At 52.1% G+C, this 144,179-nt stretch overlaps 3 protein-coding genes across 7 annotated transcripts; all 3 read right to left on the reverse strand.

The window, feature by feature from the left end:
* Nucleotides 1-3,152: 3,152 nt before the first annotated feature.
* LOC144718608 (myomesin-1-like) lies at nucleotides 3,153-55,261 on the reverse strand. Its single transcript, XM_078593996.1, has 40 exons — nucleotides 55,083-55,261; nucleotides 51,134-51,777; nucleotides 50,017-50,199; nucleotides 48,967-49,276; nucleotides 46,790-46,947; nucleotides 45,515-45,607; nucleotides 42,494-42,582; nucleotides 41,982-42,023; nucleotides 41,457-41,612; nucleotides 40,847-41,008; nucleotides 39,449-39,590; nucleotides 38,782-38,981; nucleotides 38,177-38,233; nucleotides 37,349-37,473; nucleotides 36,826-37,009; nucleotides 36,104-36,278; nucleotides 35,852-35,973; nucleotides 34,458-34,475; nucleotides 32,555-32,751; nucleotides 31,865-31,991; nucleotides 31,153-31,343; nucleotides 29,688-29,802; nucleotides 28,231-28,387; nucleotides 27,703-27,809; nucleotides 26,028-26,072; nucleotides 24,920-25,056; nucleotides 24,086-24,230; nucleotides 22,989-23,048; nucleotides 21,983-22,050; nucleotides 21,174-21,287; nucleotides 19,799-19,886; nucleotides 19,428-19,466; nucleotides 18,560-18,665; nucleotides 17,060-17,223; nucleotides 16,787-16,823; nucleotides 15,772-15,794; nucleotides 15,585-15,640; nucleotides 14,939-15,154; nucleotides 7,298-7,412; nucleotides 3,153-5,865 (listed from the first exon to the last, which is right to left on the reverse strand). The coding sequence occupies exons 2-40, from the start codon at nucleotides 51,700-51,702 to the stop codon at nucleotides 5,675-5,677; spliced, it is 5,283 nt and encodes a 1,760-aa protein (XP_078450122.1). The 5' UTR covers nucleotides 51,703-51,777; nucleotides 55,083-55,261; the 3' UTR covers nucleotides 3,153-5,674.
* A 6,822-nt stretch (nucleotides 55,262-62,083) lies between these two features.
* On the reverse strand, nucleotides 62,084-65,894 carry SMIM12 (small integral membrane protein 12). 5 transcript variants are annotated; one of them, XM_078593997.1, is made up of 3 exons: nucleotides 65,459-65,894; nucleotides 64,766-64,822; nucleotides 62,084-64,481 (listed from the first exon to the last, which is right to left on the reverse strand). In XM_078593997.1, exons 1-3 carry the CDS (start codon nucleotides 65,480-65,482, stop codon nucleotides 64,176-64,178), a joined length of 387 nt encoding a protein of 128 aa, XP_078450123.1. In that variant the 5' UTR covers nucleotides 65,483-65,894; the 3' UTR covers nucleotides 62,084-64,175. The 5 variants fall into 5 exon arrangements, with proteins under 5 accessions (XP_078450123.1, XP_078450127.1, XP_078450124.1 ...); XM_078594001.1 differs by having other exon boundaries at nucleotides 62,084-64,486; nucleotides 65,525-65,892; XM_078593998.1 differs by having other exon boundaries at nucleotides 62,084-64,559; nucleotides 65,525-65,892.
* Nucleotides 65,895-75,707: 9,813 nt separating this feature from the next.
* On the reverse strand, nucleotides 75,708-84,158 carry LOC144719188 (regulating synaptic membrane exocytosis protein 3-like). The gene is made up of 5 exons (XM_078595087.1): nucleotides 84,005-84,158; nucleotides 82,730-82,842; nucleotides 77,736-77,837; nucleotides 76,959-77,098; nucleotides 75,708-76,625 (listed from the first exon to the last, which is right to left on the reverse strand). The coding sequence occupies exons 1-5, from the start codon at nucleotides 84,094-84,096 to the stop codon at nucleotides 76,404-76,406; spliced, it is 669 nt and encodes a 222-aa protein (XP_078451213.1). The 5' UTR covers nucleotides 84,097-84,158; the 3' UTR covers nucleotides 75,708-76,403.
* Nucleotides 84,159-144,179: the final 60,021 nt, after the last annotated feature.

Consider the following 144,179-nt stretch of genomic DNA (forward strand, 5'->3'; position numbering starts at 1 on the left):
TTCCGAGTAACCACCCCGCCGCCGCCGCCGAGTAAACTGGGGCAAGAAACCCAAACAGCCCGGGTCTGCTCTGGACACTTAGAGCGACTCCCCTCCGTTGTGTTTTTTCACGAGCGATCGTCACGTGGCGTCTACGTGGTGAGAGTGTCTGCGGCCGAGGTGTCACCGCGGCTTCGCGGCGACATTGTCGATGCCCTCTTTCGCCACCGGGTCGCGAAAATTCAGTGGGTTGTTTTTTTTGACAGCTGAGCGACCGACGGGACTTCTATGGCTGGAAAGAGTTTCAGAGATGGCATGCGCGTGACGTTGGTGTGAGATGGCAGGGCAAAGGGGGCACTCTGTATACAAACACTTGTCAGGCAGCCAAGGCAGTTCTGCCCGTGTTTTGAGAAAATGTCGTGGCGCAGAGGTGATGGGGCGGGGGGAGGTCGTGCCCGTGAGAATGTCGTGCTGGTGATTTGGGTCGCCGCGTGGGTCACGTGGTTTGGTTTGGGGCGTCGTTCGCTTTCTTGTTGAGCAGGGAGATCATTCTGGCCAAACAGAATCGTGAGAGAACAAAAATTATACAAAAGATCGCAAAGCCGCTCATGGGATGTATGGAATGTTCAATGGTTAAAATTACGTTTTTGCTTAAGTACCAACGCTGTAAAAGTGTCGCTGAATAACTTCCACTGAACAAAGCAATCCCATGTAAAGTGCAGCCTGCGTGCGGTCCACTCGTGCGGGCTCTCTCTTGTGTTGTGTTTGCTCACACGCCAGCGATTACATTTCCCTGGACGTCATCATCGGTGGAAGCAATGTTGTCTCTGCTCGGCGAGAATTGCCCAAACAAAATGCAGTTCTGGCAAGTAAAACTCACTCGCTTGGGGTCAGTGCCGGCCCGAGCCTCTTGGGGGCCCTAAGCAGAATTTGATTTGGGGGCCCCCCTCCCACCACGCAGACTCATCTGTGCTAGAAGATTATTGACACAAATGTCACACTATAATGTTATAGCGAATATTATAAACGAATACAGTGAGGTTATGTATTAATAAAAAATAAAAACAACACTTAAAATACTTCACTCTTTTATTAAAACTTCTGAATACAAACGGTCACAAAAAACATATTAAATAAATTATTTGCAAATGTGCATTAAATGTGCAATCTTTTAAATAAAACCAAAATAGACAAACATTAATCTAATCAAAAATAGAAATAGAAGACAGAATTTTCTTGTCTTGAATCATTTATTCATTCATTCATTAATTCATTTATATCACTTGTTTAAGTTATTTAATTGTAAAAAAAACGATTCGGGGGCCCCCTGGTGGCCAGGGGGCCCCAAGCAGCCGCTTAGTTCGCTTATGCCTCGGGCCGGCCCTGCTTGGGGTATCACCAGCATGTTTTTTTTTTAATCAGTGGTTCCTCAATATTAAAATGTCTTACATATCGTGTTGCCAATCCACTGCTGGATGAAAGCCTCCACACCATAACAGTCGTGGGGGTGGTTCGAGCATACTTCCCCACTCTGGTCGGGAGTGCGGGTTGATGGGATGAGGGGTGTCCAGGTCTGGCTCAGATGTCACTCGCCACTGACGGTAGCCGTGACGGGGAGTCACACTCAGGTGGTCGGGTCCATAGCGCACTGTGCTCACCACAGCGCCACCGGTCCACCCCACGCGTTATTGAAAGCAACCAAATAACACGACTTGACGTCGAGATAAAACACAACACGTGATGCACAATAGGTAAACAGTGGATGTTCGCTTGATGTACTAGTAGTGCCACCGCGTAGGAAGTTGTGTTGTGTGAATCGTCATTGGTTCAGACAGAGTTTTCTGCTCGCGGTGGAGATCGCTGTGTGTGCAGCTGTGGGTGCAGCTGTATGTGCAGCTGTGGTGCAGCTGTGGTGCAGCTGTGGGTGCAGCTGTATGTGCAGCTGTGGGTGCAGCTGTGGTGCAGCTGTGGTGCAGCTGTGGGTGCAGCTGTGGGTGCAGCTGTAGTGCAGCTGTAGTGCAGCTGTAGGTGCAGCTGTGTGTGCAGCTGTAGTGCAGCTGTGTGTGCAGCTGTGTGTGCAGTTTTGTGTGCGGCTATTGTGCAGCTGTGGTGCAGCTGTGGGTGCAGCTGTGGCTGCAGTTGTGCGTGCAGCTGTTGTGCAGCTGTGGTGCAGCTGTGGTGCAGTTGTGTGTGCAGCTATTGTGCAGCTGTGGTGCAGCTGTGGGTGCAGCTGTGGGTGCAGCTGTGGGTGCAGTTGTGTGTGCAGCTGTTGTGCAGCTGTGGTGCAGCTGTGGTGCAGCTGTGTGTGCAGCTGTGGGTGCAGTTGTGCGTGCAGCTGTTGTGCAGCTGTGGTGCAGCTGTGTGTGCAGCTGTGGGTGCAGCTGTGGGTGCAGTTGTGTTTGCAGCTGTTGTGCAGCTGTGGGTGCAGTTGTGAGTGCAGCTGTTGTGCAGCTGTGGTGCAGCTGTGGGTGGAGCTGTTGTGCAGCTGTGGGTGCAGCTGTGGGTGGAGCTGTTGTGCAGCTGTGGGTGCAGCTGTGGGTGGAGCTGTTGTGCAGCTGTGGGCTTGTCGGAGCAACCCGAACTTGGGGGTCCCCCCCCCCCCGCTTCCTCCTGGGTGGCTGTACCGGACGAGAGCTGCTGATTTGTTTGCAATGAAGCCCATTTCAAAAGCGTCTCTTCTGCTCACCCAAGCATTGCCGCCACTCTTCTCAATCGGCAACTGTGAGCTCGTCGTGAAGATTCCTCATTACTATGACGGGAACCGGCCTCTGGACAAGACAACTACAATTACAAATCACGTCCTACAACGACAACGCAACTGAAGATGTGGATAGCGACTGAACGCAGTTGCAGCTCAGGATGCGGCACAGAAGAGTGTGATGTGTGCGTGACCGTGTCTCGCATTGTATCAATATACACACCTACTCTGGATATATGTTTTTTTAAGAGAAAAGGGCCTTTGTGGTACTCATTTTCTATCACCTCTGACGGATTATGACCAAAAGTCGACCTTCGACTTTTGGAATGTTCAACCTCTTGACCCCAAGTCACACAATGCGCGGTTAATCCCGCGCAGCTTACACAGCAATACATCACTTTCACAGTTGTATTTGATCAACCGCTGCGCACCTTATTCGTACGTAAATGCAATTGTAAATCATACGAGGCAGGTAGAACTCGTGACAGCCTTTATTATAAATCCCCGTGGAACGTCAATCTCAGTGCAGTGCTAATACAAGGCACACTCAAGCATGACTTTGGTTGTTCGAGTGTAGAGATGACAATCAGAAGTGATTCATCATTTAAGAACGGTGTAAATTCCAGTGCAGAACGCTCATGCCCGTGAAAATGTGTAATTATAGTCGCCAACTCGTTATGTTGTCTATTCGGCCATGACTCCTCCCAATACGGAGTCTGTGGTTGAGTTGCTGGACCTGTCGTGCCGTCTCTGCCTCTCTGCGCTCGCTCGGGTTCTCTCCCAGCTCACAGGGGCAACGTGGCAGCGCTCTCATCTCTGCTGGTAGCTCTGAGCGAGCCCTGGGAACCCGCGCTACTTCCGCGATGCGGTGTTCGCGGTGCCCGCTGCGGGGAGATGAGATCGGCGCTGACCCCCAACAAACGCACCCAGCGGAGAGTGGGGAGCACGAGCGGCATCGGGGCGCCTCTCATCCCCACTCCCCCAATGCATGTTCAGACGCCCGTGCACATTGGCTACATTCGTGTGTTCGCGTCCTCTGTTCACGTCGTCTCCGAGCGGTGGTGGTGGCAGTGCATCGCGGGGGCCGTTCCTCGAGTCCACAGGGAGTGAGCACGACACTCGCGACTCCACCGGAGACTAACGCGGATCGTATCGTTGCTCATTCTGCTCAGCGCCAAACATTTGTCTCACGCTTGCGTGACGCTGCCTGCTGTGCCGTGCTCCCCTGAGTGCGCCTGGGACAAGGTCACCGCTCCGGGGACGGCTCTAACCGCAGCGCCGTGCGACTTGGCGATGCCCGTGCTCTCAGCCAGCCAGCCAGGGGTCGGCGATCTGCGTCTCGGGAGCCGCACGCGGCTCGTCACGGGCTGCTGCCGAACGTTCTTATTTCGTTCGGGTCCGTCTCGTATCCGCATTGCGGCTCTTCAAATATTTGTTTTACCGAATTTGAAAAAATAGTGCTTCGTGTTATTTTGGTGACCCACCCCTGTTCTCATCAAACAGCCTCGTGCACGACAGAGCCTGCCGACTGCTGCAGAGCCATTGGCCAGCAATGGACACTGTTTTGACTGTAAGCCGTGGTGTTTCCGTGAGATGGAAGTAGCCCCACGACTGATACACACACACAAAGTCTGCAGAGATGCTATCGGGCCCCCTTCAAACGTGCTGCTGGTTCCCGCCGGTCTGAACCGGCCGTGGCTATCGCTGAGAAGTCGCGAGCCGCCGGTTCGCTGCGTGGATGCAGAGGCTGAACCCGCGCGCTCTGCTCCGCTCAGCGGGTGCCAGGACCCCGCAGCGACTTCTAGCGTGGCCCGAAGTATTAAGGGCAAGCACCCGTTTCAAAATAGATGTTATCAGCGCCCGTATGGATAATTTGGAATAAACTTGTGGTAGATATTCGGCGTGCAATGTTTTGGTGAAGGTAGTGACGGGCTGCTGTCTGTCGTGGGTAGCTTTGTGACAAAGTTGTGTTACTTCAGCAGCGTTTTTGTGGTTTGTCAAAGCATGTTGTGACGAGGTCTCAGGGCCGGTGTCTCCACGGAGACGTGGTTTTACACACGCGCTAATATTTATCACAGCAATAAAGATCAAATAGATTTTGTAAAAAGTGGAACACATTGACGAATTACAGAGCCTTGATTTCCCCAACGTTATTTCCATCAGCAGTCACCAAAAGGTGCGGTCGGTAATGAGCGGAATTGCAGTGTGGGAGTGGAGGGCATCATTTTCCAGGGTGCTCATCGGCCAAACTTGCAACATCTCACTGCGCGACGGATGTTTGACACTTTGTCAGTGGTTATGCATTCCCACAATCTGCAGCTCAGAGCAGTGGTCGCTAGTGGCGGCCCCTGACGTGTGACCCTCGACAATACGCAACAGCTGTGAAAACATCGCCCCGTCGTGCTGTCAACCCCAGTAGTTTCAAATGTATGGCGGCCCTAAAACTGATGATGTCTTACCAGCGAAAGTGCCCCCCCTCTGGAAATTAGTGAACACCACTGGCTTTGAGACAATTTAGTTTGGAACACCAATGGCTCCATGAATGCAAATGTTGGTCGAGCAAATTAACCAAAATACTCATCGCAGTTCCTTTGTGCAACTGAGCAATGGAACGGCACCCATCTCCATTGGCAGCACCGTGGTGGGAATTCCACATTCCGATTATTGTGGCCAATCCATTCATAGCAAACATATTCTTAAGATCCCACAAAGTGGTACTCAACTTACCAATCCCAGAAGAATAACGGGCTAAGCCCAACCCCTAAAATGGCCTTGAACGTATGACCTTCCAATTGTGGGTCAAACACTCTGAACACAGTGCCGCCTGATCTGTTGCAAAGATATCGAGCGTTTCCATCATTTGTAAAGCCATTACATAAAACAGAACAAGCCGCGGCCGCAGGTAGTAGGGGAGAGGCGTGTGTTCCCACACAGGTGTGGGGCGATCCAGGTTGCCCACTCACGCGCTGCTGAGTGAGTGCATTCACCCGGCAGCGTTCAGGCGCTCGGCTGAGCGCCCTCCACGTCAGATTCCTCAGCCGTGCGCCTCTCCGTGCCGCCGTCGCCGCCGTCGCCGCCGTCGCCGCCGTCGCCGCCGTCGCCGCCGTTATTGACATCGATGGGCGGCTTCTTCTTCTTCTTCTCGTCGGTTGTTTTTTTTGGCCCCTTTTCGCTCTTTGGCTTCGTGGCTGTGGGAGCATGAAAATAACGCGGAGGAATGTGGAGCCATCCCACAGGCACGGACAGGGCCTCGCTGCCAGCGCGGACTGAGCAACGTTTGCTCAATCCGTGCACCGAAGGTGGAATGCGAATGTAAATAACGAGTGCCCTTTATTTAATCAAGAACACCTCACCGATGCGCAAGACTTATTTCAGGACGGTTCTGCATTGTGATGTTTGACAATTTTTGGTCACGAATGTTTGGCTTGATGTGGGGAGGAAAGCAAAGGTACCGGAGAAAACCCATCATGCAAATAAAGCCACGCACAGATAGATTTAAGAATCGATTGCGTTACTGCCATCTCTTAGCCACCTCGTGGCAAGGTTGCCACGCCGAGTCATAACCTGGCTCATACAGAGAACGAAGGACACTTCACAATGCGCAAGAGGTGGCAGGGTTTCCCCACGCCCCGGTGCTTTGGGCACGGCCCCACGTGGCACGTGTGACTCAGCAGCAGCTCGTCTTTGATGAGGGCGCATCAGCCCACGAATGCGTCTCCTTCACTCGAGGAAAAGGGTAGCGGCGCAGCGCTGCAATTGCTTGCTCACGCGACTGCTGGAAAAAGGGCTTCTACGAGAGAGAGAGAGAGCGCTTTGCAGAGGCACTCTGGAGGGCATTTGGCCAACTCCTCAACGCTGGCCAGATATTCAGGCAGTACCCACACTTTACCCCACCACACATAACCTGCCTGCCGATTGACTGTGGCCTTGGATCGAACCCATCATTTTTCAGGTCGCTAAAATACATACCCATTTCGTGGGGATACAAAATCGATGGACAGACTGATCCCTGCCATAGCGATGTAAAGTCGTCACAATTGTTGTTCAAGGGCTTCCATGCATATCCACCCAAGGCATTTGTATTCAGCGAGCCGCTTTGACTTCAATAACTGCAGTATCATGCTGTATGGGACGGCCTTAAAGGGTCCATTGTGACGGCCGTTTTGTCAATTCATTCTGGATGGCCTCCCCATGAGGGGTCAATCATGGGGGTGTTCAACCATACTTCACCATGCTGGTTCGTGCAGGATGGTGAAGGGGTCAGGGGGTGGGGCAAATGCAGGGGCCAGTTCCCACATCAATCTCCACTGATGGTAGCCGTGGTCGTGGAATCGAACTCAGGTCGCCGGGTTCGCGGCGCAGCGCATCAACGCCTGCGCCACCGTTCTCCTCCGATTGGTTGCTTGCAAGACTGCAAGCTTGTGGAAACATCGCAAGGCCGCCCGCATCCCGCATACGGCGCCTGTGCACGCTCGCACGCTCGCACGGCCGCACGACCGTGTGCATGACCGTGGTCTGATTGCACTGCAAAGGCAGATGTCCATCGCAATGCAGCAGAGCAGCACATTACAGTGTCGCACATCGACGTTGTCAAGGGGCCTCCGTGAGTGTCGTCGTCACCTTGGTACTTGGGTCGAGTCTCCGGCTCCTCCGGCTGTGGCTCCGGGGCCGGATGCGACACCTCGGAGACGCACATGGCCATGCGGATCTCACCCACGGCCCGCGCCACCACCACCTCGAGCACGCGGGACACCACACGGCAGGCGACAGGGTCGGATTACTTTGATACGCGGGATCCGGTCTCAGATTAGCTGATTAGTCGAGGTGTCAGAGTTAACGTAATGCTCAGAAAGCTAATGTTTTAGCCGTGGCTGGCAATCTACCTCGGGTGGCCCAGGTTCATGGCGCAGTCCTCTAACGACTACGCCACCATCACCCCCTTCCCCCTCACAATTGAATAGACCATGCATGATGAACCTTGTCTCTCCGTATTGTGTGTGCAATCATTGGTGACCGCGCTGAACAAATCAGCTCGCTGCACCTGAAAACCTGACATAATCACAGGCATTTGATACCCGCATTCGAACCCAGGTTCTCCGTGTCAATTGCCACAGAAATATCTTGCCTGAGCATGTCGAGCACCTGTTGTTTTACTATTTGGGAAGGTTTACATTATTTTGAATGAAAGTGATCATAACACGTAATCAGCCGATACGTGGCTCGGTAACGGAGGGCTGCTCACACACGGCAAATTGAGTAATAGCAGCCCGCTGTGATTTGAAATGATTCTCGTATACTTGAACATCATTGGCATCATAGCCTATCAAACCAATCACATAACCATTCAAACACTCCGGTGGAAATCGCCGGCAGCTGCGTTGGCTGCAGAGATGATGGCCCTGAACGAGCCGTGGTGTGGTGCTGCCCCCCGTCGTACAGATTGAGCACTGCAAGCCACTGCAGTTGCGTCGACAACCGCGCTATGGGCCACGGATTACCGGGGTTCAAAGGTGTCTACTTTAGTAAATATAATACTGATTGTTCGTTCAATAGGGCCCAATAGTTTAGATAGAGTACCCACGCAAATAACAGCTGGAAACCCAGCAGGATGTGTATAACAAATCGGGCTGCTGATGAGACCACATAACTTTGCAAACACGTGGTCTCGCTTCATAACAAATGCTGCTTCATAGTATTGGCCAACAAAGCCAATGGGCTGATTGATTATAAATACGTTTCATGTAAACGTGGACACGCAGGCCAGAGTTATGCTTATATTTGATTTTACGCGCAATGCTCCACAACAATGCAGGAGTTTGCGTGGCATCGAAGGAACGTAGAATTTCCACCACTGGCTCAGGGCATCAGGGCTGCCATCAGAGATAATTTCACTCTCCTATGCACTCGGCGGTTTTTCTTGCAGGTAGCACAATGGAATGATGTTCAAGTCTCAACATACAATTGTTACATTGCTGATGCAAATCGTGCTGCGTGCAGGGTGCGTACAATTAGTAGCTGTGGAATACGCGACGCATCTCGGAGTGACGGTGATCAACCTCGTGGGGTGTGTGAAGGACCACTCACGCGAGCCTGCTGACAGTGACGCTTAGGTGCCTAGATACATCTTCCTCCCTCTCCTCCCCCGCGCCCGCAGTGCTCCGTGCAGGCGGGGACGCCTCGCGGCTCGGCGAGGCGGTGCTGTTAGCAGCGGTGCGCGCGCTTTGTGGGTGGCACGCGCGCTTCGAGGTGCGGGGGTGAAATCAAGACGCGTGCCGATCGTTCGAGTCTCGCACACCCACACACACACACACCGTGGTAGCCCGCCGTAGAGAGTGCGCGCGCGTGTGTCTGAACGAATCTGAGACCCCTCGAACGTTCGCCCGTCTGTGAATGCAGCAGTGACCCTTGGGTCGCCACCGGTTTCAAGGAGGTGGGACGCGGGAGTTGTCCATCTACCACACGCCTGGCCGTGGCTGGGAAAGTCGCAGTGGGGGCATTGAGGCTGTGTCCCTGTAAAGCATTCGCCACATTCAGCATTCTGTTGCGGTTAGAGAAACTTTCTGGCCTCATTCTCGACCCGCGAAACTGTCCACAAAAGGTGGGGCCGTCTGAGTAGGTGGTGGGGCCAACGTGATGAAGAGCCGGAGGCCACTCACTGAGTGTGTGGCCACTCACGGGGGACACTCACTGAGTGTGTGGCCACTCACGGGGGACACTCACTGAGTGTGTGGCCACTCACGGAGGCCACTCACTGAGTGTATGGCCACTCACGGAGGCCACTCACTGAGTGTGTGGCCACTCACGGGGGACACTCACTAAGTGTGTGACCACTCACGGAGGCCACTCACTGAGTGAGTGACCACTCACGGAGGCCACTCACTGAGTGTGTGGCCACTCACGGAGGCCACTCACTGAGTGTGTGGCCACTCACGGGGGACACTCACTGAGTGTGTGGCCACTCACGGGGGACACTCACTGAGTGTGTGGCCACTCACGGAGGCCACTCACTGAGTGTGTGGGCACTCACGGAGGCCACTCACTGAGTGTGTGGCCACTCACGGAGGCCACTCACTGAGTGTGTGGCCACTCACGGAGGCCACTCACTGAGTGTGTGGCAACTCACGGAGGCCACTCACTGAGTGTGTGACAACTCACGGAGGCCACTCACTGTGTGGCCACTCACGGAGGCCACTCACTGTGTGTGTGGCCACTCACGGAGGCCACTCACTGAGTGTGTGGCCACTCACGGAGGCCACTCACTGAGTGTGTGGCCAATCACGGAGGCCACTCACTGTGTGTGCGGAAACTCACGGAGGCCACTCACTGAGTGTGTGGCCACTCACGGAGGCCACTCACTGAGTGTGTGGCCACTCACGGAGGCCACTCACTGAGTGTGTGGCCACTCACGGAGGCCACTCACTGAGTGTGCGGAAACTCACTGTGTGGCCACTCACTGAGTGTGTGGCCACTCACGGAGGCCACTCACTGAGTGTGTGGCCACTCACGGAGGCCACTCACTGAGTGTGCGGAAACTCACTGTGTGGCCACTCACTGAGTGTGTGACCACTCGCGGAGGCCACTCACTGAGTGTGTGGCCACTCACGGAGGCCACTCACTGAGTGTGTGGCCACTCACGGAGGCCACTCACTGAGTGTGTGGCCACTCACGGAGGCCACTCACTGAGTGTGCGGAAACTCACTGTGTGGCCACTCACTGAGTGTGTGGCAACTCACGGAGGCCACTCACTGAGTGTGGCCACCCACGGAGGACACTCACTGAGTGTGTGGCCACTCACGGAGGCCACTCACTGAGTGTGTGGCCACTCACGGAGGCCACTCACTGAGTGTGCGGAAACTCACGGAGGCCACTCACTGAGTGTGTGGCCACTCACGGAGGCCACTCACTGAGTGTGTGGCCACTCACGGAGGCCACTCACTGAGTGTGCATCAACTCACGGAGGCCACTCACTGAGTGTGCGTCAACTCACGGAGGCCACTCACTGAGTGTGTGGCAACTCACGGAGGCCACTCACTGAGTGTGTGTCAACTCACGGAGGCCACTCACTGAGTGTGTGGCCACTCACGGAGGCCACTCACTGAGTGTGTGGCAACTCACGGAGGCCACTCACTGTGTGGCCACTCACGGAGGCCACTCACTGAGTGTGTGTGTGCAGGCTAGTGGTCGAGTGGGAGTGGCCATGCACAACTGGGCGGCGCTGATGGAGCCAGGGAGCCGCTGGCAGCTGAGCGCTTCGAGCCCTCCCGACGTTTGGAGCTTGCAGACGGCGCTGTGAGCTGTGGGGGCCGCGGGGAGTGGCGTGCACAGACGAGGCGCGAGTGAGGATAGCGTGGGGGTTAGTTTGTGATGTGTTTATTACCGGCGTCAGGGCAGAGGGCACACGCTACATCGGTGGCAAGGGTTATCGGAACACTGTAGACTTTTTTCATACACGGCTCGTCGAGACTGAGGAATTGACAAACACACTCCGGTCGATCGTACTGGGTCTGTGGGACCTCAATGTCGAGTTCTGTCGTGATTAGGTGCACGGGTTGCGTGCTCTTTTCTGAAAAATGTGATAGCTCAAAACCCCGAATTTCAACACACGGTGCTCTTTGTGTGGATCTGTATTCTCCAGAATCGTGTTTTGGGCAAGATCACGCTAGTTATCGAATGGCACGGACAGTTCTCATCGTGACATTGCATGCAGCACTACCCATGGGAAAAGGCCAGATTGTTACCGCAGCCTTAGCTTCCTTAGGCCAACCATCATCTCTCCAGGGTCGATACAATGGGTACTACTTCGCGGGAAGTGGGCAGTGATTATCCTATGGATTTGCATGTTGAATATCGACCGATGACTGTCGCCCACTGTTAAAGGTGAATGTTGTCCAATGCGCAGACTTGCCGTTTGACTGTTACCCTGCATGTGCTCCGGTCTCACATGCGCTCATTGCAATGCTCGCAGCGCGTGTGTACGCATTTGCTTGGCTTTAAAATATCCTGCGGGTAGTCGTGGATCTCCACTAAAATGTACCCAACCATTTCATCACAAAAGGAAACTCCCATCTTTTAAAATGTATAAGAATCACTCCCATCACAATGTCACTTGCAGGGGGCCGTCACAAAACTCGCGCCCCGCCTCACACGGGGCCTCCTCTCAGGCCTTCTCTCTCCGTGACCCTCACCCCTCCCTCATCCCTTCCTCTTCCCTTCCTCATCCCTCCCTCATCCCTCTTCCCTTCCCGGACACATTCTCAACGTCAACACCTCCACTAATCGTGCCGTCCACTTTTCAGTCTTCAGCAATACGAAACACTCCAAAGGTGAAAACTGCCAACGGTGCAGACAGTGAAAGGGCCAGAATTGTGTCTGGGGGTGGGAGTGGTGCACGCTGTGAGTGTGGTGCACGCTATGAGTGTGGTGCACGCTATGAGTGTTGTGCATGCTATGAGTGTGGTGCATGCTATGAGTGTGGTGCACGCTATGAGTGTGGTGCACGCTGTGGGAGTGGTGCACGCTATGAGTGTGGTGCACGCTATGAGTGTGGTGCACGCTATGAGTGTGGTGCATGCTATGAGTGTGGTGCACGCTATGAGTGTGGTGCACGCTGTGGGAGTGGTGCATGCTATGAGTGTGGTGCACGCTGTGGGCGTGGTGCACGCTGTGGGAGTGGTGCATGCTATGAGTGTGGTGCACGCTGTGGGCGTGGTGCACGCTGTGAGTGTGGTGCACGCTGTGGGCGTGGTGCACGCTGTGGGAGTGGTGCATGCTATGAGTGTGGTGCACGCTGTGGGCGTGGTGCACGCTGTGGGAGTGGTGCATGCTATGAGTGTGGTGCACGCTGTGGGAGTGGTGCATGCTATGAGTGTGGTGCACGCTGTGGGCGTGGTGCACGCTGTGGGAGTGGTGCATGCTATGAGTGTGGTGCACGCTGTGGGCGTGGTGCACGCTGTGAGTGTGGTGCACGCTGTGGGCGTGGTGCACGCTGTGGGAGTGGTGCATGCTATGAGTGTGGTGCACGCTGTGAGTGTGGTGCACGCTATGAGTGTGGTGCACGCTGTGGGCGTGGTGCACGCTGTGGGCGTGGTGCACGCTGTGGGCGTGGTGCACGCTGTGAGTGTGGTGCACGCTATGAGTGTGGTGCACGCTGTGGGAGTGGTGCACGCTATGAGTGTGGTGCACGCTATGAGTGTGGTGCACGCTATGAGTGTGGTGCACGCTGTGGGAGTGGTGCACGCTATGAGTGTGGTGCACGCTGTGAGTGTGGTGCACGCTATGAGTGTGGTGCACGCTGTGGGAGTGGTGCACGCTATGAGTGTGGTGCACGCTGTGGGCGTGGTGCACGCTATGAGTGTGGTGCACGCTGTGGGAGTGGTGCACGCTATGAGTGTGGTGCACGCTATGAGTGTGGTGCACGCTGTGGGCGTGGTGCACGCTATGAGTGTGGTGCACGCTGTGGGCGTGGTGCACGCTATGAGTGTGGTGCACGCTGTGGGAGTGGTGCACGCTGTGAGTGTGGTGCACGCTATGAGTGTGGTGCACGCTGTGGGCGTGGTGCACGCTATGAGTGTGGTGCACGCTGTGAGTGTGGTGCACGCTGTGGGCGTGGTGCACGCTATGAGTGTGGTGCACGCTGTGGGAGTGGTGCACGCTGTGGGAGTGGTGCACGCTGTGGGAGTGGTGCACGCTGTGGGAGTGGTGCACGCTGTGAGTGTGGTGCATGCTGTGGGCGTGGTGCACGCTGTGAGTGTGGTGCACGCTGTGAGTGTGGTGCACGCTATGAGTGTGGTGCATGCTGTGGGCGTGGTGCACGCTGTGGGAGTGGTGCACGCTGTGGGAGTGGTGCACGCTGTGAGTGTGGTGCACGCTATGAGTGTGGTGCATGCTGTGGGCGTGGTGCACGCTGTGAGTGTGGTGCACGCTGTGAGTGTGGTGCACGCTATGAGTGTGGTGCATGCTGTGGGCGTGGTGCACGCTGTGAGTGTGGTGCACGCTATGAGTGTGGTGCATGCTATGAGTGTGGTGCACGCTGTGAGTGTGGTGCACGCTGTGAGTGTGGTGCACGCTATGAGTGTGGTGCATGCTATGAGTGTGTGTGCACGCTATGAGTGTGGTGCACGCTGTGGGCGTGGTGCATGCTATGAGTGTGGTGCACACTATGAGTGTGGTGCATGCTATGAGTGTGGTGCACGCTGTGAGTGTGGTGCACGCTGTGGGCGTGGTGCATGCTATGAGTGTGGTGCACGCTGTGGGCGTGGTGCATGCTATGAGTGTGGTGCACGCTGTGGGCGTGGTGCATGCTATGAGTGTGGTGCACGCTATGAGTGTGGTGCATGCTATGAGTGTGGTGCATGCTATGAGTGTGGTGCATGCTATGAGTGTGTGTGCACGCTGTGGGCGTGGTGCATGCTATGAGTGTGGTGCACGCTATGAGTGTGGTGCACGCTGTGGGCGTGGTGCATGCTATGAGTGTGGTGCACGCTGTGGGCGTGGTGCATGCTATGAGTGTGGTGCACGCTGTGGGAGTGGTGCATGCTATGAGTGTGGTGCACGCTGTGGGCGTGGTGCATGCTATGAGTGTGGTGCACGCTGTGGGCGTGGTGCATGCTATGAGTGTGGTGCACGCTGTGGGCGTGGTGCATGCTATGAGTGTGGTGCACGCTGTGGGCGTGGTGCACGCTGTGAGTGTGGTGCATGCTATGAGTGTGGTGCACGCTGTGGGCGTGGTGCATGCTATGAGTGTGTGTGCACGCTGTGGGCGTGGTGCATGCTATGAGTGTGGTGCACGCTATGAGTGTGGTGCATGCTATGGGTGTGGCTGGCCCCGTGGTGGGGCGACGGTGCTGCCAGTGAACTCGCTCACTGGCAGCACCGTCGCGGGTTGCGCCCCGCCACAGCACGAGGCCTCACCAGCAATGACCCCGCGTTGTTGTACCCTGCAGCCCTCTAACCCGAGCGACAGGTCGACCAACATCACGACTGGAGCGGCGTCCCAGACCGAGGTGAAGCGTGCGTACCGCACAAGTGCACTGCCAGCGAGCGAGTGAAGGGTGGCACACGGTGGGGGGCGTGGGGGGGTGGGGGCCGTGGGGGGGGGGTGGGGGCCGTGGGGGGGGGGGGCTGCCGCCCGTGACGGCCGAGTGCGTTCGGCCGCCGTCACTGCTTCCTGGCGGCCTTCTTGGCCTCCTTGGTGGCGGCGGCGGCCAGCGCGGCGGGGCCGCCCTCGTCGTCCTCGGCGTCCTCGGGCCGGTAGACACTCACGGTGAAGTCGCCGTTCTCGGCGCCGTACTTGTTCTTCACGTAGACGCTGTACTTGCCCGAGTCGGCCGTGCTCACGCCGTTGATGGTGAAGCTGGCGTAGCGGCCCGACTCGAACTTGGTGACGAAGTGCTCGTCGCTGTGCAGCTCGCGGTCGTTGCGCAGCCACGCGACCTCGGGCGTGGGCTCGCCCCACAGGTCGCACGTCAGGTTGAGGGTCTGCGGGGGCGGGAGAGCACACGCGACGGGTGCGCGTTTAAAGGCCGAGTCGACCTAGAGGAGGCCCAGCCTCACCGGTCCGAAGTGCGCGGCGTGCGCACGGCGACGCCTCCATGTGCGAGACTCACAGCGCGACGCGGAGGCAACGCTGGGAATGAATGAATGAGCAGCTATATACTCTTTGGTTCTTTCGGTAAAGTCACGTAGGTATAAAATAAAATAAATCACGACGTTTCGGGCGCAACACAAGCGTCCGTCATCAGGTGGGAAAGCGTGGTATGCTGCTGAGGCAGACACAACAGTCTGATTCTCTACCTACCACGTGACTTTACCGAAAGAACCAAAGAGTATGGATTCCTGCAGTCACGAAAGCTTCACATCAAGATGAATGAGCAAGCTCGTGATGTGTAGGAGAAAGTAGAGGTCCCACCTTTCCCTCCTGGATCGTCACCACGTCTGGCAGCCCACCAACCACCCTGGCGCGGTCTGTATGGACGGAATGCGCCGTGAATGTTTAAGCCGCGCGACTCTCAGCGAATGAAAGCGCTTGGCGCTGCGATGGTAAGAGAAGGCAAAGTGTTGTTTTGGTGTGTGAGCGGCTTCTGTTGGATACGTACTCTTCTCTGCGATAGCAGCCGCTCTGTGAGAAACAGCGAGAGAGAGAATAATGTCACACAACCGAAATGTTGACAAATGCATTGCACACACACACACGACACACACACGACACACACACGACACACCCACACGACACACACACACATTGCATCCTAGTTGTGTAATTGCATCAGCCGGTGTTGGTTTCTATTGTGAGTGGATTTCTCTCCAACAACAGATTGTAATTATTATTGTATTATTATTATTCTATTATTGTAATTATTATTGTATTATTATTATTATTCTATTATTGTAATTATTATTGTATTATTGTATTATTGTAATGAACATTGTAATAATTATTGTTGCTCCCTCCGCGTTGTCCCGTGGGCCCCCCCCCCCCCCCCCCCCCACAGGATGACGCTGCGAGCCCTCGGCGCACGCGGGGGTCCCCAACTTCGCCTCACTGCTGCTGCTGCTTCCTGCTGCTTCCTGCTGCTGCTCTCAACCCGCGGAGTTGGTGGCCGAGATGGCGAAATGGCCACGCGTTCAGTTCTTGTCGAGCGGGTGGTCTGGATAAGGCCGAGAGCTCCTGTACATGCAATGCCGCCCACCTCCGTGTCGCTGTTCGATTTCGCTGTGGCTTGAGCCGCGTGTCGCCTGGGACCGGTGCGGTAGGCGGTGTGGGCACGACAGCGCAGCGACATGCTACTGTTGTTCTGCACCCTCCCAGCGCACTGGCCAGGGCTGGTGAAGTATGGTCAAATCACCCCCACTACCTGGACGCCATGGGGAGGCCGTCACCCAGCAGTGACTCGTCAAACGCGCTGTCCGCGTAGACGAACGTCGACCACGTCGACCAAATCGAGAGCAAACACGCTCCGCTTTGCTGCTACGGGGCAGGCCGCGTGCGTGCAGTGCACAGCACCGGTGCTCTACGGAGGGCTGGGGAACAGGCGACGGTGGCCCCGCGTGGCCACCACGGGGGGGGGGTATCGCGCGCAGCCCGTCGCGAGCCGTAGCGCCGCGACTTACTTCAGCCGCAGGAACTCGGCGTAGGCGTCGTCGAACGCTGCGGACAGACACGAGGCACGCGTTACATACACCGTGCGGGATACGCGGCGAGGGTCACCGTGCAGGTGGCCACAGAAGTCGTGGGGGTCACCACGGCGCGGGTCGCAGTGCAAAACAGTTGCCGAGGGCAAGCGCGGGGTTCGTAGTGAGAGGCGCGAAGCCGAGAGAGGCTCTTCTCACTGGGGCTGTGGAGCGACGAGCCACGAGGTGTCGGTGGGACACGAGGCGACTCACCTTGGCCGGCCACGTCCACGGTGCGCTTGTGCGTGCCCTTGCCGTCGAACAGCTCCATCGTGTACTTGCCCTTGTCCTTGTCGGTCGGCTCGTAGATCTGCACGTAGAGCTGGTCGCTCACCACGCCGCTGCGCGTCTTGTCCGTCGACGCCAGCTTCGTGTCTCTGCGTGCGGCACAGCCGTCCCGCGGCGGTCGGCGCGCGGCTCGAGGAAGCGTTCTCGGGTCGTGCCGCGTGTCGCTCGGGACGATGCCCAACGTTTAAGACCACGTGCCGGGAGCTTCTTCACGAGGGATATTTGTTAATTGCTCCCTCTCCACTCATCCAACCCGTTCCGTCGCGATCGCGTCGTCGCGAGGCTAAGGGGCCGTCCATAAATGACGTCACGCGATTTTGGACGATTTTTTACCCCCCCCCCCCCCATCGTCACACGGCGTCACAAAAAGTCAGACCCCCCCCCCCCCCACTCAAATATGTCACAAAGCTCTGCCCCCACCCCAAAAAAATAAAACATGCTTCAAATCGCTTTAAACTATTGTCATTGTAGTGCGTATTTAATGTGGCGCTGCACTCTGTCTGATGTTGTAGGAGAAAACATTTATTAAAAAGTCTATTTAATTCAGTAGAACGTGTTGTCTATATTTATTTAAAGTTGCGCATTTTGATGTGACGTCACATTTCTCACCCCCCCCCCCCTAGGTGCGTGACGTCATTTATGGACGGCCCCTAAAGCGTCCCCCCGGGCCTCTTGCAGAAAGCGGTGCACCACTCTGTGTCGTGGAGCAGCGCTAAAGGATGACGTCACCTCTCAGTGAGCATTGGCGTGTTGTTGGGTTTTGGAACAGCAACTAACGTTACACGCCGCCGTTCTGGGTGCTTTAGCGGTGGCGACAGCGCTGGACGGTTGCTTCGGGTCGACATTTAGAAAACATGCGTTGAGAGTATTTGGCTGCGATAACTTCCCACGTGATGCTATCAATGTATGTTGAACTTATTGTGCAACTTACGTAGCCAACCGTGCTAATCGGGGGGAGGGCAGCAAGCTGTGACAAAGCCGCTTCGTTGAGACGTCACTTGCGATGGCAAGTCGCTTCTAAAAACGAGCTACTGAGCTCACTGGGTCCTTGCCTGGCCAAACAAAAATAGTTTCGTTTATAGTGCGGTGAGGGGGGGGCTGCAAGGGGGGAGGGGGGGGGTCGCGTTCGAGTGGCGGTGGCCCAGCAGGGGGCGCCGCTGGGCAGTGCGGCCACCCCGCGCCCCCTGCCCCGAGCTGCCGCGTCGCCTCCACGCGCACGGAATTCAGTCCCCAAACAAGGCTCCAGGCACGTGGAGCGAAACGTCTGACATCGCGCCGGATGACGCGCGGAGGCGCAACCCGAGAACGCAGCGGAGATACCACGCGGGACGGCGAAACCGGTTGCGTGTAAAAGTGTTGTGGATTCGCGCTCCCCCCGGAGTCAGCGCTGTAGCTGGGGGTGGCCGCACGTGGGGGCACGCTCACCTCTGGTACCAGCAGAACTTGAGCTCCTCGGGACAGTACTTGAGCACCGAGTAGAGTTTGATGCCCTCGGCCGTGGCCTGCAGCTTCAGCTCGGACGCCGACTCAGCTGGGGGCACCACGACACGACACGCTCAGGGCGACCACCGCCACTGGACATCGTCGGCTAGGGTCATCGGCTAGCGTCATGGGTCATCGGTAAGGGTCATCGGCAAGGGTCATCAGTAAGGGTCACCAGCTAGGGTCACCAGCTAGGGTAATCGGTTACTGCTCATATATACAAGGAATCGACGGCTGTCTGGCCAGCGACGAATGACCCATCACGAACACAAAAACACGGCCTGGTTTGTGGCTTTTTCAAAAAAGGTCACAGCAACGAAGTTTCACGACATCAGGGGAATGTTTGGGCCACTTGTAATAGGGCCAGGAAGCGTGAGCGGCTCGCAATCGGAAGGTCGCGAGGTCAAACCCTGCTCAGGGGCTGACTCGGCCCGTCGTCCCTCCGGGGTTACTTCTGGGGAAGTCAACAATGGTTGTCCTATGGATAGACTCGCCCCCACCATAGGAATGTGGAATTTCCACCACTGGCTCAGGGCAGTAAATGGAAGATGAGCACAGCCTCAGTGCTGGTTTGAACAGACAATCACTGAGGCTTTTGAATCCAAGTGGGTTAGGTCGACTCATCGGCAAAAGATGAAATACTTCGTTATTGCCAATACAAATATGCAGATCTCATTCAATCATTATCACCGGCATCATGGGCTGTGCATAGAGGATGATGGTTGATACCGGTTCTCTGTTTGCCATATCATGCGTTCATAAAACAGTTTTCAAGTCGGAATTGTGTTCAGGCCGGCAGCGTATTACTCACCACTAATCCTGCACAGCTCTTGCATCATGGCATCGTACGCTGTCCACGCACAGAGAGACAGAAGGAGGGGAAGAGGACACGAATCCTGATCGTCACTCTCTCCGCGTTCCTCTCAACGCGCCGCGTTTCACCAGCACGTGTGCGATGTCCTTCCCCCGCACCTCCGATGAGCACGTACGGTGCGAAAGACGTTCAACATACAACACGTACATTGTGGGAGCACCTGATTTAAAAACGGGATTTGCTCAAACAACACAGCCGCGACCCAGCGTCTTCTATTTATAGCGCGCGGTGCGCAGCGCATGGCAGGTCAGCTTGCTTTCCAAATAGGGTCGGATGAGGGGAGTGAGTGAGTGAGAGAGAAAACAAACCATCGTCTATGAGTCTCAGAATGCTGATGTCCTTCCCTCGGTCATCCTTCAGGCGCACTTCGTAGACCCCTGCATCCCTCTTGGTCACCTGCACGGGCGACACGTCACGGCCAATGCCGAGTCACATCCGTCTCGTGCCCGGCAGAGGAGCCGGCCGGCCGCCTCTCTGTGCCGTCACGAAGTCTCCGCACCAGGGGCGGGAACCCCCCCCCCGCTCCTTGTCGAGAGCCTCGGCACTTTGCGCACCGCAAAAGTCCCCGCCGAAACATGCGGTAGATCACCAGCGTTGATTTAACAAAGTCTGACTCTGTTGATGAGCCACCGAATTTCGGAACCGCTCCAGAGTTTGCTTCTAATAAAACAATGGTGCTGAAAAAAAACACTCACAGAAGGTCGTGCTGCTGATGGGATGTGTATTTTTTTAAAATATATATATAACTTAAGATGATAAAAAACACTATTCCCAAAGTCAAAACTATCCCCCTCCAGCTGAGGTGCTCGAGTGAAGGATGACTGTCGTTTGCAGGCCGTGTATGTTGCCCTCCCGTGGCCGTGAGCTTGTAGCTAACACAACCACAGGATGTGACTTCCCTACCTTGGCTCTGTACAATCACAAGGGACTGACTGACCAAGCAAGTCAATTTAACACGAAGGCTTGTGTGTGTCTGTGTGTGGTGGTGTAGCGGCTAGCGCTACGCTGCGCTACCAACCCAGCGACTCGAGTTTGACTCCAGCTCACGGCCAACACCAGTGACTTATTTCAATCGGTCCTGGGTTTCTCCTAGGTCGACTCAGCCTCAAATGAGGGGGATACAAAGGCGGCCTTGTGTGGTGTTGGCCTCCCCCTCGTCTGCCATGCCGTGCGTACTGCACTACGATCCCTGCCAAATGGGTTTGATTCGCGGCCGTGCCTCAGTGGCAAGGGCCATCAGGATTTACCACCGAGCTGCCCTCAATCAAGTGACAACCTTTTGAGTTAATGCTACACTGGTGCTCTTGAGTAACAGCACTGAACCCACAACACGTGCAGAAATAATGAGGGTTAGCCCACAAGTAAAACATGACCCGCTGTACTGCCCGGGCATGACGGAGGAATAGAGAATAGAGAGAGATCTGGGCAAGGGATTGGGGAGGAGGGTGCAGAGGGAGAAGGACAATTAGTGGGTGTCTGGCAAGATCAGCTGACAACCTGTGATGATTTCGTGATGTCTGAACATCGGCACTGGTGAGACAAAGGCGGCCACGTGCGATGCTGGCGACACTGCGCGCTACTAGTGTCGTGTCGGCCTTAGCAGGTGCTCGCTAATAACACCTGCGCCTAAAGTCTATAAGGCTGCGCGGGGGATCTTTGTCTTTGTGCTGCCCTGCGGTTCACCTGCGTGATGAGCAGCGTGCAGATCCCATGGTCAAAGTCATGGTCCTCGTCCACCATGATCTCATGCGCGTCCTTGTACCAGATGATGCTCGTCATCTTGTTGATGTTCGCCACCTGATAGTCGCACGTCGACGACAGGGACCCAGGTGTGGAGCAGACGCACACACACACACGTGTGCATTGACACTCACACACACACACGTGTGCATTGACACTCACACACACACGTGTGCATTGACACTCACACACACACGAGCGCACTGACACTCACACACAAGCGTACGCACATACGAACGCTCTAACACACGAACACTCACACACACACACACGTGCACTGACACACACGAACGCTCACCCACACGAGCACGTGTTTGTGCTCGGTGATCGCCCATCCAAACGCTATCCAGGCTCAAACCTGCTTGGCTTCGCACACCTGAGGAGATGTGGGCCATTCTGGGTGAACTCGCCATAGACGCGCTAACTAGTATATGTCGTGCGTGAAATACTTTTGAAGAAAAAAATGTGCTCGAGTTTATTCTAAATCACGCAGAGACTGCTTAGAACCAGAACTCAGCTGAACAGTCGCCTTGCCCAGGGAGTTCCTCGTCGTGCGATTTTGCGCTCGCACGCAGAGAAACCAGCGGCGTGCGTCGCGTTTCAAAACGATGGATGCCGATTGAGAGGGACGAGACGAGGCTGTAGATCGCGGTGACGAGATGGGCGCAATCTCGATTTGAGAAAGGTCACAGTTCCCATGTCTGTGGTAAACATTGTCAATGATAAACATCGTCTATGTCGACGCTCTTTACCTTGCAGATAAGCAGGACGTTGCATTCGTCGGTGACTTCCCATCTCAGGTATTCGGCAAAGTGTGGCCCTGCGAGCGTCAAACACAACGCACACACGCGACCGCGACTCTTCACTCGGGACGAACAAAGGCTCTGAATAGAAGCTGTTGTCAAATCACAAGGACACGTGGCGATCGAGTCGCTGCTGCGGCGCAAGGCTGCGTCACGGAGGAGGGGGCGATGTTTCCCTGCGTGTTCCCAAATGAATACGTCGTAGGTACATTTTTTATTTGGAACATTTGGACCATGATGCCGGCACACAATGGCCTACTCTTCTTCGTATGGTGTCACAGGATCGTTAACGTCCAATGTGAAGCATACGGGACTGAGTATTTTATGATGAATGCACCCACAGTATTAACCAGGGTGGCCACGGGGTGCGAACCTCGAAGCTCTGCCACAAAAGGTATACATGTTTCACATATTTAACGACTAACAAGTACAATTTCCCTTTAATATCACCGCACAAACATTCCAATGCAGGACCCTCCTGGAAAAAGTCTTAATTTCGAATGCAACCATTCACGTGTGAGCGTGGCCTTATGAGGTTGCTGATGCTGGAAAGAATCTCTAAAATAGGAGCTGACCATGTCACAGTGTCGTCCGTCATCTGTCATCGCGGGTTCGATTAATCGATCCCTCTGGATTAAAGTTCGGAGCTCGTGCGAACCGCAAAGGTCACCGACTTTTCCCGAAAGCGGTGTCGGACCGCCGCTCGAGCCGCGCTGCACCGCGCGGCGCTACCGAGGCGGCGCGCTCGCTGGCGGCAGCCGCGTTTCAATTCGAGTGGTGAGCACGAGCGGCTGATGCCACCGGCGGTCGTCCGCCCCGCGGGCTTCGGAAATCCGGTGCGCGGCGCGAGGGGAGGGAGGGAGCAGCCCCCGGACCCCCGCGGAATGGGGGGCGACGGGGCGAGCCGATTGGGGCACAGCACGGATGGCTGGCTGGCTGCCGTGCGTGCACAAACCTTGCTTCCTGAAATATTCCGCTCTCTGGAACGCCGCCTCCTTCAGCAGCTTGGCGAACGCTGGGCGAGAGGAGATAGGCGAGGAGAGAGACGAGGAGTTATTTCATAAGCACCGTGTGTCCGCACGCAATGCTGCGTTTTATTTGATATACTGCAGTGATATGCGACTGGCTTTGAGACTTGTGTGTGTCTCTTTGTATTTCTATATTATGAGTGTGGTATGTGTCTCGCGTGTGTATGTGGTGTGTGCGTGTGTGTCATGTGGTGACTTATTTTGAATTATTTTGTGTGTGTGTGGGGAGCGTTCATGCAGTTGTTAGCGTGTTGTTCTACGAGACCAGAAACCCGAGGTCGATTTCCGCTCACGCTCAACACCAGTGATGATTATTTGAACCGGTCCTGTATCTGCCCTAGGTCAACTCAGCCTTAAATAAAACATCAACATTGGGGAGACAAAGGTGGTCGGGCATGGTGTTGGCCACCCACGCCTTCATAGGTGTTTGCTAACAGCACTTGCTCCTTCAGCCTGTTAAAGGCTATGCGGGGGATCTTTCATCTTCGTCTTTTGTACAAGTGTGGTATATATGTGCTGTGCGATTACTGGCGTCGTGTGTATTTGGATGTGTATGGCGCGTGGCGCGCGTGACCCTTGCGCACGCGTGCCTTGTGTGTGCGTGCGTCCCTCGCAAGCGCGCGTGTCGTGTGCGCGCGTCTCGTCTGTCACGTCGCGATGTCCATCGCGTGCGTGTGGCTGGCCAGTGGCGTTAGCGAGCGGGCCGTGCGGGCGGTGCGGCTGCACCAGGGCCCACGTGTCGGAGGGGCCCCGGCACCGAGTTGCCCAGAGGGGGACGTTGGAGAGGGGCGCGCGAGGTCATTCCCCGCAGCGACCGGGGCCCGTGCCGGGCACGCGACACTGCTGCCGCGTCGCCAACGCGCGTCAAGTTGAATTTGTGTAGCCGCGTGAGAACGCGAGGGACCAGGATTCATGCCTCTTTTGCAAGAGTGAGCCGGGTGTGAGTGACACGGAGCGCCGGTGTGACCCGTCACGCATGTGCCGGTGCGATGCGTGTCCCGCAAGTGTCACGCATGTGCCTCACCGTCTCCGATGAGCACGAGGCTGGACTGCCCCGACGCTCGGCCGTCCTCTATCTGCACCGTGTAGGTCCCCTCGTCCTCCTGCGTCAGCTCCTCCATGAACATCTCCACCAGGCCCTCCGAGCGCGTCACCTTCACCTCGTACTTCTACCTCGACCGCGCGGCGTGGTGGTGTGGGGCCGCGAGCCAGAGGGGGGGGGGGGGGGCGAGAAAGGGAGAGGACGGGAGGCGCGGAAGCTCCACGTTGCGTCAGCAGCTTTGCCATGCGGCCCCAGGGCGCTGGTCTCAGATTAAAAGGTAAAGGTGCAGCCCTGCAATTGCTCGCTCACGTCACTGCGGGCAGAATCGGCCTCCATTTGAGGCAGATCTCGACATCCCCACTCGAGGGTACTTGGCCGAGCTGGCCAGACATCTTTGGAAATGGTCTGAGTGCCCACACTCTACCCCACCGTACTCGACTAACTGTGGCGTAGCCACGCGCCCCGCTGTGAGGACAGAAGCACGGGAACCGGCCAGGGCCACCAGCGTGCCGGCCAGGGCCACCAGCGGGCCGGCCAGGGCCACCAGCGTGCCGGCCATGACAGCGACGGCAGCGCCCCCCATGATTGGACGAGGGAGATCATTGCCCCCGAGTCGCCCTTGTTAAAGCGCGACGCCCACATTTCCAAAACAAAGCCGCACAATAAGAGGGTGTCACCATATTGTGTGCGCGTAAGAACGGACAGGGATTGAGTTCAACCGAATAAGAATTCATTCCCCATCCCAGTTGTTCACATTAACTGAATCGGTGGTGGTTGTGGTGGGGACGGGGGGTGGGGGTCTCGGCGAATCAGCACCTCCCCGCTGGACAGCTCCTTGTCGTTGAAGACGACGGTCACGGTGCTGTCGGGCCCCAGGCGCTCGGCCTGCAGCCAGAAGCGCACGCGGCCCTTCTCCATGAGCTCCACGGAGAGCTCGCTGAGCAGCGGGATGGCTGCAGGCACATGGCACCAACACTCAACCACCATCCACCACCGTCATCAACCATCATCCACCATCACACACCATCATCCACCACCATCCACCATCATCGACCATCCACCATCATCGACCACGGCCAGGGCGCTCAGCAGTGTCATGCTCAGCCACAGCGGGCTACAATCTACCGCGGTCAATCACAGTCACCCCAGCGTAACCACCATCACCCACACCTCGCCACGCAGAGCAACACTCGTACATGCTCAACCAAACTGAAACACAATCAACCCTGACTCAAATACCATCAACCAAGCTCCACCAGACTTAACCACACACTCCACACTCAACCACACTCAGTCACGGCCCCGACAGATCATGCACATTGTTTTCTTTGGCTTGTGTTATATTGCGATGTGACTTTGCAGTAAAAATAGAAGCCCCTGATCTTTATAAATAGCCCTGTGTCAGAGTGTTTGGTGAGTGCAATGTGACCACACCGAGAGGATGAGAGGATGATTAACATCTTTAAGTGGAGCCCATGACCCACGGAAGTATAATTTCCAGACAGTTTGATAAACCGAGTGACGAGAGACAGACACGATAGGAGGGGGAGAGACGAAGTTGTCAGTTGGCCAGCCCCAGATGCAGCAGTCGGCCATAACGACAGCAGGGAATCTACAGTGGTGTCCTGTGAACAGGCTGATCCCTGTCACGGAAATGTAGAATTTCCACCGCTGGCTTGGGGCCATACGGAGCAAGCGAGCACGAAGTTACTCTGAGTGTGGCCGAGACGTGGTGGGAACGAGCTCCGTTCCCCCTCGCTACCCCTCCCGCCCCGCGACGTTCCCGGGGGTCACGGCCGCTCTCCCCGGGCTGCCGACAGCGACGGTGTCGGTGACGGCGCTGGTGGGGTGGGGGGGGGGGCCCTGGGCCGTGTGGTGCGAGGCGGGGGTCGTGGCGGCGGCCGCTGCGCTCCCCCGGACTCACTCGGCTGCTTGCGCTCGTGGCTGATCTCTTTCAGGCGCTGCAGCTCTGTGGGGGCAACGCGCGCGACGCGTTAGGGCGAGAAGCACGCGGCGTGAGAGTTTAGGGTTGGATACCAAGTACCACGTCTATACATAATGTCTATACACAATGTCTATACCACACAAAGCCTTTGTCTGTCTACATACTACTGCAATAACCATCCTATGTATGTTTAATGTGTCTGTGTCTTAATTGTACTATAAACAGTTTAACGGTAATTGGCTGAGCCAAATTTCATTCGAAGAAGTGTTTTATTTATTGTTATATTGATATGTGTGCAGTCACTTAGTATTATTTCTCCTGCAAAGCGAATGTGGTTGTTGTTGCTCTGATTTAGATTTGCTTCATGGCTGTACTCAATGTCAGTGCTGGGTTATTCTGGTGAGCCAGGTCACGCTTGCAAATGAATGTCTCCTGGTCTCGTGAGTTCTCAGCTGGTTCAATAAACATACTTTTATCAATGCACGTTAGATCAGAATTTAAGCAAATATTTCACTTTCATTTGGACATTTTTCATACGGACAGAACTGACAAGTGACGCCTTACCCAAAATATCCCCCCTCTTATTGGTAAAATAAATGATTAAATATCTTTGAAATGTTGATAACGTTGCCTGTTTAATGGAGATACTGCGTTTTCCTCTGCGGCAGTGCCGCAGACTCAGCACGGTGAAACGGGGCACGTGCTAGAGAATGCCGAGCTTGCAAACGGACATTCTTACTTGCAGTCGCAATCAAATAATTATCGCAGAATTATCGGCACTGCTAAAACATACAAGCAATATGTTCTATAGCTGAACACAAATGCAGAATAGTTATCAGGATCCAAGATGATGATGCATTAACGGATTAAAAGACTATGCTGATGGTTGCCACGATGATGACGACATTGAGTGTTGAGTGTAATTGATCTCTTACACGGAGAGGGCCTTTTAGACAATTTCCTGGCTATTTAACAAGGGAGATCCATGGTGCATGATATCAATGATGATGATGATGTTGCTAAAGATATTGTCAATGATGAAGAAGATGTTGCTAAAGATATTGTCAATGATGAAGATGATGATCACCATGACTATGATGCTTTCAATGACGATGATAATGTAGATGCTGATTGTCTGTGACCTCAATGATGATGATCTGCAGCATGAACAACGCATCCCTCAAACCGCCCTTGGCTCACGTCACCCCGCTCACTCGCTGTCTCCCACGTTCACGTCACCCCACGCATGCTCACTCACTCACTCACACGCTCACTCACTCACACACTCACTCATACGCTCACACACTCACACGCTCACACACTCACTCACTCACACGCTCACACACTCACTCACTCACACGCTCGCTCACTCACACGCTCACACACTCACTCGCTTGCTCACTCACTCGCTCATACACTCACTCACACGTTCACTCACTCACTCGCACGCTCACTCACTCACTCGCTCACTCACTCGCACGCTCACTTACTCACACGCTCACTCACTTACTCGCTCACTCACACGCTCACTCACTCACACGCTCACTCACTCGCTCACTCACTCGCTCACTCACTCACTCATTCACTCGCTCACTCACTCACACGCTCACTCACTCGCTCGCGTCATCCCGCGCACGCCCGCGTGCTTGCCCACCGTCCTTGTCGAGCACGAAGCTGGAGGAGATGCCGTCGGTGTCGGTGACGATGCACGAGTAGACGCCCAGGTCCTCCTCCGTCGCGTCGGCGAAGTACAGCCGGCCTCTGTGTGCCACAAAAGACGAAGATCCCCCGCCACGTGGCCTCAACAGACTCTTGGGGCAAGCACTGTGAGTGAGCAGCGCCTATGAAAGCCGGCAGATGGAACACTCCCAAAAGGGCACGTCGCAGAAGGCAAGAGGAAACCACCTCAACCACGGGAACGATCCCTCCCGAGGAATGACTCAAGAACCCTCGTACGGAGCGTGGGGCCTAAGGAGGAGGGGATGGGACCGAATGAGATGGAGGCCGCTGGAGCCACGGACGGGCCCTCAGTCTGAGAGTTCGGCGGCTCTCCGTCGCTCCTGCCAAGACGGAGCCGCTTCTGGGCGTGGGCCCGGCTGCATCGGCCCCTCGCGTGCACAGGCTCGTCGTGGGGGGGGGGGGGGGGGGAGTGGGGGCATGACGCGGCTGGCGAGGCACGTACTTGTCTCCCACGGTCCGAGCGGACACGCGCCCAGAGTCGACGAGCTCCTCGTACTCCTTGGACCACTTGAACTTGGAGTTCTCGTCCAGCTGTGCGCACGACAGCTCCAGGAAGATGTTGCCGTCGTCGTCCACGTCCGCGACGATCTCGCTCGTTCCTGTAGACACGGCCAACGTGACATTGTTTATAAATCAGCCCCAAGTACTTTACTGAAGAAGCTTGACTCAATGTATCACTCGGCCTTAAGATTTGCATTGAACTGCCCATATAGGACTCACCACTGTGACCTCTACATTGGGTCAAACTTAACATCTCTGAATGTTCGACGGCTTGTGCACCAGATCTTATTTATTCATGATGTACTTGCAAAAGAATCTGCAGATTACCTGCTGGATCTCATCTCTGTTTCAAAGAACAAATTTGACCTAAGGTCTACACTCATTTACCAGCTTAATATTCCCTATTGCCGTACATATACTGGAGGAAGGGCCTTTGCTATTGATGCCCCCAGGGTCTGGAATGCTGTTGCCAATAAATTGAAACTTGAGTCACTACCTATGAGATCTTCACTCAAAACTGCTCTAGAGGAGTTGTACACCCCTAGCTGCCAGTGCTATTCAGTGACCTAAAATAAAATGTTTCGCTCCGGATGATCGCTGCAAAGTATGACCTGTGTTTTGATTTAGTGTGCTGATCTTAAAGGTGGAGTGACTCATGCAGCCAGCTATGGCTGCAGGGTTTTGGTAGTACATGTTGTTTATGCCATTTATTGTGAAAATTCTGTCACAGTTCCTATGATTGCTTTTTCATTGCTTTCATGGCTTTATTTTGGTGATTTCGAAAAGTGTATTGGTTTAGCCATGTTTGTTTGTTGTAGTACAGAGTTAGACTGATGGCCTTAATCTAAGCTGTCTTGTGGTTGTTGTTGTTGTTGTTTGACTTGCATCCCACTGGGATTTTTGCACACAGCGTTGGTGTACGGTGTTTTTTCTGCAATATTTTGCTGTCTTTTCTTGGATTTTCTGTTTGCACTTAGTCACATATTCACTTTAAGATGTTTTTTGTTCATGTTTTTGTTTTTTGTTTGTTGCGGTTGCACCCGATTCAAGAGCTGAATGGCTCACAGGGCTATACCTAATAAATGAACTTGAACTTGAACTTGAACGTCGCCGCCATCGTGACCGCCACCGTCATCAACGACATCAACATCATCATCAACACCACCATCATCATCAACACCATCATCATCATCAAAACCACCATCATCATCATCAACATCATCATCAACACCACCATCATCATCATCAACATCATCATCATCAACACCACTGTCAACACACTGCACCAAGTACTCAGTGAAGGCAGAGTCCACCGAAGGGGAGCCATGACCAGTTATGATAATCGCCACTGGTGTTGACCGTGAGCAGGAATCGAACTCTGCTCTCCCGCTCACTCACCGGCTGGCGTCCGAGCGAGGATGGGCTCCGTGACATTCGAGGACTTCCCGACGCCCGCCGCGTTCTCCGCTCGCACGCGCAGCACGTAGCTCTTCCCCTCCTCCAGCCCCGTCACCTGCGGGGAGAGCGGCGACAGCGGCGACACCGCGCTCCACTCAGCTAGGGGCCCTCCCAGGAGGTCCCCTCGGGGCCACTCCGGGAATCCTCGTGAGCGAGCCAAGAGCGGCCGGAGAGGCTCACGGCGCGACGGTTCCCTCCCCAGCATCGCCACGGCGCCCAACTCCCCATCCAGGCCTCGCGCCACAACAACAACAACAGCAACTTGTATTTCTCGCACCGAGGGTTCGCGAGTCGCCGCTGCGGTCGCGGAGCGGCGCCCCCCCCCCCCCCCCAAACCAAGCGCTGCGCGACCCCCGTGACGCCGCTCGGCACCGCTGGACCCAACCGCCCTGAGTGCGCCCAATCCCGTCAGATCTCAGAGGCTCAGCAGGCCTGAACCTGGTTAGCGCTCAGATGGGAGACTGCCTGGGAATACCAGGGTTTGGTAGCGAGGTGGCCAGGAGATGGCAATGCAGCAACGGATTGAATCCATCTGTGCGAAGCTGCGAGCGGTTATCCCGTTGCAAGCGTCATGCGTTGTCTCCGGGTTCTCCCGTGACCTCCCCGCACGGAGCTGGGGGGTGCTTCGTGGAACTGGTCAAATGTCCTAAAGCAGGACCCTGCTGACAAATAGTCTTGAGACTCAGTGGAGGTTATCCTGGGCAAATAACAATTATCCACCACCTCCGAGGGCTGGGGCATGCATCGCTCAGCTCGTATGCATCAGCAGCTCAGCACATTTTGTGCGCAAAGTACTGAGAGTGTGAGCCATTCATTGACACTCAATTAAGAATGCTGAGTCTAAACAACGTTCAAACAAACCTGAGTTATGCTGAGAAAAGTGCTGAGACATATTGTTAAATCTGTGCATGTTTATAGGTGGCTAGGGGCTCACAGTGGCTGCGTCAAACCACTGAGCCAGCTCCGTAGAGGTGCTGGGCGAAGTGATTTCTACTCAAATGAGCACCGAGGTGGTGCTTATCTCCCAGCTCTGGATCAATGGGTGAAATTCCACATTCCTACAGCGGGTGCGAGTACAGTCATAGGACCACCAATGTTGACTTCCCCACAAAGTATCGACTCACTTTATCGACCCCAGAAGGCCGATGGGCTTAGTCAACCCCCAGCTAGGATTTCAACCTTCCGATGGCGAGCCGCTCACTCTACCTGCTGGGCCACCCGGCCGGATCACCACAAAATAAGACCACGGCGTTATTTATTTTACTTATTTACCCGTGAACCATCGACCTCACGTGCCGAGCCCCTCTCTCTCCCCGCGCCCCCTCGCCGCCGCACAGTGTGCAGGTCACTCCGGGGGGGGTGGGGGGGGGGTCCGCACGTGCCGAGCTGCCGGCGCCCCGCTCACCCGCATGTGGTTGTGCTGCACGAGCTGCTGGTTGACGGTGGCCCAGGCGCCCTCGCTGTGCACGCAGCTCGCCTCGCACACGTCCACCCAGTAGCCCGTGACGGCGCCCGCGCCCACGTACAGCGGCGCCCGCCACTGCAGCAGCAGCGAGTCCTCGCGAACCTCCGAGGCGATGAGATCGTACGACGGTCCTGACAAAAGTCAGAATCAGGAGTTTATTTCCCGGGAAAATCCCATCGAGCTAAGAATCTATTTTTGAAGGGCGACTCGGCCGGCAGACAACATCAAAGCATCCCACAATTATAGTTGTAAAAACAAACTTTAAAGTGAAAGCGCAAACGAGCGGTGGTGCACAGCGGGCGACTGGACTTCCCACGTGCGTCGCCTGGTCATCGCTGCGACACGGCCATCACTGCTGGAGGTGTTGTTGTTGTTATCGTTGTTATTGTTGTTATTGTTGTTATCGTTGTTGTTGTTGTTATCGTTGCTATTGTTGTTGTTATCGTTGCTATTGTTGTTATCCACTTAACGCCGTGTCGCCCTCTCGAGACAGCCACAAGACTCATGCCCGAACATCGACGTTCTGGGGTCACGGTGCAAGCTGCTGGGACAGGTTTTCCTGGATTTTGCTCGAGTCAGTCATAGAGGTCTCATAGTTTCTAGTGGCAGTCACTGGGGTCGGATGGGGTCCCCCATGCGTGTGGTGCCGCACCGGGCGTAGGCATGGTCCACTCCTCGCAGAGGAAGCCCGCGCTGGCCACCGACGGGAGGCTCACTCCGGCGAGGTTGACGGCGCGCACGCGGAACTGGTACTCGACGCCCTCCTGCAGGTGCGAGATCTGCGAAGGGGAGCAGGGACGGCGAGTGAGCGTTGCGACGACGCAGCAGGCTGGCAAGGCCGTCCCTCTGTTGTGGGCCACGAGCCTAGACACCCGCGCATTCCGACCGTGCTGCCATACGGCGCAACGTTTATTTAATTACAAACACTTTTTTTTAAAATAATTACAATTGTTAATCTTGACAATAAAACTATCGAGATATGGGCATTAGTGAAATGCACGAGATGCCTTTCATCGGATCGTGACGGAGCCAAGAAATAAATGGAGATGTGTCCTCACTAATTCCGGATCGCAGAAGACATTTGGGAGAGAGATCGCGATGTAACGCCCATTGCCTAAACCACAGACCGTCCCACGGGGACCATGCTGTTCGTCTCCGCACTGCGCTCGGGTTCCACCGCCCGTGTTGTCTCGGCACGATGTCCGACGTTTCACTCCACGTGCTGAGATCTTCTTCAGGAACCGCACTCGGGTTCGCTGCGCGTCCCGGGGACACGTCCCGAGAGCGCGAGGGAGCGACGGCGGAACGTGGCGCAGCAGCGGCGACGGCCCACGGCGCTCACCCAGAGGAGCTGCTCGGGGACGGGCCGCGCGTTGGCCTCATGCCACGGCCCCACGGCGTCGCCGTCCACCTCGCGGAAGTCCACGTAGTAGCCCGTCACGTCGGCGCCCCCGCTGAAGTGCGGGGCCTTCCAGCCCAGCAGCATCGCGTCGCTGCGGCTCGCCAGCAGCGTGAGGCTGCTGGGCGGCGACGAGCGAGCTGAGCGGCGGAGAGGGGTCGAGAGGTGGAAAGCGGTGGTGGGTGGGAGATGTCGTTAGCGAGGAGGTGGAGGAGTGTTGGGGAGCGCGTCGAAGAGTGGGAGGCCCACCAGGTATGAGTCGGCCAATTGATTCGGAGATTTCAATCGATCCTTAATCTCACGGTGGACACCTCACATTGTACGCGTAACAATTGACGATTCACAATTCATACAAACGACGACACAATTTTACAGTTCGAATAATGGTGCAACGGACACGACTCAAACCAGGCAGAACACATGGTGAACAATACCAATGTGATGGTGAACATTACGTAAATCGTAACGCTGAATGATAACAACTCATCAATTCGCTGTGGGGGGTGGGGGGGGTGTCACGTGTTTTGCAGGATGGGAGGGGAGGTGCTCAGGTTGCGTGGACAAACACGAGGGCGGCTCTTGCGGCCAAGTGAACCTGACGCTGTGACAGGGGCACACTGAGAGCGCGTGCGTGGCGGCTGCTGCCGTGGCCACGCGGCACGCAGCGGTGACCGCAGGGAGGCCACCGCCGCCGCCGCGTTGTGCGGGACGGAGCCGTCTAGAACCGTCGTGGTGGTTCTAGACGGGTGCCCCCTGCGGCTGCGGGAGGAGAGAATCGCCCGGAGGAGTGCGAGGCACGCAGCAGCAGAGTGACTGAAGCAAACGAAGGCCGTGGTGAGGTGAACGCGCTTTGTGCTTTAAAAAGTAGTCTTACATTGCGGTGATTAAAACGTGCAAACTGGGTTCTCAGGAATTGCTTTCTGCTTGCGAAGTTGTTAAAATGACAGGAAGGGCGGAGTCTGGGCAAAGTGCAAACTACAATTGTCACTCCTTTAGTCAGTTGGAAGGTTGCACATGGAAGTGATCAATTGTGCTCATTCATCTTTCTGTGCACGTAATCATCAATTACTCGCGGCTTGTGTTCATTATGCTCACGTAATGGTAAGGTTATTGGCACTAACAAGTGTCATTTGCGGGTAGTTTTTAATATTTATGTTCCTGAGAATTCAGCATTGCAATAATTGTCCAGCAGTGATAAAAGTGACTGCAGATACCGTGGGCGGATCTTCAGAGTGTGTGGCCGTGTGTTACAGCTGTGGACTTGACACAAGTGATAAGGCCACACGTACAACGACAGTGCAGATGACACCGTTGGCACTCTGTCACGTTCTCCCAGTGGTGGCGCTCGGCGCTCACAACGTAAAAGTGTGGGGCTTCAAGCGGCTCAAGGAGGCCTCGATACATGAACAATGGGGGTGCATCCAATAGCAGCTCATCGTCAAATCCTAACACAACCAGATAATTATACCATAACGAGCCCATTAATGTATCTCATCACTATCTTGTCTTCATCTCTCATCCCACTAAGTTTTGCTATATTTTTCTCATCTAAGTACACCCCTATCTCTTTTCTTAAAGCGTGTCTGCAATTAAATATGATGGGGGAGGGCCCAACAACAATGATGTCTGCACGGGCCTCCCAATGGCGCTCTCGTGACCGAACTTTGCCTCCCGTGATTTGAGCAAAGCAACACGGCCACGGCACATCGGCTGTGGCAGGCGGCGAGTTTGTGTCCGCACTGCGGCGTTGGGGGAAGGCGTCGCGAGTGGCGGGCGTGCGGTTAGACGGTGGTGGTGGTGGTGGTGGGCACCGGCGGTGCTTATGGTGGTAGACGGGAGGACTTACCGTCCAGAATGCCACCTCCTGGCAAAGAGACGGATGTTACAATGACACCGCAACATAGCGGAGGGGATGGCGATGAACGTGTGTGTGTGTACGATCAATGTGTGTGTATGTAAGATGATTGTGTATGTATGTAAGATGAATGTGTATATATGTAAGATGAACGTGTATATAAGATGAATGTGTGTGTATGTAAGATGAATGTGTGTGTATGTAAGATGATTATGTGTGTGTGTGTAAGATGCATGTGTGTGTATGTAAGATGAATGTGTGTGTATGTAAGATGAATGCGTGTGTATGTAAGATGAATGTGTGTGTATGTAAGATGAATGTGTGGGTATGTAAGATGAATGTGTATGTATGTAAGTGTTCTTCATCGGAAGGTCCGGCGGTCACTCGCGGCCCCTGGTGGCCTTTAGTGGGGCCCCCGACAATACACAGCGAGTGAAAACACCGCCCATCATCATCCTCATCGTGCTGTCAAACCCCCAGGGGTTTCAAATGTGTGGCGGCCCTCACGCTCATGATGTCTTATCGGCGAAAGTGGCCCCGGCTCTGAGAACGAGTGAAGAACACTGATGTATGTTGAACTTCTGTTGTGACCGTACGTAGCCTACCGTGCTAGTGGGAGGTGTGGGGGGGAGGACAACAAGCGAGGAGCAGTACGTGCGTTCACAGCTGGGCCGCATTCGCGGTGCGTTGACGGCCTACACGTGACTTAGTCAAAGGGCTGCCAATGACGGACGGCTGCTCGTGTTCTGGCCGTGATGACGAGGCACACGCTGGCAGGATAACGGCGCTAGAACACGCGACACGTTCCACCCTCTGCCTCATGATGATGTCTCATTGTGTAGTTTCGCGTGGGAGGAGTACGCGGAGACAACCCACCACGCATACGAGGGGGTATTATTGAAAGCTCTGCACAGATAGATTCATGAATCCATTGCTGTCATGCTATACACTGTATTGGCTACCTCGCAGTCCATGCCTACAACAACTTGTATGGTATTTCCAATCTCATATCCAAGTCTGCTTGGCTTCTGAGATCTGATGAGATCATAAATATTCAGGTTCAGTTGTCTTAGATAGAGGACTCCTACCACTGTCAGCAGTACCACTGTTAGTCTATCGGCAGTCTGTCGGCAGGTCGATATACTAACTCTTCCAACGTGCCTGGTCTACGTTAATGCGAAGGTCAAATCGCAGGCCAAGTACCAAACTCCCCTCTCAGCAGCGGTGTGAGCAGCGCGGTAGAGTCGTGACAATGACACGTCTCTACCTCTAAACGAATATAATCAATTATCAACTAAATAAAAGCAATATAACCCACAGTGCTTGCAGCAGCTGATGGTGGAGGTGGTCGTGGTGTTGGTGGTGGTGGAGTGGGTGGCGCTCACTGATGGCCGAGTAGACGGTGATCGGCTCCGAGCTGGGCGAGTGGGGGCCCGGCCCGGCCGCGTTGATGGCCTTCACGCGGAACTCGTAGCGCTTCCCCGTCGTCAGCCCCTGCGCGATGAACCTGCGGGGAACCGAGGCCGAGTTGAGAGCCGCCACGCAAGCGACCAATGTATGTCGGCCGATGTATTTTTGTTCCCCCGTGCGCAGGAGGACACGTGACCGTACGAGTGCTGCCCCTGCGTGTGTGGCACCTGGTGCCCTGGATGGGCTTGTTGTTGCAGGGCACCCAGACGCCGGTGCCCTCTTCACGTGCGTCCACGTAGTAGCCAAGCAGCTCGCCCTCCGTCTCGACGGCATCCCACGCCAGCTGCACCGACGTCTTGGTGTTGCGCGTGGCCAGCGGCCGCGACGGTGCCCCAGGCACATCTGCGGCTCGCAGTCGAAGTGGAGCGAGTTTCAGTGGCGGGGAGAGGGAGGCCGCCGGCCTGGGCCTCGCCGCACGGTGCGGGCTGGCGGCCTCGGCTTCTCGTCGGCAGAGGAAGCGAGCAGAGCTACAGCGGCCGCTGACCTCGTCTATGAAGCGAGAGCGGCGCTCCATCTCGGAAGTAAAATCCAATTGCGAAGAGACTATAACCGTCGGTGGAGGAAATGAGTTCGAAAACGCCGCAGAGAACGAACAACACGACGACAACGATGGTGGCAAAAGACAGAGATCGGCAGCATAGGCTATGGAGAGAGCCACGGTGGGAATAGGGCGCAGCGTGGGAGACCGCGCGGACCGTGCGCGCTCATGGAGTGTGCACACGCGCGGAGTCGAGGGGCAAGGCCACGACTCTCCGTCCGAGCGGAGCACGACGCTGGCAACTGAGACTCTCCCGGTCCCTTGAGCTCTTATCTGGGTTGAATTAAATAAACAAATAACCACAAACAAACACCGGGAGAGCCGCATCGCGTGCGGTGGACCCGCACTCACCCAGCCGGTCCCCAACGCTGACGGGGCCCGTGGCCTCCGAGGGCTCGCTGATCCCGCACGAGTTGCTGGCACGCACGCGGAAGTGGTAGGCCTCGCCCGCGTCCAGGCTGAAGGTGGCATAGCGCGGAGACTTGAGCGGCATCTCCAGGTTCTCGCGCTGCCACAGGCCCGACGAGCCCACCATCTGGAGGGGAGGGGCACGCGCAGTCAGTCGGCCTCCACGCTGTCCATGCACCACCCTTGCTTCTCCGTCTCGCCATTACACTATGTAACACAGTTTTTGTTCCTGGGTAGTAAGTGTTATTTCGCAATTGCTTATGCCTAAAAGGTATAGAAAAAGGCTATTATTCCCCACAAACTTTTGTGACCAGGACAATGATATTTTGAAATTTACCTATTTTAAATGGGAAAACGGGCGAATTTGTGTCTTTTCGTTCATAAAATCAGAAAAAAACATATTTCGATTTGGGGCAAAGCGCCACTGTGGTACACGTGCGGATCTCAATCGGGGACGAGGCGCTACCTTCTCCACGTAGTAGACGAGGCCCTCGCTGCCCCGCAGAGATGGCGGCTTCCAAGAGAGCACCACGTAGTCCTTGGTGGCCTCGGTGACAGAGAGCGCCGTGGGCGGGCCCGGGATAGTCCCCTCTGCACACGCGGTCAGCACGGCCAGAAGCGCCGCTGATGATCCCACGGCACCATCGCAATCCCTCCCTCTACCCCTGCTGCTGCTGCTGCTGATAAACTGCTGAACCCGTGCAAAGTTGACACCCAAGCGGCGAGGTCTGCTCTGACTGTGTCCGACCACCTGGCATCAGGTCTTGGCTTCCTCTCGGCCACCGGCGTCTGGGTGCCACTCAAAACGCCTGCCCCTCATGGCCTCCCCTTCTCCTGCACCTGCACACTTCTGATTTACCTCGGCACTGCTTTGCACTTATATATATATATTGAACTACATTTGCACTGCACGTAGCCAATCGGAGGTGCTTTAGTGCTGCATGATATTTCTTACGTCCAAGTCGCTCACCCTACCCTGCGATGCGCCTTAGAAACTTCCTTTGTCATTGCGATTTTAAAGTCTGTCTTAAGGAGGCCCTTCCTCCACGAGGGGACGTGAGCAAAACAATGCAGGGCTGCACCTTTACCCTCACCAATCATATGGCAGCCCATCCCACTCACCCGATACCCCTTCCTCATACACCTGTCCCTTAGCAACACTGAGGGCTCCTCTACTGATACACAGCGGCTTACGCACTGCGCCAGTCTCAGACCGGCGCTCCCTCTGGACGCGACAACGCGAACGGGTGAGCATGCACACGCGGCGCCCTGGGCGAGATGACCGCACTCGTACCTTCCGGCTCCTCCTCCGTGACCATAATCTGCCCGGTCCACGGTGCAGCCGGCATCTCTGTGAAAGCGAGAGCAAAGCGTGAGACTGATTCTCAACAAAGTGTACGAACCCCCCCCCCCCCCCCATATAGATGACGTTTAATATTACAATTATAAAGCAGTTGTGCTTTGTATTTTAATAGAAGATTGAATTACCAAAAAAACTCTGAACAGCGGACCCCAATGCAATAATTGAAGAATGAACTCAACGAAACGAATCGCTCTCTCCTGGCAGATGCCTGGGCTGGGTGTGCGTAGACTGTGCAACACAAATCGGGAGGTTCATTAATGAGAAAAAACAATTCTTCCTCCAAAGCATTGCAGTGAAGACACTGCAATGCTTTGGAGGAAAGCCTAAGTGGCTTGCGAGGGAGTCTCGAGGGGATTGTGTTGAGATCCCTGGTGCCCGCAGGACTGGGCTGAGACCACCAACTCGCTCCACTCGACAAGCCAGTTGCAACGTGGGCGGCAGATGTCAAAACCAACCCCAGGAGGTTCTCTGTGGTGCCGGCTCAGTGCCCGTGACCCCGAGCCCTTGCTTCCCCACCGGGGGGGGGGGGGGGTGACCTTTGCGGTGAGCGCGGGCGGAGGGGTCGGCGACGAGCACGGGCTCCGAGGAGCGGGAGGCAGGGCCCACGCCGCGGGAGTTGACGCTTCGCACGCGGAACTCGTAGGAGTGTCCCTCGGCCAGCCCCGTGACGGGCAGGCGCGCGAACCGCACGGGCGCGTCATTGCACTGCACCCACTGGTCGGTGCCCACCTCCCGCCTGGCGCCGGCGCGAGGGGAGGCAGCGCGGCACGGGTCACAGGTCACGGTGGCTCGGGTCGGGCGGTCCCAGCCGTGGGACACACACGCTCGGACGCACGCACGGCTTAACGGGGTTTTGGTTGTTTTATGGGGGGGGGGGGGGGTTTTCATGTTCCTGGAAAAAATTCGCTGAACACATTTTCCAGGACGGCTACCTCAACAAGAAGGTGATCCTGGGAAAAGCAGGACAGGTGGCAACCCCCCTCTGCCACTCACCCACCTACTCACTAGCTCGCCCACCCACTCACCCATCCACCCACCCACCCACTTATTCACCCATTACAGTTAAACACATTTTCTTGAGTGGTGTTTGATTGACCTAGCAAAGCAAGAAAAGACCTACAGATTTCCCACGACAGCTGCCTCCTGAGCAAAGCAGATCAGGTGACGACCCCAGCCCCGAGTTGGCAGACGTCGGCGTCTCACCGGTCCACGAAGTAGCCGATGACGGGACTGCCGTGGTCGTCGCTCGGGTGCTTCCAGGTGACGATGACGTAATCCTTGTTGACGTCCTCACACGCCACCTCGAGCGCGGCGCCTGGCGCCCCCTCCACCTCCGTCTTCCCGTCTGGCACGGGGGGGGGGGGGCACACAGACGCGTCGCGTGGTCAGGTGCTTACCGGGCAGGGGACGCGTCTGCTGCGAATGAACAGTTGCGTAGTGATTTTTTGTCTCCGGTGGGGCAAGTCTGGAGGGTGACCCATTAGATGTTAATTCAACAACAGGATGCATTCTTACATCAATGTGTTCAATTAATTAAAAAAAAGTTGGACATTTTGAACGTGCAAAGATGTGACCCCAATTACATAACATGATCTTGAACATGGGTCCACATCTCTGCTTGTTCACTTCATCTGGGCCTAAATATGTGGCACCATTCACACTTCCATCACCGAGGCCTCAACTCTTTTCGATAGCTCTGAATTGTTCTCCTTTAGGTTGACTGCTCCCACTGCGGGCATGTGGCAGTGTCACCACTGGCGAAGAGATGAGCACCGCCCCCCTCACAATCGTCTAAATGCGTTGTGCGTGCACACCAACAAAAAGACAAAGATCCCCCGTGTAACCTTAACAGACTCTTGGGGGAAGTGCTGTTCGCGAGCACCTACAAAGGCCGCGACGGCACACGAGACAGTGTCCCCACTGGCTAGCACCGCACATCGGCAGCCTTTATCTCCTGAGTGGCTGTTTTCACATATCGCACCAGGTACTCATTTGAGGCTGAGCCGACCTCGGTGAGGCCCAGGACCAGTTCAGATATTCTCCACCGTTATCGGTGATGAGTGGGAATTGAACTCGGGTCGCTGGGTTTGTAGCGCGGCACACTAACCACTGCACAAAGACAAAGATCCCCCGTGTAGCCTTAACAGACTGTAGGGGCAAGTGCTGTTAGCGAGCACCTATGAAGGCCGGAACGGTACACGAGGGGGTGGGTGGCCAGCACCACGCCAGACCGCCTTTGTCTCCCCAGTGGCGATGTTCACACCAGGTACTCATTTCAGGCTGAGTCGACCTAGGGGAGGCCCGTACCGGTTCAGATAATCGTCACTGGTGTTGGCCGTGAGCAGAAATCGAACTCGGGTCGCCAGGTTCATAGCGCAGCGTAGCGCTAACCGCTACACTACCGCTCCCCATAACCACTGCACACACACACACGCACGCACACACACACACACGTGCACACACACGCACACGCACGCACACACACACACACACACGCACACACGCACACACACACGTGCACACACACGCACACGTGCACACACACACACACGCACGCACACACACACACACGCACACGCACACGCGCGAATGGACCCTCACCGCGGACGAAGACGTAGGCGCTGTACTGGTCGTAGGAGAGTCCGGCAACGACGCGCAGCGTGTAGAGGCCCTCGTCCTCCTTGTTGAGGTGGCGCAGCGTGATGGTGCCCCGCTCGCCAACGCGGCTCGTCTCCACCCACTTGGAATCCTCCAGGAGCACATCTACACACACCACCGCCACCGCCACCATCACCAAAATTGCCGCCACCACCAACACCATCACCACTGTCACTGTCACCACCATCACCACCGCCACCACTGTCACTGCCATCTCCACTACTGCCACCACCACCGCGAAATATACATGCCAATACATACACACCAATATACCGCAGTAACGCATGGCCTTAACGACACCCCTAGGATGTGATTGTCTGAAACTCACAGACATTATTCGTGGATGACTGGAACTTAGACTTGAAGCCACCATCTCGGCAGCCCTTACTCGGTGCTCCGGCCCCTGAGCTAGACGGCCTCATCGAGACAAAACGCTTTTGTCACCATGTGGCCTACTCAATAACAATGATGCCCATTATCCAGAGAAGCCTCGCTGAGCAACCGACTTGCTGCATTGGGCGAGAGACCGTGTGCGGTGGGAGTCGGTGCTGACCGTCGCGGTACCACTCCAGCGTCGGGTGGAATCCGGGGATGCTGGGCTGGAGCAGCACGGTGCAGCCCAGGCTCAGCGTGTCGCCCTCCTTGCCGAACGACACCTGGAACATGTCCATGAGGTGGATGTCGAAGTAGGATGGGATCATCGTGGACACTGCTCATGGGGATGAGAAGAAACAATTTCGGTTTTTGTCATGAAAAAAAACGAAGTTTTGCGAAGTAAAAAAAGCAAGCGAAGACTACGTGGCACGGCATGGACGGGATGACGATGACGAGAGGGAGTTAAATTCGGTTTGATTTGGTGACGTGGGTGAGTAACCTTCAGACCCAGCGGAGTACCTTACGAGAGATGTTACATCGTGAGAGATCTGGTGAGTTCGGGCACATCCACGTGACTGGTCATAGGCCACGACAGTGTCAACACCGACACGAAATATTCCGGCCCGTAACTTCACTTTCTAAATATACATTTGGTGTGCAATGGTTTCGATGTAATGGATGGGTGGTGGTTGGCAGCACAGACCTTCGTGGTATCCAGAACCTTCCTCCAGAGCTCCCCTGAAGCCTGCAAAAGCAAAGAGAAGGAGGTGCACAGTCCTGGTCAGTGATGGACCCGGCCCAGACCATCATTCCTCCATGGTCTATAAAATCAGTACCACTTTGTGTGAAGTCAACAGTGTTTGTCCTACTGAGGAACTGGGCCCTGCTGTAGGTATTGAGTATTTCCCACCACTGTCTCGTGGTCGCCTCATCAATGAAACAAATAAAAAATATATATCTACTCTTACTCGTTATCGTCACATCAATTCACGGGGTGTACATATTGGTCCTAATGTAGACGATGGGCGGTGAGGGGGAGAATGTTTGCACATAGAGTATACTGTATATGTGTGTGTGTGTGCGTTAACGTGTCGTGGTATGATACGGACTCCGTGCTCGCAGGCGCAGTCGTGGGGTGACCAGGGCTGTGGGGGGGCGGGGGACTGTGGGGGGGGGCTGTGGGGGGCTGTTTGGGGGGGGGCTGTGGGGGCTCACGTTTGACGACGAGCGAGGCGAAGCACGAAGCCTCGCCCTTGACGTTTATGGCCGAGATGGAGTACTGTGCCGTGTCATCAAAGTCGCACCTGGGGGGTGGGGAGGGGGGGCGCCGTGAGCGGGGAAAGCGCTGCGCTCGGAATCCGCGGCCACCACGGTGCATAGGCACGCAGGCGCTGCCGTGGGTACGCGCCGTGCGTGTGCGTGTCTGTACACGCCGTGCGTGTGCGTGTCTGTACGCACCGTGCGTGTGCGTGTCTGTACGCGCCGTGCGTGTGCGTGTCTGTACACACCGTGCGTGTGCGTGTCTGTACGCACCGTGCGTGTGCGTGTCTGTACGCGCCGTGCGTGTGCGTGTCTGTACACACCGTGCGTGTGCGTGTCTGTACACACCGTGCGTGTGCGTGTCTGTATGCGCCGTGCGTGTGCGTGTCTGTACACACCGTGCGTGTGCGTGTCTGTACGCACCGTGCGTGTGCGTGTCTGTACACACCGTGCGTGTGCGTGTCTGTACACACCGTGCGTGTGCGTGTCTGTACGCGCCGTGCGTGTGCGTGTCTGTACGCGCCGTGCGTGTGCGTGTCTGTACACACCGTGCGTGTGCGTGTCTGTCGCGCCGTGCGTGTGTGTGTCTGTCGCGCCGTGCGTGTGTGTGTCTGTCGCGCCGTGCGTGTGTGTGTCTGTCGCGCCGTGCGTGTGTGTGTCTGTCGCGCCGTGCGTGTGCGTGTCTGTACGCACCGTGCGTGTGCGTGTCTGTCGCGCCGTGCGTGTGCGTGTCTGTCGCGCCGTGCGTGTGTGTGTCTGTCGCGCCGTGCGTGTGTGTGTCTGTCGCGCCGTGCGTGTGTGTGTCTGTCGCGCCGTGCGTGTGTGTGTCTGTCGCGCCGTGCGTGTGTGTGTCTGTCGCGCCGTGCGTGTGTGTGTCTGTCGCGCCGTGCGTGTGCGTGTCTGTCGCGCCGTGCGTGTGCGTGTCTGTCGCGCCGTGCGTGTGTGTGTCTGTCGCGCCGTGCGTGTGTGTGTCTGTCGCGCCGTGCGTGTGTGTGTCTGTCGCGCCGTGCGTGTCCGTGTCTGTCGCGCCGTGCGTGTGTGTGTCTGTCGCGCCGTGCGTGTGTGTGTCTGTCGCGCCGTGCGTGTGTGTGTCTGTCGCGCCGTGCGTGTGTGTGTCTGTCGCGCCGTGCGTGTGTGTGTCTGTCGCGCCGTGCGTGTGTGTGTCTGTCGCGCCGTGCGTGTGTGTGTCTGTCGCGCCGTGCGTGTGTGTGTCTGTCGCGCCGTGCGTGTGTGTGTCTGTCGCGCCGTGCGTGTGTGTGTCTGTCGCGCCGTGCGTGTGTGTGTCTGTCGCGCCGTGCGTGTGTGTGTCTGTCGCGCCGTGCGTGTGTGTGTCTGTCGCGCCGTGCGTGTGTGTGTCTGTCGCGCCGTGCGTGTGTGTGTCTGTCGCGCCGTGCGTGTGTGTGTCTGTCGCGCCGTGCGTGTGTGTGTCTGTCGCGCCGTGCGTGTGTGTGTCTGTCGCGCCGTGCGTGTGTGTGTCTGTCGCGCCGTGCGTGTGTGTGTCTGTCGCGCCGTGCGTGTGTGTGTCTGTCGCGCCGTGCGTGTGTGTGTCTGTCGCGCCGTGCGTGTGTGTGTCTGTCGCGCCGTGCGTGTGCGTGTCTGTCGCGCCGTGCGTGTGTGTGTCTGTCGCGCCGTGCGTGTGTGCGTCTGTCGCGCCGTGCGTGTGTGTGTCTGTCGCGCCGTGCGTGTGTGTGTCTGTCGCGCCGTGCGTGTGTGTGTCTGTCGCGCCGTGCGTGTGTGTGTCTGTCGCGCCGTGCGTGTGTGCGTCTGTCGCGCCGTGCGTGTGTGCGTCTGTCGCGCCGTGCGTGTGTGTGTCTGTCGCGCCGTGCGTGTGTGCGTCTGTCGCGCCGTGCGTGTGTGTGTCTGTCGCGCCGTGCGTGTGTGTGTCTGTCGCGCCGTGCGTGTGTGTGTCTGTCGCGCCGTGCGTGTGTGCGTCTGTCGCGCCGTGCGTGTGTGCGTCTGTCGCGCCGTGCGTGTGTGCGTCTGTCGCGCCGTGCGTGTGTGTGTCTGTCGCGCCGTGCGTGTGTGTGTCTGTCGCGCCGTGCGTGTGCGTGTCTGTCGCGCCGTGCGTGTGCGTGTCTGTCGCGCCGTGCGTGTGCGTGTCTGTCGCGCCGTGCGTGTGTGTGTCTGTCGCGCCGTGCGTGTGCGTGTCTGTCGCGCCGTGCGTGTGCGTGTCTGTCGCGCCGTGCGTGTGTGTGTCTGTCGCGCCGTGCGTGTGTGTGTCTGTCGCGCCGTGCGTGTGCGTGTCTGTCGCGCCGTGCGTGTGCGTGTCTGTCGCGCCGTGCGTGTGTGTGTCTGTCGCGCCGTGCGTGTGCGTGTCTGTCGCGCCGTGCGTGTGCGTGTCTGTCGCGCCGTGCGTGTGTGTGTCTGTCGCGCCGTGCGTGTGTGTGTCTGTCGCGCCGTGCGTGTGCGTGTCTGTCGCGCCGTGCGTGTGCGTGTCTGTCGCGCCGTGCGTGTGCGTGTCTGTCGCGCCGTGCGTGTGTGTGTCTGTCGCGCCGTGCGTGTGCGTGTCTGTCGCGCCGTGCGTGTGCGTGTCTGTCGCGCCGTGCGTGTGTGCGTACGGATGCCGGACTTCACTTCAGCCAAGTGTGCTCACGTTGGTGACCCAGAACGCGCATTCACCAGTTGACTCAGTGGGGAAGCGAGCGGCTCGCAATCGGAAGGTAAGAGTTAAAATCCCATTTGGGGGTTGACTCAGCCCATCATCCCTCAATGGTCGATAAAATGATTACCACTATGGTCCCTGTCGTAGGAATGGGGAATTCCAACCACCGGTTAAGGGTTAGAAATGAGCACAGCCTCAATGCTAATTGGAGCACGAAATCACATTGACACCACATCCAGTATACTTCTGTGGCTGCTCCTAGTCACGAGAAATCAAGTCCCGTATGCATCCTTGACCACTCATGAAATCGTGACAATCGAAATGCGCGCACCGTGACATGACCTCCATGAGCAAATTGACAAACACGTGCTCACCTGCTGATCTCCAGCGTGTTCACTCCGAATCGGCTCTCAACTCTGTACTTCTCGGGACACATCTCCGAGCTAATGGGGACGTTGTTCTTGTACCTTTAAAAAAACAAAAATAGGAAGTTAAAGCAGAAGACGATAAGCACGCTCCAGCCAGAGTGTTTCCTTCCAGCATCGCTTCTTAGAAACTTGGAACAGATTGTACCCGACGGTCTAGGGAAGAAAGCGTTGTGCCTTAATACTGCTGCTGCTATTGTTGTCACTTTAGACAGACAAACAACGCGGACACTTGCCGAACTGCACTGCAGCATCTCGGCTTTGTCATCACGCGGGAGAACATTGCCTGCCGCTGCGTGACTTCCTTTAATCCTCGCAAACCCGACGCTCCCAAGCTGCTGCGCTCACGACATTTCGCGTGGCGCTAGAAACTAAAGTAAATATAATGAAAGTAAATACAGCGACACGTGCATTCGCCTGTTTCAGACCGTCATTAACGTACGCACCTGTAATGTTATACAAGGATGGCTGGAGACATGTGATGGTGTAAGGCGTGATGGGGGCGACTCATTAAGGGTTGGCATGCTGAGATTGAACTTGACCAGGTCAGTGCAGGGTTGGGCGTTGTGTGGTGCAGACAGATGATGATTTGGCAGAGCGATGTCAGTCGAGTGTGACTTTTGGTCTAAATTTATGGAACCCTTTCATTGTCATCCTCGCAGGCTCCAGCGATCTGGCCCCGCTCGCCAGCCGCTGAGTTGTCGTCAATCAGGGTCACAATTCAGGGTCACAATTCCATCCAAGAATCAGTTCCCATTCGTTGGTCTTTGTAAATGGGGCGACGATAACGTGGACAGATGTGTCAAACCCATCGGATGCAAGGCACACGAAATAAAAATAAAAAATTATAAACGAAATGAATTATTTCACATGTGTAGTGTATTATCATTCCATGCCTGTATTATAGGGGTAAGGACGCATCGTAATGGATGACTTGACGTGTTGTTACACCCTTAACGTTTTGTCACATGAACGCCATCATAATCCTCATGGGCCACCTCCTCACAAAGCCGTCGTTACCTCTCGGGGCTCTGCACATTGACAATGGCTGTTATTTGGAATGAGTAACCCAGCCCCTGCCAGAGAAAAGTGGATAATTCATACGCGGGCTCAGTGCCACGGCCACCATCACCAACCCCGACGATCACTTGAGCAGCCGTTGGACGCCGGTTTCAGCATCAGCCCCGTAGCTTCGCGACGCCTCTGTCCGGCACCCTCACTCACCACGTGATCTTGACCTCGGGCCAGGCGTCCACGGTGCTGGTGAACTTGACGTTCATGCGCTCCCAGATGGTGTGCGAGCGAAGCCGCACGGTGAAGTGCGGCGCACGCAGCTGCCCGTCCAGGCTCATGCGCTTCTGCACCTGGGAGCGCGTGTGGATCTACACGCAGAGACAAAGACTGCTGGGGCGCGCGCTGCGCAGCGAGCACCGTGCCCGGCCACCTTTGTATCCCGACTGATGATCTCTCCACACTGCACCAGGTACTCAGTTAAGGCTGCGTCCGCCGCCTATGGGAGGCCCAAGACCGGTTCAGTTAACTGAACCCAGCTCATCGGGTTCATAAAGCAGTGCACTAACCACTCTACCACCGCTCCCCACACACACCCTGCCAGACATCTCAATCTACCACTTTTAAAAGTCACACGGATTTGTCCTATTTCGTGATGCTACTGAATTGTGTTTTTTTTTACTCTGTTATTCCATGGTGTTATTTGGACCGTGTCATGAGATGGAGTGCCGATTGAGGACTCTCTCTGAGAGCAAAGCATCAACCCGTGGACAAGAACGGCCCAGATTTCACAGAACTCTTTCTGAGACTCCTTCCAGCGTCCTCGTTAACGCACAATGTTTTAGTGGCGGACTTCCCAGACGCCCTGTCATGTGACCCTCGAATCAATATTCTCTACTCCCAGAGCCGCAATTTATCCAAATTGAGTGCAAACCCAACATTGCCACGAGTGTATTGTGAGCAGTAATTGGCGATTGAGCTGAGAGACCGTCTTCTGATTTCCTCTGACGAAAATATGGTTAAGTCACGTGATAATCTGGTGTAGTCAATGGGAAAATCTGGTTAAGTCACGTGATAATTTGGTGTAATCATGAGATACCCTGGTTAAGTCACGTGATAATCTGGTATTATCATGAGAGAATCTGGTTGCATCACGTGATAATCGGGTGTAGTCATGACAGAATCTGGTTAAATCACGTGATAATCTGGTATTTATCATGAGATAATCTGATGAAATCACAAGATAATCTGATTAAATCACGTGAAAATCTGGTGTAATCATGACAAAATCTGGTTAAATCACCTGATAATCTGGTGTAATCGTGAGAGAATCTCGTTCAATAACGGGCGTCTGATACTCTGTATGTCAGCATTTGTAAAGTGCCCCACGTGGAGTGTACATGCAATGTTAGAGCACACGATGATGTTTCTTGGCCATGCTGAATTTTTAATGAGCAAACAAATTGCTTCATTGCAGCGCACCAACCCAGGAAGCCACTGGAGTTTGCACTTTAAATCATCTCGATTGAAAACGAATTTCTTTAGAACTGATTTTGTGTTTCGTTTGTTGTCCATCCCCGCACCTACAATTAGCAGTTGGCTACATACGGTGCGAAATACGTTCAATATATATACACGGCGACGTGATTGAATGCGCCGTTGAGTCCAGCAGGTTCTAAAGCCACCTTAAACTTAATTTACAACTTGACGCAGAGTGTAAACCTGAAAATTTGATGGCGCGGGAGTAAATCACGGCACACATCTGACTGCAGTGCAGCATCTCGGCTGGAGAAACGGCTGAGCTAGAGGAATACAGACAGCGTCTGTGAGTCCCAATCAGATCCGTTGTAAAACAAACGACGACTTTTTCTCAGATCGAAATCACTTCACCCTAGAGAGTACAGTTGGTCAACGTGGATTACATATCCCGCGTGTTGTGAAAGCTCGTTGAATGAATGATTAAACAAAAAACTACAAAGCGTAGGCTGAAAAACGCTGAACCAGTCCATTGATTTCCATTGCATCCCCCAACAGCTATGCACGGGACAAACGAGCATGAGAATACACGCTGCGGCCTCGAACCAGGCGACCCGGGTTCGATTCCCGCCCACGGCCATCAACACCAGTGGAGAATATTTGAACCGGTCCTGAGCCTCCCCTCGGTCCACTCAGCCTCAATGGAGTACTTGGCGCGGTGTGTAAACATCGTCACTGGGGAGACAAAGGCGGTCGGGCTTGGTGCTGGCCACCCACCCCCTCGTGTGCCGTCCCGGCCTTCATAGGCGCTACTCGCTAACAGTTAAAGCTATAGGAGGGATCTGCGTGTGTGTTTATCTGTGTTTGTGTGTAGCTGCCGGGCGGCTCAGCCGTGCCGTGCGTGCCCCGAGCACCTGCTGACGGATGTGGGAGAGGTCCGCGCGCTCCCGAATGATCTGCCGCGAGCGCCACATGCTCTCCTCGACGCTCTCCAGCTCGCTGGCGAACAAGTGGCTCGAGCGGTAGGCGGAGCGCCGCTTGCTGGAGAGCTCCAGCTCCAGCTGCTGCTCCTCCTCCTCCAGCTGCTGCCGCTGCTCATGCTGCTCGTGCTGCTGCTCGCGCTGCAGCGAGGACTCGTGCGCGTACTCGTGCGAGTACTCGTGCTGCCACGCGCGGCTTGTGCTCGACAGCTCCGAGAAGGAGGAGGAGGCGGTGGCACCGAGCCTGCAAGGGCAGCAATAGCAGGGGCAGCGAGATCGTGCTGGGGGTTATTTGGCCGTGCGTTCGTATGTATGTTGAACTTATTTCGCACTGTAGGTAACCAACCCTGCGGGGAAATGACAGCAAACTAAAAACAAAAAGCCGTTCTCAAGAAATTAGTTTTTACATCTAGATGATTTAAAAGTGCACAGCTCCAGTGGCTTCCTAATATCGGAAGGAAAGAGCTTTCCAGACGGCCGCAGAAGGGCATCTGAAAGCGTGCGACGCAGTGACCATCTTTGTTCGATGGCTAGTTGATGCGAGTTCGTGAAGGGGAAGAGGTCAGAACACGTTTGGATATCGCTACTCACCACTGATGTTTAGCTGTGGCCGGTAATTGAACTCAGGTGGTAAGGTCCATTGGCCTGTTCCATCTTTACCTCTCAATATTTCACCTTTCACCTGCTGCTGTTGCTCCTGGTGCGGATCTGGCTGGGCAGGGCCGCGGCACCAGCCTTCAGCTCCAGAACATTGTCGCCGTTCTCGTTCTCGACCTTGGCCTCGGGGCTGTGGCCTCAGGACTTGCCCTAATCGTGTTCCCCATGTGATCCTATTGGAATCCCGTTTTCCCATGTAACCTTATGGGCATTCCGTTTTCCCCCATGTGACCCTATTGGAATCCCGTTGTCCCCCATGTGAGTCTATGGGAATTCTGCATCGTGTAATTGTTTTCCGTGCGTCCCGGCGCGTGTGCTGGCTGATACCGGCTGCGGTAGATGGGCACGTAGTACTGGTATCCGGGCTGCAGGTTCTCGTGATCCTGCAGGATGCGCAGGTGGCGCGAGCGCTTGACCCGGGGGCTCAGCACGGGGCTCCAGCGGCCCAGGTGGAGCACCTCGGTGCCAGCCGCGACCTCCTCCTCCAGCTCGTACGTGCCGCCCTTCCCCCTGAGTGGCAGGTAGCGGGAGGGGGGGCACACGCGCACTGATGCTCACGGCGGCTCGCCCATGCGAGAGACGCGGCCGCCCAGGAGCCAGCGCCGTGGTTCTGGGCCCGAGCAGTGGAAGTGACCATATCGGAGTATTATGGAAAAGTGCGACTTCTAGAGATTCACGTCTAGATGAGGCAGCCCAAGGCGCATCGTCCTCGCTGATTTCCCCCACTGCTGGTGATCCAAACTAAACTATTTATATTTTACCACTAGTGACCTGCCCACAGATGATGGTTCAGTGGCTTATCATCGTGTGAAAATGTGGAGCCATGCGCGGGTTTTCTCCATAAATTCAGGCAAAGGTGACTATTAATCAAACACAAAAATCATTCCCCGAGCCTCTCTCTGCAAGATACATTCAATAAAGCACGGCAGTGACATTTATATCATTCCCATCATGTTGTTGGGTATGATGCCTATTCAGCATGTCTATGAGTGTGCGCTTGTTTAGTTGCAAGGGTTCAGTGCCGTTGTTCGGCATGGTTAGCGTGGGCCCCACGGGAGATGTTTAACCCTCTTTGGTGGAGGCAATTGCCAATTACTTTCAAAAACAACGACTTATCATCGAGGCACAACAGTCTCAGGAAATCATGTGTCCATGCGTCCTTTGATGGCTACACGCTTAAAGCCGATGCCACTTTCATTCCAGGAAATCTATTTAACGTAATATTGATGTTTGTGCACTGCTTTAGATCTCTTCTCCAACTCGGTTGTTGTCACCCCAATTTCCATTTGCTTCATCGCTGCGCTTTGTTTTTACGCCATCGCTTTTGTCATTTCCGTGAGCCAGGTCCCTCTCGCAGACGAGACCTATCCCCGGTCTCGCTACCAAACTCGACGAACCCTCAATAGTGTGGCACGAGCCGGCCGCGCGTGGTGGCAGTACTCACTCGCACAGGCGGATGGCCCCCTCCCCTTCCGCAGCAGCGGCGTAGTAGTCCCTGTTGGTGGAGTCAACGAGCGCCGAGCTGTATTCACGCTTGCTCGACTCGAGGTGCGACGAGCTGTATTCACGCTTGCTCGACTCCAGGGCGGACTTGTAACGGGCACTGGCGGCGTATTCGTCCTCGCTGGCGTCGAGCAGAGCGAGCTGGTACTCGCGCTTGCCGGACTTGGCCCTCGTGGCGGCAGCGGCGCCGGCGTGCTCGGACGACGCGAGCTGCCGCCGCGCCGCTCGCTGCTCGCGCAGCCGCGCGGCCGCGTGCTCCTGGCGGCCGAGGTCGAGCCGGGCCACGCGGTACTCGTCCGTGATGGCCTCCAGCTGCGCCGACCGGTAGTCGCGGAGCGAGGCGACGCGCGCCGCCCGGTACTCGCGGTCCGCCGCGTGCAGCTGCGCCTCGGCCGAGCGCAGGCGGGCGTCGCTCAGCTCGACGTTCCGCGCCCGGACCCTGTGGTAGTCGGAGTGAGCGGTGTGCTGCGACACGCCCAGCCCGCGGCTCTTTCTCGCTTGCACGGACATCGCCCCGCTGCTGCTGCTGGTGGTGGTGTAGCTCGACGTAGCCCGACTTGGGACAGCCTTGCTGGAGGACGTTCACTGCGGACAGGTGGCACGACGCGACACGACTGAGACGTGACGTCCACTATCAGCTCGGTGATGCACGCGGGCTACTGCGGTCACGTCAGAGGAATGGCACCGAACCGGACGCCTGCAAGAGCAATGGCAACGATCGTGGTAGATAACGGAGGCAAAGGGCGACCAAGAAAACGATCATGGACTGATGAGGAAGAGGAGGTGCTAGAGAGGAATGATACGAAAACATCAGCAGCAGATGGGCCATGACGATGGTGCTGATAATGACGATGATTATTATTTTAGTGTTTAGTTTGGCCTTCCCCGCACCTCCAAATAGCACGGTTGGCTCTGTACGGTGTGAAAGAAGTTCAACATATATACATACAAGGTTTGGTCAGCGCCCAGGTGTGGAAGTGCTGCGTTGCTAAGTCCGCTAGGCAGACTGTGGAGACAATTCCCAATTAGCGGCAATGCACTTATTGCAAAATGGGACATTTATTTCGGAATGTTTGGCCTTTGGTTATTTTCACAGAGTTATCGGTAACAGCATTAGCGGTCCATTTTCACATTGAAATCAATGCTTTCCATTAACATTCGGTGAACACTGCTGAGATTTAGAATAAAAGTATGCACTCATTTACACCGGCACACAGTGACCTACTTTAGAGTGGCCTGTAATGGGTTCAGCAATGTCCTCGTGGGCACAGACGCTTGTTGATAATGTGCCCATAATATTTCTTATTCCCTTCACCAATCCTTTTAGTAGCCATTACCATGAATGCATTAATATTTTTTGAACTAGGGTCATTATACGACAATAATCGAGTGGGGTATTATTTTTCAATCACTCGAGCCGGCAGTAACTTGAGCCAGAGGTTTTTTTAACGAAAGAAAAACACGTCTGCATGTAAAGCATCTTCAAGCATCTTCAGTCTCTCGGTGAGCCACTGCCACCATCCCACAGATGCCAGTGTGGAGCTCATGAAGAAAGCCATTATCGCGAACGAGGTGAATAAAGTGGGCGGGTTGAGCGAGGGAGCCATTTAGAGAAATGCAATCACAGGACCAATGCCCCGGCTGGCTCCCATTTGGCAAACAGCTGCTGCATTTGGGGTCCAGTTCTACATAGGGTGCCGCGGTGGTGAGATGTTAACTACCTCGCCTGCTATACAGGAGGTCGTGGATTCGATCCCGACCCTGACGCCTGCTGCTGTATATTTGGAGTTTGCAAGTTATCCCTGTGGTCCCGTGGATTTTTCTCCAGGTCTTCTGGTTTTTCGCCTCCACATTTATAAGCTTTGCGTTTAAAACATGTGACTGCTATACATTTCCACGTGAAAAGCCACTTTGTTGAGCTATCATATGTGGCCAGGTCGCTTCTGAAAAAATAGATTCATATCGCTCAGTGGGCCTTACCTGGTAAAAGAAAAAATAAGTAAAATTTTAGCTCCAGCCCAGTTACAGGATTTGGTTAAGACGATGAGTAATATTGGAACAGCATCAGCAGCACCAGCAGCAGCATCAGCACATTCCATTGACTGCAAGGGCACCCGGAAAGCTGACCTACATTCTTGAGGCCATTAGTCAATTACTCAAATAGCGTACCTGGTAATTAAAAGTTAAACAAGAAGAGGTGGCTGGGTGGATTAGCGGTCAAAGCACTGAGCCACCACTGCTGAGATGCTTGGTTTGAAATCAGGTTTCAGCTGGCGGGGATTAACCCAGATTTTCCAGTGTAGTAAGTTGGTGAGTCACTAATGAATACACAACACAGCCAGCAAATGAGGTTTTATAATCCAAGTCTGGTGAAAGTGATTCCTTGCTCAAATAAGCACGGAAGCAATGCTCATCTTCGATATAAAGTACTGATTCAGTGCCTGAAATTCCACATTCCTGTAATGGGACAAGTCTTCCACAGGACAACCACTGCTGACTTGCACACAACATTGCACGTATCTGATCGACACCCTGGGAATGATGGGCTCAGTTCACTCCCATCCATGATTTGAACTCGGAAGGCATGCGCGACCATAGGACTTGCTTTTCGTTTGTGCGAAAAGCAAAGCCAAAGGTCAGAGTGCCCACTCAGCAGAGGTGGGACAAAGTCATTGTTATGCAAGTCCAAGTCGAGTCGCAAGTCATCAAATGCATGACTCGAGTCTGACTCGAGTCCAAGTCACATGACTCGAGTCCACACCTCTGCCACTCAGTGCTCGCAGCTGTTGTGGTGGCTCTCCTGATCCAGATCAGTGTGGGCAGAGGACAATCACCGTTCACTTCCTGCGAAATGGTACTCATTATTTTATCCACCTCAGATACTATGGACAGGGACAAGTCGCTCCTCCAACCCCATCCCCCTCACTCTCCCACCGAAATTTAAACTCTCAAACTGCCCTTCTAATTGCGGGCGAATGCTATTCCTCGGAGTATATATAGCCCGCCTATATATACAGCACAGTGCGGTATATATGTGCGTGCGTGCGTGCGTGTAAAACAAGTATTGGAGATGTGAGCAAAGACCCTTGGGGGCTAAACGTGACCGAATCAGCATCGCAGAATCTGTTAGATAATTAAAGTAACTGCATAGCAATGTGAAAATGTTCGAGCGTAAAATTTCGAATATAAAGTTCATACATTGATTTAAATAACGTTCATTTAAGCAGTGATGGTAAGTGACAAAGGGCTGCACATTTGTTTGGTGATGATTCTGCATACATTCTCCCCATCCCAAAACAGGTCATGTGTAACATAATATATCCAATATAATTTACGTGTACTATAATGCAAACTATGTAATATAATATTCATGTAATTTAATCCAGACCATGCCGACTAGCAAATGCCACTTTCCTCAATTGCTCGATGGTTCAAAGGATGAGGCAGCCTATTAAATAATCATTGATGACATCCTTATCGCTCCACTGCTCTTGCTTATTGTGATTATAATGTTTAACATTCTTCACAGTCTTTACACACACAGAGCACATGACAATTGCAAGCATGCAAATTAGTTAACAGCTTAATATTTTCTTAAGTTACGGTAGTTTTACTCTTGATTACCTACGGAAATAGGATGCGCGTAAAACACATTTGGTAAACTGAAGATGCAAATTAGAAAATGTATTGCTGCGTCTCGTGGTGTAAGTATACAACAGGGCCTCATGTACAGCATAATATACATTCTAACATTCAATCAATTGCATATACAACACACACAAAGTATATAATCTAAACAATGTATGTTTAAATGTTAACGTGTTAATGGTGTCATTGCTCTCTGGATCAACGACCAGCGAAGCCAGACGCGAGGGTGATCTGGCACCTACCTGGTTACTCTCTAAACTCTCGCGAAACGGCCAGGTGAGCCTTCAAACGACTCCCTCCTCCTCCTCACTCTACGCACACACGGCACCACAAACCCACGAAGCCGAGCGCACGATACAATCCCAGAGGCGTGCGGCGAGAGGGGACCCGGAGGAAGGATGGGAGAGAGCGCCAGGGGAGCGCAGGGGGAGCGAGATGGATACCCGAGGGCGTTGCTGCCCGGCGCGCCCATGTATGGCGAGGAACGGCGCTTCCACGGGGGTATTTTCGGCACGCTTACTACGCGATTACCCTGCTCGCTCGCTCGCTCGCTCCCCAGCCGAGAGAGCAGACCCCGGTGGCCACGGCACTTGTCACCGTGAGGCGTGAGTGGCAATGGAGAGAAGCGCGGCGAAGCGCTTCTGAGCGAGACGCTGAGGGGGCGAGGGAGCAGAGTGCAGGTGATGGAGCCCACGGGAGGGTGTGGATTTGTTGTTGTCTTTAACTGAAGAACGAATGAAAATACATCAAAGCGAAGTCGAGTCACGGAGTCTCTCTGCTCAGTTACCGATAGAGCGGCGCTCAGCTTCACTGGAAATTCCACATTCCCATGGCAGGAAAAAGTCAACAATAGAACAATCATTGTTGAAGGATTACGGGTTTAGTTTGCTACAATTCCATTGCTTTACTCACCAGTATTTTCATCTATGACCCATCTGGGCCCATGAATTCTCACAGCACCCGTCCTCCACTGTTGGCGATGATCGTCACCATCGTCACTATATCGAATCTGCCGCTGATGTGTCCACGTCATATTCATAAGTCCAGTACTGCAAGATCACGCCACAGGCTCGATATGTACACCGTCCAAATATGAATATTTCTTGTCAGCATACACGCCATATATATCTGGTATAGGTTAATGCTGGTGCTGTCGTGCATGTGCCTCACCGCACAGACAGATATTGACTCTACGATGACACACGGCTGTGCGTGCACCCTCCCCTGTGACGGCACGCATGAGAGAACGTTACGACCCAACGTTTACAAAGAGAGCGGCAATGTTGCGTAGTGATCCATCATCGCAACTGTGATTTCCTTCACCTCTGAGCAAGGGAGGGGGGGGTCCCTCCTGAGACGCGCTTTCTCAACTGCGCGGAATAACCCAGTGACAAGCTCAGCTGAAATGTGACGCCCCGCTGGGCAGCGTCACGCTGGCAGCGGTGGTGCAGGCACGGCAGCAGCTGGTTCCCACGCAATGAGCGACGGAGAGTGGGGACAGCCAGCGAAGGCGTCAGCGATGGAAAGGTCAAGCGGCCATCTGGTATCCGCAACAGTTGTCAATATCCAATGCTTGACCCCTTAGAGCACTGACGCAGCCCCTCATTGCATCATCATCAGCCACGGTAAATCCACTGCTGGATGAAGGCCTCCCCAAGCCGCCACTATCGCCCACAATGCCGTCATGCAACAACCCACATCGCTCCTGCACAAGGGGCGATTTCATCACTCCATCTCCTCCGTGGACGACAACAGCCGACTTAAATTCAGAAAGGGCCTCACGGAAAAATGTTTCCAGGTGCATTGATTTCGGTTTTTTCAATTGTATCAATTTTTTACACTGTTAATAGAACATTCCAATGTGACTAAAGGTGCATTTTATTTGTAATTAATCATTAATACTATAATTACGCATTTTGGTCCATTAAAATTACCACGTTAACCACGTATATCTTTTTTTGTCGTAATGCCAACTATTTCCCTATGGCAGTTTGGCACACAGGTGAACGAACCCTCTGGGGGTCTCATTCTGGGGGTCTCGCTCCCTCTGGGGGTCTCGCTCCCTCTGGGGGTCTCGCTCCCTCTGGGGTCTCGCTCCCTTTGGGGGTCTCGTTCCCTTCTCGCTCTCGTCGTCGTCTCAGGCACAGCCCCCTGGCAGTTCACACTTCACACACTCGCCCCGGGGGGGCATGTCGGGATGTGAGTGGACAAACTCGGAGCTCAGCGAACTCAGCCCACCACGTGTTAACACGACGTGTTAAACTATTAGTTCCCTCGGCACGCAGCGCCTACTGAGTTTCATTGTAGACCCAATCCCCTTTCGCGAGCCGTCACGACACCAGGAAAGCAATAGCAGGTGCTTTGGCACACAAATAAAGTGAGTTTGCTTCATTTCGTGTGGAACTTGGCAGCTGGGATTATTCAATTTAAGAAACCTCACCCCAATGGATATTCTACTGCCTCCAATGAAACCCTATGCCAGCCATCTCAATGTCACGCACAAGTATTGCTCCAACTTGCGTCCCGGACGCATCCCCTAGCGCGTGGGAGGGAGGGAAGGGGGGGGGGTGGTAAAATAAAAAAATTGCCGTCCCAACGATGCAGTCGCGAGCCCCAGTGTGTGAGTCCAAGGCACGCACCACCCCGCAGCATGCACCACCACGCGGGTTGCAGGCACGCGCATGCCCGAGGGGGCAGGAGACGCGTTAATCGCGCGTCCCTCTCGAGAGTGCTCTTCGAAGCCACCCCACAATCTGTGCCCTTTTAAAGCAGAGTTGTGTGCGCTCGTGAGTTGGGGGGTGTTGGGCCCCAAGGAATAAAGGGCGACTATCCTCGATGCGTGAACCCACCACTCCCCCTACTCACTGCTGCCGTTCAAATATTCCGAATGTGACGACGGTGGCTTCAGGGCTGGAACACGGCCGCACAATTTTGAAGGGCCCTGCATGCAGGGCTGCCCTACAGGGGGGGCTGCCCTACAGGGGGGGGGGGGGTGTCCTACAGGGGGACAGTTCCCGCCGGTTGTTGGTGACGTTGCGCTGAGCCGGTAGTTCACGCGATCAATATGAGTGGTGGGAGTGAGGCCAGAATGCAAGGTGATGGAGTGAAAGCTTCAACACTGTCACTGCGTCCCGGACGGAATCAATGATTCATCTGTTTTTTTTAATTTAATTTGACTCACAGATCGACCACCGAGAGGTCTAGACACGCAGAGACCCACAGACACGCACAGAGACCCACAGACACACACAGAGACCCACAGACACGCACATAGACCCACAGACACAAACAGAGACCCACAGACACGCAGAGACCCACAGACACACACAGAGCCCCACAGACACGCACAGAGACCCACAGACACACACAGAGACCCACAGACGCACACAGAGACCCACAGACACACACAGAGACTCACAGACACGCACAGAGACCCACAGACACACACAGAGACCCACAGACACACACAGAGACCCACAGACACGCACAGAGACCCACAGACACACACAGAGACCCACAGACACGCACAGAGACCCACAGACACACACAGAGACCCACAGACACACACAGAGACCCACAAACACGCACAGAGACCCACAGACACACACAGAGACCCACAGACACGCACAGAGACCCACAGACACACACAGAGACCCACAGACGCACACAGAGACCCACAGACACACACAGAGACTCACAGACACGCACAGAGACCCACAGACACACACAGAGACCCACAGACACACACAGAGACCCACAGACACGCACAGAGACCCACAGACACACACAGAGACCCACAGACACACACAGAGACCCACAGACACACACAGAGACCCACAGACACACACAGAGACCCACAGACACGCACAGAGACCCACAGACACACACAGAGACCCACAGACACGCACAGAGACCCACAGACACGCACAGAGACCCACAGACACACACAGAGACCCACAGACACACACAGAGACCCACAGACACGCACAGAGACCCACAGACACGCACAGAGACCCACAGACACACACAGAGACCCACAGACACACACAGAGACCCACAGACACACACAGAGACCCACAGACACACACAGAGACCCACAGACACGCACAGAGACCCACAGACACGCACAGAGACCCACAGACACGCACAGAGACCCACAGACACACACAGAGACCCACAGACACACACAGAGACCCACAAACACGCACAGAGACCCACAGACACACACAGAGACCCACAGACACGCACAGAGACCCACAGACACACACAGAGACCCACAGACGCACACAGAGACCCACAGACACACACAGAGACTCACAGACACGCACAGAGACCCACAGACACACACAGAGACCCACAGACACACACAGAGACCCACAGACACGCACAGAGACCCACAGACACACACAGAGACCCACAGACACGCACAGAGACCCACAGACACACACAGAGACCCACAGACACACACAGAGACCCACAGACACGCACAGAGACCCACAGACACGCACAGAGACCCACAGACACGCACAGAGACCCACAGACACACACAGAGACCCACAGACACACACAGAGACCCACAGACACACACAGAGACCCACAGACACGCACAGAGACCCACAGACACGCACAGAGACCCACAGACACACACAGAGACCCACAGACACACACAGAGACCCACAGACACGCACAGAGACCCACAGACACACACAGAGACCCACAGACACGCACAGAGACCCACAGACACGCACAGAGACCCACAGACACACACAGAGACCCACAGACACACACAGAGACCCACAGACACACACAGAGACCCACAGACACACACAGAGACCCACAGACACACACAGAGACCCACAGACACGCACAGAGACCCACAAACTCACACAGAGACCCACATACACACGCATAGAGACCCACAGACACGCACAGAGACCCACAGACACACACAGAGACCCACAGACACGCACAGAGACCCACAAACACACACAGAGACCCACAGACACGCACAGAGACCCAGAGACACGCACAGAGACCCAGAGACACGCACAGAGACCCACAGACACGCACAGAGACCCACAGACACACACAGAGACCCAGAGACACGCACAGAGACCCAGAGACACGCACAGAGACCCAGAGACACGCACAGAGACCCACAGACACGCACAGAGACCCAGAGACACGCACAGAGACTCAGAGACACGCACAGAGACCCACAGAAACGCACAGAGACCCAGAGACACGCACAGAGACCCAGAGACACGCACAGAGACCCACAGACACACACAGAGACACGCACAGAGACCCACAGACACGCACAGAGACCCACAGACACGCACAGAGACCCACAGACACGCACAGAGACCCACAGAGACCCAGAGACCCACAGACACACACAGAGACCCACAGACACACACAGAGACCCAGAGACGCGCACAGAGACCCACAAACGGAGTGAAGCTCCTCCCCCTTCTCAGAGTTGAACACCTCTAAGAGCATCGCACCAACATGCACGCCCGGGGCAATCAGGTGAGCTGGGATCACAATGAGAGCATGTGTTTACGTGTAGAGTGATTGGTTTGAGAAGAGTGCCATGCACCCAGATAAAAGTGGGGCTATATTTACCTTTGTGCGAGAGGATCTGGAGGCGCGCCAAGGTTTAGCGCCATCACAACCACGGAGGGAACGGGGTCAAGCACCCGGCTGCAGAAACAGTGGCATTGTAATCCTGCAGACACTCCACTTCCCCATCCAGTGCGTTTATCCCGAGTGTTTCTGTGTTAAGAACTCTCACGTGTGCTCCTGGTATGCCGCGTCAAAGTGCGTCATCGGCCATGAAGACATTCAGTTTTCGAAAATCGCTGAAATAAAACAGATTAAGTGAATAACAAATCATTTACATTGCTGACGTGTTATCTTGTTTTGGCAATGTTGTAATGTCAACGCCAATGATTCACGCAGGCAATTCTGAGTAACGAGAATTCCGAGGCGGCCTCTGCGTTGAGACGTTTGACCCAATTTCATGAGCGAGTGTTGGGCTCACGGCAGGAAAGCGGGCACCTGGGGAAGACAGGTCGCTGCTAAATGACTCCTGACATGATCATGGTCAAATCCATTGACCTCACTTGAGATCGTAAAGGTACACACACAATGGTTCTGGTTCACAACAGATTTTACATTTGGTCAAGCATCAAGTTAAATTGTTGAAATAAACTTGGTGCCTGTTGAAATAAACCCTAGCATGCTAGGGACCATATCTGTGCACTACTATGGAGTGCTGATGTTAACTACCACGACGTTGTGGCTTCTATCCAGACCGGGACGCCTGTATATTTGGAGTTTGGATGTTCTCCCTGTGGTCGCGTCGATTTTTATTCGGGTCCACCAGTTTTTCCCTCCACACTCAAGATTCAACACGCGTTTAGAGTCGTTGGCTGCTATAAATTTCCACATTACAATAAGCCATTTCGGTGAGCTATTATTTGTGGACAGGTCGCGTCTGAAAAAGAGCTTTTGAGCTCAGTAGCACTTACCTGGTGAAATAAAAAGTTTCAGTTTATATTTATATGTATGTACGGAGATGATTGTACGTGTAGATACTTCTTGACTTAAAGCTTTCGTGACTGCAGGAATTCATATTCTTTGGGTCTTTCGGTAAAGTCACGTAGGTAGAAAAAATAATAAAAATAAAGTAATAAAAATGAAGTGGCGGCAGCGCTGCGATCTTACATTGACATGCTAATCTCTCTTCTTGGTTCTTTCGGTAAAGTCACGTAGAAGGGAAATAATAAAATAATAAAAATAAAACATAATAAAATACAAAAAAAATGCTAATCCCTCACAATACAATGGCCACCTCCGTGCCCTCGTCGTGGAGGTAGCTATCCAATCTTACATTGACATGCAAATTCCTCACTTCAACATCACTAGCTCTGCCCACTTCGTTCATGACCCTTGGGCTACACCAATTTCAAACCTTTAAAACAGACTTCCTCAGCAGCTTTCCCCTTTTTCTCCTGATGACGATTGCTTGTGTTGCGATCGAAACGTTGTGATTTTTTGTATTATTTTTTAGTCACTTTATTTTCATTTTTTCTATCTACGTGACTTTACCGAAAGACCCAAAGAATACCTGTAGATACTTGTTTGTCATATGTATTTTACACGTATGATTTAGCAACTTGTGTTTGTCTGGACTGCTGTTAAGTATCACCACAATAAGGATATCAACAGGATAATGTATATATAATTATATCATTTTATTCAAATTATTTGTATAATACAATATTGAACTTGCTGTACATAAAAGCAGTGTGGAATACTGCTTAAACATGTATACATATGAGCATACACATCCACATTAATTTATATGTGAAAAGGCCACTTCATAAATTCACTGAAACCCACCAGCATTGTACAATGTTGGCCAATCACAAGAGACACGAGCAGTCTTTTAAATAAACATTGCACAGCCAACATATAACAGCCATGTGAAACCCAGGTAACAACATCCCAGCAACACAGAGGGTTCACCTCCTGCCATTCAACGCCGTGTATATCGCCGAGTGCGCCTTTGTAAATGTGTTCACAGTGGTATAGTGAGCCGGGCGACCAATCAGGGTAAGGGTGGAGCAAGGGACCCGAGTCTTACGTTGCACTGTGGTGATGTGAACATGCTTCACGTCACGCAAAAATCCAGTGTGAATGGTTCCCAGCATCCACGTAGCCAGTGCCTCGGCATTCAGAACCACTGACAAGCAGGAGCATGGTGTAGTTAAGGTCACAAAGTGAAAGGTGAACTCTTGGACTGTGTCACAATCGCCTCCTACTCTGGACAGGTCCACTCTGTACAACTACCCATAACAGCTTCTGCATTTAAACCTGAGGCAACAGTTGCTACGTATGCATTGATACATTTTGAATTTCTTTCACACCGTACGTAGCCAACCATACTTATCGGAGGTGCTGGGGGAAAGGACAAACTAAACTCAAAATGCAGCTACAACAGAGAATGCCATATTGTATCCAGTTATAACTTTCCAGAGCTATGTTAACTCTAAAAGGTTTAATTATATGATACCCTTAGGGACAATTCCTCCACAATCTATAATAATTCTAGATGTGAAGTTTTCGTGGCTGCAAGGGTCCATACTCTCTGGTTTTGTCGGTAGTCACGTAGGTAAAAAAGACGTGACTTTACCGAAAAAAACAAAGAGTAAATATATTAAACACAAAATAAAATACATGTACCATAAAGGGAGAAGACAAAGTTAAATTGACATAAAAGTACTGCAACACTCGAATTATGTTGTATTAATTAGGACACCGAAATTAAGTTACGCAACAGAACTTTCCAGAGTATATTAGCCACATGCAAAAGTATTGCTATTCAGTCTGTTGGAAAAATGGTCCATGTTTTCTGGGTTTATATATAAAAAGATCAACCAATAATTTGGCAAACTTATTTCTTTCAACATTTACTTTAATACTACTCAATTACAAAGGCTGCAGGTATGAACAGGTGGGATGTATGCTATTTCATGTTTTCTGTTACGTCACCTGGCAAACACTACACCAAACACACCATCAATAATTATAACCATATTTGTAGTGACACCGATTGCATTACACACAAATAACAAACTGACACTGGTGTGATCAAAGTCTGACCAAGTGACAAAAATTGGATCAAACTTTTTTGCCCAGTACACTTTCATTCAAGTTGTCTTACAAGACGGGCAGTCACCTCATGAAAGCTCTATGCTACCTATTCAGCACCTGTCCCAACAATCATCCCCCTGATGAAGGATGCTAGTGCAGAGGAAGTTTACACCAATTCAGGAAATCATCCCTCCCATACGCTTGAACAAAGCCTTCTCTAAGTATTATCATTGGAACAACACAATTATCATATCAGGTACATTGCCAATATATTAGAGAACCTTTAAGTGGCATGACATTTTTGAATTTATATAATCTTGCACCGTTGTTAGATCCACCATTATTTTGTCTTTAGTGTAGATACCTCCATCCCATTATATTCTTTATAAAAGAAACTTACAGACTGGCAAAATATTTATTACATTTTTTGGATATCATTCCCATCTTGTTAACCGATCTATTTCTTCCGATTGTCAGCAAAGACGTGGTGGTAGTGGCTCCATTGTCAATAATTGGGACACCACTACAATTTCACGAAACGTCTGCCAAACACGACGAATCGTCACGATGGGAATGACACCAATTACCTTTGCTCGCATCACCAATCTCATCTGGCAGCGCAGACGCAGCTCAACGCAACCCGCCGGCTCGACGGCGCGTCACGCATCGCACTAGCTCACGCTTCCACCGCCGGCGCGGTTACGCTCCAGCACGGCGCGCGGCGCAAACTCGCGCACGTCGTGCAGACTGTTGAAGTGGCCGGGGCCACCGGTGGCCACGTCATGGAGCTGCTCCTGAAGCCGGCGCTCCTCACGTCGCTCCAGCACCCCTCGCTCCTCGTACGGCTGGCCCAGGTCTCCCCCGCGCGCCATCCACTCCAGGTTGTAGCCCACGAAGCCCACGACCAGCGCCACGGGGAAGGTCACGTAGGGCGCGTAGGTGCGCATCGCGGTCCAGATGATCGGCCACATGACGCTCTACTCTGCCAGGGTTTGGAGAAAGCACATGAAACCGGCTCTTGTCTTTTTGTGCTGTCTTTTGTTGCAGTTTTGTATCTGTCAAGTGCAAAGGAGGGTGATGCGTTCCAGAATGTGTCAGCAGCGTAGAGTGCGAAGGAGGCAGCAGAGCATTTTGTGTGGTAGTTTGGGCAAACATTTTCAGGTGACGAGATGGAGAGACGTCAAAAGGCTGGTAGCGTTATGTGTCAAGCTTCTAATGAGCAATATAATTAAAAGTAGTAGGTGGGACAAAATGTACATACTTGTTGTTTAAAACAAGCGAGTACCCGTTGAGCGAAAGTCTCTTTTTCGAGGGAGATCTGGAACGGTAAGAATTTAAACAGTCAGACCACAACATCATTAACTTCACATAAATGTGAACATTACACAACAAGCAATACAATAACAATGCACGCCGGCTCGAACCAAAGAATCAAAGAATAATTCCTGCAGTCACGAAAGCTCCAAAATTAAGATTAATAACAATGCAGTCTATCATTGTAACAACTTCATTTCCGATAAAACAACTGTGGAATTGGGCATATTGTATTGCAAAGGCAATGACACTCATTATACACGCGTTGATACAAGACCATCACAAAGCCAAAATATAACTCGAGATCTTCAGAACATTACTGTAGCAAGACTCGCACACTTAATTGTTCTGTAGCCATTGGGGTTTTCTCGTCATTTACAGCTATGAATGACACACTCCCTTGGCGGGGGTTACGACCGACTCGTGTGTTGTGGACGGGTAACGAGTCAGAGCTTTAAGCAACTCCTCGAACGAGGCCCGATTATAATCCACTACCCCACCCATAACACGATGGCACTGCGCTACTGAAGCCCGAGTTCGACTCGTGGCGAACGTCAGTGGCGAGCAATACGAGAAGCTGCCCTGGGCCTCGTCTCCCCCTGCACCAAGGCGCACCGCCGATGTCGTGTGGCCGACTTACGCGCCACGGGAGGGAGAACTTCATCCAGCAGTGGAGTGACAAATGGGCTGTAACTTAAAACCATACCCGGCTCTCACGCTCACGAAGGCCCGAGGGTGATGCTCCTGGAATCGCGCGAAGGCCCTGTCAGTCGGTGAAGTTCGCCAAGGCCGCGTGGGCCCTTGATAGCCGTGTCGTCAATGCCCTGTATTGCCCACTGAAGGCCCTGCACGCGGTGAGCCCCGTGTGACCACTGCAGGCCCTGCTGACTGCAGGCCCTGCTGAGTGAAGGCCCCGTGTGACCACTGCAGGCCCTGCTGAGTGAAGGCCCTGGACTCGGCGATGAAGCCCTGCGCTGTTCAGGTCCCGAGTGAAGGTGACACGCGGGGGAGCCCCCCCCCCTGCCTGACCCCTACGGAAGCCGCTCGGGCGGCTCAATTGCGAAACGCGTTATGCGACCAGCAGTCAACAATCGAGTGCAAGCCGATGAGAGCATTACTCCTGCTGCTTGTTCGTGCCATTGCACCTCAACGATCTGACACTGGAGTGGCAGCATGACACCGAAATAACGATTGGCACGCAGCAAGTCGGTGCACGAGATCGCTCTCAATGCGCGGCCACTGCCGTGTCGCTACGCCGTGGCGCAAGGCGGCACCCATCGACGAGTGCGCAGACATTGAGACCGTGGTCGTTATATTGTCCACCGGGGTCCCCCTGGCCAGAGCGTGAACATTCCACTCACCCACGGCGGGGGTCAGGCTCTCAGTCGGGCAAAAGTCAAGAGGTCAATCATCGCGTCCATTGCCACTGATGGCATCCGCCCGTCCATTCCTTCTGCCAGACCCCGCAGTGCTTTTTATGAAGTCGAACCCAACCTCAAAGGTGCCCCTTTAAGTGTCCCCCCACGGTGTGGCTTTAAGTATTCCTCTCGCTTGCCAGCCTCTGGGTGCCACTCGGGCCCGCCTCAGCTCCTCGGATGGGAGCCCGGCCGAGCCTGTGGGTGGTGATTCACAGCGCTCAGGGGAGCGAACTTGCGTCAACCAAAGGGACGTTTGGTGGTGCAGGACCCACCACGGAACCCCCGCTCCCTATCTCATGAACTTGCCCATCATCTTTTTTGGGTCGATACAATGAGTACCACTTCGTGAGAAAGCCAACAGTGGTTGCCCAGATTCACAGTGGATGTTTGGGTCGGATCGCGAAAGTAAAATGTGTTTCGCAAATCCTCCATCCGACACAGCCAATGAATAAAGTTGGCATGTGAACAAACATGCCATGTTGCTACTGCTTTACGGGCACCGGTGGCTGCCCGATGGATACACTTCGCCAACGTCATCGGTCTGCGAGCGATGAGCGGGCTTGAAGAGTGAGTCCGTGTTGTTTTGATTCTGTTCTGTTGAAAGAGAGCGGACTACAATAGTTGTCTTTCTGGTCCATAGTTTGGGTTGCATGGCCACAAGCACACTGCTGTGGCTTTGTCTTGCATTTTCCATGTATACAGATGTGCGCATTGGCCTGTTGATGTTCTGTTGCGGTTAATGGTTCCACCAGTGCCTTTGAGGAATGGCGGAGCCAGGAGGTTCGATGTTTGAGTCTTGGATGAGGTGTTTATTCTGGACATTCGTGGTATCCCTCTCTGTTCACCAGCAGTGTCCCTCTGGATCTGGGTGGGATTCTAAGATGGTGACAGCAGCGCGGTTGCCCGAAAGGGATCGGGGCTTGAGTCGGCGGTGAGCGGCATTGTTGATATTTGGCGACAGGATGTTGGCCAGAACAGGGAGCCAGAGGATTGGCATCAGTTTCAGTGGCCTGGTGATGAGGCGCATTGCGTTGGGTATCTCGCAGTGTTGTGTACGAGCTCCCTGAGCAGACTGGAGCGCAGTGACTCTGCCACTGAGCAGATCAGAGGCAGGGCAGCAGTCAGCAGCACAACGGCTGAGAACCCCAGGTCGTACATGTCAGTTGAATAAAGCACAGAAATTCATCAGTAATTAATTCATATATTTTTTTATTGTTTAAAATAGTGTTACAGTCAACAAGTCAGGCATTGTACTCGGTTTAAGATACCTGTCAGTTGCATCTCCATACGCAAACGCTACATGGACAGCAACATGTGCCAGGTTAGAAGTGCACGTAAAAAATAGCCATTCTCACGATAAGACGCCGTGGAGAATTCATGATATTAACAGCACACTTGTTTACGCCCCAGTGTATGTAATGTTAGATGCCTCTACGTAAAATTATAATAATAAAAAAATACAAATTATACTTCTAAATTACATATTACACGTGTTTACATACAATAGCAGCTTTATAAATAAAAGATAAATTATTAATATTGATTTATATATTTCCAAAATATTTACTACAAGATTATGATTGTCCATAACCCATTTCCTGGCAGTAAACTCTTCCAGTTTGAAGAGCATGTGAACACTTTATATGCCATCGATTTTTGCATACAATTCTCTCATATATTACACATGTTATCATGATTACAGTAATTATTTACCCATGATATAAATTAATAGATAATTTTGTATTGCCTCCAGTGTTGCAGAAAGCATCAATGAACCGTAGTAAAATGGGGGGGGGGGGGGGGGGGAATGAACATGAGCGTTTTTGTTGTGAAGAACAGCATCACGTGTTATCAAAACTAGATAAATTAAACTTACAACAAACTCCATAAACATTCTTTATACAGCCCTTAAGGGCTCATAAACATTAATAATGGTCGATATAGTGACAAGCAAGATACAAAATATGGAATGCATAGATATGTACAATTTGTTTATTACATAATGCAATACTTAATATTTAATAAGTGTAAGTATAATACAGCAACGAAAAATATAAGCATGCGATTTATTATTGAATGTGTAATCAGTGATTTCATACAGGATACATGCCAAAAGGTTCCATAGTAATGATGTGCATTAAAAAATAATGGAATGCTAGCTGCAGAAGGTGTTTTAGTTATCTCTGGAAGGCCAGGAACACTTCAGAGTGCTTGTCCCCTGCTTATGTGGCTTGTGAATAAACGCCCTGGGTGGTCGCGATTAGCACAGCTTAATTTTCATGTCTATGGACGAGCTTCTAAATAGCACGCATCATTTTAAGCGACAACCCTGTTTACTGCTGTAAAAATGAGAATTTACAAGGTTGTATCAGTCACTACCCTTTTGTAACATCATTCTTTTTCAGAGATGGAATATTGTTGTTGCGTTTATTTGTACTGTTGCATACTATATGCACACGACATGCACAATCTCCTTAAATAACAGGGTGAATAGTGAATATTCGGATTGTTTTTGTTTTCATAATAGTGTTTTGGAAACGAGTCGACAATGTTAAAATAATGCCCATGCGGCTGGTAAAATAAAATACTTTGAGATGTGGTGAAAGTTTAACTGCCCAGTAATAATTGCACAACAAGTGGAAGTGAGCCCAAATGCGTGCGTCTTCATTTCATCCTTGCACGGTCGACTTACATTTCCAATTGGGCGCATTATTTAAAGGTAAATTGCTGACCGTTTGCAATAAAGCTGATCAATTTTGTTGAAGGAAGAAGATACACAACGCTCGCTCTCCATCACCATCTCAGCAGGCCTCATTGTAAATTAATATCCATAATGCACTACATGATGTGCACATGCTCCACTTTAACTGCGTGGATTTTTATATAATCCAATTTCATACAGTGGATGTAAAACAGAGCATAGAACATATATATATACACCTATGGCCTGCTCTCCCTGGAAACTCAAACTTATCTTGACGTAAAACCAATCCCAGTCCAATAACCTGCAAGGAAATGTCACACTATTAGGTTCTCCCAAACAAGGGCTGTAATACTCATTGGTGTTTTATGACCTTTATGTATGTGTGTGCACGTGCTGGTGTGCATATAATGTCCGTAACTTCAACTATAGTTTTATGAGTGCTTAAAGCTGTACACCAAAAGCAAGGTAGATTTTTGCTCGAATGCATGTGCCGTGAATGCTGAGTTGTGTGACAAGGGCCGGAGGTCTGATACAGAAGGCCATGACTAAACTAGGAGCCACACTCAGGGTTAAGTTCATCAACATTTTGGCCAAAATCTGTGGGATTTTACTCAAGTTTTAGTTTGTAAATTAAATTTAGTCATTAAAATAAAATAAAAATGCTGACGAATATAACACTGGTCACGCTATAAGTGAGAATAATTTCACTACTTTAAAACGCCTCCAAGCTTTATGTTTCTGTTTTCACGAGGTCACACCCAGTAGGTTCGATGATAAAACTGAGATGCACTCACATATTGTGAGGCAGAATTTGCAGTCACGCTTCTCACCAACATTAGTCATGTGAATACCATGTTTAATAAGCAAGTAAAAATATAATTTCTATAAATAAAAAACACGTAGTTCAATTGCAGTGACTGCTCCTAAACGCAGCAACGTCACCTCCCCCCCTTCACCGTTATAGATACATGTCAAACATCCCAGATGCCAGCACCACTCACGGAAGACTGCATCAGCATTTCCCTTCTCTTACTCAACAGCAAATAGTAAAATGAAGTCACACAATGAAAAACTCGTGTGTTCGGAAGGATGGGAAACGTAACAAAACAAGCTCACTAAAAATATGCGCACTTTAAACAGAGACATACACTTATTTTACTGTCACGTGTGGGTGAACAGGACGGTTCATGTTGAAAGAAAATGTGTCGCGTGGAGTCTCTGGGGTGAGGAGGCTGCCAGATCACACATTCCTTAAATTACATTGACTGATTGACTTGGAATGCAGTGGCCTCTGGAGACAAATCGGTCATTGAAGTGTCAAAAGGGTCCCTAGGGATAAGGCTTAGCAAAATAATTAAAATGTTTGGCAAATCAAATTTGCTTTACGACATCATAACAACCACATGTACGTCACGGACAAAGATACAAAGCCATGTTATATATGATGACAGGCAGTGCATCTGTCAGGGTAACGTCAGCCAAACATGCAAGGGTCTCCAGTGTTACGGGCTGCTGTAAGCAGACCTGTCAGGCGGTGTGTTTTAAGTTGGCACTGATGCTGGATAAAGTATGTCATTAAAAAATGATTATCAATGGATGCAAAATGAAGTTGTCAAGCCAGCATAGTTACTAAACCTAATTTCTGACACTCAATGAATGAATCTCCAGCACTGCGACATATAAATAACGAGGCGTCTGTCTGTCGATTAATCTTTCAGTTACCAGTCATCATCAATCCTCTCTCGAATTGGGTGGTTGCCCTTTGAAAACGCTTTCTATTAAACATTGATATACTAATTAATTTGGTGGTGCCTATTCGCATTTTGTTTTGCACGAGGAAAATAATAAACCCATGCAGTATTCCTGGCGAATAGACATTTGAAAGTGCCAAAGCGCCTGAGTTAGCTAAGAAATGTTGAGTTACGACGAATTCCCTCCATCGTAGAACACTCTAAATTATCTCATTACACCAGTAATATGTTAACAGTTAACAAGATGCAATATATTTTTAAAAAGTCATGCACGCTTTTCTGGATTCTACGTGAACACGTCTCTACAATAAAACTATATTTCTTAATCCGTCCGCTGCAGTGCAAATACACGCATGAATGTCGCGCGACTAGGCAGCACGTACAGCAAACCATCATAAACAGCCACTTCCTCAAATGTAGTAAGACCACCATGAAAAGTCAACGACCGAAGGGATGGGGTTGCCATCCGCATGCTCTTCACCCTGCAGGGACACCAGCACGGAGGGGGGGCCTGCAAGTGGTCCGACTGTTCGTGATCAACGACGCAATGGAAATCAAAATTAAAGCGACGGTGGGCAAGAGCCTCGAGTGACTGATGGGGCGTTCATGAGGAACGGTTCAAGTGATCGATGAGAGAGGAGGCGGGATTCTGGGAGGAAGGGGGGAGACTGTAAAGAGGGATGTCCCGTGGGGGGGGGGGGTGTGAAGGACGAGGATTTAAGTGACGCGAGAGGGAGAGGATCAGATTGAGTCGCAGGGATGGAGAGGACGGAGTCCTGGGAAACCCGCAGAGACACTCCCGAAGTGGGTCCAATACGAGCACTTTGTGGATGTATCAGCAGTCTGGACGTGAACGTGCGGCGTCAAACCGAGGGACGGCACGCCCTCTCAGAGTGGACAGAGGCATCACAGACTTTAGTTTGTGTCATTCATTAGTTGACAAACCAATGAGATGGATAGGGGCCAATCTCGAAGTTGGGGGTGTGGCAGTCAAGAAGCCATGGGAGGCTAAGTGGATGTAGGCTAAGGGGGGGGGGCTGGAAAGGTGTTAAAGGGGGGGGGGGGCATAGCCCATGGTTATCCCGCTGCCCCACTTACCCAAATTAAAAGACACAGAAACAATATTTTCTGAAAATATTGAGTCAATAATTGGCACTCCATCACGGTGTTCTTATAAAATGCTATGTTTGGGTGTAATGGTTTCAGTAAAAGTGTCTCTTTCTTCCTATGCTTGTACATTATATGCATGTCTAGGGAGAGAACATTTTGTTGAGTACATACTGTATTGATGTAATTAGTAATTGAGAGGCATTGCACTTGAATTGTAAAAGCTGATATGTAATTAACTCTTCACAGTAATGTATATGTGTTAATTTAATCATTAAATGCATACCGGGACAATGCGTAATGTATGTGCTGTAGAGCGCTCAACATGGTTTTAAATATATTTAAGTATATCCATTTGAAATGTTCCTGGATAAACTAGAATTTAAAGTAAATTCCCATGTATACCCGTCACCCTAAACTTGCTCAGTTCATGAAATGCATAAGAATGCTCCTATTCGGAACTCTATCATAAATACGATGAACCCTGCACGTAAACAAGGAGAACACACAACGGCCAGCTGAACATGGAGACTACAGAGCCCCGGGTGGGAATTCCAATGCCTCTCATCGGAACAGATCGTGTGCGTGTGTGCGTGAGCCGCACTTGTTAATGACGCCTGCATATTCATCCACGTGCTCGGGCCTCGCTGCATTCCGACCCCAGGGTGTTGTTGTGTGATGACCACGCCGAGCCAAACGCGGGCGGCTCGCCGATGAACCCACACGCTGACGTAGTGTGCAACACAACTTGTCTATCGCGCCTATGCAATGTGGCGAGGGTGGATTACAACGGAGATGAATTATCACTCGCAGCAGCGTCAAGTTGCTTCCACCTATTTACAAGCAAATTAGACGAACACTTACACGATCCTCCAATGTAAGTCTGTGTCAAGGAGTGCAACACATCTGGCACATACCCACACACTAAACGGACTTGCTTGCCTCCCAGTTGCGAGCTGGCAAGAATGCAGCGACAGCCCATTGGCGATGTTAAACCCGCCAGGTGGCACCTTGATCGGTGATTGTGCTCACAATCAAAATGCGCTGGGGAGCCAATCTGCACTGAGCACGGGGCAGCCTCAACGGATGCAAGAACATCAATCACCGCTGGTTAACTGAGGTGGCATATCGGTTTGGTTGAATACACACGGTGCATACGTTCCATTCAGTCCATCGGGCGTCGTGTCCTCCTGTAGCGAGTGAGTGTAAATGGAGATGTGTTTTGCCTGCTCTGTCCTAGTTTCACAGTCCCTTCAAGATTGATGTTTTATTCATATCTGCAAAACTGTCACGCGTCACCTTCACTTGAGTCGCGTTTTTCTTGAATGCAACTTCGCAGCAATGCGTGTCACGAAGTGACCACGCAAGCACACGACAACACAACTGCCCTTGTCATCATCAGCCATGGTCACTCCACTGCTGGCTATGTGCGTATCGGTCAAATCACCCCTTCTCACTCACACGGCACATTGTTGTGGTGCTTTTGTGGACGCAGGAGTACTGGAGGAGTACCCGAGGCCCAATGATCGCGGGTTACCATTTACAAGTCATAAGAATACAAAATAGCTAGTATATATATTTTTGTTTCTGATGCAGGGAAAAATATTTGTTTTGCCACACGACCTTGTTGAGGACATATTGCGATGTCTTTTACACCCCCGCACACATAATTATATCTCTTGTGTCTACACGCAGATATACAACATTATTATGTCATAGTTACCAATGACCTCGGCCACAGTAAGTGAAACTGTGTGCGTGTAAAAGGAGTACAACTAAAATAACTTACACTTGACCTTTCAGGCACTGTCCTCCTACACTGTTTAACTCCATACCTAGTAGATGCTTTTGCTACGCTGTTGTTTACTGATACTTGTGTGTGTATACTGTGTGCACGTGTGTGTATTAAGTAAACATTATACAGATGTACGATCGATTTGTATTGTGTGTCCTCTGATGATCTGGACTCGTGTGGTAGCTTATGCTGCTGTGCATGCCCAACGGTTAGAACTGCGTTTACATTCACAATCTCGGACTGTTTTGCATTTCCATCCCATTCCACATTCCACTCGGATGGCAACGGTGGGCGCCATACGCTCTCAATAATCAAAATATCGCGTTAGACACGAACACGTTATGAAATCAGAATATTGCGCATTTCAAAAGAGGGGAGGCATGGATATCATTGTTATCTGGCTTGCCGGCCGATGCGTCTGATGGCTACATAAGCAGATGAAATGCCATCTATGCAAACGAATTTGTGAGTGTCTCCAGCACCAGCCTTCTGTGGGATGTCCTGACATGTGCAGTGCTGACCTTGCATGCGATGCGATGTGCTACTGTCCGATTGGCTGTGTTGGTATGAGGTGCAGGCGTAACGCAAACATCGATGTAGTCAAAAGAAACATTCCTGACCGTCTTAATCACATCCTCCATCGCACAGTCAGTCATCGCGCGTTCGTTGCTGAGGGGTTGAAGGTGAAGGGATAGAAACTAAATCTGAAACTGTGACATTGTGTGCGCGGCCGTGTTTAAGCATCGAGTCTGGGCCCCAGGGCGAGGCCCCGCGACCCCATCGCGAGTGATGTTGCGGCTGGTGCCCCTGGTGGACACCGCAGTCGACCCTCCTGCACCGCGTGCCCGGCGCCGCTGTCCTCGTGCCACCAGACCCTGGCCAGGCTCCCGTGGGGCACCGCGCTCAGCTGCTGCTGCTGCTGCTATTGGCTGCTGTGTCAGTGGCTTTCATAGTGGAGGGTTCGATTGGAGCAAAGTGTCAGCGCAGACAAAGCGTAGCCTGATTCCTCTTTGAATAATGCAGTGTTACACTTGGCTGAACTGGCCCTCCGCCACCAGTGAATCTGAAATCTCATTCGTGGCACTTAATTCGTATTCGCGATGCAATGAAAGTGTGCTTTCAACAATGGAATGTGAACCTGACACCATTGCACGTGTAAGCCCGTATTTCTTTGACAGCATGACTGTGAAACATTAAGACTGTAGGGGAGAACGCGTGGGGCTGGGCATTGCGTTGCAGCGACGTTTGACACTTAAGGGTTCAGAGTGTGGATTTGGTAAACGAGTACAGAATCATCTCTTCAGACTCCTCTTAAGTCCAACAGACCGTACGAGTGGGCCCCACAGCTACATAGCTTTATGAATACCCAATGTCGTCACTCTCTTAGATACTCGGACTTACGACAAGTCTCATATAAAACTTACACAATGTTAGGGCTGTCACAAGTCGTTCTGTACTCCGACCCCTGGAATCCCATGCAGGCAGATGCTAGTGAGCATGCTGTACGCACACCCCAGACTGAGTGCAAGAAAGCAAAGAACAGCATGCCATGAGTGTGGTAATACATAACACAGCTGAAGCCTTTGGGATCATGCCACCGGATGCTTGTGTCACGTATATAACCTCATACCTATACTTATCAAGAGCACAGAACGTGTCGGCGAATGTCGCAGGGGAATTGTGGAATGCGGTGGTTGTGCTTACAATTATTTTCTCCAGCAAAGAGAGCAGGGCTGCGACTTAAATAGCGCTGAATGCCACCACACCGCGCACAGTGGCCCATGTGCATCCCAGGGGAATATGAAAGGTGGATATCTATTTAGATTATAATAAATCTTTTTGATTTTCCATTTAAATAGCGTTGCAATTTCCCTTTACTTAAATGTCCAGTCATAAGGCTTTGTCAATGGTTCCGTGACTTTCCGCACCTCCGATTACCGTGGTTGGCTACGAACGGTGCGAAAGAAGTTCAACATACATACTTCTGTTAAAATTATACCACACTTCACATTTGGCACAAACTCGTCATTAATGAATACATTTCTCTCTCTGTTGGTTCAGCCTGCGATGTTTTCCACACATGTAGTGTATAAAATTCTCACCCAGTGTGCATGTAAACATATGCATTTATAATTTTACTAAATGGGATTCAACTACTCTTTGTTTTAACAGGCTTCTGCAAAGGATGCGATTCGCCCTTAAATAACACTCAGCGGCATGATGTCTGGGGGCTAAAGAAATCATCCGAGTGGACATTGCCGTAAATACCCGAAATATTTGATTTATTACAGTATCGATGAGACCGGAGGCGATCTAGAGAAGCAGCGAGCAGGTCATATTTGCTATGCTAAGTCACTAGAGCCAAATACAAATCTTGGTCCTTTAAAACCATCAAAAGCCACAAATGTTCCCCGTTTCACATTTTGTACATCCACCTTTAGCGAAGACCCTGCGTACGGGGGGATAGGGAAGAATGTGCAACTCCAATTCAGTCTCCGTCTCTCGGCTTCATTGACGTTCAACCATTTGCCGCCTCGCTTCCCAAATCCGCACAGTTTCTTCCACGTCCATTGGCAAAACTGATTGTCGAAGACAACGCGGCCTTGCGGTTGGTCCGTAGTGGTACATCTCATCGGATCTAAAACGCGAGGCTGGATCGCCGCCGCATCTGCTGACCGCTTGCAAATTCGTCGACGAATCTGCCGTTGCGATGGTTTCCGCCGCCTGGCGCGTAGTCCTCTGTCGCGTCACAGCGCTCGCACGCGACGCTCGTCGTTCCACTGGCCGGCCGCCACAAGCGCCGCTTGGCTCTAGAAGGAGCGCATGTACGGCGCCTCGGCGGCGCTCTCCAGCGACGATTGCGACGGCCTGCGCGCCACCTGCGCCAGCGTCGGGTCCACGAGCGAGAAGGTGGGGAAGAGTTTGTACCAGCCGATGACGGCGCTGCTCAGGTCCAGGTCCTCCAGGAGGACTTGGGCCGCTCCCATGAAGCACTTGTTGTCCATTCGCCCGTAGTCGCCCCACACAATGATCTGCAATGAAACATAACGATTATTTCGTGTTGTATACGACGAAACGGGTCAGCCGGTTGCAGAGGTGCGCGGTTGAAGACCGGCGGCCACCCTGGTAAATACTGCAAGTGTATTGACCATGGAGTATGCGCCGTCTGCTTCGCAGCGGGCATTAAAGGTCTCCGGGCAATGTTTCAAAAGAAAATCGGCCATGTGTGCCGGTGTCACGTTCCAAATTTGGCAAGAAGAAAAATTCCTCGCTAATTTACTTGGTAAAACCGCGCAGCAAAATGTGTTAAGTTATTATTGTTGTTGTTGTTGACTTTATGAACTTTCGTCTCTCTTTGAGCTCACCTGTAAGACTTTGCCGTGGGGATTCTCCTCGAAGATGAAGTGCTGCTGGTAAACGGGGTCCAGGCTGCGTCGAGCCACCTTCGTTTTTTTCTTGGCCAAGCAGGTGCCGCTCTCCAGCAGGTAGAGCTTCACGTACGGCGCTGGGCACACGCCAAGGGGAAGCCACGATGAGCGTGAGACGACCACCACTCGCAGATACACCTCATCGAGGCGTCAGTAGTTTGTACGCCAACCAAGTCTAAAAACTATTTTTTATTTGATCAGGTAAAGTCCAGTGTGCTGTCTAGCTATTTTCAGAAACGAGCCGGCTACAAATTATAGCTCAACGAAGTGGCTTATCGCGTGGAAATTTATAGCAGCCAAATATACTAAATTTCAAATCTATTTTAAATGTGGAGGGAACAACAGGAGGACCCAGACAAAACTCAACGCGACCACAGGGAGAACATGCAAACTCAAAATATACAGCAGGTATCAGGGTTGGGATGGAGCCCACGACCTCATGTATACCTGGCGAGGTAGTTAACATCTCGCCACCATGCAGGTACAGCTGAGCATCTCACAATCTTGCAATCGGGACGTTGTGAATTCAAATTGGAGTTTACGATTGCCGATCAACATTCTGGGGTTGATTAAATGAGTACCACCTTGTGGGGAAGTAAACAGCGGTAAGAATGTGTAATTTTATCAACTGGCTCAAGGCTGTAAGCAGGATATATCACGATATTGACCGCCCCTCCCCCGAGTCACCCAGCCACCTGCAGGCTTGATTCTCACCTGGCGGAGATTTGGATCCACGTTTGGCGCTGAGTCCTCGCGCTCGGACGATCTCGACCTCCAGGTGACCTGTCCTGTCCACCATCCCAACCTGGATGTCACCTGAACACAGTGGAACATTCTCAGTGAATATCTCACAACGCCAACACATGCCCGTACAACACAACTTGCCAGGTTCACAATCAGAAGGTCAAAAATTGTAATGTTAGTTGGTAGTCAACTGAGCCGATCCTTCTTATAGGTTTGGTAAACTGAGTCACACTTTGGTTGTCTTATAGAGGAATTGACTGCCATAGGAATGTGGAATTTCCGCCACCGGCTCATGGCCACGAATGGAGATGAGCACAACGCAATGCTCGCTGTACCATTTACACTCTTTGACTTGTTCATAAATGTCCAATATCACATTTTCTCTTTTCTCAATAGTCAAATAAGAAATCCTAAGGCAATACAAATAAATATTTTATTTTTACTAGTATTCATTTGTTTTATTATTTCCCTGGCACAGTAATATCGAAGGCCCAATCAATGCGGCCATTACCTGTGGTGGACGTAATAACGCTATTGTATTTCCCTCAGGTCCAGAGTGGCCCAATCCCTGCTGCCCAGGCCCGGCTTGCGTGCCCCACGACACTTTGCGCTATTTCGCTCTCTGCCTCGGATGCAATGAAGGCCTGTACGAGGCCTTATAGTAAGTCATGACCAAACAAACGTATCGCTCTTACTTTTTTGGTCCCTCTTCCGTCTTAATTTTATGCCAAGCTGTCGATTTGTTGAGATCACTTGCAATTGCATGCCACATACATTCTCGTATGTTTACGTGCGAGTGAGTCCATCCATATTTGTGCGAGTCTGTCCCTCTGTGGGTCTATATGTCTACGTGTGAGTCTATACGTCCCTGTGTGAGTCTATGGATCTCTATGGGAATATATGGGTCTCTATCATAACCACTTTTTCCTTTATATTGCGTCTGTGTCTCTTACACGTGAGACACAACGCTCGAGCGTGTGGTAAACTAACCCGTACCACAGCTCATGCCAAGAGGCATTGTGGGTGCAGTGCATCGTGACCCCAGTGCGTCTCAAGTCACCGTGACGACAAGGGGCAGCACAACAGATCACATTGTCATCCTTCCTCCTGACGCTCAGCTCCAGCCTCTCATTCAAATTTCAGCCGTGGTCTTAAAGTCTCCAATTCACACCGAATTCTATCCCCGTTAAACAACCGATGCTTGACATGAGCTGTGGAAGGCAAACGCTTCGTGAGCATTGTTATTGGTTGTGCCGTCAAGGATTGTTCTCCAGTAATTTGTCGTGCTGATGACCACCATCAACGAGTTAACGAAAACACCTCAAGTGAAAAATTCCCCTCAGTTCACACCGATACGGGCTGACGGCTGAGAGAAAGTTTCCACCTAAGCTTATGCAAGCGGTCACACGTTTGTGTCACCTTGAGAACAAATTGTATGGAGGTTCGCTTAATTAATTAAAGCGGTGCCTTTGATGAAATCCCAGCTCTTGCAGGCGAGCAGAGTCGTTCGGCAGAGAGATAATTCAGCAATTAACGACGATGTTTGATAATAGCACAAAATCAACAAAAAACCCCAAACCATGGCTGGCATTTCCACTTAGCACGTTTCAACCTCGCAAGACTGGACTGCAGTGAAAACTAAATTATATCAAATAGATTCTCACTTTCAACTTAGGGATTCATAAATAGCTGTGGCGGAGTAACGTGTTGGTACAACCACCTCTTACAGCCTGTCTGGTCAGCGTGGAAGAGTAGACCAAATACCCTCCATAATTCTCTCTAGTGGAGACCCTTCTGTCAGCAGTGGAATGACCAATCAATTTCAGGGCTGCACCTTTATATTGATTACCTATAAAGAGTAATTCCTTTATTATATCTTTCCCTGGCAACTACTGCTAACCTAAATCTCACTTTAAACAAAAATGATCCTCAGTGTGGTGCGATTCAGTGTGAAATACAAGACATAATATTTTAAACGTCGCCACCCGGCAGTGGCGTGGCTACCACTGGAGTTCATTTCCTAATCCTCCGCTGTCTCTCACAGTTGTTTATTACACGCTAAAGAATGTACATCGTGTGCAGAAGAGTTGCCAAAAGGTCAGCACGTCTATTATATACGTTTGGCACAGCAGGTAATGATAATAAAAAAAAAACGCTACTGGCCCTTGTCAAATCACTGCTGGGTGAAGGCCTCCCCCTTCCGGTCGGTTGACCATACTTCACCGGGATGGTCAGTGGGGGTCGGGGCTGGTTTCGATCTCACTCGCGACTCGGGCGAGATCGGGGTTAGGAATCAAATTGAGGCCATCGACCCGAGAGGGCAAAGCGCCCCCCCCCCACCACTCCGCCAGAGCCAGCAATCTCGCCAATCGTGCGGGGTGCGTCTCAATTGGCAGCCGTTTGCCAATAATGTGAATGTGGCAATACGTGGATTGAACACGCAGGACTTTAAAGCAAAGCGCTGCAGTGAGTACCACAAACTGCAGCGATCTACAGAAAGCAGTCGAGTGTCTCATACTCACACTCGCGGTGAGGGAGGATCATCTCTGTCGCAGTTGTCGCGAGCCATAACAGAAGTGTTACTCACGTGGCCTACACGAACAAATGGTGCTGACTGAGCTGAGCAGCTCTCTAGAAGGTTCAGCGCCACGGGTTATTGAGGCTGCCATCAAGAGCGTGGTCTGACAGCGCTCTGTACCTCCCCTACCCTCCCCGACTCACACCTCCTCCACCTGCCCGACACAGATGAAAGTGAACTAAGAATGTGAAGGGCACCGTTATGCAACGACAAATCTCATTAATCTTTGGTGCTTTAGGTAAAGTCACGTAGAAAATCAAATCAAATACTACAAGCCGCCATCATCAGGTAAGAATGAATAATAAAACACAGACACGGAAACAACATAGGCAGACACACATGCAGAGACACACCGAGCGAGACACACACACATGCAGTGACACACGCACGGCGTGTCTCTGCATGTGTGTCTGCCTGTGTTGTTGTTTCCGTGTCTGTGTTTCATCATTCATTCTTACCTGATGATGGCTGCTTGTGTTGCAACCGAAACGTCGTATTCTATTATTCTTTGATTTTATTTTCTACGTGACTTTACGGAAAGAACCAAAGAGCAATCCCTGCAGTCACGAAAGCTTCGAATCTAGTTTGACAAATGTAATGTCCATGAGGAACCAAGGCGTGCACTGTGGTGACTGTCAGGCCGTGGGAAACGAACGAACTGATGCTGTACAGGCTGCCTCACTGGTATAACACATCTGCCACGCGACTACACGACCGTGTACATTGTAAATGCAAATCACCCTACGCCGCGGATAATGAAAGCACATTCACCACAACAACAGATAAAGTGGTCATCCCTCAGTCGTCTCTTTGGGATGCGTGTTGTGTGTACAATGGAGGTTAAAAGTGTTAATGCAACGTGCGGAGCCGGGAGGAGTGGCTCTGAGTGAGGGCTGTTGTAGGAAGCACTCAGCCTCAAGTGAGCAGCTACTGGTGCGCTGTGTAAACATCGCCACTCGGGAGACAAAGGCGGTCGGGCGTGGTGCTGGCCACCCACCCCCTTGTGTACCGTGCCGGCCTTCATATGCGCTACTCGCTAACAGCACTTGCCCCAAAAGTCCGTTGAGGCTATACGGGGGATCTTTGTCTTTGTTGTTGTGCCCCTTCCCCCTGTGTGAGTGTGTTTACCCTAATCTGCCGGCAAGGGTGCTGCTGTTCACCCTGTGAGGGAAGGAGTCAGGCAAGGACAGCTTGAACATTCGACGCGTGTACGAGGCAGGCTCCCACAGGGTTCGACACGCGGAGATGAGACACCCCGCAGAGACCGCATAAATTACCGGCGGTGGTGGCCGACTTGTTCCCAGTCTAACTGCTCACAGTGGATGACAAATGTCTTTGCGTTCCCCCAAATTCAGCAATTTAAGTTGGATGTAAAAACTCAATAAATGAGAGCCGCGTGCGTTGTTTATCGAGGAGTGTTTCGTGTCAATCCACCTGCGGTCTCAAAGGGAATTGTTCGTTAACGCTCTCAAGGTAATGAAATGGCTTTTGACGCAACGGCTCTGCTGGCTCGCTGCTTTGTGTTTGAGTCACCCGGCAAAATTGCTCTGCTTTATGACATAGTTAGGCCCGGAGCAATCAATACGGTGACTCCTGGTGCCACGTGATTTGCCTTCGGCCATGCCTCAGCACTGAGCCTCCTACAGGTAAATGCATGTTCGGAGCTCCCTGTAGCTCTCCGCAATTTTATATTGCCACGTGAACACACGTCATCATCATCAGCCATGATCAATCCACCGCTGGATGAAGGACTCCTCAAGCCGTCACCGTCTCTCTCATGGTCTTGCGAGATAACAATACAAATGTAACTTTTCATAAATCCAGCCATTTTCAAATCAAAAATGTGTTCATGCTGAAACACACATTGCGGCCAGAGGTCATTCATCACCAGCGGCCCTGAGCCAGTGGTGTAAATTCCACATTCCCATGGTGGGGTGGGGTGGGGGGGCCAGTCTATCCAGGAGATAGGCCAACGTTTAGATCTCTTAACGTGGCACTTGATTTCCACTCTCCAGGGCAGGTGGAGGCGTGCTCCTGTGAGGATGGAACCGTCTCATTTACTGGTGCACTCTTCACCGTGTGCAGCCCCACACAGGGGGGGGGGCCCGTGATGCAGGCCATGATGCTGACCCACTCGGGCAGAGTTCTTCACTGACTCTAAGAGGGAGGCCACTTTCGCCGATAAGACATCATCAGTGTGATGGCCGCCATACATTTAAAACCATTGGGTTTGACAGCAGCACGATGATGGGGTGGTGTTCTCGCATTTGTGTGTTGAGGGGGGCCACACTGAAGGCCACCTGGGGCCGCCAGTGGCACGAGGGCCTTGGAATGAAGTACACTGCACCAGGGGACCCGGCCGGTATCACCCAAACAAGTTCCTCACCAACAGATGGCGTCGCCAGGGTCTGCCGCCCGACCATCTGAGCAGGGCCCAGCCCATCCAGGAAGTCGCTGAACTGGCTGTCGGGCCCGAACCGCAGGCCCGGGAACACGAGGCTGCAAGAGGGCGCCACAGCGAGAGGTCACGCGCCGTGGCCACTGCGGACAGCGCCCACGAGGTGCGGTGTATATGCTGTAGGCAGTGAGCGTTCAACGAAAAACTGTACTCATGTTTGGTTTGAAATAGCAATGAACGAATGACCGGTGTGGTGAAGTATGGTCAAATAACTGACACGGCGTGGGGAAGCCGGCAGGCAGCAGCGGGCTGTAGACGGCACGCTCGCATTCTCTCTCACCCGCAGCGCTGTCGCCCTCGCGACATTTAATTCCCAGCCTCCCAACTCCCCTCCTGCACAGTTCTGCTTTGGGGACCTATCCGCCTGTGTCACACTCGGCTCTACACCTTCTCCTCCTCATCACCACCATCATCACCCCCTCCCTCTACGCCTTACTTTATTCGCCGTGGGACTCTGCGTGCCACTAATAAAATAGCTGCCCTTCCAGGAGGCACGATGCACTGACTCATCAAATAAAGCTCTGCATTTGAGAATCAAATTCACGAAATGTGTCCATATTTTAACTGAACAAATAAAATTGTGACACGGCGTTGGCAGCGGTACCGATGTTCCTTCGTTGCAGAGCGAAGTTCGCCTATCAATGTTTCGTTCCTGTCAGGGCCGTGTTTTGACAAACGTGTTTTCTTTGCAGTGTGAGTGGTTCACATAAACAATGCAGCCACGGGAGAATCGACTTGCCTGCAATGGCCAAATGAATAACACATTTCCAAATCAAATCGCTAAACAAAGTTGTAATACCCATCACACCACTCACGGTGCAAACTCTTACCCCTAACCCAACACCTTACCCTAATTCAAACCCAAACCCTTACCCTAACTCAAACCCTTACCCTAACTCAAACCCCTACCCTAACTCAAACCCAAACCCTTACCCTAACCCAAACCCCTACCCTAACTCAAACCCAATTGGGCCGCTCGCCCAAATCCGAACCCGAACTCAACTCTAACCCCAAAGACGTCAACGTGAGTCTCCTCGCCCTGCCACTGCGCGCCCCGCGCTCTCCCCACACACACCCCCACGTCCCCCCCCTCCACACTCTCCCCCACACACCCCCCCCCACGCTCTCCCACACACACCCACGTCCCCCCCCCCACGCTCTCCCCCACACACGCACGTCTCCCCCACGCTCTCCCCGACTCACTTCCCCTCCGACATGTAGCTCTTCATGCTGTCGTCCGTGGACTCGCGCGACGCCTGGCGCCCCATCTGCAGGTTGCGCATCTCGGCCGCCATGCCGGTCTCCGTGCTCCTCTGCACGGTGCTCCGCAGCTTCTTCCCGCCTGGCGTAGCGGGGACAGCGGGGAGAGCGGGGAGACGGGAGAGCGGGAGAGCGGGGACAGCGGGGACAGCGGGGAGACGGGGAGAGCAGGGAGAGCGGGGAGAGCGGGGAGATGGGAGAGATTTGCGGATGCCGTTAGGGGCGATGAACCCCGGAGGGGACACGCGGCGCGGATGGAGGAGGCCGCTGCTGCGGCGGCCTCGTTGGAGATGAACGAACACCGCACGCGGATGGAGGTCGCCACGCAGGAGGGCGTTGTATTGTACGTCGAAGTCATAGAGCATACATAGGGTTGCTAGGGACAATGATGTCAAGAGAGCCGCTGTTTTAAAGCACATTAACCAGTGCATGGGAGCATGGACATTGCACCCAAAATAGGGTTGGGTTTTTGATAAATACAATTTTATTGGATTGACTTCTATCCGAAACCAAAAATGTTTTGGGAGCAACCGAAATTTAATATCTAGTCCCAATTTTGGGGGATTTTTTTCTTCTTCAGATCGTTCAAAAAATGTGGACCACGTCCCTCCTAATAATCGACGAGCTGCGGCCCTCCCGTGCCTGGCCGCGCGGTGCCGAGATGGTGGCACTCGAGGTGGTGGTGGCACGGGAGGGGGGCGAGAGAACGCGTGGGGCGGGCAGGGTACCTCATGCAGAGATGCCACCGAGCCATTTTGCTCACAGATGAGAAGCCGATTGCTCCAATTGCCACTATCACTCATTAATGAAATATCAAAGTGTCTCCATGCTCAAATGAGCATTGATGTACTGCTCGTTATTGAAGGATGACCACTGGCAGCTTCCAACAGAGTGGTGGCTATGTTATTGATCCCTGACGGATGATGGGCTTAGACGGCCCCTGACCTGGATTTGAACTAACAGCCTCCTGATGCTTTAAATAATCATCATCATCATCCAGTGTATCTACTGCTGGATGAATGTCTCCCCACGCTGTCACCATCCCTCTTGGTCGTGCAATGTCTCAATCTCTCCTGCACCTCCGCTGATCTCATCGATCCATCTCCGTTGTCTACGTTACTCCCCTGGCAGCTCTGCAGCTGACGATGCATACGGGCACTGTCCTAAAAGATAAGAACTCAACTTCCCTGAGCATATGTTCCGTGCGGTGTCGCTCCGTCTCCTCCGCTGCCACCGTGGGTTTGAAACTCCATTCCCCAGCTGCCCAATGCTCTGGAATAGCTGCCCCCCTTCTAGTCCAGGCTATAGACCTTCCTGCTCGCCCCTGACGATGCCTATCTCATGCACAAAACATTTTACATCAGCAGAAATGATGGCTCTCCGTGTTTCCCCGTGACGCACACTTCCCACTGTTTTGTACAGCGTTTTGAGATAAGGTTACATTCGGATGTTACATAAATCCGAGTTGTATTGTGGAGCAAACAGACACATTTATAAATCGCACACACACAGAGACATACGCGACGTTAAATTCGTGCCCTGTGATCTGCCATATTAAAGGGAATGTATAAATAACGTTTTGATTGATTGATGCTTTAATCTTTGACCGCTGTAGAGAATTTAGCTGGGGGAGGTTGCAGACATTGATCAACTTGCTCGCCACAATTCCACACGCACCTTCCATCAAAATATCCCCCTGGTGTTTTGGAATAATAAAAGCACTGACGTTAGTTGTTTCAGCACATCCTTTGTTATTAACGTACACACAGCTGATGAGAACGATGGGACAGAAGCTAGACACAAAAGCTCGCAAACCCACGGTCATCGCAATCAGAGACCCGCAGTTATCACAGAGACCCACAGTCATCACAATCAGAGACCAGCAGTCCCTGCCTGGCGCCTGTACGAAAGCAGAGGGCACGAACGGGCTTCAGCTGATATTGGAAGCTCCGCCGATGCCCGTGAACGCTGCCCATGAACGCTGCCCATGAACGCTGCCCATGAACGCCGAGATAACTCCATGCGCGTGATTCTTATTCCACGAAACGAATCCTTCCGAGTCCGGCAAGGCCATCAGAGGCCACTGGGTGACCACACCAGGCCGGTCACTGCCACGCGTGCAACCAGCCCCATAGAGATCCCACATCACGAGCGGGATCCTGCTCCTCCTCGGCCGCCACACCCGACAGCCCAATAAATAGGTCAAAGTAATGGTGAAGGTGCACTCACGAATGTTACCTTGGCTCATTATTGTACAACCATCGATTCTTGAGTTGTAAGCGGAATGGCAAACGTCTCTCGGTTAGTCCAGAGTGGTACGATGCCGTTAGTGAAGGTGGTGGAGGTCAAGGCGCAGTCCTGCAAGTGCTGGGCTCACGTCACTGATGGCAGAAGGGCCCCCCCCCCCCCCCCACTAGGGGCTGCTGGAGAGAGCTACTCTCGGTGCTTGTTTCCTGCCTTTTCGCACTGACCACATGTCCGCGTAGACGGAGGCAGCAGGATCACATTGTTTCAACGGTCATGCTGTAAGGTCGAACTCGTGTTATAACCATTACACTGCCACACCAGCTACTAATTTACTAATTTAAGGCCAAGTTAACCTAGGGGAGGCATATAATATATTGTGATAACCCTTGCCACTGATGTTATCCATGGCCGTGAATAACACTGGGGTCACGAAGGTCACCGTGCAGTGCATTAACCACTGCACCAACACATGCACACAGTCCCACACAAAGACAGAGATCCCCCGTAGCGCCATACTGGCTGTTGGGGCAAGTGCCGTAGTGAGCACCTATGTAGCCAAGGCAGCACACACGAGGGTGTTGTGGCCAGGCACATGTCCGGCCCCCATTGTATGCCGAGGATATGGAGCAATGAAATCTGCTCGTGTGCACGGTGGATCATTAACATCGCACCGTCGTGAGAAATGGCGATTCATCAAGCAGGGGATTGACCATGGCTCATGATGATGATGGTGATCACTGCCATATTATCCTCTGTGCACAATGCACAGTTCTGTGTTAATGCCGTTAGATGAGAGATATCACTTGGGACAAAGCCGTTGTCACGAGGTGAACAATTCCCAACTAAAGGGTCAATGACAATTTTACAGCGATAAATGGCAGCATAACCAATTGAGACTCATCTCTCGTCGTATGTTAATTACAATCAAACGCTGAACAATTGTGTTTTTTTTTATTTTGCGAATATTCTGTTAACGGTCGTAACCCAAAGATCCCAAGAGGACTCCTTTATAAATTGGATTCCCGATCCAATCAGGTCAACAGGATCGCTTGGCGAGGTGCTCCAGAGACAAATACTCATCATCCCAACATCGCATCGCATCTCATCGGCGGCAGACGCTGGCAAGGGCTCGGATGGGCGCTCCGTGTGACGCGACACCGCCGCGTCACGCGCCCGGAGTCCACGCGGCGCGCGCCGTGGAGCCACCGCAGCGCGCAGCCTGCTCCGCCTGGATGTCGATCGATATTCATCATTCATTACGAAGCTATCGCTTCCCCATTTGTCGACAAATCATTGGCGTCGCCGCCTGTGGAATGGTTTGCACAGCGGACGCTGCAACACACGGAGGTCGCCACTTTGGTCTCCTGGCCGGGCAGCTAAAGCAACGGAGCAAATTCCTTAAATCCACCACCACCACCACCCATGTCCGCTCACAAGTACAATTGGGTGCACCGCTGTTAGTCGATCTGCAGACCGTGTGCGGTGGGGTAAAGTGTGGATACTCGCACCTCGCTCAAGATGTCTGCCCAGCGTGGGACACCGTCTCTACAGGAGCCCTCTAGAGCGCCCTTCCGCCGGCCGTGGTACGAGCAGGACATTGCAGGGCCTCGTCTCTACCTCGACCAGGCTACGTACGGTGCGAAAGAAGTTCAACATACATACATACTTGCGCTAACGGCTTCTTATCACTTGGGATTTACCAATAGACGTTTGTCTTTCCACTTACAACTCAAGGACCAACAGGTGTACAAGAATGAGTGATATATAAAATAAATCTGTCAAAAAAAATCCCCTTTCACAAATGTGAGTTTTAGTCCAGACGAATGTCCTAACGCGCAGCGTGAGAACCGCATCAATCGGAGCGAGTGACTGTGCATGCTCATGGAACAGCTGAAAAACATAAATTTCTCAAATCATCAGACGACTAATAATGTATTGAAATGCGGACTCGACTGTCAAGGGCCACTCTTGCAGTCACAGCATCACCACCGACGTCTGGCTTTAAGTCTTCCCCCTGGTCACTGATTTCTCTCTACAAAGCTTTACTGCCACTCGCCTGAGTTGCTTACCCTATCCTTGCATTGAAATCCCTCGGAGCCTGCCCGTGCTCAAAGGCCCGAAGCTTACGTTCAAGTGGCTTTGTTAAAGCACAGCTCTGGAATAAAAACAGAGTTGGAATTATGAGGAATTATATTTTGGTCGCAGACGAGTTAAGCTGCTTTGTTACTGGAGTGGACACAATTCAAAAGGGCAAATGAATATTTAATATAAATTAATTAGGCATCTGTTATTGCATCCGGTGCGCTGTTTTATCCAAATAAATTCACTAGTGATTATTACAATAACGTGTTTCTCAAAACCTGCCAGTTTAACTCAGCAGAGGCCCTCGCCATATAAACAAAAAGCGTGTATCTGTGTCTTGGTTCATCTCCATTGATAGCTACAACAACAACATCATCGTGATCCTCTCGGCACGTGATGTACAAACACTGCGCCGCGCAAAATACACTTCTCATGACGTCAGCCTCACTGCAGGCAGTGAGGTTCACGTGGGGGGTTCACGTGGGGGGTTCACGTGGGGGGTTCACGTGGGGGGTTCACGTGGGGGGTTCACGTGGGGGGTTCACGTGGGGGGTTCACGTGGGGGGTTCACGTGGGGGGTTCACGTGGGGGGTTCACGTGGGGGGTTCACGTGGGGGGTTCACGTGGGGGGTTCACGTGGGGGGTTCACGTGGGGGGTTCACGTGGGGGGTTCACGTGGGGGGTTCACGTGGGGGGTTCACGTGGGGGGTTCACGTGGGGGGTTCACGTGGGGGGTTCACGTGGGGGGTTCACGTGGGGGGTGACGGGAGGCAGTGAGGTTGACGCCACCTGCCACTCGTTGTGTGCACCCGCGGGATTCACGCGCCCCGAGCAGCCTGCACGCGAATTATGATGGCAGATGTTGCTGGGCTATACAAGAGATATCATTACTGATCGTCCCTTCATTGTAATGAAGCCCCTACTAGGTCATCGTATCGAGCCTCGGCCCGTTGTAAACAGTTTGTTTATAGAATGCAATCGTACTTGGCAATTATTTAACGTACGAAAACGTATCAGAATTCAGAGTTTTTTTGGCCAGGGGACCCCCTAATGGCAGCTTGTCCTTAGTCCAACATCTACATTTGGAGACATTTAATGGCTTCCATGAATTGTCGCAATCCAGGGTTACAATTCAAGTCAAGAATCAATGTTTTGTCGACTTTGCTATCTCATCTCATTGAGGCGGTCTTGTCTGCTCCATTAGCCTAATAGCAACATTAGCGTACAATTCACATAAATTGTAAATAATCGATGTTCTGCAACGTGAGATTAACTGCTTGAATTGTGAGTGTAAGAATATATATTTTAATTAGTGAATTGATGCATCGTCACGTGCTTAACAATCTGTGCACCTCTTGACCGAGTGGACCCCGCGTTGGCGGCGGGGATTGAGCGCGAGCTGCCGACAGAGGCAGTGCCGTCGTCACGCGCGGCGTGCCCGGCTCGGTCTCATATCTGGGTCAGTTCATTGCACAACCGCCACTAACGGGGTCTGTGACACAGACACTGAAATAATGAAATAGCTCAGCGTTTCATGTTTCACACAGTGACAATCTGCCTTTTATTTCAGAATGATCCTCCACCTTTCGATAAGAATGTGCCCAAAACGTCTCTCACTCGTTTCGTTGAGTATCTGTGTATTAAATAAAATACAACTTTGGAAATATTTAAATAATGTTGGTCGACATGAATTAAAGCTGCAAACGAGCTGTTGGCAAGAGGCAATGTTTGGTGTACATTGCTGCGGACGACGAATGCCACTGGAATTGAAATGCCCCCATTGTACCAATCATTGTAATGTACTTCCAGCGTGCCCAGATTCAATGCGAAATTTTGAATCAGTAAGCATTATGCAGCGCCACCACATTTAATTAAGGTCATAGCAATTGCAATCGTAAAACGTAAACACCATTCAAAGGCTGTGTGGTGTTATGAAATCAATTACCAAGCGTTTATTGAGATATACACAAAACTGAGAAATCCAAACACTCAATCTCCTTTGGTGTTTGGATCACATCGCCAAGAGGTGTGGGGAATGTTTCGTTGAAACCCGCAGAATTTCAGCTGCAACATTGAGGCGAATTGCCATGCATTCGCGGTGATCAGAAGCGAAATAAATCCCAGCACGAGTCGCTGGCAACAGATCGGACGCCGTGCGCCCGCGTGTCAGTGGCCATGGGCACAGTGCGCTGTGCTTGGGCTCAGCGGTTTTTATCTGGAACAAAAAACAATCATTGTTGCAGCGCCGGAGGGTTCCATTAGAGGTTAACGAGCTCGGAGGAGCTGCTCCGAGAGAGATTTCCCGAGTCTCGCGGAGCCGCGTATTTGGTCTCCAGCAGATGGCACAACTAAACGGATGTCGAACACAACATTAAAATATTTGTGCGAATATGAAAGTTTTTTTTTTATCTTATTGAACTTGCTTTTATTATACATCTTAGCTAAGGCTGATTCTACCTGTAAACACAAATTAATTGGATGAAAAATAAAGGCACTGCATTGGCAGTGGTCCATAAACAGAAATCATAATGATCAAAATTTGCTTCATTAACACTGCCTTATAACAAGAACATGGATAAGGCAGTGTTAATGAAGAGCACGGTGAAATGTTGTGATCATTACTTGGAGATGCAATTGTCATATTAACTTCAGAGTCAATATCTTGCAACACAATCCTGCCAAATGCTATTGACGTCCTCGAACTCTAGACCATCTCAAAATTAAACACACATCCACTGTGCGTGAACACTCAACATCCCCTGTAGCACGAGACTGCAATTCCTAGAAACGGGGTTCAAATACTACATTGAAAGCAGCATAATGAAAACAAATGTACCCGGTGATCAGTGAATTAAACCCAATTAACTACGTCACCGCCATCGGAGATTCACGAGGTGCACGTGCGCGTCTGTGTGTGTGTGCGTGTTCGTATATCGCGGCACCGTCGCGGTTGGCGTGTTGTCCTACAACCCCGTGGTCCTGAGTTTGGACCACAGCCAACACCAAGGGCACACAGCTGAATCCGGTCGTGGACCTCCCCTAGGTCAACTCAGCCGCTAAAGAGCAGCTGAGGATGTGCGAATAACATCACGGGGGGAATGAAGGGCGGCCGGCATGGCGTCTGGGTCCCCATCTCCTCGTGTGCCGCCTTCGTCTCAAAGATCCTCACTCACGGCCCTTGCCCCACCAGTCTATGCAGGCTACACGGGACATCTTTATGCCAGAAAGTCTTTGTGCGAACGGGCCATGCACATAATATGTGCTTAATCATATGTCAAACATAACTTAAAGCGATACATCTCATTAGGTAAATCACATACTGAACAAAAACGTTAGAAATCAAGTGCGGTTACTGAATATTATGGTAGCAATACCAGAACATGAGTATGTCAACATTGCCTTGAGGTGGCTCTCATTCATTCCCAGGAGTCATCGTCCCAATGGGGTCTCAAAGATCCTCCTGGCCACCAGAGGTGGGACAAAGTCATTGTTATGCAAGTCCAAGTCGAGTCGCAAGTCATCAAATTCATGACTCGAGTCTGACTCGAGTCCAAGTCACATGACTCGAGTCCACATCTCAGAGGTGGGACAAAGTCATTGTTATGCAAGTCCAAGTCGAGTCGCAAGTCATCAAATTCATGACTCGAGTCTGACTCGAGTCCAAGTCACATGACTCGAGTCCACACCTCTGCTGGCCACTGACCTCAGCCTCGCTCTCACCGCAAGCCGCTAGAAAGTGGCTCCATAGATGTTTCATGCCTGCGCGTGTGCGTGTGCATGCGTGTACGTGTGTGCGCGCGTTTAACGTGCACGTGAGCGTGCGTGCATGCATACACACGGGAGTGTTGTGTGTGTGTGCGAGTGTGAATGCATGTTCAAGCATGTGTGCACGTATTAGCGCGTAGGGGCATGTTTGGATATGTGTGTGTGTGTGTATCTGTGCATGTGCGCTTCGAACTCGACGACCCGAGTTCGATTCCTGCTCACGGTCAACACTAGTGACGATTAATTAAACCAGTTCTGGTCATACCATAGGTCGACTCAGCCTCAAATGAGTACCTAGTGCGGTGTGTAAACACTGCTACTGGGGAGACAAAGGCGGTGGGGCGTGGTTCTGGCCACCCACCCCCACGTGTACCGTAGTGGCCTTCATCGGTGCTACTCGCGAACAAAACTTGCCCCAAAAGTCGGTGAAGGCTATAAGATTTGTCTACATGGACATGTGTTCGCGTATGAGCAGGTATAGTCTGAGACTCTGTGCGAATATCCCTGCGTATATGCACGTGTGCGCGTGTGTAGAGACGTCGATGTTGGTGCGGTGAGTGCGAGTCGCCGGCCGCTCTCAGCTGCAGCGGCTGCAAGCGTGCGATGGTCCAGACGTACCTCCCTCGCCGCTCTCGGCGGCTCCCATGCAGGGCAGGTAGCTGGCGAGGGCCTCCAGAGAGGCGGAGAGGCTGCTCTTGCTCTGGGAGCGAGGCACGCGGAACCCCAGGCCGGGCCCGCCGCCCGCCTCTGGCTTCCCCATCGCAACTCTCCCTGGGCGTCGCGGTGCCCGGAGAACAACGGAGTTCGGCAGTGGCCGTGATCGATCTGGAGTAGTGGGCGGGGGTGAGCGATGGGCTCGGACGCTTGGAGCCAGCTGGGTAGAGAGGTGTCACGGCGGAGATTGACTCGCGATGTGTTAGCGGGACCTCGAAAGTCCAAGCATTGTTTTTGCCCTCTTGGGATATTGTTTCTTAACCTCTTCTTGCGATGAACTTGCTTCAAACTATCTCAGGGCTACCCTCTCAAGAGGATCACAAATGTTCTAGCGGTAGAATCGGAAGAAAAAACTTTAGAGGCTTTCACTGCCGTGGGTAAAAAACAAATAAAACCTAAAAAGATATTGATGCGAAGTACGGGAATTCAAGAGCCCATCCACCGCATCATAGAAACAAACACGGACATTCTCCGAGCTCAGAGAGAGATAATGACTGGAACAATCTCTGCCAGAATTATTGACAGCAGGACGAGCGGCTTCGCATTCAAGCAAGGAAGGCGCTTGTCGCGACAAACACATCGGTGACCGCCGCTGCTGTCACTGTCGGGAGTCGCGCGTCGTCTCTCCCCGCGAGTCCTCCGCCTGGGCCACGGTCGCGCTGTGGCGTCTCCTCCGGACTCTCCTCGCTCGCTCGGCTCCTCTGCGCATCATCCTCGGCGTGGACCGGCTCCGCGCCGCATCCTCACTCTCTGTTGCCACGGCGACGCGCGCCGATTGGCCGACGGGGTCGTGCGTGCGCGCGCGCGCGCCCCGGCACGCGGCACGTGCTCGTGCATCTCTAATGCCATGGCGACAGCTCGCGGCCCGTGCGCCCCTCCCTACCCCCCTCCTTCAGAATGGAGCCTCCTCCCCGGTCCCCTCCGCTTCACTCCGCTTCTCTCCGCTTCTCACCCCCCCCTCCACTCCTCGTGCCCGCCAGAGCCACGAGCCACCGCCCGTCCAATCCCATTAAAGTGGCTCGGGCGAAACGCGCCCAGACAAAGCCAATTGCTCGCCGTGGCAGAGGCTCCAAGAGTGGGATGTTGCCGGCACGACATATACGTGCACATGGACTCGTACGTGCACTGATGAACGCGCACGTACATTGGGGCCTGATTCGCAGTGAATTTGTGACGCGTTTCTGTCGCTAACGATCGGTCACTTTGCCGTGGCGTCTCGGCTAATTGGTCGAGATGTCAAATTGGGCTCTCGGTGTCAGCCGGATAAACGATGACTGCACAAAAAACCGAGTCCCATTAAACGTGTCTTTTCCTGCCTTAATTCCAGCTCTTAGAATAATAATGACAATAAAAAACGTTTTGTTTTTCATGCAGCAAATATCTGTCTAGTCGGGTATGTGGGAAAGTGGGTAACATGTCACTTGCAGTGGCATGAGATGAAATCATCTGAACCTCATTTCTGTGAGTCTTTCTCTCATGGGATATTTATTCTCCCTGCGAGAGTTCCGAATGGATTCTTACAATGTATAATTCCGCCAGAGCAAAGGGGAATTTGCACCACGGACTTGAGTACAATGCCTCGAGGAGTACAATGCAAGCAAGTGGACGCTTTGACTTAACAGGACGGTGAGAAGACTCGAACAGAGCATACGCACTCTACACTATCACACTGCAGCGAGCCGGCTTATACACGTACGGCATTGTTCTAATTGAACTGTAAAGTGCCTCTGCTGAGAAGGATGTGTCCCGGTCGCTCAGAGTAATTGGTAACCTGAGCGAGGATGAGCTCACAAATCAGCGTGCTCCATGGATACAACTCCATTCGTATGAAGCACAAATACACGCGTGCGGACTAGCGCTCGTTTACAAATTCGCACTGAACCAGCCAAATTCAAAACACGTTCAGCCCATTCACTCCTTTAGTACACCCGTGCACATTGTAGGAGTCTAATTCATTAACAACTCAGCACTGTGTTAATCATTGTATATTTGAATATCAAATGAATATGAAATGTATGTGAGAATGTGATTGAAAAAATCATATACCAGGGGAGGGCTGAGATCCTTTTGGGCCCCGGGAAACGAGCTGATGTTGCATCTATTGATATCATAGCTATGGCCGAAGAGGCTTACCTGTGTATACGTCGTGATTTCATCGCGGGGCGCAGGTCCTGTTGCCTCATTGGGCCCTCGGTTTGTGGACGGTGCTCATATTGGTCAGTGTGCCCATGCATGTCACGTGCTGTCTATGCAGGCAGACAGATGAGTTTAAGAGTCTTTTCAGTGACCCATTTTGACTCATGTATAATTGATCAAATTGTTTTTATAAGGATGCTGATTTAGAAGCCACAATTATGAAATTCACTGGCGAGCAGCAGACATTAGGCATTTGAAACATGTTCTTCTTGGCAATAAATTACTGTCTCTTTTACAAATGTAAATTACAAAATCGAATTCATCATTGCAGTAAGTAATTCCTCCCAGGCAAGTTTACGCTGCGAATGCTCTGTGCCAGTGCGAGAACGCAGGCGTGGAGTGAATCTCTGATAAGGTCTGGCATCGCTATTTTTAGCGCTCGCTACTTCCCCCGCAACAGAACATTTTGAAGAAAAAAATTTAAAATCCACAGCCCACGGCCAATGATCGGAAGCAAACGGGGCTGTTATCGCACGCTCCGTGGCCGACGGCGTGAATGGGCGAGACGAATTCCGCCTTAAAGAGCTCAGCAGCCGACAGCCTTCAAACGACAGTCCCGAGTTTGAACATTCGCTTCTCCGTCGGCATCAAAGTGATCAGAAAGCTGTGTTTCCACGGGGGAACGGCCGATATGGACGGCGTTGAATGCCATCGTTTGCTACTGTGCAGCTGCGTTTCCGCTGAGATGGTCCGGGTCTGTTGACAAGCACAGGAGCCGACTTTCTTCTTTTTAGATATGATCCCATTTGTGCTATTGACGTCATGTCACGAGACGGAAAAAAATCAATTCAGAACTCTCACGGGGCAGCGTGTCGCCCTATATTAGACAAAGGCCCGCGGAAGCAAATCTCACAGAACTTTTCCAGAGTCTTTTGAAGGGGCATTTTTTCCCCTCCGCACACAGACGCTGTAATTAATCACATTCCTTACTGTGAGCTAATTGTCGCATAGCAGTCAAAAATAATATTTTTAATTCCCAGAGCTATAGTTCAGCCAAATCAAACGGAAAGGAACACATTGAATATGATGGTTTTGGTGGCCAGTCATTGGTGACCATCAAATGCATTTGACAACTCCGTTTAACCCTGATTCAGCTCTCGGGTCTTAGTGGTGCTAGCTCAATGCTGTGACCCCTGACCCGCCGGGCTACCCACGCAGGTGACTTGCTGTACGAACAGCTCCACTTGAGCTGTCATTTGCGACCGTACGTTTCCCACTTAGAAAACCAACCTAACCTCCAAGCATGTCCTTAAAATAAAATAAACAACACGGTGCATCTTGGGCTGTCTGATTAGAGCTTGAAGTTTTGTTCGTAATAAAAACCTATCCTTAAACTGGAGATCACACCATTCCATTATATCTCTCTAGCGACTTGACTCTGATACCAGTGTGACATCGCTCCGAGACATTTGAATGCAGCACCACTGGAGTGTTCGAGGTGTGTATGTCGTGTTGGGGCGGCGTCTTTCTCGCCCGCAGCGAACCACCCACACTTGCTCAACCAAGTGTGGGTGGTGTTCACGGGTGTAAATTCCACATTACTTTGCTTGGGGGCGAGTTAGTCCATAAATACAACCACGGTTCACGAAAACTGCAGCAATTGCTTATTAGCGCGCAGGCTCATTACTGGTGTTCACAATGAAAGCCTCAATTCACCTTGTGACTTCGTTTCAGAAGACTGCAGCATTGCAATGTCGGGCCAATTCCTAAATGAGTGTTTATTATTTGCGAGGAAATATGTGCCCAGAGAACGCTCGGACATGCGAGAGATCGAGAGAGATCGAGAGAGTGCTCATTAGTCCACGTGGAGGAGTCACGGACCCACTGGCTGTACTGCCACCTGCTGGTCACCTCGAAGCTCTGCAGGTCGGACGTTTCAGTTGACGGTGATCCGGACGTGATCCACCAAACCTCACGTACAAGGGGCAAATGAGTCACAGATGAGGCTCAGATGAGGCTCACATGAGGCTCAGATGAGGCTCACATAAGACTCAGATGAGTCTCACATGAGGCTCACATGAGTCTCACATGAGTCTCACATGAGTCTCACATGAGTCTCACATGAGGCTCAGATGAGGCTCACATGAGGCTCACATGAGTCTCACATGAAGCTCACATGAGTCTCACATGAGTCTCACATGAGTCTCACATGAGGCTCACATGAGGCTCAGATGAGTCTCACATGAGTCTCATATGAGGCTCACATGAGTCTCACATGAGTCTCACATTAGGCTCACATGAAGCTCACATGAGGCTCACATGAGGCTCACATGAGGCTCACATGAGTCTAACATGAGGCTCACATGAGTCTCACATGAGGCTCACATGAGTCTCACATGAGTCTCACATGAGGCTCACATGAGGCTCAGATGAGACTCAGATGAGTCTCACATGAAACTCACATGAGGCTCACATGAGGCTCACATGAGGCTCACATGAGTCTCACATGAGGCTCACATGAGGCTCAGATGAGGCTCACATGAGGCTCACATGAGACTCAGATGAGTCTCACATGAGGCTCACATGAGGCTCACATGAGGCTCAGATGAGACTCAGATGAGTCTCACATGAAACTCACATGAGGCTCACATGAAGCTCACATGAGTCTCACATGAGTCTCACATGAGGCTCACATGAGACTCAGATGAGGCTCACATGAGGCTCACACGAGTCTCACATGAGGCTCACACGAGTCTCACATGAGGCTCACATGAGTCTCACATGAGGCTCACATGAGGCTCACATGAAACTCACATGAGTCTCACATGAGGCTCACATGAAGCTCACATGAGTCTCACATGAGGCTCACATGAGGCTCACATGAGTCTCACATGAGGCTCACATGAGGCTCACATGAGGCTCACATGAGGCTCAGATGAGTCTCACATGAGGCTCACATGAATCTCACATGAGTCTCACATGAGGCTCACATGAAGCTCACATGAGGCTCGCATGAGTCTCACATGAGTCTCACATGAAGCTCACATGAGGCTCACATGAGTCTCACATGCGTCTCACATGAGGCTCAGATGAGTCTCACATGAGGCTCACATGAAGCTCACATGAGGCTCACATGAGGCTCACATGAGGCTCACATGAGTCTCACATGAAGCTCACATGAGGCTCACATGAGTCTCACATGAGGCTCACATGAGTCTCACATGAGGCTCGCATGAGTCTCACATGAGTCTCCCATGAAGCTCACATGAGGCTCACATGAGTCTCACATGAGGCTCACATGAGTCTCACATGAGGCTCACAAGATTCTCACATGAGTCTCACATGAAGCTCACATGAGGCTCACATGAGTCTCACATGAGGCTCACATGAGTCTCACATGAGGCTCGCATGAGTCTCACATGAGTCTCACATGAAACTCACATGAGGCTCACATGAGTCTCACATGAGTCTCACATGAGGCTCACAAGATTCTCACATGAATTTCAGATGAGTTTCCTCCACCGGTGGAGGCTGCTGCCGCTGCCTTACATTGCACCCACACCGGCCACCACAGGTGCAATCACTTATCCCCGCATTGGGAAGTAAAATAATCTACCAAATGTGACAGACACAGACACACATCAATGACAGACACCAATACCAATACGCCCCATTGGCCGCTACATGACGGTGACGTCAGCACGACGCCTGTGCCAGTCCAGGTGCACTTTGACACACACACAGACAAAGATCCCCCGTGTAGCCTGAACAGACTGTTGGGGCAAGTGCTGTTAGCAAGCACCTATGAAGGCTGGCACGGCACACGAGGGAGTGGGTGGCCAACACCACGCCCGGCCGCCTTGTTTACACACCACACCAGGTACTCATTTGAGGCTGACTCGACCTAGGGGAGGCCCAAGGCCCATGATCGGTTCAGATAATCGTCACTGGTGTTGGACCTGAGCAGGAATCGAACTCGGGTTTCCTGGTTCGTAGCGCAGCACGCTAACCGCTACACTATATTAAGATGCACACACACACACACACAGACTCACACACTGACACATCCAGACACACACACAGACTCACACACTGACACATCCAGACACACACACAGACTCACACACTGACACATCCAGATACACACACAGACTCACACACTGACACATACAGACACATACACACACAGTTTCACACACTGACACATCCAGACACACACACACAGACTCACACACTGCCACATCCAGACACACACACACAGACTCACACACTGACACACGCTGACAAATATGCTTCCATTTGAAAGTTGAATGAAGGAGAAACTCAGCCACGAGTCCTCTCTGCTTCTTTTCTGAACGTTATTGTATTTGTTTGGCTTCTGCCATTTCGGTGACCGCCCAAGTCGCTCTTGCAAATGAGACTCATCCTGGTCTCTGGAGTTCTCACCCGGTTCTACAAATCCGCTTGAAGCTTGGAGGCAATAAGAGGAGGTTACATTCATTCTCAGCACCTTGCCAGCCATCAATCAACAGTCTGAGCCTGCGCGGACAATTGTTTAAGTTACATTTTCCACCTCGGTTTAAATAATAATAATGATGCCGAGAGCTTCACAGCAGCTGTGAGCAGCCCACGTGCTGTGCCTCCGCAGCTACGGGCTCTGGCCACAACTCAAACTCTGGCGATGATGGCTCGCTATCACCAGCAGCATCATGGTTATTTAAACACCGTATACATAACCTATATAGCAGTGAATGCATTTGAATCTGCACCCTGACAATGATGAATTCAAGGTCACAGTTTGAAACATTTTACATCTCGCACCCTCGAAGGTGCCTCCGTGGACCGGGCGTCGAGCAGAGATGTCGCGAATGTCTCCCCGTGTTTAATTCTCTTCCTTGTCGACGAAACAAGCAAACACGTCTCGTGCTCGACATCGCCAGGGGTCCGTGCTGCATCGCTTCACAACTTGCAAGGGCGCGCTCGCTCCCGTCGCACGTGTGGAACGTGGTGATTTTAAACATCGTGCTTTAGGCAGACACATACTGATGACAACAGCCTTGAACCATTGGGTTGCTTGGCCAATCCCGTCAACGATGGGAGTCTGGCTTCGTGTGGAAAGAGGTGGGAGAACACCCGATGCACGTACGAGGGGGAGACACTCACAGCTCCGCACAGGCAGATTCAATATTCCGTCTCTGGCCACCTCGCAGTCAAAGAAACACCATCCGGGCTCAAGCAGACACATTGAGAGTGATCGTGTCACAGGCAAATCCATACACATACACACACGAATACAAACACAAAGATAAATTAACACACATTCAAATACACACACAACTACACGCAAATACACATGCACACATACAAAGACACACACATAAATACAAGAAGACAAAGATCTTCCGTATAGCCTTAATCGACTGTTGGGGCAAGTGCTGTTAGCGAGCACCTATGAAGGCCGGCACGGCACACGAGGGGGTGGGTGGCCAGCACCACGCCCAGCCGCCTTCGTCTACCCAGAGGCGATGTTTTTACACACCGCACCAGGTACTCATTTGAGGCTGAGTCGACTGAGGGGAGGCCCAGGATCACTCAGATAATTGTCACTGGCGTTGGCCGTGAGCAGGAGTGGAACTAAGGCCGCCGGGTTCGTAGCGCTAACCGCTACACTACCGCTCCCCAAATAGAAAGAATCGTACACACACGAAGACACACGCACTACGGAAATATTCCGAACGTTTGCTCACACATGTTACATTTGGCTTCAATTGTGATGTACAAAATATTGCATAATCTACATTCAGAAACTCAGAAAATAGTATACTTTATGAAAACACATCTTATTCCAGTTCTATGTACAGCCAGGTACGTGATTGCACAGCGTTTAACCAAGGTAGCTGTGACCTGTATTTGGCAGAGGTCAAATCTTTTGATTTGCGGTCAAATCTCACGCGCGCTCTCCCCGTGGTCTCTAGCTGCATGCAAAGTTCCGGGCAGTAATTAAATTATCGAAGGCTCCGCGTGACGAGGTTAAGAACAGGGTCCCGAGTGGCACGCGCGGCAGTCTTTGTCTTCCCTGCGCAGCGCGGACGGCCCGTTCCGCGAACTCATCCAGGGGCTCAGTCACCTCGTGAGCGGCCCTCACTCAGCACGGGCACTGATCCCCATTGACTCGCGGGGCTTGCAATCAAACCCATTTCACGGGAGATTGTCAAGTAATGGACTAACCACCGTGTTCCCTGCTCCATGGGTCTCTCTCTCTCTCTCGCGCTCTCTCATACCCGGCGCGCACTCACAATGGCACAGATAAATATCCCCCGTATAGCCTGAACAAACAATTGGGGCAAGTGCCGTCAGCACCTATGAAGGCCGGCACGGCACACAAGAGGGGGTAGGTGGCCAGCACCACGCCTGGTCGCCTTTGTCTCCCCAGTGGCGATGTTTACACGCCGCACTAAGCACTCATTTGAGGCTGAGCCGACCTTGGAGAGGCCCAGGAACGGTTCAGATAATCGTCACTGGTGTTGGCCGTGAGCGGGAAATGAACCCGTTTCTCAGGGTTCGTAGCGCAGCGTACTAACCACTACGCTACAGCTTCTAACGTCCTGACACACACGCACATTCTCTTTCACGTACGCAGAAACGCACACATAGTATACAAGTGAGAGGGCGTGCATCAAGGCGATAGGGCGATGAAAACCAGTTCGTGTCCAGCTGCACATCACGGGAACGCGAGAGGTGGCGGCAGATTGGGATAGGCCTTCATCCAGCAGTGGATTGACCATGGTTGACGATGATGATGCGTGATTATGGTGTACAATAAAAAAAAAACTCGAGCATTGCAAACTATTTATGTTAGCACCTTATACATGCCTAGTGTGCAACGCTTACAGCTATCCGGTGTAATGAGAGCAGAGGAAAGCGAGCGTCGATGGGTTGGCCTCATCCTATCATCACGTATCATCACATATCACGAACCATGTATCTCGCTGGCAGACGCGCGCCCTGTAGAGTTCTTGCAGTGATTGGCAGGAGCCCGGACGCGCACACTCCGTTCGCCTTTCATAAGTCACGCGGGACTTGTGAACACTGAAACGAAACCCTACACACTCCTCTTGTCCAACAAGCAAACACTCGCACAGAGGCAAATTCTAGTCAAGTTTGAATACATTATTTGGTTCTTTCGGTTAAGTCACGTCTAAAGATAAAATAATAAATTAAATTAAATAATAGAATACGACGTTTCAATTGCAATCGAAACGTCGTATTCTATTATTTAATTTAATTTATTATTTTATCTTTAGACGTGACTTAACCGAAAGAACCAAATAATAATTCCTGCAGTCACGAAAGTTCTAAAATTAAGATTGAAGTTTGAATACAGCCAAGGCCTTCCCATGCCGCGTTGGTGGTGGGGGCTGTTTGACCAGAGCTCACCGTGCTGATCAGTGCGGATTGACACAGCCAAGAGGAGGGGACCCAGGGCCGGCGCAGGGGATCGTCATGGACTCTTTGCCGCGGCTGAGACTCGAACTCGGGTTGCTGGGATTCGTAACGCAGCGACCTAACCACTGCTCCACCGTTCCCCGTCATCATCGCTTTTATAATTATTATCATTCAAGTCGAGTATTTAAAGCTGACGGTCACCGACTTAAAATAAACAAATGAGACACTGGCTATAGACACACCACAGAGCACAAGTGTCAGTGAACTATTATGCAAATGCTATTGCTGTGCTCACCGATGATAATGATCAGGGTCAGATATGAAAATGTAAAGAATCAAAGTATAAATTAGACTATATTATCATGTTTAAATGTAACTTCATAATAAAATAATAAAATAAGATAAAACATGTACAGTTGTCTGTCAATCCATTGCTGATTGAGGCCCCTGCTCAGGCCTCATTGGTCAAATGGGTTGTTTTGACCATACTTCACCACACTGGTCAAGACGGTTTGGTGCAGATATCACTCGCCACTGATGATAGCCATGGCTTGGACTCTATCTCGGGTCAGCAGGTTCACAGTGTGCTAACCACTGCGCCACCGCTCTCTCCCGCGGGCTATTTAATGTATCATATTCTCCAAAACACATTGAGTTCTCCAGTTAGCGTGCAGGTGGAAACTTTAACAAACTCGCACTGTGCGAGTTACGTAAGATGCATTCGATTATCAAGTCATCCGAAAGGCGCTTTTCACACCAACAATGTTTTTAATGGAAATCAATCGGCACTTTCCAAAGACACCTTTCGAATGAGCACACTTACTTGTACGGGAGGGCTAATGGTGCTGGCGACACTCGACTCTTGGACAGATCGAGCTGCTGCTGCTGTTCACTGGGAGGAGACTGCAGCTCGCAGCCTCCAAGTGCGATCGTTCAAATGAGCTCAGACGAACGGACACAACGAAGGATGCTCCACGTAGCTCATCCCAGCCAGTGCTGTGGTTCACAATTGATGTTTGGGTGAGGCCACGTAATCATCTGACCAAATCTGTGTGGGAATGACTCCGTCTGCTGCATATTGTTTGGGAGAATGTCTTCAACTCACTGGTGAGCTGAAACGATCATTGACCCATTAAACGCTCGTACGCGCGACGATTTTATTTTGTTTGGCCCTGTCAAGTGGTTGCAGGGTCTCAACGACACAAGCTTCGGTCACATCATTACTTGGCCTAACCCGAGAATCGTTCATGAATCATGGCGTAGCAGCTTTGAAAGTCACAGCAACACTGAGCAGGATGCATAGCGCTGAGATTATTGGGTTAAACCCAAGGTTTTAATCGCCCGTTCTGTAATGGAATTCTCTATGCAGACAATAACACCATGATAACTTAGCTTTTCCACTTAATTTGGTGAAATTCCAGCAATAAGAATTACAATAAGAATATATATACATGCATCATTTCTAATTAAGTAATATATTGTACTTTTTTTTCATTTGTTGACTTTGTTAATTGCTGTATTTATTGTATTTATAATTTTTATGCGACCTTTTTGCAAACGCATTTTTTATTTTACAGTTTTTTGTTGTTGATGAAACCCGATTCAAGAGTTTTTTAACTCACAAGGCTATTCTAAAACACATTCCTGCGGAGGGAGCTGGTAGGAACGTTGGGTTGCTCGGTCAATGGCCAGGGTCAACGGCGGCGTGGTGTATTCCGCAAATATGGCCGACTGTGAGTGCGGGCACAAGCCGGCGTGAGTAAGTTAAACGTTGAGTTTTATAAGGGCACTACGGGATGACCACCCCCTCCCTCCCCCGACCCAGTCCCACCCTCCCCACCCAGCCACTCCCCACCCTCCCCACCCAGCCCCTCCCCACCCTCCCCTCCCCACCCAGCCCCTCCCTCCCCACCCAGCCCCTCCCTACACGACGGACACAATAATCCCCTGTGGGCTGGTGTAACCAGGAGGTTCCTACCAGTATAAACTGTTCAATCAGTTTGAGTGCCACGAGGCGCGCACGTTCCTGACGTCGACTGTGTGGGAGAAGGGCACCCCCTGGTGTCAGAATGAACACGGCCACCCAAGGGATCTTCGAGATACAGCAGTTCAACGACATTGTATCTCTGCTCCACTTTGGAATTCCCTCCCATAGTCTCTGTTCCCATGATCTGATATTACTACTAATAATGACCCTGCCCAAGTCAAGAAGCGTGTTGCACTCTCATCTAATACAGCTGTGGTGGTTTTGTAGAGTGCTGTTTGTTGCTGACCGCTTGAAGTTGTAGGTCTTTGTGCTCTTGCCTGCTCAGCCACTGTTTATTTAGATTTGGCCCAATGCGGGAAGACGTTTCCGGGCACAGCGCTCGCGTCAGTCAAAGGACTCCAGGACGGCCGCTCCCTCCCACCTCACGGCTCCCCGCACCCCACAGCTCCCTCCCACCCCACTGCTCCCCCCACCCCACAGCTCCCCCCACCCCACAGCTCCCCCCACCCCACAGCTCCCTCCCACCCCACTGCTCCCTCCCACCCCACAGCTCCCCCCACCCCACAGCTCCCCCCACCCCACAGCTCCCCCCACCCCACAGCTCCCCCCACCCCACTGCTCCCCCCCACCCCACGGCTCCCCCCACCCCTCGGCTCCCCCCACCCCACGGCTCCCCCCACCCCACGGCTCCCCCCACCCCACGGCTCCCCCCACCCCACGGCTCCCCCCACCCCACAGCTCCCCCCACCCCACAGCTCCCCCCACCCCACTGCTCCCTCCCACCTCACGGCTCCCCCCACCCCACAGCTCCCCCCACCACACAGCTCCCCCACCCCCCGGCTCCCCCCACCCCACTGCTCCGCCCACCCCACAGCTCCCCCCACCCCACAGCTCCCCCACCCCACAGCTCCCCCCACCCCACAGCTCCCCCCACCCCACGGCTCCCCCCACCCCACAGCTCCCCCCACCCCACAGCTCCCCCACCCCACGGCTCCCCCACCCCACAGCTCCGCCACCCCACTGCTCCCCCCACCCCACAGCTCCCCCACCCCACGGCTACCCCCACCCCACAGCTCCCCCACCCCACAGCTCCCCCACCCCACAGCTCCCCCCACCCCACAGCTCCCCCACCCCACAGCTCCCCCACCCCACTGCTCCCCCCACCCCACAGCTCCCCCACCCCACGGCTCCCCCCACCCCACAGCTCCCCCCACCCCACAGCTCCCCCACCCCACTGCTCCCCCCACCCCACAGCTCCCCCACCCCACGGCTACCCCCACCCCACAGCTCCCCCACCCCACAGCTCCCCCACCCCACAGCTCCCCCACCCCACAGCTCCCCCACCCCACAGCTCCCCCACCCCCCGGCTCCCCCCACCCCACGGCTCCCCCCACCCCACGGCTCCCCCACCCCACGGCTCCCCCCACCCCACAGCTCCTCCCACCCCACAGCTCCCCCCACCCCACAGCTCCCCCACCCCACGGCTCCCCCCACCCCACAGCTCCCCCCACCCCACAGCTCCCCCCACCCCACAGCTCCCCCACCCCACGGCTCCCCCCACCCCACAGCTCCCCCCACCCCACAGCTACCCCCACCCCACAGCTCCCCCCACCCCACAGCTCCCCCACCCCACAGCTCCCCCCACCCCACAGCTCCCCCCACCCCACGGCTCCTCCCACCCCACGGCTCCCCCCACCCCACGGCTCCCCCCATCCCACAGCTCCCCCACCCCACGGCTACCCCCACCCCACAGCTCCCCCACCCCACTGCTCCCCCACCCCACTGCTCCCCCACCCCACAGCTCCCCCACCCCACAGCTCCCCCCACCCCACTGCTCCCCCACCCCACAGCTCCCCCACCCCCCGGCTCCCCCCACCCCACTGCTCCCCCCACCCCACAGCTCCCCCCACCCCACAGCTCCCCCACCCCACGGCTCCCCCCACCCCACGGCTCCCCCCACCCCACGGCTCCCCCCACCCCACGGCTCCCCCCACCCCACTGCTCCCCCACCCCCCGGCTCCCCCCACCCCACGGCTCCCTCCCACCTCACGGCTCCCCCCACCCCCCGGCTCCCCCCACCCCACTGCTCCCCCCACCCCCCGGCTCCCCCCGCCCCCCGGCTCCCCCCGCCCCCCGGCTCCCCCCACTGTGGACTCGCGCCGCCTGCCGCTGGTCGCGTCACCTCGGCACCTCTCCCGTCGGAGGCAAACGACGCGCGATTGTGACGAGGACTGTGCTCGGGGCCTTTCATGTTGTTGTTGTTGTGAAGCTTATTTAATCAACATTTGCTTATCGATGTCATCATGCCAGGATGCACGTTGCCGAGACGTGACGTCGCATTTTCAACGCATTCCACGTGGACACGCGGAGGTCCACATTCGCATTAACGCGATTGCAATATGAATGATAGATGTTTCGCGTGTCCAAGGCCACGGACATTGTTACTGATTCAAAGACTCAGACATCTCTATTATGCAAATGGAATTGAAAGACGCCAGTTACGGAGAGAGTCCACGTGAATGAAGGCATCGTGTAAACCATATTTACGCGAGATGACACATCACTCATGCGGAGCGATACATTTCCATAATTTCAATCAAGGCAGCACATGTGGCAGAGCCAAGTCGCGTCAAAGCAATGACTACATGGACGGGTCTGCCATGTGCACTGCTCCACGCTCAGGGGGAGAGAGAGAGGGGGGGGCATCGTCACGCCGCCGACTCGCGCACTCACACGCGGCTGGCACAGGCCACGCAGCGCCCGCCGCCCCCAGTCCGGGCTGCCGTGGCTCCACAGCGGCACGGGTGGAGGCACGAGCCGTGGTCAGGGGCCTTCTCCCTGAGCCACACCCTCCACGCGGCAGCTTCAACGTCACGTCGAGGGCACCGGGGGGGCTTTAACCCCCTCATTTGGTTGCGTTGCGTCCAGTTGCCACTTTCCGAGCCACTCCTAGCGGGCACCTGTGACAAAGAGCGTCAAAGCTCACCGGACATCTCGCGGGTGACTTGTGGGTGCTCGTGGTGTGTGCAGCTGCGCACACGCTGATTTAATCGCTCCATCTCTTCTCGCGTAAGGTTTAATGCCAGACTAAATGCGTGCAACATAAAGCGATCCAGTGCATTTTACAACCTAAATAAATCAGCACATGGCAGTGACTAAAACAGCGGAGTAAATTCCCCATTCCTATGGCAAAGGTCTGAAATGCAAAAGGGAAGCGACTCTTGTTTTCCCCAACAAGCCTGACTCGTAGCAGTATCTGTGCTGATGCTGGGCGGAGCTCCAACCAGGAGGCGGCTGCTCCAACCACGGCCTCCGCCCGGCGAGATCACGGGAGGGAAGCGCCCGAGCGTGGGAGCCAAGCAGCACCGACACCTCGCCATGGGAGACTGGCTCATAGCTCAGATCGGGCAACGAATAGACTTAAACTGCTCTTGAGCAGATTCGATTTCACACGGTTAATCTTTTACGAGTGTGGCGACACATGCATTTGCTTCTGATGGCTCACGCGATGCCGTATTTTATGAAGCGCTTCAAACAGCGTAAACCTGCCAGGTGCTAATGACAATGTGCACGCTGCAGCACGATAGCATCGTACGCATCCGCACACACCGACTGTGGACTCACAGGGTCTCTCCGCGTGGGTGCTGTTTGTGTGAAATAAATGCGATGCAGGCACCAGGAGAGATCCGTGTGGATAACTAAACCAGGCAGAGCTCCCAACTCCAGCTGCCGCTCTGTCTGCGCGCAGTGATGCTGAGCCCCCCCCGCTCCCTGGCCCTGTCCAGTCGAGGCCACGGCTGCTTGATCCTGAGCTGGCCGCGTTAGGCATGGGGGGAGGGAGGCCGCCGGCGGTCTCATGCAATGTACTAAAAGGGCCCGCTCAGTTACACACAAAGTGCTCGCGACAAATGAACCACAAAACCGACCTCGGCAAGAAGCATAAAACATCATCACACTGCTGCCACTGCAGCTGCTGCTGCTGCTGCTGCAGCTGCCACTGCTGCCACTGCCGCTGCTGCCACTGCCGCTGCTGCCACTGCCGCTGCTGCCACTGCTGCTGCTGCTGCAGCTACAGCTGCTGCTGCCACTGCTGCTGCTGCCACTGCTGCTGCTGCTGCTACTGCTGCTGCCACTGCTGCTGCTGCCACTGCTGCTGCTGCTGCAGCTACAGCTGCTGCTGCTGCCACTGCCGCTGCTGCCACTGCTGCTGCTGCTGCTACTGCTGCTGCCACTGCTGCTGCTGCCACTGCTGCCACTGCCGCTGCTGCCACTGCTGCTGCTGCCACTGCTGCTGCTGCTGCAGCTACAGCTGATGCCACTGCTGCTGCAGCTACTGCTGCTGCCATTGCTGATACCACTGCTACCACTGCTGCTGCTGCCACTGCTACTGCTGCCGCTGCTACCACTGCTGCTGCTGCCACTGCTGCCGCTGCTGCTGCTACCACTGCTTCTGCTGCTGCTGCTACCACTGCTGAGTGTAATCCAAACTGAGTCGTTTGCAGGAAATGCTCCAGCATTTAGCTACGGGAGGAAGCCGGAGAAGCTGGAGGAACCCCATGCAGAACAGGGGGAGAGAATATAAACTCCACACAGAGAGGTTCCCAGAGTCGGAAATCGAATTTTACAGCCCGGGCTTAAGTAGAACATGAATACTTCCGTTCAGTAACTGTGTGTTAATTTACAGAACACATACATGTTCAGAGCTATTATATGCGAGACCAACCGTGTTCGTCACACGTTCGGCGAGGCTGTGAGATGGGGCTGGACCTCATAAATAAAGTGACGGCTTTATCGGCTGCACTGACTGTGCTGACCCCACCGCGCGGCGGCATTAAACCCACAGCGGCTGCGAATGCAGAAATGCCCTTTCGGCATCAAGGTCCACATTTATAATTTCACGGTGATATTACCCGAGAAGCCACAGTGACAGGGTCGGGATGGAGTTCGGCAACGTGCGGTGTGCACTGCGTGTTGATGCATTTTGACACCGAGTGGAATAAACAGCAGCGATGGTTCCATCAGCGTGACGTCACGAGACGAAGACGTCTCCAAGCAGAGCGCCCAGCAGATGACGTCACGAGACGAAGACGTCTCCAAGCAGAGCGCCCAGCAGATGACGTCACGAGACGAAGACGTCTCCAAGCAGAGCGCTCAGCAGATGACGTCGTTGAATTAGTGCTGCAGCCACTTCAATCGACAGTTCACCGTATCATCATCATCATCAGCCATCGTCAACTGCTGGTTGAAGGCCTCCCCACCGCACCGTATGTGCATTGTAATCAAATATAATCGCACGGAAAAAGGCACGCAAATTAAACCCACATTTTAATCCTGCGAGCTGTAAATGTTTTATATAAAGTGATACAAGACATGTTCACAGTGCAACTGTTAGCGACCAGAATGAGACCCTCTACTAAATGCAAGTGAGAATTTGGTATCGTGAAACATTTATTTAACGCAGGATCTCAGTGCTGTGGCTCACTGTCTCTGACGCAGCCATTATCCCCTCGAGTCAACGTCTCATCAGTGTGCAGTCATTGGCGACGGCCTCAGACCATCAAAGCGCTACGCTTGGGAAACCTCTCTAACCATGGGTGGCATTCCGCATTCAAACCCCACGATTTCGGTGGTGCTGGCTCAGTGCAACGGCCACGTCTTGGGCCACTTTCATTTTGACTGACCACATCTTTTTTTTTGGGCAGTCGATCCTGGTGATACAAAAACCAAGCCCGATCAGTCCCGTCAAAGAGCTGCAGAGTCTCGGGTTCCCAGAGACAATGTGAGCGTGCCACACACAGAGACAGAGAGAGTTGCCCCGGACCGAGCGTCACGCGCCCACGTGGCAGTGGCACCGCACGCCGAGCTCGCGGGGCCACGCGGGGGCGGTGGGGGCCGCGCTACCCGCGCCCCCCTTCCACCCCTCCCCCCATCCCTTCGAGCCTCTCCCCCTCCCTCCCCCCATCCCTCCCCCCTCTCCCCCTCCCTCCCCCCATCCCTCCCACCCTCTCCCCCTCCCTCCCACCTGTCCCTCCCCTCCCTCTCGCCATCCTCCTCGGATTGCCCCCCACCTCCGATTAGCACGGCTGGCTGCGTACGGTGCGACAGTTCAACATACACACATGCATACGTCTGCTCGCCCCAATTTCACATTTCTGTCACTAATTATATTGGGACGTAATTGAGCCTTCATGATGTCCGTCAAATTCTCTTGCTTACTTCGAGGCCGGATGCACGCGTTGTAGACTCGTCATAGCGGGCAGGTTTTTTTAAGGGCTCAGATGATGCATTGATCAATAGTGGCAGTGGGTAATGGCTGATGTCAATCATCAGATTGTACAAATGTGAGCTGACATTATCCAAAGTGGGAAAAGCGAATAAGCCAAAACCACACACTGGAATCACGGGGTGCAGTCTATGCCATTGGATTCATTAAATTAAGCACGCGCATACACCTATTGCAAGAGATTGCGACATGACATACATGCACATAACGTAGACGTATTCATGTGGCTGTATGTAATTTTAATCATGTGTAGACACGCATGTACGCAGGAAAGTGTTTGCCTGAGTTAGGTGTTATGTTGTCCTCCGAGCCCAGACTTTACAATCGTCTCCAATAGGCGCAATGAAGTAAATAACGAATTAATTGTGGCTGTAGGTGGCATCACAGTTCTCTCGCTCATCCACTAAATCCCTCGTCTCGCTCAAACCACTCGCTGTCACAACTACAGCGGCAGATTGTGTCCAGGGACGTATCACGGTGAGGGCTATTTGTTGTTGCTGAATCACAGCCGGGTTATCGCTGCGTTCGCATTCCGTGAATGCTCGCTTCACGGATGAAACTCGCACAGCACGCACGCTCACAGGCACGCTCACGTGAACATGAGCGCACATGCAGTGTCGCGGGCAATACTGCACTAACAAAGACAACGATCCCCGTATAGCCTTGACAGACGTTTGGGGCAAGTGCTGTTAGCGAGCGCCTACGAAGGCCGGAACGGCACACGAAGGGGTGGGTGGCCAGCAGCACATCGGGGACACATTTGAAGCTGAGTCGACCTAAGGGAGGCCCTCCAGGACAGGTTCAGATAATCGGTGCCGGTGTCATCTTTCGCGCAGCGCGCTAACCGCTGCGCCGCACTCACACGTACACACACACAAAACAAAGATTCCCTGTATAGCCTTAACAGACTGTAGGACCAAGTGCTGTTAGCAAGCACCTATGAAGGCCGGAACGGTACACGAGGGGGTAGGTGGCCAGCACCACGCCCGGCCGCCTTTGTCTCCCCAGTGGCGATGTTTACACACTGCACCAGGTATTCGTTTGAGGCTGAGTCGACCTAGGGGAGGCCCAGGACCGGTTCAGATAATCGTCACTGGTGTTGGCTGTGAGCGAGAATCGAACCCGGGTCGCCGGGTTCATAGCGCAGCGCGCTAACCACTACACTACCGCTCCCCACACACACGCACACACGCGCACGCAAACACACACACAAGCAAACACACACACAAGCAAGCAAGCACGCGAGCCTGCGGACAGCCACGGCGACTCGCCGGACGTCGATGAACCTGCGGACATCGCCCTTCGCGGCGCTCCTTTTGTTGCAGCGACTCCATTCGCGCGTTTGTTAAATTCCTCAGCCTCGAATCCGCGAAGGCGGCCACGGTGCCGGCGGCCTAGATGAAAGAACGGGGCCACGTGACGCGTGACGCGGCCACCCCTCTGAGCGCCGCCGCTCCTCGCACGAAACGCATTCTTCACCAGAGAGTCTCAGCTCGCAGATTCGTGTTCGTCAAAACAAAACGAACAAAATCCCCCACAGAGTGATGTCCTGCTCATGTGAGCATTGACACATCGGTGCTCATCTCCCGTTGATAGCCCCGAGCCAGCGGTGGAAATTCCACATTCGTATGGTGGGTGGGAGTAGGCCTATCCAGAGCATAACCAATGTTGAGTTTTCCAACAAAGTGGTACTCACTTTATCGACCACTGAAAAATAATGGGCTGAATCAACCACCGACCATAATGTCAACTGACAACCTTCCGATTGCGAGCTGCTCGCTCTCCCGCTGCACCACGTGGCACCATCACCAGGGCATCGAGCGAGGAGAGAAAGAAACACTGTCTGACCCGCAGCGTGACACGGATGCTTCTCCTGCCCCAAAGACCGATTTCTTAGCACTCGAGATGATGCTCGCACCACACGACTCTTGATCTGCTGCTATGCATATCAGCGTCACCACAAATACGCCGTGATACCAGGAGTTCGTGAAGGTCAGGCTTGAACATGAGAATAGGCAATGGCTGATACCATCAAATACAATTTTACTTCGGATTTTTTTGTCTATGCATGTGTGTGCAGGGCAGGAGGCTGGCATTCATTAATCGTGGACAAGAGGAATATTGATTTAGCATCCGTCTTGACATTTAGCTTTTCTGAACTTGCAGCTTCGTTGTGCGCTGCAGTTCACGCACTGCACAAGCAGACAGCGAGCGCCGCTCAGGCCTCGCGTTCTCTTTGCTTGAGGAAAGGTAAAGGTGCAGCCCTGCAAGGGCTGCCTCACACCACTGCTCCTTTACAACCTCGACTGCTGTTTATCCATATTTGCAGCTTTAATGTGTCTTTCGTGTCAGCTATAGCTTTCATGAGAGATAGGCCGTGTCAAAATATTAAACTGAACTATTTTTACCCCATTGGAACCTCATTTGCCAGTAGAAATATATGATAATTTGTTTTTTACCCTTTTATCTGGCAACAAAACTGACACCTTTTTTACGAGGAGTCATTTTTGCATGGACCACAATACCTGCAGTCATAATGCAAACCAAAAACATAACTCTGATAATGTATGCACTGTCCTTGAAGTTGATTGGTCCACACCCGAGACAGCTTTCCTTAGAGCCTAGTCTCACATGGTGTTAGACCAGATGACGCGTCTAAGGAAAGCTGTCTCGGGTGTGGACCAATCAACTTCAAGGACAGTGCATACATTATCAGAGTTATGTTTCTTGTTTGCATTATGACTGCAGGTATTGTGGTCTATGGAAACATGACTCCTCGTAAAAAATGTGTCAGTTTTGTTGCCAGATAAAAGGGTAAAAAAACAATTATCAACTATTTTTAGTTTAGCAGGTAAGGCCCACTGAGCTACATAGCTCTATTTCAGAAGCCACCTGGCCACAAATGATAGCTCAACGAAGTGGCTTATCACGTGGAAATTTATATCAGCCAAATACTCTAAATGCATGTTTCTAAATGTGTAGGGAAACATCGGAGGACCCGGAGAAAAATCAAAGCAACCACGGGGAGAACATGCAAACTCGAAATGTACAAACGTCAGGGTCGGGATCGAACTCACGACCTGCTGTGCACCAGGCGAGAGAGTTAACATTTCGCCACCGTGGCATCCCAACCCCTCGCTGTCAAAACACCACATTCACAGGCTGCATCATAGGTCATCACACACATCTCTAGTCAATAACTACACGTGCATAGGCCTGTAAACAAGATCATTGCATCTCTGAGCAACGAGATGGTGCTCATCTCCAGTGTACAGCTCTGAGCCATTGGTGAACATTCCACATTACTATGGCGGGAATGAGTTTATCCATAGCACAACCACTGTTGACTCCTCCACCAAGTGTCACGCACGTGTTCTACACGATGCTCCAACTGCCGAGAGCGAGAGAAAGATGCGTTTGTCGATGCCGTGTATTTCCTTTCCAATATTCAAATCATCGTGGACGAGAGATCGATAGACGTGACACAATCACCCAACAAGTGATGACCTTCGCACGCTAACGACACGGCGACGCATCGTCCTGTTATTGGCTTTCTTTCGCAATTAGGGAACAGAAGTATTGCCCGCCAATAGACACCGCGGTCAGTCGCGTGCCGCACGCGCCTCGAGGAGGCGCTGCCAGATTATCTGGCAGCCGCGTGCGCGCGGAGCACGAGGCCTTAACGACAGCACGTGGCGTCAATTCAGAAATCAGTCTACTTTTGTTGTATTCCGAATATCGACCTTCACTCGATATTCCCGACTCCCTGTAGCCGCGGGACATCGATACGCAGCGCCAGCTGCTGCTGCCGAATTGAGTCAACTGGCGCGCGGCCTCGCACACGACTCGCTCGAGCAGGAGAGAGGACTTGCAGTGGCCACGCGTCTTCTTAGCTCGGAAGGGACATTGCCCGAAACGTCGCCTATTATATACCCCGTCGTCTTGGAGGCAGCGTTGTTTACAAATGTGTTGAGCTTTGTGAGTTGTGCATCACGACCAATGCGGTATCGCGATTGTTTGTTGGTTTATTGCGTCAGCGAGACGGAGTCCGATTCAACAGGCGGCCCATTCGACGTTCCTCGGCCACTGGGAATCATAGTTGTAGTGAGTAAACAAAACAAATACTCACAACTGAATTGCAAAACAAAAACATCCGCTCTCCGATTGGAAGCGATCGTTACAACCGCGCAGGTTCCACGGCCGTGCTGCGAAGCTCGTCGCTGTGAGCGCGGGTCACACCACGTGTCGTCGTTCAGCACGATGTCCGACGTTCCGCTCCGCGTCCTGAGAGCATCTTCAGGAAACTGATCTAAAATATCCCAGGACGTGGAGCGAAATGTGAGAGCTGGTGCCGAACAACCAACGCGTGGTGCAACCCGAGAAGAACGCTTGGCGGAGTGGCAACACACGCATCGGTATCTGCCGTGCGTGGGCGATGAAGACGCAGGCCCTGAACATCATTACTCACAACCACAAAGCTCTCGCGTCGCTTTTGAAAGGGAGACCTGGGAGGGGTGCAATGAAGAACGAAGCAGGGAATCGATTCAGGAAACTAAAGAACAATACAAACATAAACATCTGGGTGAGATTTGAAAAAAAACTCCTCTAAACAAATATGAGACGGAATAACCAACAAAGGACAATGGTTAGAACCGCGCATCGCACACAAAAAAATGCCAAGATTCAGAGATCTGATAAAAAAAAACCGGCCCCCTAAGCCATACTCCGCGTACAGCTCCACAAGACAACACTCAGCACATTCTGAGTACCGAAGTTGCTGTAGCTGCATGCATCATTAAAGCAATAAACCTTTTCGTTGAGCTCACGCACCGTGAAATGCGGAGTTGCTAAACACAGAAAGTTATTAAACCCCACCCCGCCTCCTCTGCCCACAGAGCGGTGTGGAGGGCGATACCGCAGTGGGTCCATCGGCAGCTCGCGTGTGTTGGGGGAAGTGTGCCTACGCCTACCCCATTCTCAACATGACTCGTCAAAGTGGAAGAGTAGGCCAATTACCCTCGACAGTTGCCTCTATTAGAGGCCACTTCCACCAGCAGTGCTTCACTTGCGACGGTGTTCGGCACAGCTCTCAGACGCGTGAGAAAACGTCGAACGCACACACGTGGAGGCAGCAGATCGGGACGCGGTGCCTCATGCCCCATTATCGATCAAGCGTGTGCGAATGCCACGCTGCCTGCTAGCACGGATTTCTACAAATTACGCGGCTCAAGCGATGCGTGTCGGTTATCAGCGCGACTGCAAGGCCTTGCATGAGGCAGCCGTGCGCCCAAGAACAAAGCGTCTCGAAGCAAAGGTAACGCTGCAACGAAGGCGATGGGGTAGACTCGTCGCTGTTTGGAAAGATAAGGTCGGTGTGTGAACATCACCACTAGGGAGACAAAGGCGGCCGGGGATCGTTGTCTTTTGTGTATGTATGTGTGTATGTAAGTGTGTATGTTTTGATGTATGTGTCTGTATGTGTGTATACATGCAGGCTATAATCAATTTGACAGGTTGCATGACATTTGTTAAAACTTGTATGTCACATGTCAGAACATTCAGAACTGATGCCAGACCACAGCAAGCGCCGAAGTCTGGAGACGAATAGACACGTGGATGGGGCATCAACATCTCGTGGGCGAGACCCAAATTGCAAGACGAGCAATGAAGTGGGATTTAGATTTTTTTTAAAGAGGAATACCACGACAGAATAGGAGAGACACGCTACCAAGAACGAGTAGAGTGTTATTGGAACACGAGTCGACAACCCAACCCCACGAGTTGAACTTGGACTCTTGTAGTTGTGAGCTAACGCACTCTAAGCACATTGCCACAGGGCCATGCGGGACGCACGGCGCGAGCTGTGGACGAGTTGGAGAGTTCAAGTCCAAGTTCATTCATTTGGTATATCCCTGTGAGCCATGCGGCTCGTAAGTCGGGTGCAACCGCAACGAACAAAATATGAACACAAAACATCTTAAAGCGACGACGCGTAACAAAAACGTCCTGGATTAAACCAGTAATTATTACAAAAAAACGTATTAAAACGCTGTGTGCAAAAATCCCAATGTGGATATTGAGTTTCTGCAGCAGCAGCAGCAGGAACCGTCTCCCGTCCCCTGCAGAGAGGCCGCCCCCCTCTCTCGGGAGGCAGCGTCTCTGACTCATCCAGCAGGGGGCTCTCCATGGAAGCTGAGCTATGAGCAGCAGGGGCAGTGGGCACCTGATGCTTCCATCCCTCGGCCGAGTTCCAAGGGGAGCCGCGTCTGCACGGTGATCGAGGTTCGACCGAGCGAGGCCTCCGAGGTTAGATCTGAATCAGGTGCTCAGCGTGCCTCACCCGAATCTTCGAAGGGGGCCGTGTCCCTACCCCCGCTCCCACTCCCTTGAGACCCTCAAGTTTGGTATTCGTCTCCCTGGTGGCAATGCTCACACACCGTGCCAGGTACTCATTTGAGGCTGAGTCGACACAGGGGAGGCCCACGACCGGGTCAGATAATAATAATAATAATCACTGGTGTTGACCGTGAGTGGGAATCGAATGAACCCGGGTTGGCGGGTTCGTAGCGCAGCTCCACGACCACTGCCCACACACTCATGCCCACATCCACGCTTCAAGAGTTCGCAGTCAGGAGACTTTAATGATTCCGCGTCGTAATAATAATAATGTGGGGGTGAGTCGAGTCCCGCGAGCACACAGAGGAGCGAGCGCGCTGCGCTGCCCTCACGCCACTCGTGTCTCCTTCGGCGCTTGCTGTGGTCTTGCATCAGTTGTGAATGTTCTGACATGTGACTTGCAAGTTTTAACAAATGTCATGCAGCCTGTCAAACTGATTATAGCCTGCATGTATACACACATACAGGCACATACATACAAACATACACACTTACATACATACATACACAAAAGACAGCGATCCTCATGTAGCATTAACAGACTGTAGGTGCAATTGCTGTTAGCGAGCACCTATGAAGGCCAAAACGGCACACGAGGGGGTGGGTGACCAGAACCACGCCCGGCCGCCTTTGTCTCCCTAGTGGCGATGTTCAGACACCGCACCAAGTAATCATTTGAGGCTGAGTCGACCTAGGTTCGGGCCAAGACCGGTTCAGATAATCGTCACTGGTGTTGGCCGTGAGCGGGAATTGAACTCAGGTGGTTGGGTTCGTAGCGCAGTGCGCTAACCGCTACACTACCGCTCCCTGCTGTCACACACTCACTCACACGCACCACACACACACACACCACACACGCACCACACAAACGCACCACACACACACACGCACCATACACACACGCACCACACACTCACACGTACCACACACACGCACCACGCACGCACCATACACACACGCACCATACACACACACGCACCATACACATACACACACACCACCACACACACACGCGCGCACACACTGTCACCATGTGAAGACAATTCTCCGTGAACAAACTTTGAGTGTTCAGTTGTGTCGCTGTCCGGAACCTCCCCGGTAGGAATCTGCCCAGACCGATCAAAGACTCGGCCCAGAACTTGGCAGCAGAAGCGCATCGCGACAAGGACTCGCGTTGCCTCTTTCTGCTGCTGGGTCTCTCGTCACATTCCATTCTCCACAGAGACGCGCCTCGCCCAGACATCTGGCGTCATTCGTTTTCCCCAGCGCGGTAATTGCCATGGGCAATGTTCATTTGTCGATTTGCTTGCGCGACGCTCGCGTTTCCTGCACCGCCGCCGACGCCGCTTCCACGAAGGCGCCGACGCCGCGTCTCTGGCACCAGCGCCGCGGCGTCGCCCACGTCGGCGTCTGCGTGATGCCGGGTTCGGGTTCGACGACTCGCGCGGCCCCTCGGCTCGCCGAGCGACGCGACCCCCCGGATGGCAGGACCGGCCTCGGTGAGCGGCCCTCGTGATGGCGAGCGAAATGCCGTGGGGGAGAATGTGTGCTCTCGCAAGGAGACGTGGTCCAGATTGCATCGCGTTATTAAACATCGAAATCCATTCCGTCATCGCGAGGCCGTGAGGGTTGGCGGCGACCTGGCGAGCAGGATGGGCTCCGGGAGAGCGCTGGGCCGGACACTGCACCGCCCAATGGCCCCTTGACCCCACCCAGGGTGACTCTCCGAGTGCTGGTGGTGGTGGCGGTGGTAGTGGTGGTGGTGGTGGCAGCGGTGGTGGTAGTGGTGGTGGAGTCACGGGCACGATGTTGTCCCACGCGTCAGCTGTGCTGGGAGCCTCTCATCCGAGAGGAGCTGGAGCCGGGCCTGTTAGAGAGGCCTTCAACCAGCAGTGGATTGCTCACGGCCGATGATGATTAACTAAAGAGTGTCGATCCATGGTTTTTTATCAGTTGACGCCTGCTTTATCAACGCCTAGGACCGCCAATGGTGATGCGGACTGCACCCAATGTTCGTTTGAACTTGAAAGCACTTTGATGTGCGAAGCCTTTGTTTACGTTCCTCAAATGTTAATACATTTTAAAACATCGCATTACAAATGCAAATCCCTCAGATCGGTGCTAATAATTAAATTGCTTCTGCAGCTAGTGGGGGGCTCCTAGATATGTTCTCTCTCTCTCATTTAACTTCCACATTCGACCTCCACGCAGTCGAACCAAGCCAGCGCCTCAGCGCCACGCTGGGGCTCACGCGGAGAGGCAGAGAGGGGGGCACACGGAGCAAATAGGAACGAATGAATTAATGTGTGTGTATGTTGAAATTATTTCGCACCGTACGTAGCCCACCGTGCTAATCGGAGATGGGACAAAGGGACCCCAAACTAAACACAAAAAGCAGTTCTAAACAGAATCGGATTTCAAATCGAGATTTAAAAGTGCACAGCTTCCTAATATCGGAACGAAGCAGAGACTCGGCGTCGTGTGTGAAGAACACGAAGCGGCTCTCGGCGGGACGTGCCGCTGGAGCGAGGATGATGGACGCTCGCCGACGCTGGCGATGGAACGACAGCGAAGGACGAAATCGCTTTGCAGAGGACAGACACCGCACGGGCGGGAGCGAGAGGCGAGCTCCGTGACCCGCCCCAGCGCAATCTTCCTCCTCCACGGCGCCGTTCGACTGACAAACAAAAACAACCCGAAGGGAGATGACTGGCCGTGTCGATCTGGAGTTGAAACTCGCAGACCGACGGCTGTGAGATGCGCCTTCTAACCGCAGTGCTACCCATACGAATATTGCGTATTCTTTTTTTCTCTTCCTTTCGACATGTTCTTTATTGTCATCGGGTTCACGAAGCCCAACTTCTTCACGCTATTGTGTTGCCAGTTTCTGTACGAAGCGTACTACTGCAGTTCAAGCCACGTCCCTTTCTTCCACATCTGTCTCACGAAACAGAAATGCTAAATGGCTCCCGCGGACTTTACATGCTACACTGGGGTTCATTGATGGTGCCAGCCGCTTTACAAACGCCGTGCGGAACAAGGGGTGCGTCCTTCGCCGCAAACGCACACCAGGAGTGACGACAGGTTCCATTGTCTTGTTGCTGGTGTTGTCGTGGCCACTGCAAAGGCGTTGCGTGTTTGGTGCCGTGCTATTGCCTTGCCATATCTCCACGCTCACGGCGTTATCCCAGGGTTATTACATACTCAGGGTTATTACATACTCAGGGTTATTATTTCTTCTTCACTGAATCCGGTCTCGCCGCGCACGGTAACGACTGCAGAACGATGCGCCCGAAATGTCATTGTGCACAAAAAAATAAATCTATTTATACACACACGCACACATCGTGGTGCTGAAATGATTGCTTGTTTGCAATGTAAAATTACTAAACAAATAATGATATTACACCTCCCTCCCATATTTGTCTCTCCACATTTAAAAATGAAAAAAATCTGTCACGCAACCAATTGTCCACACTGCCCCGACGGAGTCAATGTTGTCCGCAGCATTGGTTCACAGGAAGCAAACTCTAGACCGGTTTCGGCAATCAGTGTCTCATCAGCAGTCAAGCTCGCTTGATCTGCCAAATGATTAGAAGCAAGGACCCTCTGTAAGAAAAGGGTCCTTCAAAATATGTATTCAGACACAGTGAGGTTTTTATTGTCAATGTATTAAACTATGTAACATTTTGTTATAATGTTATTTTAAGCATATGAAACAATGCTGTTAAAATACTTATTTTGCCCTTTAATGCCATGTTTTAATATATACACAACGGTGCACATGAAGGTGAAGTCTGTTTTTCATGCGACCCTTTCGGCCGCTATAACCGTGATGAAAATCATCATTTAGTGTTTGTTTATAATTCATCATCATGATCATTATCACCACAACCACAGCAATCATATACATCAATTCTAAGCTCATAATGCTGTTGTGTTATTGCGTGTGGCCAATCATGGTTTGAGTATTATTAAAATAGGTATATGAAATATCACAGTCAATTACGTGGTCATGATGATCGACGGACGAGGTGTGAGCGAGGCAGGTGGCCACAACCGACCGCGTCGAAGACAAACGCGGCGATGCAGCTGCTGCCGTTGTTTGAGCTGCCTTGCGAGTTACGCGATTCATCCCCCGCGCGTATTTGTCGTGCGCGCGGAGGCACGTGCAGCGGAGGAAGGGCGCGTGCAACGTCGGATCGTTGTCATTAGCGCTGTGTGAATTGCGTCGTCCATCGCGCTATTCCCACGGCTTCGGCAGCGCGCTCTCTTCACTGCCGCTGCCGCCGCCGCCGCCTCCTCGGTATCGACCGACAGCGCCGGCGGCGGTGGCGCCGTCTCAAACAATAGCGGCGGGCGCAGAGCGGCAGCGGTCGGTGCCACAACAATGTGCCGCTCTAACCCAGAGGCCCAGCCCAGCTGATCAATCGAACTCTGCCCCTACCACCCCTCACCTACCCTCATCCATGCCCGTTTCACCGCTTCGCGCGTGTGCCCCATACCCCGCTGCCTCTCGTCCGCGTTGCACCCATCAGACACCCTCTCTCGCCGTGACACTCCACCTTGTTCTGCCTTGCCTGCCCCAGCAGCACCAGCTACATTCCCAGCGCCTGTCCCTCCGTCCATTCTGTCACCTGCCTCGCTGACCGCCGTCGGCTTACATTTTAAAGCGCCGTGCGAAGGGCGTTATATGAATCCGAAATAGAATAGATCGATGAAATCTCTCCACAACTCGCGTCGTTGTGCAGAATGTAAGCAACACGATACATAAGCAGACGATAAACCTGTTTCTGCAGTTCGCCAGCACTGCTTCAAACAAAGCTGACACTGCCGATGGGACACTGAATATCGAAACCGGTCCACAGTTTGCCCGTGTTGGCACGGCCAGCCACTTCCTATTGGAGGATGATTAAATGAGTTATAGAATTCATATGTCGAAAAATATCAATCAGTGATTTAACAAGTTTCATAATGAGATATTGAGAGAATGCGGACACGCATAGTTTATTAGTATCTGTTTTGTTTTCCTACATTGGAGTAATGCACTGACTGTTAATATTGATATATACCTGTTACGTGCACTATTTAGAGAATAGTGCACTAATGAGGCTGCAAAGTAAGATTACAACTAGAATGGAGATATTTGTCTTTTATTCGTCTTCAGCTCTATTTATAAATAGATTCCCTTTGATTGCTTCCTAAGGGCGGCGACTTTGAATGAAGACGATATCCACTCGCAACAGACACAGCAGGAGCTGCTTCCGCCACGACAGTCCCACAGCCGTGACGTCTCTCAATGTACGGAATAAAACCCATCATGAATGAAACATAACCGAGTTCCAAAAAGTACTCTAAGAAATAAAAAATATATATGGTTATCCTCACGCAAATACATTTTTCAAAGTATTCTTATTTACAGCAATAACGCTGACAAATCAGTGGCAGTGAATCGCAGTGATTACCTTGGGACTAATCTGGGACACATTCCCTTTGTTTGTGACCTAATAACAATGCCCAGGCAGGACCGACTGGGCCTCAAGTCTGATGGATGGTATATCTCTTATGTGCTCACATCTCCTGGCCAATCCGCACCCCAAAGCCACAATATCTGACATTCCCAGACGGCTCTCCCCACTCTATGTACTCACCTGGCTCTAACCCGCTTAGCTTCCGAACTCGGGAAGGAGACTGGGGGCATTCAGGGTGAGCGGGTCGCTGGCTGTGGACGCTCGTGATTGCAGTGGCTTTCTAATTAGTGGCGCTAACCCCCCCCCCCCCCCCCTGGGTGGCACGCAGAGGGACGTGGTGGCTCCAGCACTGGCGAGGGTTCATTTGGCGATAGTCCGCACAAGGCGGCGCAACCCGCCGTGGTATTGACGCGCCGATAACCCAATAAGAGGCTCCTCACTCTCTGAAATTTTCATTTAATTTGAGGCGCAGGAATCAAGGAACCCGCCGCCCGCCCGCCCCGCCCCCACGTACCGGTCTGGCTCAGCTGCGAGGTGCTCCTGCTGCGGTACGAGAGGCCCACGATGGCCACCATTCGCGCTCCCAGGCTGGAGCGGCGCTTCTTGCCGGCCGTGGACTGCGCGTCGGCTCCGTCGGCCGCGCCGTCCGCGGGGAGGGGCTGCCCCCCCCCCCTCGGCGTCGTTGGTGGCCGCGGTGCCCTCCACCACGGTGTCGAGCGCCAGCTCGGACGCGCTCGCGCTGGGGCTGCGCGGCGGCGCCGGCGCCGACAGCAGCGCGTCGTCCGCCGAGTTGGAGCGGAACGTGCCGCAGTTGGGGCTCCGGGGCGGCTGGCGCATCGGCCGCCCCGCCGAGGGCACCCACAGGTGGCGGCTCCTCTGCACGACGGCGCCACCGCCGGCGCCACCCGCCGGCTCTCGGCCGGGCACCACGGGAGAGAGGCCCGGGGGTTGCACGTGACTCCTGCAGCAAAGACAAAGGTTGCCTCCTGTAGCCGGAGTAGTGGTACGGGTGCCGTTAGCGAGCAGCAATGAAGGCCAGCCGGCACACACGACAAAGACGCGGGCCCGTGCGGCGTTAGACGCAGAAATGCTCTTTTCCAGGTTTGTATTTATATTTGCCAGGGTGTGACCACGAATGCGAACCTCGCGTCTCCAGGCCGCCGAGCTACCGCGGCTGTGCGTGAGATCCCTTCCCGTGACTTCGTGTCTACACCAGGCGGGCGGCGCTCGACCACCTATCCTGCTACAGGGATGTTGGTCGCTTGGCAGTCACACCAAACTTGTATTTTGTTCATTTCTCACCACTGCCACGTTTTACAAATTAAGTGGGGGGAAACAAATAAAATACGATGGATGTTTTGTGTGCATTTTTTTTACCCCCAAACTATAAAATAGTCTCATGACTTTTGCAATTCTAGGTCGCACTCCATGAAAAATGCTGCATGACCAGATGAGCTAAATGCTTCCAGACATTCATGTAACGCGCATCTTTCACTTGGTGTCTCTGTAGCCTCCTAGTCAACGTCTGCCTAATTTAAAAACTGCAGCCAGTATCGAACACCGTGCCTTAAAACTAATCCTAGCTCTGCTGCAGCAATAAGCACAGATCTGCAAGGCGTTATTAAGAAATGTGCCACCGAGCATGGAGACAATGGAAACAGATTTTCTCTGAGTGGTTTCATGGAATAGGGATACCATTGAACGAACAGAGTAACGGTTCTCAGAAATCCCTGTTGGGAGAATAGAGACAAAGTTACGGAAGTCCAAAACTTGCACCGAAATTTCATTACCTGAGTGCACAGCGCGAGAGAGCTGAGTCTCTATGACCCAGGGAGCCCAGCGGGGAGTCTGCTGTCAGCTCAATACGCGAGGCAATTAATTCCCGAGCAAAGCCTGCTGCTGTTGTTGCTGCCGTTGTTATCGTCTAAGCTGTTACTCGCTGTTTAGTTGGAGCCTACTTTCATTCAGCACACGCCACTGACCACACACCCACGAACGCTAAACGTTCACACACACCCGAAAATAACACCGCCCTAAAAGAAAGAAAAAACACAAAGGTGACGTTTTGGGAAATGGCCCTTCACAGCATATCGATCAATCCATATTATGTGAATAGTTTTTAGTTGAATTTGTTATGTGTGCCGATGCACCACTGCCAACACAGTTTCGCAGCATAACCCACGACTCCACATGTGACAGTGAGCCACCCGTGCCTCAATCCCTCGACCAGTGAGGGCCCAGGCTCTGCCAGCCCAGGCACAACCCCAGTCCTGGGCCACGCTCAGCACCAGGACCCGGGGGAGAGTGTCAACGAGCTCCATTGGCCATGAAGCTCCGTCGGCTTGGCTCGCTCGCAATCCTCACCCCCACCAATTCCTCCTCTCCACCCCCAGCTGCTCGTCAGTGAGGGTCGGGAAACAATCTCTCCATTGCGGGGGAAGGACAACACGAGCCTTGCCCATCAGTCAGCCTGCTCGTGATGTATCCGGTTGAAGCCCACTTGCTTTCCTTAACAGTCAATATCATGTCTCTCGTTTGTGTCTGATCCCTGACTTGTCCCTCACTGTAACTCTACTCTATGCGCGTCTCCATAATTCGATATACATTTTACTATTAATTGTATTCATAGTCAAATAAAAGTTCACGTGTGCTAGTGGAGGATACTCCCCATTCCAGTGTTAACTTCACGCAAAGTGGTACATCCCAGAGGGATGATGACGACGATGATTATTGATAGGCTGAGTTAACCCATGAAATTGATTTGAACTTTGCCCCCTCCGTTAATGTTGTAAGACAACGCTATAACCACAGTGCCATTCAGCCTGACCAACCAGAACAGGTGTTGATGTCACACTCCTCACACATTCACTGAGCCAGCAGATGCCAGATATCCCTGCGAATTGTAATTGTACATCTCGCTAACTCCGTCGAGCAATTAAATTAAAAACTAAAAATAATCCTGAGAGCATTAACAATTGGAGGAGGACACGTGACTTCAGTCAGAGGCACGCGCTAGGCCCCGCCTCTCATGAGGGCTGCGTGGCTCACCAACGACGAATGAGCACGTGTCTACAAAGACACTTGCAGCTCCCTCGCAGGAGAGATCAATGAATGGCAAAGGACTCTTGCTAAATACAAATTCACGAACGAGCACGTGATTGATAAGTTACACGTTATGTTCAATGCATGGTGGTAATTGCATGGCAGTCATCTGTCCATCATACTAAAAACAAGTTTGCCCTGTCACACAACAATAGGCGATTACCGTACACAGAATCTACATCCCATCATTCCAAACACACAAGAAGACAGCAGTTGTGTTGTTTGGAATTGCAAACAACGCAGCATTCATCACTCCCCCTGTCTACAAATAAAAGAAAAATGCAACAAAGGAAAAAACATATCTGAGAGCTAGAACGCAGCTGTGAAAAAAACATAATATGCAACACATTTCTATCCTTTGGTGATTTTAAAATGAAAACATTTCCACGTGTGTTCACATTCACGTTTTATGTGTTTTTTTTATCATTCAGTATGAATGTGAAAATTATTCTCACGGAGGGAAGGGGTCGGTGAATACACATCGTACAACAACAACAATGGGAATGATTCAAGGAAACGTTTCCAATGATTGTGCTGTGGCTGGCCACTGAGAGAGAAGGCCGCGCGGTGCCACCGCGACCACCCCGCGTGCTCGCCGCAGCGGGGTGAGGGGCGCGTGGCGCGACTGCCAAGTCACAGGCAGCCCATCGCCGCCCAACACAGGCACCTCGAGGCGAAGGTGAAGTCACGTGGCAGCGCGAAAGAGTCGCGAGCTGACAGGAGCGCAAAGAGCACGTGGTTTCATCGCGAACATTCTTGCGAGAAGAAAACAATATATAGAGACGAAGATGGCATTTCATAATTAAAATCGTGTTACGTGTGCTTGCATCGCTGGAAGAAATAACGAGGAAACAGGCGTCCTATTAAAAGCAACCTATTACAGACACTCGGCGTTCCTGCTCGAATGTCAAACGTGCTTCACGCACGTGGCGCACGCGGTGCGCTCGCCAGGAGCGCAGAGGCTGCCGTGAGCACGCAGGGCGATACGAGATCTTCACAGGGACACCCACCTGAGGCTGATTGGAAAAAGTGCTGCCATATTGAGGCGCTAATATTAAAAACATATATGGACGAGTGACCATGTTGCAATCCCCGCAGTCCAATCCTGGATCGATGCGAAGATCCCACTGCGTCTTCAAAGTCCTCCAAGGACTCACTACCGCATACATCTCCCCATTCATCACCCTCTCCTCCCCTAAATCGCTCACACGTCTCCCTTCCCATCTCACTCTACTTCTCTCCGCACACACCTTCCAACCTCTCCCCTCTCATCTCACTCAACTCCAGTAACCAGAGCTTTCTATCGATGTCTGCAGTCAACATTCGCTCAGTGGGAGAGCGCTCATTCTCCTATCTAGTTTGGAACTCCATTTTCCTCAGACATCCGTGTTGCCAATTCCCAGCGCCGTGTTCCAGTCGAGGCTCAAGGCGGCACCTCGTCTCCTCTGGCTACGATCCACTGCCTCTTTCTCTCCCTAAAACAAATCTGCGCACTGCTCCATACGGCGCGGCAGATGTGGCCGCCTTCACGCGCGGCACGAATCGCGCCCGACTCGGCGTGCTCGTTCCACTGCTCGCCTTGCGCAAGGCGCTCCATCTTGACCCCCGCGTGCGCCGGGCGCAGCGGGGCCCGCTGGCTTCATCGCCACCGCTCGCGTGCATCCATCACGGGCAGCAGTGCCCGCAGCCTCACTGTGACAGCGGCCGCCAATTTAGGCCTCGCGCTATACCAAGAACGGACCTCCTTTTCTTAACAAGATCCACCGAAGAGAGAAAGGGGGGGGGGGTGATCAATGTGTCTGCTGGTGGCGCGACGCGCCCCACGACCCCCCTTCTCTTTATTTCCTCTCCCCCCTCGGCCTCGCCAGAGCCCCCCGCCTCCCCGACCCCCACACGGAGCACCGGAGGCCGGCGATCGCCTCTCGACTTCTCTGGCTCAAGGTGCAATCAGCGTCTCCCATCTGGCGCGTCCCCCCTTCTCTCGTTCTGCTTTCGCCTCCTGAAGATGCCCCGCGGCAAGCGGCGCGTGGCGACAGCTCGAGAGACGAGACGCCCAATGGGCGGTGCAGGCCACGAGCCACGAGCCACAGCGCACTTCGCAGTCTCCTCGCAACGCTAACGCGGCACCGCCTGCTGGACTTTGGTCGTACCAACTCCTCAACATGTTGGTATGTTGAATGTAATGTTCCCTGCAACACGGTAGCACTCAACTCAACACACTGTCCTGATGACAGATGGCTCGCACCATATCGATGTGGACAGGCAGTTTGTATATATATACACACACCGTGTCTATTTCAATTCTTAAAGCTGTGGAGACCCACATGTTCACGAGCTGTCTGGGCCACCCAGCGATCCATGAGCGGCGTGTGTTGTCACGCAAGTCCATATCTCAGAACTCATGGTGGTGTTTGAAGCATCGCATCGATAACAGACCACGTTCTCGGGACGCAGAGATTTCCATCCGACGGTCCTCCTCCCGACTGGGATGCCGCGGGTACCGCGTGAAAAATGAGCCACTGTGCGCCAAACGTCACGGCCAAATGTCCATCGTAGCATGAGGCAGCGTCCCCATGTATAGCAATGGGAACGCCTCTTAATAAATCCACCCAGTGTAAATATCCCGGGTATATGCCCAGTACCCTACCTTTTACAATAAACATCCGTTTATGCTACCTCTCTAAAATGTCTATGTGCTGTGGCGTTATAAACTGTAGCACTAACTTTCTTTTTTACTAGGTAAGGCCCGATGAACTATACAGCTTTTTTTAGAAGTGATCTGTCCACAAATAATAGCTCAACGAAGTGGCTCTTCATGTGGAAATTGTATCAGCAGCCAATAAATCTCTCAACGCGTGATGTTGATTCTTAATGGGGAGGGGAAACCCGGAGGACCTGGAGAAAAATCAACGCAACCACAGAGAGAGAGACACACAAACTCCAATTATATAGCAGGCGTCAGGGTTGGGATCGAACCCAAGACCTCCTGTATACCACGCGAGGTAGTTAACGTCTCGCCACCGTGATGGATGACCATGTTGGGTTGTTTTGTTAAATACAAAGCGATCTATTTATAGACGCCCCACCGACTTCTACTGACCGTCTTCGAAACCACTGATTGAATATTGTGACAGCGATGGCTCAATATTTTGCAGAGGTCAGTATTAACAGATTGAATGAGTGCATTTGGAATTGGTTGGAGACATGTGGAGGTTTTGAAATGAGATGTTGATTTCTCTCAAATTTATGGCGAATATTTTAGTGCGGTATTTGTTAAATGGATCGCCCTGCGTACATACCAGACACGTCACGATTTAATTCTCACACATCCCCTCCAATTGGGAGGTCATGATTCAATTGAAGAATATAACACATTGTCAACATTTAAAGAATAAAATCAATTAATGGTTGGCATTTCTCATATGAAGTTTAAAAAACGTGTTTTTTTTTAATGTTCCCATGAGTTGTACAGTATTTGTTTCTTTAACTCTCACACAGAAGGATTATTCGCGGAGGATCTGGGATTTGAAAGAGAGGCGGCCTAAAGGTTTAAACTAAATTATGCAAAACCGTATAGGCATAGGAATCCATTTATATATTTTCCTGCCTGGATGTTCCAGCAAAACATTTGACAAACACAACATGGCAACGCGCGGAGGTCTCGAGAGGTCAAACCCCTCTCCTTGAACTCGAGCCAAGCGTCAGCGACCTCAGCAACGCGAGAGCGCAAATCTCAAAACCCCGACGCTTGGCGTGGCGCGTGGCCCCGCGGCTGCCACTTTGTGGCTGCGGATTGGCAGCCCTGCCAGACAGCGTTCACGCCCTTTAAAGCTGCCCTCGTTGCAGGCCGTTCGTTAGGAAGCAGAAAAATAAAAGTGGCGATCAGGATTGAGCCGGGGAGGGCATCGATCGTGCGGTGCCGCTGCCCATCCCCCCCACTCGCCCCCCCGCGCGCCACGGCAGGGAGCCGGGTTGGCGAGAGGAACGGTCGCCCATTAGCGAGTCACGACCCGGCGAGGTTTGCTCAACACTTGGAGGAACGAGCGCTGAAAGATTCCTTCACTTCCTCATAAATACTGCGCGCCAGACACAACTCAAACTCCGCGGCGCACGCTCTCACCGCCGTACGTTTCATCGCCTGCCTTCCATCGATAATGCATGCCGCTTCCTCGTTGCGATGGTTTATAACGCAGCTCAACTCTACGCGGTGCACTTGCATGGTGCGCGTGTGAAAGTTATAGCCCATCTCTTAAATAAAGTTTGGTCTCACTTTATGTGGATGTACACCGAGGAACCGGCTCAGATCATCGTTACTGATATTAAAGGTGCATTGGAAATGTTTGATACTCCGACTGATGCTCCTGCTGTTGTGGAGTGACTCATGCAGCCAGCGATGGCTGCAGGATTTCGTTGTACATGTTGTTTATGTCGTTTATTGTGAAAATTTGGTCACAGTTCCTATGATCACAGTTTCATTGCTTTTATGGCTTTATTTTGGTGATTTAGAAAAGTTTTTTGTTTGGGCATGTATGTTTGTTGTAGTACGGAGTTAGACTGATGGCCTTAATCTAAGTTGTCTTGTGGTTGTTGTTGTTTGACTTGCATCCCACTGGGATTTTTGAACACAACGTTGGTGTACGGTGCTTTTTCTGCAATATTTTGCTGTCTTTTCTTGGATTTTCTGTTTGCACATAGTCACTTTAAGATGTTTTCTTGTTCATGTTTTTGTTTTTTGTTTATTGCGGTTGCACCCGATTCAAGAGCCGAATGGCTCACAGGGCTATACCAAATAAATGAACTTGAAACTTCAACTTGAACTTGCCGGCATTGGCCATTAGCCGGCATCACACTCGGGTCGTGGGGTTCGTAGCGCAGAGGGCTAACCGCGACACTACCGCTCCCCACGTCCACGAGGATGAGAAAGAGAGAGAGAGGAGCGTGGGATTCCGCATCATCGCGGGGAAGAGGAAGGGCTGTGGGAGGAGTCTTCAACAGCGGTTCTCTGGCAGCTCCCTCGCGTCGTCGTTGGCCAGGATAGAATTCACAGGACAGAACCTTTAAAAATGCAGGAGGAATGTTTTTTCCGGGACACTCTTCGGGCAAGAATCACGACCCCCCCCTGCACGGCGGCTGTCCTCCAGCGATCGCCGTGGGCGTGCGTCGTCACGTCCACGCGGCGCCGAGGAGTCTAAACGACACCAACCCCGCCCGCCCGCCCGCCCGCCTCCCAGAAAAATATCACGAAATGTTCCGCATACGATTTAAATCGGAGAATATGTCGTGCATTGAGACTTACCACAGCCACATACAACTGCAGCGCCAGTGTCTCCATGTTCATCACATGCACTGTGCCTGTGAGTGAGTCTGTTAGGGTGCTTCCCTCTATATATATTTATGGGTTTAATCAAATTCGCCATGGCTTATGTCTCAAGTGAACAATGCGGCAGTGTGTCTCCCTTTCTTGCCCTGCGCCACTGGTGGATATTCCACGCTGCTTGAGTAGATTCCAGTCTCCCATAGGACGACGCACGGGGATGGCCCTTCTGGTTATTTGCTCATAGTTCAGCGGGCCACTCACTGTGGGTTGGTGAAGACGGGGAGCATAGACGTCGGAGCAAAAATTAATTTTGTTGCATTGATTTCTGCTGGCAACGCACCAGAGGATGATATTCAGGTCTATTAGCGTGATATATTGTTTAGAGTTCATGAGAGTGCTCTTAAATACACGGGGTTAACATTGTGATATTTTATTTATGTCCGTGTGTGGGTATCCCGATTACAGCAGGTTCATAATACAGCACGTCATGTGGGTAATGGTGATTCTAAAAAGCTATTATCTGTATTTATCCATGAAATGTGCTCCTGTTATCCGCGTAACAATCTATGTGAAATGACTCGAACGACGAACCACTAGGAGCTTATTTTATTACAACACGGTAACAACACTCGGTCCAGGCATCGTGCTTGGTCTTGAAGCTCGTGCCTTCCCTCGAACGTTCCCTCCCCTTGTGCTCAGCCCTTTTATATCTTTCGAGCCCCCTTTTTCGAATGTTCTTCCAGTGTTTTTTCTCCTTATCCAATCCCTGCCCTTCTGCTCGAACGGATCCCAATCGTCGCCTCTGGGTTCCGCTCTGTTTCCCGCCTATCATCGTTCAAACCTTTACCTCCAATCGCTTCAAAAGCCCTGCCTCCCGACCAATCACTGTGGTGGCCTATTTCCGCCAATCGGAGACCATGGCCTATTTTTTAATAGTCTTCATGCTGCAAATTGGCTTGGAGTGAGTGCTTCTTAATTTCGGTCATTACATACGGATGAATAAGAACAATTCGTTGAATGTGCTGCCACTTACGTTACTCCTCTTATCCGCACAGTCACGGATACTCGGATGACGTTTGCTCTTCAGGCTGCCTACTTTCAGACTCCTGTGCGGCAGAGTGCGGATAATCGGATACATTTTCGGTCTCCTCCAGATTAACTTCTCATTAGCTGCACGTATTGCGCATACGAGAAGAGTCAATGTGTGGATGACAGGGCTTTCAGAGAATTGATATAAGGGTGGTGCAGAGGATAGGATGAGTGAATAGGGGCACAGCCAAGAAGAATTGGTATTGTGGTATTCTCTCCACAGGTTCGTTCTTGGAATGTTTTCCAGCATATACAGACGGACAATCAGTGCCACACAAGAAGCTAAAGAAAAAGCTGTGGAGATTTAAACACATGTCAAATACCTTCAAATTATCTTTTTTGTTGTTAGATTACCAGTCAGGAAGTGTAAATTCTGAATATGATTAGTTAATTCATATTCTTAAAGTAAATGCCATCCACTCTGCGTAAGGGCACGGCTGTTGTGAGCAACAGCACACCAGGGCTCCGAGTGGCCCTTTCCTGTGTGGACGAAAGTCCCGGCCGAGACATCACATCGCCTGCGTGCCCTCGCTCCTCTGCGCCGATGGTTCCTACACGTCACGTGGCTCCATGTTACGCGCATTGCCGCGCTCAAACCGCTTCGAACCACCTTGCCTGCATTAATTCTAGATTTGAAGCTTTCGTGACTGCAAGGAATGATATTCTTAGGTTTTTTCGGTAAAGTCACGTAGGTAAAACATCAAAATTAATGAAAATAAAATAAAACAAAAAATCACGACGTTTCGGAGGCAACACAAGTCTCCGTCATCAGGTGGGACCGTCACAGCCGAATACACAGTGTTGCCTCCGAAACGTCGTGATTTTTTGTTTTATTTTATTTTATTTTCATTAATTTTGATGTTTTACCTACGTGACTTTACCGAAAAAACCTAAGAATATGATACCTTGCCTGCACTCACCACGGCTGGCGTGACACTGAAAGCAGCTCAGAAACCGTGCTGAAATAATTTCAGCCAGTACAGCTACAATACAGTTGCATTTCGATTTGAGAAGATGCTTTCATCAGTTAGCCATTTAATATATATACTGTGTATATATATAAAGTGTGTAAAGGGGATGTGTTCCTGAAGAAGCTCCCAGAACGTTTAGTGAAACGTCAAACATCGTGATCAAGAAACACGAGGGTGCGGCCAGAAAACGGGTGAGCTACGCAGCACAACCTGCGCAGTAGTAAATGGGGAGTGCATTTCATTTTGTGTAAGCTCAGCACATATCGACACATTTTGAAACTTATCTCCACTTGCCTTCTGAAAGAGAGACGAGTATCCACGACGTCAACACAATTACAAGTGTCGGGGCCCCTGCTGTCACGTCGGCTTTGATGCAAAACTCGCTTCCCAGCAAGCGAGACTGTCAGACGACTCTGGCTTTCATCTCCACTTGCGGAATTCGTGCATTGCACTCGGTTTCATAGTCGCAGCGATGACAGGAGGGAGCTCAGCCGTGCCAACAAAATCCTGGCTGTAGGGAGGTCCCCCCCCCCGCCAGCACGTAGACCATTGTACGCTGCCGCCATTTTGTACCCACCTGCGCCATCTTGGCAGGCCGCATGTCTAAGTAAGAAACTAATAACACAAAATTGAACTCCGTGTAGGCACATCGAGAAAACAGAATGCAACAAAGTGTTGCAAACAAACATGGCTGGCCTCAGTAGAAATAGTGGCACGATTACTTCCACGAATTATGAACGTAATTACACGTGCAACACATGGTAATGGTGCCTCAGATTATGGAGACAAAATAAGAATCGGATGTTGGTGCTACCGTGATCGCAGCGCGCCCTGTATGTGTGCACATGTCGCACACCCCTAGAGCTGGTCCTAAAAACAACATTATTTTTGCATGTGTAAAATACCGATCCAGCACTGCAAGATCGTGAGAGGTGGCGGCGACGTGGGGAGCTCTTCCTCCAGAAGTGGATTGACTTCAGAGACTTCATTCAAAACCAGTCAAATTGATCCATGGGCTGCCTAAAATATGGAGACAAAACGTATCGGGCGAGGTATCTCCCCTTGTCACTTCCCGATGAGGTCCTTACTTGTGCCATCATCTCGCCATTGTGCTTGGAACGTAACATTATTATCGCTAATTATATACTTCTGATGACAAACACTTGTTGTCAGAAAGCATCACAGAATGCAAACAGGTAAATAATCCCAATGGCACAAAGCGAACACCATTGACTTTCGAGCCATGACGAGAGAAGGATGATGGTGGCACCGCCAATGCCGCGGCACTGGGGCCTTGCCCACGATAGCGCCACCAAAACCAAGCGGCTGTGGCTTTGCGAGTTTCTGTTTAAAGCAGAAGCTGCACCGTGATCCATCATTCTTCTACATCACGGGAGCATTCGGTTGTGTGGTAGGACATTTATTTTGGGAACAAGCCGTTAAGACGCACGATACGTATTACTCACTGTGAGTTAAGTCGCTTAACTTTAGCACAAAATAGAATTTGCGTAAAAGGCACGGCATAGGATGTTTAGTGTCTATAAGGAGCCTGAGGCACACCCAATTACATTTACATCAAACAAATGCATGCATTTAATTTAACTTTTATTAATAGCTGAAGACAAAATGTCTTATTATTCTAAAGTGTTATGACAAGCGTCCACAGTGTGTAATGTACTAAATTATTTATCTCTGTGCAGAACAATGTATTTCTATGGCAATCGTTTTTATTTTAGGAGCAACCTGCTAAGGCAGTGTTCATCATCTCCAGTCTTAGAGACCCACAGCGTACAACTTTCCCTTGTTACCAACTATCATGTGCGTGCAGTGTGTGTGAAGTGACACCTGAGTAGATAAGATTGGTAATCATGGTAAGGCAAACTGTGGGTGGGTGGGTAGCACGAACTGCACGGTTGGCTACGTATGGTGCGAAAGAAGTTCAAGACATACATGGAGCAACGGCTGGCAAAATTCAGAAAGTGTGTACGTATGTTCAACTTCTTTCGTACCGTACGTAGCCCACGTGCTAATCGGAGGTGCGGAAGAAGCTGCAATTGCAGTTACTTAATCACGGAATTTAAACACGGGATGGGTAAACGAATTTAACCTCCACGCTGGTGAACGTCATCAACCGCTGTCGAGTAAAACATTTTGTCTTGTTCCACGTGGTGGGTGCTTCCTCAGGAATTGAATGAAGAAGCTCCAAGCAAGTTGAACTGGAGAGGAAATGCCACGCGTTGCTGGAGGGCATGGCAGTGTCGGAACTTGCGAGCCGTATAAAATGACAGCCCCAAAGCACGTTAGGCCGTCGCCTTTCACATTCCTATCGTATGACATATTACGGCATTCACTAAGAAATTATTACAATTTATATCTAACTTATCAATTCCACAATTAACCCTGCAATGTAACATGTGACTTTACGTAACTATGTTTATCATTTCAAAACACATTTTATGTTTTTTTTAGATCTTGGATGACAGAGTCAATTTCCGCCGAGTCGAATGCTTGTTCATAGTCTAAAAAGACTCAGCATAATGGCATTTGATATTCATTCATCTTTTCCAGAGTCTGATTGATGGTTTGTACGTGTTCAGTTTGCAAGAGTGAGATGGACTGTTGCATTACGGGGTCATGAGGGATGCTGACGACTTGAGGAGTCCTTCATCCAACAGTTTATTAACTACGGCTCATGGTGGCGGCGATGACGATGACTGCTAAATGTGTTGCCTTAATACCTTCTCTGCATTGTTAATATCTTGATCCTGTGTGCTGCTGTGTTTCATATATTATCGCACGTTTGCTATATTCAGTTCATGATCCACTTCTCATTGAACGAGACACTTTTATTCTCGATAAGCTCCCAGCTCTGGCGTTCCTTCCTAAGACGGCGGCGTAACTGATGGCCACAGCACCCTCAACACGCCCCATCTCCTGGGTTCTCCCCAGCTCAGCGGCATTGAGCCAGGGTAGTGCTCGGATGGGGATCCACTGCTGTGCTGCAGAGGGCAGTGCAGCAAAATAATTAGTTGTACTGTACTGTGCTTCCATGCTTTCCACATTGCTTGCCTTACAACGAGGAGGGTTAGCGTTGCTCCGTCGCCTATTCGACGGCACCCGTTGTGTTTCCGCGCGTAAGGGGGTTAGCCCAATGCCTGCCCATACCGGAGCTATGAGCAGTGCCATCGAGCAACTCTTAATGCCCTGAATGGGTTACCGGACTTAACGTACATTTGTAACTCTTTGTCTGTTGCACTTCAAATGCCATGCGAGAAAAGTGAAATGAGGTGGATTCTTTTTGTTTTACTATTCAAACGCCTTTAGAGTTTACATTGCCTTTAATGGCATTGGATGGAAAATTAAAACATTTTCCAATTCGCCAACGTTATTTTAGCAACACCATGGTGAACACCTGAATGGCTGTCCTATGTTTCATGATAACATGCTTCACTTACAATTGTCTGATAAAACGCGACTCGGCCAACAATTACAATGTTACATTGGGAAATTCAACTTACACTTCTGGTTATTAATAATGCTAAACGTGTTTAGATTCAATACAAAATGTGCAGCGCAGACATCATAACCGCAAAGAAATGCACATTATAATTATCTGGCCTGACATGAAACCTCATTTAAAAGGTCACAGTCTCCGCTGAAATGAAATCTAATCAAACAATCGATCTCCAAGCTTGCACGGGAGAGTCAGGGCCTCCATTCAACTTCTCTTTTTGGGCTTTGTTTATTTTTTTATTTTAGCCTTCCCTGAATTTGGTGAGTGCACGACACAGCCACTTGATCCAACAGTGTGGAAAAGAGATCAGAACTGGGCGGGTCAGGATGCTGAGTTGTTGCCACACGAGTAGCCCATTGAGACGAGAAAGGGCCTACATTATTTGGATAATTTGGCTCTCATTCCACAACCTTTTGGCAGAATGATAGCTGTTTTTACACAAAGTCTGAAAATAATCATTCCACATTGTGTAACTCACGTGAGGCCAATACCACGTGACATGCATCCATTCCGTAGCTTCTATGGCCATAACTGTGGACTGGTCAAACCTGGGCAGGGTCAGGGCCAATGGTGCAGAGTTTATGAAGGTGTGGAATTGTGTCGGTCACGATGTTGGTGCTTGGCTTGTGCAGGGGATGCTGAGAGGGCATGAGCAGCCCGTATCGTGCTACACGGCACTGTGATGGCTCACACTGGAATTCTGCCAAAGTGTAAAAACGAATTTTACAGGAATTGAGCCCCCCAGTCTCGTCTTCAATGGAGACCTGGGTTAATAATAATGCAGGATTGGATATAGAAAATCAATTACACAACGATAACGTCAAATGTACAATATCACAACAACAACAAAACGTCCTCAAATTATTGGCAAATCAAATAAACCAAGAATAAAAGTGTCAGATTAAGACAAATTATGAAAATATAGAGACTGATCAAATCGTTGGTACTCCATTTTCAAGAAATTAATCGAGTTTAGCAGAGGGTCCAGACCAAATATTGTATTTGTTGGTGCCACCTAAGATGGTATCTTTAAATAGTCAATAAAAGTGAATTGTGTAGTGCCCTTAGTTGATAAGTAGGCCATCATATACTGTTTGGTTCTTTCGGTAAAGTCACGTAGATAGAAAATTAATAGATTACGACGTAATTAATCAGGAGAACTGCTCTGTTTGTCTCACCTGATGACGGTTGCTTGTGTTGCGATCGAAACGTCGTGATCTTCTAGATTTTAAGTTTTCGTGATTGCAAGGATCCATACTCTTTTGTTCTTTCGGTAAAGTCACGTAGGTGAAAATAAAATACAAATAAAAAAATAACTAAATCACGACGTTTCGGAGGCAACACAAGCTTCCGTCATCAGGTGAGACAACTACCGCAAAAAAATGTTTTGATGCCCACTACAGTAATTGTTTTGCTGTGGTTGTCCCACCTGATGACGGATGCTTGTGTTGTCTCCGAAACGTTGTGATTTAGTTATTTTTTATTTTATTTTCACCTACGTGACTTTACCGAAATAACCAATAAGTATGGATTCCTGCAGTCACGAAAGCTTCAAATCAAGATTCGGCCATCATATAATCTACTTTTATTAGCCATTAACATTACTAAATAGCTGCCACTTATAGTGGTACAGTGTTCCGCTCTGACCCATTGACTATGAGAGGCTGCAGTGGTAACGCGCCCCTTTTATGCGACTACGGTACAGAATTTAAATGACTGCTTTATTGGGAGAGAAAAAAAACTTCCAGCAGCCTACACTTTGCCTTTAGCAGCAAAGGGCAACCACTATGGAAATTGGACCCTGCTCACGCAGAGCTCAGTCCAATTTTTTGTTATTAAAAAAAAACCTGGCTAGCCGATATTCCCCTTGCAAAAAAAAACAAAGAAAATTATTACCCAGAATCAATCTTAGCCCAGTGCAGGGAGTGTTACGATTTTAATGCGTGCTCTACGCGTGTTACTGTGCAACAATGGACTGCAGAAAATGGGCGTGAGGATGTGATTACATTTGCCCCACACTAAACCTACTTTGATTCAGCGAAGGATCTTGACATTTTTGTTACGACCCAATTTTCATATATTGTTAATATAATCAAGCCTCGACTTTTTCAGTATTTATCCATGTAATAAAAAAAAATCCCAATAGGTGTCTCCTGTGGAGAAATCTGTAAATTCCACCCCGCTGGGTCAGTATCGCGAACAGAGTTGAGCAACGTTCCGTCCCCATTTGAAGAGGAAGAGAGTGAAGTTGAAGGGTAAAAGTGCAGCTCTGCAACTGCCCGCTCACGCCACTGCTGGCAGAAACAAACCCTCTCCTCCAGGGAGCTCTAGAGAGCCCTCCCTGGTGGTATTTTTGTTCCCTATTCTTCAACGACGTCCAGACATCTTGGAAGAGGTGGGATTAACCCACACTTTACCCCACGACCACACGCGATCTGTTGATCGACAAACTGGGGTGAGTCCATGTTGTGTGCTGAGTCGACAGAGGCGGGGGGCATTTTCGGAAACTTTGCCCCACTGGTCGACCTGCTGCGTCAGGAGATGGAATCAGAATGGCGACCTTTGCGTTGCACGCCCGTTGCGCTGACCACCAGGGCACAGCCGCATCCCCGACCGAGCACGGGAAAACCCCGAATGGAATGTTCGCGTGAGCCCTCGCCGTCTCGCCGTGCGGCCTTGCAGGATACCGGTGCGGGCCACCCCCTACCCCACGTGCCGGTCAGTAACCCCCCTGGAAAACATCGCGCCAATTGTTGCGGCAGCAGCGACAGAGCCAAGTTAACGCACTCGCCGTCACCAACGCAGCCAAATTTACTGCGTCGGATGCTCTTTCTGTTGCCACTACAGGGGGCTGCAGAGTTTCCCTGCCAACGGATATGAATCAAAGGTCCACAGAGTCTCACAACGCCACACGCGAGTAATGGGGCAGCGCCCGTATCCAGGGCTGCCCAAAGGTTCTGGGAGACCCGGGGCAAATTTTCATCTGAGGCTCCGCTTATTCCACTGTCCACAGTCTTGCGGTGGGGCCCTCTTTAGTGTGATGCCCTGGACAACTTTCCAGGCCCAATCCTCTGAACGGCCCTGCCGGTCTCCATTTGTGAACCTGAGCCAAAATTCCAAATGTTGAGTGACAGGGACCAGTCTGTCCATTGACTTAATTTGAAGGGGCGTGATGCTCATTAATTTACGTTTGATCATGGGAGATGATAAGTTGTGTCTGCCTCTGGCCAGGATATAAAAAAAATTGTAACGTGAAATGATTACTGTTAATGTTTCCATGGTCTTCTCTCACTGATCCCTCCTCCGATGTTGACGATTCAATCTACCAAATTGACTGCTTAATCTCATCCAAGCTGTGTTCAACCGCAACACTGCAGGTCAAAACAACCCACTCACCCAAGTACCCACCCATCCACTCACTGACTCACTCACTCAAACACCCACACACCTACTCACTCACCCACCCACTCACTCACCCACCCACTTGCTCACCCACCACCTCACTCCACTAAGATCAAAACACGTATCTATCTGCTTCTCCCTTGCACTACTCCACTTTGGACTTCTCTCCCATTACATTTTCCCAATTTACTACAATATCCTTACGTATGCCAAGAAACCTATCAACTCGTATCTATTAGTGCTGTTTGTTGCTGACCGCTTGCCATGTTGGGCCTTTGCTGCTCAGCAACCGTGATATTTTCACAATTTAAATGGCGTTCTCTAACCGAGCCTTTGCACGCTAGTTTACAAGGCCATTCCAATTTCTACTCATTTGGGTCTTGGTATTAATGTGCAGTGGCTCCATTCATCTTCATAGAAGCTCATTAACAGGAACGGCCCGCTCGGATTATTGAGCATCTTTGTAAAGGGTGATCCATTAAGCTGCCCACATCCTGGTCATGATGGAAGAGCTCTGTGCCGACAGACAGTAAGAGTGCATTGTATGCAATCCAACGAGATGCAGTCCACTTGGGTTACCAATTGTGAACAAACAGCCCTCGTTAAGGACAATTAAGGTGCCTCGAAACGACACGAGGGCTTCTGAGAGTGATATTCTGGACACCTCTTTCATCAACTGAATTCCACACGGCGAATGACAAATCGGACGCGAGTGTGCCGTCATCACGATGCTAGAGGCTTTGATATAATAAATAATGTGACAATTACATTTGAGTAATATGTCAAGAGGCGGCTGGTGTGCTCGGAGGCTTCTTATGAATACGAGGAACAAGCGTACGGGTAACGCTGCTTCAGGGCAGCCAATAGCTCAGCAAACACGAAAGTTAGAGGCACCAGATTGACTGTCAAGCGAGCCTGGGCAAGACGAGGTGGAGACTAGCAATGGACTGGCAGCCACAGCAGCGAGCACAGACAACGGCCTCGACTCTGAGGCCTGTTGCAGCTCAACGCGACATCTGCTGTAGCACATACGAAGGGGCGGCACGGCACGCGTAGGCCGCCTTTGTCTCCCCAGTGACGATGTTTACACATCGCAGCAGGTATTCATTTGTGGCCGAGTCGACTTAGTAGAGGCCCAGAACCGGTTCAGATAATCGTCACTGGGTGTTGGCTGTGTGTAGTGCGAATCGAACTGGGGGGGTCGCTGGGTCCACACAGAGACGCACCCACGCCACTAAGCTCACAATGCGTGCGCGCAGCAAGAGGTGCAGAAACTGGTCAAGTCACAAGTCAAAGGTCTTGTGTTCAAATGGACATTGAGGCAGTGTCCGTCTCCTGCTAACAGCCCCGAGCCGGTGGTAGAAATTCCACATTCCTATGGCTGGGCAAGTCTATCCAGAGAATATCCACCGATCTCATTCCCACGAGCACCGTTTATGATTGTATTGACCACAGAGATGGGCCGGGTCAACCCGCGACCAGGATGTGAACTCACGAACCACTTGTGATTGCGAGCCGCTCGCTCGAGCGCTGGGCCATCTGGCCAGATGCAACCACTGGTGACGCTGAGACATGTCAGTGGTCATGGCTGGACACGTGGCAAGACATCAACGAGAGATGTGAATAAAGAGGTAATAAACCAGACTGGTTAGAGTTAAGCCGTTTAAAATAGAATACTTATACAAAAGAATCGCTGGTGTGGATAACAAATCACTTGAATCAGAATCCGTTCTGTGATATCACCTTACACAGACCATTCTCGACCACGTTGGTGGATGCATTGCTCGGCGCTAATTCTGTATGGACACTTCTTTTTGTAGAGTGTACGGCAATATGTGACGATGTCCCTTCTTCTTAATCTCACCACTCTAACGAAGGAGCATTGCCAACAACGTGGCCTGCCATGTATGCGTTTGCTCTTCAGGGACAGCGTTATTGACGAACGTGTTGAATGATCGCTACGTGTCCGTATGTCCGGTGTGCTGCCCTGCCACGCACGACATTAGACGGTTCACAGGCGCCAGCTCCTCCCGCACTTGCCGATCGCCGTGGGCTACACCCGAGACGACGCCTTCGAGAGCCATCACTCCCACGGCTGCGGCTAAGACAACAGGAGGCGTGAACCGACTCCCTCCCCACACATCCGGTCCCCCCCACTCCCCCCGCTGCCCCCCCCCCCCTCGTCTCCTCCTCCCCCCTCCCCTTCTCGGCTTCTCAATGAAAATGTGAACGGAGGCAACGATGATGCCGCGGCTGCTGCTGATGGCGGTGTTGCCACGGCAACGTTATTACCACGGCAACCGTCTCCGTGGAAACTCGCGCATGCTTACTGGAGGCAGGCAGCGCTGTGGGTTTTTTTTGTGCCACTTTTAAAGAAACGTCAAATTTGCATGCAGACAGAAGGCGACAGTCTGAGGTCCTGGCGAGGTGCGGGCTGCGCTCGAATTTGGGGGCTGATATAAATGGGTAACTTTGGTTTTAATAATAACCGACAAAATGTACCCGAGTTTATAGCTGTGAAGAGGAGATAGACACATCTGACTTGAGCGAATATTTAATTCAAACCCCTTTTGTCACGTGATTATGTCGCAATGCTAGAGCCCTCTGGGAAATTATGACAACGTGAAGTTTCCGTTGCTAATTATACGAAGAGGTCATGTGCGGCTGTGGGTATGTGGTGAGCTCCGTGGGGAACGAGTGAACGCCGCCGCCACCACCACCACCACCTCTCTCCCTTGCAGACTCACTGCGTCCCAGACTTCGGGCGGGACTGCCATGCAACCAGGGACTGTTGCTTGCAATCCGCGTGTCTAGCAGCCTGTCTACGGTCACCTCCTCCAACACGGCCTGGGTTAAAGTGGAAGGGCGAGTTCGTTTCTTGTGAACGCGCTTCCACCAGTAGGGGCGAGAGCAAGGCAATTGCAGGACCGCGCCTCTATCGTTCAGCTCTTACACGCTGTATACAGCAAAAAATATCGCCCGTGTAATTGGTGAATTTGCGCCAGTGTTTGACTTGTTCTATAGATGTTCACAGAATATGACCTTTTCACACAGCAATGTATCTTAACCTCGCACGAGTGTGCTACTTCTAAAGCACAGGAGATAATGTTTACATGTTTACATGTTTAAAGCCGTCTGCGCTTTTGTTTGTGTCCAGCAACATATGTGTGCTTATAATTGCGTTTCCATATCCGACCATTTCACATCTCAGCCGATGCCTCGCTCCCCAGCGCGTCGGATCTGTGACGAGCTACCCTCCTGTTTTGAAAATTAAACGGTTATTGCAGATCACATTAACGGGCAGCAATGAATAAATACATTAATCTTACACATTTTTCGTTACAAGCCTTGCCTGGAGAAACGTTTGTGAACTAAATCCCACAGCACCGTCTGATACCTTTTGTGAAAATACATTTGCGTTTTTTTGGAATCAGACCATTTGTCCCCAGTTTCCGCGTTCAACCGATTAAACTATAAAACGTTGCATCGGTATCCTGCTGTAAGAGTCGATTTCGAAACACGCAGGTGGCTGCGTGCGTGCATTCTGCTGCACCACAACCAGCACGGGCGTGTAATCGCTGACGATTTCAGGCCCTAATGAATGTATAATGGAGGGATTCGTATTTATACGATGAGCATCGCCGTACGACGGCGATTGTCGCTGCTCACAGCAGCCGACGCTGGAATGAGTGATGGTGGAGGAGAGACGAGTGTTCACTACTACACTCAATTGCTTGAAACGATCCACCTTTACGAATTCGCCATTTATCCCAAACGTGAGTTCTTGTTAAAATGACCATTGGGAGGGTGATCATCTCCTCTTGAAAGCCCCAAGCAATTTGAGGAAATTCAACATTTCTATAGCAGGGTTGAGTTTATCCATCGTACAAACTCTTTTGTCTCAACACAATGTGGTCTTTATTTTTAGACCCTGGAGGGATGATGGGTCGATTCAATCCCCACAACGATTGCGAGCCGCTCGCTCTACCGCCGAGCCACCAGACCGGATATTTGTCCCCGTTGCAATATGAATCCCGTCGCTACACACCGTACACGCCGAGTGATTGCTAAACGTGTCTCACGTGACAAATATGCCCCATGTAATTAATTGTATAAATCATCTGTATGCCACGTGGGTCACACACGTGCTCCCACGCGGCCTCTATTGTAATGTGTATTAAACACGACGTCGACCA

This window comes from Lampetra planeri, chromosome 5 (assembly GCF_965212315.1).
Source record: "Lampetra planeri chromosome 5, kcLamPlan1.2.h2, whole genome shotgun sequence".
NCBI classification, from domain to species: domain Eukaryota; kingdom Metazoa; phylum Chordata; class Hyperoartia; order Petromyzontiformes; family Petromyzontidae; genus Lampetra; species Lampetra planeri.

Excerpts from the sequence above, each read along its gene's own strand:
- LOC144718608 (XM_078593996.1), bottom strand. The coding sequence starts at position 51,702 with ATGTCCGTGCAAGCGAGAAAGAGCCGCGGGCTGGGCGTGTCGCAGCAC. Across the intron at positions 17,224-18,559 it reads AAGTTCTGCTGGTACCAGAG|AGACACGAAGCTGGCGTCGA; the intron begins GTGAGCGTGCCC and ends TGCCGCACGCAG. Across the intron at positions 15,155-15,584 it reads TGACGATCCAGGAGGGAAAG|ACCCTCAACCTGACGTGCGA; the intron begins GTGGGACCTCTA and ends CCGCCCCCGCAG.
- SMIM12 (XM_078593997.1), bottom strand. The coding sequence starts at position 65,482 with ATGAAGTTCTCCCTCCCGTGGCGC. Across the intron at positions 64,823-65,458 it reads AGTTCTCCCTCCCGTGGCGC|ATCTCCCTCGAAAAAGAGAC; the intron begins GTAAGTCGGCCA and ends TTACCGTTCCAG. Across the intron at positions 64,482-64,765 it reads TCGCTTGTTTTAAACAACAA|AGCGTCATGTGGCCGATCAT; the intron begins GTATGTACATTT and ends CTGGCAGAGTAG.
- LOC144719188 (XM_078595087.1), bottom strand. The coding sequence starts at position 84,096 with ATGGCGGCCGAGATGCGCAACCTGCAGATGGGGCGCCAGGCGTCGCGC. Across the intron at positions 77,838-82,729 it reads CCTGGCGACGCCATCTGTTG|GTGACATCCAGGTTGGGATG; the intron begins GTGAGGAACTTG and ends CACTGTGTTCAG. Across the intron at positions 76,626-76,958 it reads CCCACGGCAAAGTCTTACAG|ATCATTGTGTGGGGCGACTA; the intron begins GTGAGCTCAAAG and ends GTTTCATTGCAG.